This window comes from Caloenas nicobarica, chromosome 4 (genome assembly GCF_036013445.1).
Source record: "Caloenas nicobarica isolate bCalNic1 chromosome 4, bCalNic1.hap1, whole genome shotgun sequence".
NCBI lineage: Eukaryota > Metazoa > Chordata > Aves > Columbiformes > Columbidae > Caloenas > Caloenas nicobarica.
Window position 1 is genome coordinate 12,377,116 of NC_088248.1, and position 144,179 is coordinate 12,521,294.

Here is a 144,179-nt window from a genome sequence, read left to right on the forward strand (position 1 = left end):
TTGTACTTTAAGATGATAAACAAACTATGCAGCCATTGTTCATTTTAGATTTCTGATATGTTACTTCTCTATGTGGGAAACATTTGGGGTTTTGTTTTCTTGTTCACATTTTTAAACAGAGAAACACGAGAGTAAACTAATGAGTAAACAAACAAAAAAATAAAGAGAGTGCGGTACAATAACAACATACTTTTAACTGAAAGTTGTCTCTGTCCCATTTGGCTGTTAAGACACCATCTTTGCTGTAGTGTCAGAAGCAAAGGTTCGTAGTTATATGGCCAGGACACCTCTTGATACAAGCCTTCAAGAGATATAGGAATTACATGCCTAATACCTGTAACCAACAAGCTGCAAGCATGAGATCAAAATAAATAAATTTTTAAAAAATAATTTAAAAAAAAAAAAAAAAAAATCAATGCTCCTAACAGTGAGGCACCTTCAGCAACAAGAGAGTTGCAAGACTTCTGTAAATAACATTACAAAGACACTTTCATTTGTACATTTTTACTGGAAAACTACAGTAAATCTAATACAGTAGTTTGTTTTTAACCTGTGGAACTAAAACATATACACATTTCTGCCTTAATTCACCTTTTTTTTAAACTTTCCCTTCTATTTACAACTTTTATTTCCTGGATCTGGACCCGCATTTTCAATGATTTTTGTATGTAATTAAGAATGTAGGATATACTTTCTGAACACATGCACAATCAAATAATCCTTAAGATATTTAGTAAGCAAATAACACACACATCCAGCTATGACTTGGTCATACTCATAAAAGCACACTTGAGCAAGAAGTAATATTAGAACTTGCTTCTCCAAAACCTGGGCATGAACAATTTGTGGCTGAGATTATGGCATGTGCTTTAACAGTTCTTAAACAAACAAAAAAAAAAGAGTACCCTTTAAAATTAATTTTACAGTAAGCAGAAATATTATTTTCTCACTGTTGACAAAAACTTCCTTTCCTCATATTCCTCAAGAATGTCACCTCAGACTACACTGGAAATGGGAATGAATATATAAGCAGCTAATTATGGTGGGATCCTTCTTTGAAAAACAGTTTACTTTATATCAAAATACAGGTATGGAAGGAATAAAATTTAAAAACTCGTTTTTGTTTCTTGGCATACTTGAAAAATATTTGATTTAGAAATCTTCCAAGCTACATTGCTGCAAAAGAAATGGCAGGCAAAAAGAAAAAAAGCCTTTATTCTGTATGGGATCAGATTTTCACAAAGGTGAAATCACATATCTGAGTTGTCATGTCTGGTTTCCCACTTGAGTTTATAAAATCTTTAAATTATTACACCATGTTTACTTGATATAGATGGAAGCATTAATCTCAGGAAGAGAGAACTGTAAGTCAAAAGAGAAATAAGAAGTAAAGCAAGAAGTGGAAAGTTTGTTTTCACACATATGTTATATAGGTAAAAAAATTTTTTTAAAAAAGTACGTTCAGAAAGCATATGCTATGCTTTCTCCTGTTGTTCTTCACATTCAACTCTGTTTTCTCCCTTCTTCTCCAACTGCAGATAAGACCACTTTTCTTATTATGTGCATACAGAACTTAGCACAACTGTCCAGGTCCTCTCAACATTACTGAAATACAGAGGACTAATAAGATAATTGAACACAAAGTCTACCTAGAGATTTGTTGAGATTAGAATATTTTCCCTGAAAGAATCAGCCCTTTAAAGAAGCATGCATCTTTCACCCACTTGTTGTGTTTCAAAAAATGTGTTCTATATATAGAAAGATGGGGGGATGCGTGTTGTACGTTAAAATTAACTATGTGTCACATCAGTCCAAGAATTTGACACAAAACAATACAATATACTGTTATCCTATAAATCTAACCCAGATTGGAAACTGGCCAGTGCTGCACCATTTGGAATAGAGTTTGCATATTGTCACATATTTTAAGTACATGGGTAATAATATATATCAAAACCAGATTTTTTTTAACATGGGGGACATAAAATAAAGGGGAAAATAATTTTAAAAACATAGCCAAATTTTAAGTTAACCGAAATCCAAAGAATAATCCCTAGGCAATCATAAATTATGTGGTATTCTCACTCAAAAGCCACTGCTGCCTCTGTGGCTTGGAAGGCAGGGATGGGGGAGATGGGAGAGTTCTGCTGATCAAATAAACCACAATACTTAATGCATACTTAATATTAACTAGTTTATTTGAGCAGATAATGTAGGCTGAGAATGTTACATTAGCCCCATGATATACAGAAATTATATCTATTGTCAAATGCTTTCTCATAATTTACCCTTAGATACTGCTGGCGGAAAATACCCAATGCCAAGCAACATCTGAGAAGATACAGACCCTCCGCACTTTTTGCTTATCCACTGAAGGCTGACCAAACTAAAGAATGTCTCTACTGAAGCAAGACTCACCAGATGGCTATTAATTTTAATGATAATAGAAACTATAACGAAAATGCACCTTGCGATTCTGTTCGGTACGTAAGAAATTTAAGTTCATAAACCCATCAGCCAGCACAGCACCCTCCCCTCCTCTCCCACTAATAAAAGACAAAATACAGTTCACAATTTGGCTGTCCTAACCATTAATAATTCACGCATGGGCCAGTATCAATCTGCTGGTTGACACTGAGCAATATTTTTTTGGTCAGCAATGTCTTTGTCCCTTCAGCTGGGTCACAGAAATAGATCTCCAGCTAATGAAAAGTCAACATAAGTCTCTTGAATTTTGTGCATGTGGTAGTTTACACACCACTCAGAACAAGAGCTGACATTTTCATTGTGCAGTTCGGCTTTCTGATTTTTCAGTCTTTAAATTCAATTTGTACCCTTTTTTGCCTGGATGCCATTTCCTTGAATTCTTTATAACAAGATAAATTTCCACAGGCTGTAACTCATCCTAAAGTAATCTCTGATCTGCAAAGTTTAATAATATCAAGGGAGGACTTTTATATCTGTTAATAAATGTTTCAGACCCGAATGCCAAAAACTGGGTTCAGATCATTGTCTGCACACTTGATCCTCATGGGAATTTAATACTTTTGAAAATGGCAGACCTTAGAAGAAATAATTGCATTGTTTCATGATTGACTGATGGGTTTTGCAACTTTGCCTTTCTACAGTGAGATGTAGCTGAAGAACACTATTTGAGGGAAATGAGTTTGTCTTGAGTGTACTTGCATTGAAACACATTAAACTATAGCTAGATAAATGCCAAGTAAGTTCTGCCAATTATTCTGTTTCCATGAGTTTCCTGAAACATAATTTCACCTATCACAACACGACTTACTGCTTTTACCTTTCAAGAGACTAACTGGCAAGCAAATTTCAAAGCTACATACCCGACTGCATAAGGAAGATTTATTTTGAATCACCTACAAATCTCAACTGCAGAGCACTCATACTCTTCTCCAATAGGAAACGGAAGCAGTGCCACATGACTTAGCTGAAATTCAATGCTGTTTGACTTTCAAACATTAAATTAACACAATGAAAAATGCAACCACAAATACCAGCATTGAACAGGTGAGAAAGAATATATTTAGCCTCACAGATACTCCTTCAGAGGATACATAAGGTAAATTACTCAAAAAGCTATTCGCTGTAGACCTTTCATTTGGCTCTAGTTAAAATGTAAACAACCATTGAAAATTTAGTTTGTTTTTCCACTTCCTGTGTTATGCAACGTACTCAAGTTACACAAGGGTGTTTTTTCAGCTGGATCACAACATGCTAGCATGTGCTGATGTTTCATTAATGATCTCCATAACAAGAAGATCATTGTTTTCTTTTATGTAAATGCTGGCTAAGTTACAATCACATTAAAATACTACATTCTTTTTGATGGCCCAGTATCACAGAGAAGGTCATGCTTCCTACCAGTAAGGACACTCCAGCAATGTGTAGGCTATTTTGGGTGAGTGCCTGGTGATTAAAAAAGACACATGGTTAATGAGGTCTGCAGCCAAAGAGGAAATCTCGGTTGTTCATGTCAAAACAAGAAGAGAACTTGGTTTGTTAGGTGACATTCAAAGTACTCAATATGGAAAAAGGTTTTGTACAGCTGAAACTCTTTCCAGCTGAGGAGTTGGACGTAGTAGCTGACTCAGAACACAGTTTCAAATTCTAGCTTTTCCACAGACTATAGAGCATGGCCAGGCCAATTCATTATTTAATTCCTCATTTTTCAACCACAAACTAGAAACGGTATTTTTCTTCCTTTTTCTTAAATACAGATCTAAACTGTAAGCTCACTGGTTAGGAATAACCAAGTAGGTGCAAAACAGTACAAAGCAAAATAGCATCCCTGGCTGTAACTGAGAAGAAGCAGAAGACCTCAGTACACACATCAAATAAATCTGTAATTCTCAGAGCAATATTTTCAATTTTCAGCAGTCAATCAAGAAACTCTGCAACTATTTCTTCTATTGTCTGCCATTTTCAAAAGTGTTAAATTCCTGTGAAGATCAAGCGTGTAAACAATATTCTGAACCCAGTTTTTGGCATTCAGGTCCGAAATGTTTATTAAGAGCTTTAAAAGTCCTCCCTTGATATTATTAAACTTTCCAGATCAGAGATTTCTTTAGGATGAGTTATAGCCTGTGGAAATTTATCCTGTTATAAAGTCAGTTGCTTCTTTTAGAAATAAAGAAATGTTAGATAACTAAAAATGTAGTAAGAAAGTAAGTATCTCAATATCTATATTCCCAGTCACTGGTTCGACACATAAGCACAAGCAGCCAGTGTCAAGTGCTCTTCTGAATGAACCTAACAATGCTGACTGCCTCTGTTCATGCAGCTCTGAAAATATTAGAAAAACGCACTTTAAAAAAGAATGGTACTTTAGCAGTTCAGGAATACAGCTACAGCATGCAGGAAATAGGGACAGCTACATTGCATCAAAGCCGCAAATACACTATAAGGTGTGTAGAAAATACCAGAACCTAGTTTTCTAGTGGCCTTGAACTCTGCAGAATTACTTCTGTTATAACAAACTCAGATGCAGAGGAAGTGTTAACTTTTCTCTACAGAAAAACATTCCTCCTTTTACCACTTGCAGTCACATTTTCCTAGGTCACATCTTATGCTAGTAATCCACAGCAGTGCATAGCCACAGCAGTGAGAGTTTGAGGGGGGATCAGGATCTGGCAGGTGCCTCAGGAGGAAGGCTGCGAAAACACTGCAAAAATTATTGGTTCAAGTTGTGAAATCAGCAGGGAATACACCACTCATTTTGTGCTTTTGTTCTTCTGCTTGGAAGGAAAATAGATGAGTGCATCTTTCCAGATTTCTTGGAGAAAGATCTAAACACAGAGAAGGACAGCCAGGAAAGGAAGGGTTGGGAAGCTGACATGTGTAACAGCAATAATAATCTGAAGGGAAATGGCAAAACAGGGGAAAAAGCTCCTGGGAAACAGATTTTGTATCATACCTAATCTACTCTATGGATTCTACTAAAATAGAGAAAAGGTTCAGTGGAATTGAGAACATGAGGATAAAACGTTCCAGTGAAACGCTGCTGCCATTTGTCAGGACTTTTGCAATATTCCAGTATTTTGCAAAATTCCGGTTCCATTTCACCTGCAAAACCACCTCAACTTAGATGAAAAGATGAGTTCCTTCTGAGTCTCATTTAGTTTATTTCTAATCTTCGAGATATTCTCTCATAAACTTACATAGAAAGCTATGGATATCTACCTAGGGTTCCACAAACATTGCTTTTCCATAGCCTTTCTGCTTGTAGCCTACACTTAACTAAGGGTCCTTCACCATGTACACACAAAGATGTACTTACTTTGACCAAAAGTACGCCAATTCCAAAATGTCCCACAGAAATGGTGAATTGCAGCTGTTCTCCCTCCAGGCACAACCACATAAACACTCAAGATCTCTTTGGTACTACAGAGGGAAAGATATTTCAATAAAATCAACAATTTTGGGCAGGTAATGCAATAACGGTAGCAGATGTTGCAAATAACCTGGGATGCAAGGAGAAGAAAAGACATTGTTATTGTACGTCTTCTACTAAATCAAATGCAAAATGTGGGATCAAAAGGATTCAGCGGCAGACTGGATTATACTTCATGAAGATGGGTTATAATTACAGTGGCCTTTCACTTAAAATAGTTTGATAAAGCCATTAAAGCTGTTTTAGAGAGTCTAACAGATGAAACAATATATGTGTTTTCATTCGAAGCAAAACTGCACACAAGATCACCTCAAAACCTGAGCTACCTAGGTGGAGGTGGTTCACTGGGTATTTTTTATGCAGAACTGTGTATCTACATATGAAATGAGAAGGCAAAACAGTCCAGACAAAAACAAACACACACCAAAAAAAACCCCAAACAAAAACATGTGGGTGACTACATCCACATTTCACAGCTCTATGCAGCATTTCCAGTTCTCTCCAGCTCTTCACATCAGTCATTTGTGGCCACAGAAGGACTGCAGTGCTCATCTAGGAAGATCCAAAGTACCAGTGCCACTGCAAGGGATTTTAGTGTAAGGAAACACACTGTTCATCTGCAGCTTTTTTCTTTTCCCCTCCTTGGATCTATACCTAGACCTCCATTCTGTTCTGCTGCTGAATCACTACAGAGGCTGGGCAAATCAGACATAACCAACTTGGTTCATGAAGGTCATAAGTTTCTGAAGCTCCTGTTTTACTCAATGGAAGACACAAATGTTTGTATTATCAGCAAACAGGGCAATCAACTGCCTTGTGCCTCAGTTCCCACACCCACGAAATGAGAGCAATTATTCCTTGTTTCTGAAGTGCCAGCAGAATCTTACATGAAATCTGCTCAGAACTTACTCTTTCCTAAGGACCATGGTGGTCCGTCATTATGCCAGTTCCTTTATCCAGTGTTACCACCTGACTGGCTGCCCTTCTGTTTACTGAAACAACTAGAGCAATGGTGTTGCAAGTCTTCAACACACTTTCTTCTTCTGCTTGCCCATCTTCCCATATGGCTATTTATGCCACTTGGGTCTTAGCCACCTCCTCCTTTTCTCAGAGCTGAGGACTTGTGCTCTGTTACAGCAGAAAATAGGTTAAAAAGCAAAAAAAGGAATCTATCTGAACTTACTCAGGAGTAGCAGGGACTTGAATGCTATCTTCTCCTGCCTGATAATTACAGAGAAATGGCAGCAGATCTAAATCATGATTGGATAGGAGGTGGCCCTGCCAGTAAATATGATAGTCCTAGCAGGCCCATTCAATTCAGCAGCTCTTTTGCTGTAAAAATATTATTGCACTGAAGTGAAATATCTTGGCCTCACTCCAGTAATAACCAAGGCAGGCTATTGTTGCTTTGGAAGGAAATTTTGCTCAATGTGATGGAAGCAGCCACAGCCTACTGGAGAGAAAATTCAAAACTATCTCTTTGTTCTAATATTGTGGAGAGAGCCTTGATTCCTCTCCTTGCTGTCAAAAAAACAAAAAAACAACAACAAAAAAGGAATGCTCTGCAGAAGGGACCTTAGCAGCAGACAGTGGTTTGAATATTTTCTTACAGCCATAAGACTTTCTGGCTTTATTCTGAGTCAGACAAGTTCACCTAAAGAAAGTACAAAGTGCAAGTTAGATCTAGTTGGAGTGCACACATTTTATTGCTGGAATTTGCTGGGCATCTGAGAAATCCTGATGTTACAGCCTAAGAGTATAAGATCAATAAAAATAATGAAAGGTTTTTAATAATTCGTCTGTCAAGCAGAAAACCTAACAGAACACATTTAGATATTCAAATGTACTTTATATGCATATGCATCAGCTCTTTGGTGGCCAATATACTCAATAGAAAACATCAATATTTTGCAGAAACTGAATGCAGAGAAGAATTCATCAGACAGTGCTAACTGCTAGACTCTTTTACTTCCTGGCTTGTCACTGACACTGATACCTTATAAAGCAACACTGGGCAGCAATTAAGTGGGGCTGTTATTCAGCACTAACTTAGCAAAGGAAAAGAAATGAATGAGCTTTCCCAGGTTGCAGTAGTTCAAGATTGCCTCTCAAAGGGCTGCATCAATTACTGTCACTTATTTGTCAGCAGTGTGCCATGATTAATTGGCGAGATCCACATTTTTGCATGCCTTACGTCATACATGGCTCTGCTCCCCCATCTGTTTTTATTGGTGTTACTGACAAAACGTTCCACACCATGTCCCTTGTCAAAGCTATATTAATGCCTCACAATGGGCCCAAACTAGAACAACTTTAAACCCTACAGATTACCGAAATGTGCTGAAAATAAAGACGTAAAGAGAAGTGACTGAAAGGTGTAGAAGAATTGAAAGTTGAGATGCAAAAAAGAACAAGAGATTTTAAGCTTTCTTCAGCAAAATGAGAATGTTATGTTGGCAGAATAAGGGAGTTTGTTGTTGGTACTAAACTACGTGGAAAAGTTTTTATCACTAATTCAGACTAAGTACTGCTTAAACGCCCAAGGCATTTACAAAGTTAACTGTTACCTAGCAAGAACAAGGATGGCAAAACCAGCCTCAAGTTTCACTTTATCACATTCTTACTTTCCTATTTAGGATGGTGTTTGAATGGCTCTTTGTTCTTTTCTAAAAAAAAAAAAAAAAATCATTTGAGTCCTACAGACTTTCATGGGAGTCCAATATCCATTTAAAAGTTTTCTTGGAGTCTTAGTGACACATACACACATGTATGTGCTAGGTAGTGAATAAAAAACCCCATACATATACTAAAGAGCATCACAGCAGGACAGTGTATGGTAACACACAAACTTATGGTTCTAACTGTAATAAAGGCTTAATCATCAAAACACCATTCAACATTTATGTGGTTGTTTTCATGAGTAGAGATGAATGTGCTTTAAAAAAATAATTAAACAAATGTTATTTCTGTTCTCATTCCATTTTCATTGCACAGACAGGAGCTGGACTCCATGATACTTTTGGGGCCCTTCCAACTCAGGACATTCTATGATTCTATGATCATTCTAGCCTTGACTGCCATCAGACTGCTCATACATCTTGTGATACCTGTCATCTTTCTGAGAGCTTCTACTCAGAAATTGTGCCATTTTGAGAATCTAAATTTTGTTCTTTTAAAGTACACATTTCTCTCTACTAGCTGGAAAAGGTAAAATATCTGAAATTTTCATTTTCAGCATCCAGACTCCATACATTTTTAGAATCCATTTCCAAAGATCCACAAGATCCATTTCAGAAGGTGCTGTGAAGGACATTATAGCACTTACATGGAAATTCTGCTTGCCCTTCCACACTTGCTGTCCTTCTGACCATCTGAAGCAATCAGCAAATACTTATGCTACAATGATCATCTGGCTTTTTCATTGCATTGGCTTCCAAGTTCACAATCATGAAAATAGTACAGTGGATAATTAGAAGTCTCTTGTAATTATTGGACCATCCATAAATAATTCTGCAAGGGTGGCATTTGTTCATAGTACAATTGGAAAAGGAAGCTGGTAAGTGACCCTAAATTTGCATATTTTTATTCTCAATATATACAACCTCAATTTAAAAGTATTCTTTTTCTTTCAAAGGAACTACATTTTATACACTTTCTTTGCTTACCCTTTAGTTAGCAGAAGTGATTGACAGTCCAGGCTGAACATTTAAATATCTGTATATACTCCTTTAGTTTCCTCACATCTCCAGAACATTGTCTCCAAGATTGAATCAGAGTCCCTTTCAGAGAGCTAAATGATCAAATACTCTTCTTCTCCTGAAAAGTCTTATTTTATATTCCTTTGTCAATGAAATAACGCAGGGGAGAAGAAGGAAAAATGATATGACCTTTTAGGAAACTGAATATTCCACATCACACATTCCCCCTAGCAGCATTGTCAGATATTTAAAGCTTCTCACTGAGAGAGCCACTGCTCCATTATTAGCTGGGATAGATAAATTCCTCCCAATAAAAAGTCTCCCCTCAACCTTCAAGTGCTTTTATAGAAACAGACCCTTCTGATAAGCTTTGTGGTCCTTCACCTCAGAATTCTGTTGCTAGACAGTGAAGAAACAAGAGCACAGAAACAACAACCACCAGCCTTACTAGTCAAAACTGAGTTTATAGTTTCAAGAGATGTAAATGATCTGTTATGTCAAATACAAATAATATCAAATACAACTAATTATGTTTGACTTCCATTTCCATACATGTCACAGCGTGATAACAGCATCTTCCTGGGTCTAGGAGTTGTGGCCTATATGATCTCTGCTAAAGAAATAGCATAACCTTACTCTAATGCCTCTGTCTTCCTCAGTTTCTATCTGTTGCTTCACTACTCGCAACAGCCAGCTACTCCCTCCACCTTCATCAAAGAGACCTCTAAAGTCTCTGCTGTTATATACCACAGGCATGAAAATAATCACAGATACCATAGGAAAAAAAAAAAAGGAGCAAAGAAAAAAACAACAAAAGCTGTTTTGATCTGAGAAATTACAGACATGAGGAGCCAGGTCTACATGAGGCAGTAAAACTGCACAATAAAAGCTCAGTTACCAATAAGAAATGAATTTTCATGCTTCGAATATTTTTGCTACTTTCTCAAAAATAAACAGAAAAATTATTCTCAACATGATGGAAACCAGGCAAATGTAAACACAGAGGAATAAGGTTAAGATAATGGGACATGCAGGCCAAAACACAGATAGCCATGCTTTTGTGTTGGCTAGATAGCACGTCTGCAGAGGTTATCACACTATCAACACTGTCAGTAAATAGGCTCTGACAGTTACTCATTCCATGCTGTTGTGCAGAACAGAACAAAGCTTAGCTCTGAGACACCTGTCCTTTATCTGGAGCTTTCCTGGTCCCAGAAGGCAGGTCTCCCTTTATGGTGCAGAGGTTGTCCTGGCTCTCAGGTGCCATCAGCACCTTGGACAGCGTGAGCCTGGGCCTACCCAGGGGCAGGTGCTGCTGCCCACAAGCAAAGCGCACACAAAAACACGCCTGTGCTCACCCCCTCACACCTCATGACAGCTTAGGGACATCTCGACTATGGCTTTTCGCCCAAATTTTCATGGTTTCTACCAGAAACTGTGGAATTTTTCCTGTAGGCCAGTTTCTCTGTGCATCCAGAAGAGAACAGGTTCCCAACAAAACCGTGCAATTGATGACAGCTCTTGCCAGAACCAGCTTTCTAGCATCATTGGCTGCTGTGCTAGTCGAGCTGCTGACAGCAGCAGCGGCAAAAAACTGAAGAGGGAAAAAAAAAAAACCCACAAGATTAGGCTGAGCTTCTGTCTTTATCTCCATTTAGCTATAAAACCCTTCAGACTGCTCCTCCAGAATGATCCCTGCTGCTAGAACACCTTCTCCTTCTAGAAAACTAAGAACCTTTTTCAAATTTCTATCCAAGAAATAACTTTTACAGTTATTTTTTAATTCCTGACTTTGACCTCCTCCTATTTATTTCTCTTTTCTTGTCCTTTGACTGTTTCATTTTTATAAGATATAAGCCAAGAGGCTATCTAAATTATTTTTGTGTTGACCATTACATATCACTACAACGATACTGTCTGGGAGGTTATCTTACATTAGCTGAGTTTTTCTGTTCCCAGTTGCACACTATGAACATAATACACATCTTTCTTTAGTTCTGTAGCAAAATTCTAAACTACACTGGCTTAAAAAAGCAGGAACACAATGAATGTGACAGATAATTTGAATGACTCAGAAATCCACAGAATGTATACCTAATGTTTTGAATAACTGGGCCTGGATTTCCATTTTGATGTGTTATTTACTACATTCTGCCTTGCAAGTTTACATACACTAATCCTCCTGGACATTTTCAGCATAAGGAGCGAGCTCTGGCCTCCAGCTTTGAAGCAATTCACTACTTCTGCACACACAGCAATATTTTAGATAGAAATTATAGGTAGTATTGGCAAAGTGTTATTCTGTAGAAGGCTCTGATCTGCTCACCTTATGACCTTAGAAAACATTCCCAAGCTTTGAATAAATCAGTGGTATTTCATAAGCCTTGTCATTATCTTTCTATTCATGGTTTCCTGAGACAGTCAAATTTGAAGAACAATTGTGTGACAGTAGAGCAATGAGAAATGAGAACAACATGTAAAAGATCTGTCAGCTGTGCTGGTTTGACAAATATGGTTTAAAAACAGAACAAAAAACTTCCCAAACCAGAGGGTAAGCAGAACAATTATTTTAGTCAAACAATGCACTTACAAGAAATGCAGCAGATTCTAGAACATTCATTCCCCTTTTCATTTTTTCCTAGAAAATGCAAATTAGTCATGAGAACATTACAGAGGCCCATAGTCTTACAGTCTGGTTAATATTAAATAAAACTACAGTACTCGATACATTTAAAATCCACAAGAGGGCAGAAGCACAGGTAAACAGATGAACATAAAATGACACAAACAGACACCAGATAGAAAGAAGTTCTAGACACTAGTGTTGTGAAATACTTGTGGGTTTAGTTTGTGTGGTTTTGGGGTGCTTTTTGTTGTTGTTGTGTTTTGGTGGTTGTTGTTGTTGTTTGGGGTTTTTTTTGTTGTTTTGTTTGGTGTTTGTTGGGGGGAGGGCATGTATGTGTGTTTGGGTTGGTTTGGTTTGGTTTGGTTTTTTCTCCAAAGGAAAATTAGGCAACTTACTAGGGGAAATTATATTAATTGATTGTATTTACTCAAACACAGAACCTTGCCATATGTTGAAAATATGAATCGTATTAACCAGGTTCAGACAATTATTTATTTGTTCTGAAACTAGCCTGCTTTGGTTCCACGGATAATCAAAACGACCACAATTTAGTCATTCATAGCTGTTCACTGATTTCAGCTGGAAAGTCATTAATCACTGCCAATGATATAATGACTTTTAAAACCACACAGAGGAAGCCTGCATCCTCGGTTTGGCAGTGGCATGATCAGTTTGTACAACAGCGAGCCCAACTCAAATAGAGCTGCAACTGGAGGGCTTGGCTTCTCACATACAGTATCTCATGCTGTTTGCTGACAGGACAGGACAAAATTGTCCAAACTGATTTGGAAGCCTAAAACCAATCTTCAAAAGACATTAAAGTATTCAGGACTACAGCCATAAACAGACTTACTAGCAGACATTCTTTCATCCAGAACCACCTACAGTCTCAAGTTAGATGCCAAGATCCATCTTTTAAAACACGTGTAAAGTATAAGAAAACAAAGTGCTAGAGGAAAGTTGGCTCACGCCATCCTTATAAAGTCAGAAAAATGCTTAAGCCCTTCATTTCAAAGCAAGTAAGCACCTACCTGATTAGCAATGCTCTGCTCTAAATCCTGTTCTCCATGGTGTCCAGGCAAGGACACAATTATACTTGAGAGAAACCTGCCTGCTGTAGCTTCTCTACTAACGTAATCAATATCTAGAAGATGAAAAGCTTGTTTTCAGTTCTCACTCTTCTCCATTAGAGTAAGGACTCAAATATAGCCATTTCGGGAATCCAAGCCATGGGGCAAATATAAATTAGATGTGCAACTCACACCTTGGAGTCATCTATTAATACACAAGGATGTTTCTGTTAGCCTATGGACATGGAAGACACTCCCTGTGTTTCATTAACAGGTTGTTCAATAAGATTTATCAATGAAAGGCCTTCTTACTGCTCTCAGTTTTTCCTCACAGACACAAAGCAGAGACAGACAGTTCTCAGCCTAAAATGCAGAGCAGGTTTCCATCCTTTCCCAATACAAAGGTGGACCTGATTTGGCTTGTTTAGTCATGTAAAACTTAAGTCATATTCCTAACATTCCTTTCCTACTGTGTACACATTTTGATCTGTGTTTGTGCATGCATGCATACATATGTAAACTTTTTAACTTAAATATATTGCTTGTGCTTATTCTAAACAGTGAACTGTGTAAACATACACTTACTTGCATATGTATTGACTATAGTAATTTCTTTTTCTTACACCAGTATAAATCAACTTCTCAAAGTAAAATTAAGGAAGTATGAGATGAGAACAAGAAAACAATTTCAGTTTTCTCAGACTATATATTGCCAAAATCTACAGCAGCTGTGGATTCACCTAAGGTAAGTCTGGAATTGAATACAGATCCAAGGATTCATCTGTGATCTATTTTGCTTGGTTTCTAGAAAATATTGTTCTTTATGTCTGGGTCTTTTCAGAATATGTCATGAGGCATACTGAGTGGAAAAAGAGATGGTAAAAATAATCATTTTATACAGCCAGGATCTGCTTTTAGAAAAAGCAAAGGCAAATGCCACAGTCATTTTGAGTGCACAGCATATGTGTAACTCTAAACTTATAAATCCCTTCATAAGTTGTTTTCATCTTTCTGAAAATATTTTTGAAGCAAAACATCTAAGTATTTATTCTCTTATTGATGGGAAGATGAAATATGTCTAAAATGAAACACATCCTTGTGGATGTGACAGTAGCCCATATCCTGAGCAGACTTTGTGGGACTCTAATTTAAGAAACAGCATAATTAACTATAAGAAACTTGCAATTACAGAGCCAGCTACTGACTGGGCTTTTATATTCACAAGGGAAGTTACCAGCAACTATGAAAGAAGTCTGCTAGGAAAAACATACATTTTAAGCTTTCTCGGGTTTAACGTATTTATTCACCTTACTAACAACTTGCTGTAACAATTAGTACTATGCTCAGAAGTAACAATTTACAATCATGACTAAGGACTCCACATTCTATTAATTTTCTTTTTCTGGAAATGTCTTGTAACATTTGACTGGAACTAGTTGTTTTACTGGCAAAGAGCTTTATTTCTGCTTACTGATGGCATTTTACTTTGGATGAATATGTACATGTTTGAATGGGAAAATATCACCTTCTACTGTTAATCTTTTATTAACAAATCAAGCCATGAGCTAATCCTAAAAGATAAAGATGTTATACTAATAAAGGCCTCAGAAAACAGAACCCTGTTCATCATGCATAGCAAGCAATCACATGGCTGGTAGCTAGTAGACTGAAATCTAAGTAAGATGATTCTTTGCTAGACTTTTCAATTTTTAAAAAAAATTAGACAACCTCAGCTGAGAGGGTAGGTAATTGGTATTGTCACTGAAATATATAGTAGAAAGGTACCATTTTGGTACCAAGCAAACATGCTGATTTATACTAGAGAAAACCCACATTTTTTATTTTCCTTCTGATGAGCTGTTAATATTTTAAGTTTAAAAACAAACCATTAAACCTGCATACTTGAAGGCAGCTCCTTTTGCCATCTCTCCATTGATTAGCTGAATGATGTTCAGAGTTTTGTGGTGGCATAGAAGGCCTGCTTTCTACAGACTGGTTTTTAGAATTAAGAGAAATAAAGTCCAAACCATTAATTTCACAGCTTTTTTCCACTTCAATCCTCATTTGAATTCTGAGGCCACATTCAAACCTTAGTTGTCTTACCATATTTGCTAAGCTGGTGAAAAGTATCAAAGCAAGGAGAAGAAATCACTGCTTTCCAGCCATCCTTGCTGCACTGTAAAGGAGTGGACAGAAGAATTTATAGCAGCTTTGTTTTGCAGGTCAGTACAATAAGACTCATGTGTAGCTCTAACAAAGGGCTTGTTGATCTTATGCTTGTTCTCTATCCTGAAGATCTAAGCTTGGCCCTATCATCCCACACAAATATTTTGGACCTGCATGAGGAGATAGTTTAGAAAGGAATAACCTCACCTGTTTGGCTTCCTGACAACTTCCTTCAAGGCAGAAGAAACTTTCCATTGCACCCATTTGAGAGAGTCTTAGGCCAGGTCACTAAAAATAACCACAGGATTTTCTCTCAGACACACAGAGCAAGTTTAAAAAACAAATGTATAGGAAGAGATTTAACAGAAAGTGTTTTTACGTGACTCAAGGCTGCTCAGATCGCAAGAAAGGATAGGAAAGCTCAGGCCTTGTCACCCTTTACTCAGAATAACTGAGTAATCCAACCACCTTTTCCTTGATGTAGAACAGCAGAAAGTGTCCTCTACATAAGCTGTCAGTGTCATCTGACAAGTTTTAGTTACCATAAACTAAACTGCCCAAAACCAGAAGGAAAGGCAGCAAGTAGCCTTCGTTAGAAACAGCAAACTCCAATAAACAAACAAAAAAATGTACTTTGTCTTTTTGTAAAGATTTGTGTAGTTTTGCCTGAATAATTCATCCTCCTCTACCATTTGCCAGACTGAATTTGATTAGATATTTTCAACCATGGTTTTATTAGTCAAAGTTTTTTATAATTCAGTTCTAAGTGACAGACTAAAAGGAAGAAAACAAAGCAAAAGCACAACCTGTAATCACAAGTTTTTTCATCCATGCCCAAACAACTTTTATTATTTCACCTCAGCAGACTCAATCCCCAGTCAACCTACGATGAGGCTGAAAAAAAAATGACATACAGATGTACAAAATGATGTAGAGAAGAATCCTTCTGAGTTTTATTACAGTATAAATGACTTAAGTTAACAATGTCAGAATACACACATGCAAAAAAAAAAAAGAAAAAAAGACAAAGTATCTAGAAAAAAGATTCCATATCATGGAAAAATTTTGGTGCTTCCTGACTAGTAAAGTGGATTTATGATCTACATTGAATTTGGCAGGTAAAGCTTGTTAAAGAATTTTTTCAAGTGTGAAGTGTGACAGCGGTAGAAGACAACCACACTATTAGTACCAAAGACTTAACCTCAATAATGCTGCAGTGAAGGTCTCTAATTCAGTAGCAACATTACCTGTTGTAGCTCTTCCCTCCCAGTTTTGTTTGAACAGCTGGTAAACTGGAAATGAACTTGTGGATTTAAGGTCTTACAGTCTTTCCTTTGCAGAAAGATAACAAAAAAAAAAAACCCAAACAAAAAAATCCCAAACCACAACACAACACCAAAACCCATAAACTCCAAACAACTTTTCTTATTAATAATTGTCCCTTTCTATAGAAAGCCCTTTTCGAAGAAAAACAAATGAAAACGGCCTATCTTCAATTGTTATTCAGCAAACAACATGGTTGTCTTGCTGTGCAGCAAATGGAAGGAGAAATTTTGAACCAGTTATTCACAGTTTGCCGCTTGCAAGGTCTGATGCTGAGAGCCACTTTCATTACTTCAGGGATTTTATAGCTAAAGGGTATGAAGACATGACCAATAATATTTGAAGTATAGCTACTTAAGTTAATCAACTGTATTGGTCAACATCTGAAACACCATAGCTAACCGTGTATTTGCTCATGATACAAGATGCATATGTCTTATAGGAAATTAACGTTACATAGAACCAACGTATTAATAAAAGGCTATATTTTTGTCAGATTTTTGTCCTCATTTTTTTTTTAACAAAAGAAATAGCAAATTAGAACTAGGACATTTCCTGATTGTTTGTAGCCATATTAAATTCACGGTCCTCAAACAAAATGTCCTACTACCCTGTCAGCAATTATAAAGCAATGCTCCTATTATTACTACTACATTCAGTATCATAACTAAGCAAAGGCAAGTGCAAGTGGCTATATAAGCAGAAGAGAGATATTCTGTCTCGAAGAGCTCAGAGGCTAATCAGGAAGAAAGCAGTGATGACAGAGAAAGGAAAACAGAGAGATATAGCAGTTTGTCCAAGTGGTAGACAGTCAACAAGCAGATCTGGAATATAATACCTACATGCTTTGGAGTTCCTCAGACACCTTCTATCACGGGCCTCATACTTGTTTCAGAAAGTGAAAAGGTCTCAGAAGCTCTATTAAAATGTCTTCATAGCTGAATGTAATTAGTTTCATTTTTAAACAAAGATTTCAACTCTTTTCTCACTTGCACTCAAACGACACTGTTGACTCAAAGAGGAACAGTTTTCCATCTATGCTTGTATATGTAAAGAACCAAGTTCCTGCTTACCTCGACATTCTATTAAGAAAATCCTTAAGGTAACCAAATTCCAAAATTGACTTAAATTCCACTTATTTCTAGAAGTACACACAGAACCAGGCTTCAGAGCTCTACATACTATGATCTTTTCAGACTAGAATGTCTTTTATATATCCGACCTATATAACAGTTTATGTGTATGTATGGTATCTGTCTCTGAAATGCTCATGAGATCACACTGTTTAAAAACCTAGGTGACAATTCTTACTACTTTTCTCTTTATTAAATTGAAGAATAATGCCATCTCCAAGTTTTCTTTGGGTTAGTTGTTGGAAGAACCTCATGGTGTGACAGACTAACATCATGAGGTTTTGTTTTCTTCCTTTAGAAACATCTTATCTGAGATTGCAGTTGTTTATAGTAGAAAAGTAGTAGGCATCTCAATTATTTACTTGAATTAAACAGTTTCAGTATATATGTGCAATGCATCTCGTGTACATTTCTAAGATATACTGCTTAATTAATTTATCAAAATCCTATTCCACTCAGGACACACAAAGACTAAGAACAGTGAAAATCCTCTCAAGACTCAGTTGACTCTGGTTGCAACTGATCATAATCAGTGCAGAATGACTCCATCAACCAAAATTTCAATAGAAGTCACGAAATTTCCACTTTTAAGTTAACACGCTTCTCAATAACATACTTCTTGCCCGCTCTGGCCACACACTCAAAGGGGGTTTTTTGTTTGTTTAAGCTACACAGCACTTGCCACCACTTTCAAAGGGGGCATCAAAACATACCCCTGTGCACATTTCTACTGATAAGTGAAACACTAAGTAGCTTTGGTTTGGTTCCTGCATCTTGCTATTTAGATTTTTTTTATGTGATCAGGCCCAGGACATATGCAGTGATGGAGATCCAAGAATATTTTCTTTCCTACCTCAGCTGGAATCCATGGAGACAAATGGATCACCAAGTCTCTCTTCCACTTGTGACATGAGTGGTTGTTTGTCCCATTTTCTTTTGTCGCTGGAGGGTGATGACAGTTTATATGTCATGCACAGCCTCTGATCACACTCCTGTTGTAACGAGATAAAGCTGAATTTAGCAAACTCAAAGATACATGCTACTTGAACACAACAATGAGGGCTCAGTGAAAGCGATGCAGCATATCAGTAAATGCTTTGCAAACACTGAGTTTGCCAGTATCCTGTCTGCCCTGTTCACAGGATATTACAGATTCAGTACCAGCTTACAAGGGAATGGGAGACAAAATAGACCAAAAAAAAAAAAAAAAAAAACCCGAAAACCCAACAACTAAAGACTGGCAGTCCCAGGTTGAAACTTTCAACTAATAATTTTTCAGGTCAAGGAAACAGCTGAAATCTTTTCAGATGTTATCACATATCCTTAAATTGCTCCATCTTGATGTGCCACAGTTCTGTACAAGAGACAAAATAAGCTGTCAGAATTCAAATGTGTTCAAGAATACAGCTTTGCAGCTGTAACTGCTATCATATGCTGAGCTAGCACTAGCCTAAAAAACAGCACTGGCTTCCTAGTAACCTGTTATCAAGATTACATAGCCAAAAGATCATAACCTATTCAGGAGAATGACACCTATCTGCAGCATTACTGGTCACCTTTGGCCAGCAGAAGATGGTATTTGCATTCCTTCTGTCTTGGACAGGGAGCCATTTCGAGGCTTTCTACCTGTTTGGGACACACTTGAGCCCTCTCTGCTAGGTATGTGCATAAATTAATGTAGAAGAGTCTACACACCTCTGTTTCCTCAGAAATTACTTGAGTATGCTTTATTTTTTGGTAAAGGAAATTGCATTAAAAAAAACTCAACAGGCAGAGTTAAACTTTCACTGAGAAGGGAATCTCTATATTTTTATGCAACAAGTATTTACCTAACTGAACTTAAAATGTTTTGGTATCACCTGGTCATACATTGACAACAGTGCACTGGGCTTCTTCTCCTCTAAAAGTGATGCTTTAGAGGGACTATTATGCTATGTCTTTTAAAGGCAAATTGCCAGGTGTGGCTGACAACACAACTGACAGGTTGAGGTTCATTTGTGAACAATATTTAAACCAGACGCAACAGACCAATGGATCTCCAATTACCCTTGCAGAGAAGCCATGGCTTATAAACCAGTATTTGAACTCCAGGCTGGACTACTGGATTTCAACTACACAGAGCTGAAATCCTCCACTGGCATGCGTGTGCCATGGCACAACAACTTGGTAAACTGACAAAGCAGATAGAAACAGCAAGAAACATTTCTCCCCACTTTTAACTCAAAAGAGTAGAAGTAAATGAATAATTTCCAGTTTTGGATTCAGACAGTTCCTTTACTTTTCCCAGCCTACTAGAAGGAAACATTTGTCTTCTCAGCAGATCAGAACATTCTTCCTTTGCTGAAAAGGATTTCATCGTTTGAACTTGTTCACTTTCTGAAACTATTGGTGAGAGGAAGGAAGTGAGGCAGAGGAATCAGGATGGTTGGTTTGGGGTGGGTTTTTCTGTTTGTTTAAATAGAGCTTGAGATAGTGAAGCTAGCACTTATAAACAACACTCACCATAACAGTTCTGTGATGTAATTTCTTCAGACCTTGAGATCAATCTGCAAGTTATGGCATCAGCCCCCAAAAAGTTATTTTTATGCAGTGTCAATAACTCTTTGTAAGTGAAACTATAGCCAGAGATCTTTGAAGAATAACAGCACTGGTACCTATCAACACAACTACAGAGCACTAAGGGTTCTGATTCAAAGAAACCAACCAGAAACATGTTCATATAACAACATCACAAAATAACTCACAAATTGCTCTGACTACACCATATCTGTTCATTCAAATATGATATAAAATGCCCAGCACACATGTTAATTTACACTATTTTTTCTGATTTCTAATTAGGACTTGCTAGTGTAAACTGAAGGATGCATTAAATCCTTCACAACAATACAGACAAAACAATCATAAATGTCCTTTGCGCTTGCTAATGCTATCATATTCATTATTTGTATCAGCTTTTGGCCTTACACCTGATCAGAATGGAAAGCAAAAGGAACAAGCGAGCTTGCTGCTATTCCTAACAGAGATGGAGTTCTTTCCTGGAGGAGTTAACTCTAATAGAAAAAAAAACCCAGAGAATAAACTGAATGTTATGATCTGCAGAAAATTATACAATGTAAGGGGGGAAAAAAATAAAAAGAAAACCACAGCCTTCTAAAACTGCAGTGACTACACATTAATTCAGGAAGATCGCTAGCTTTTCATGTCATTCTGCATGGCGCAACTTAGCATAGAAAAGTCAGTATTTTGACTAATGATGAATTTTGCCATTTTGTCATACTGGACAGTAAAGCAAAACAAACCCAGGCAAAAAGGAAAAAAAATATCAACAACTACCTTAACTATCTTTAAATCAACAGATTTCAATTTCCTGTCTCTCAAAATCAGCTGAAGGGAATGTTCTCTGTCTTTTCCAAAGGTAATACCAAGTGGAAGCCCATCAATGCATTTTTTTACTTAAAGGAGAAGTTTTGTTGGGGTTGTTTTTGTTTCAGAAAGGTACAACCAAATAGCAATATATTGTTTAATGGTAAGTTTGCATAGGAACTCAATTATACAGTTCACCACCATGAATTCAGTAACCTGGATCATATGACCTCTGACCATGTGAAATTCAAGCACCTCATGGAAATAACAGGGCAGTTCTTGCCATTGAAGCACCTGTAGCTGTTGAGCCAGGTGCTGGCTCTGTTGGGCAGATCTGTAGCTGCTTGAGCCCAAAGGGAAAGTTCCTGGAGGACATGATCAAAGAGTCATCACTGGGAGCTGGACTCCAACCTCCTGTACCTGCTTCTGCTTCCCGTGAAGGTCTTTCACTCACACATTGACTCTTGTCTGTCCCTTGTTCTACTGAAGCCATTAGCAAGATCAAAGCTTCAGTTAGGTAACTGCTGCTATTGATTACATACAGCACGATTAATCTTAATACATACATTGTAATTTATCCAGCAACAATTAAAAAAAAAGTACATTCTCCTTTTCACATACCAACTTTCAGCAACTAACATTTTTTCTCAAATACAGTTATTAATTCTGAACATTTAACACGACTTTGCAGCAAAGCTCTCTGGCAAAAACCCTATGCAAAACATGTAAAATATATTAAATGATCCTCTTTCTTTTCCCCAAAACAAAGAAGAATTATTATTCTTCTTTTTTTCTTCTAATAGCATTGTCCTTCAAAAACTGCCTACAAAATCCTCACTTTTGAACTTTTTTTTTTTGTGCGTGGTTTTTGTTTTGGTTTTTGTGGGGGTTTTTTGAGTTTTTTTCCTTCTGCTGTTCTCTGTGACTTACTTTCCATTGGTGAAATAGAAGAAGGGAAAATATAAAGCAAAAAAAAGTATAAAAAGTTATAATCTCAAATTTTATAACTAAACTCTTGATTTTTTGTCAAAAAGGCAAACAAACACACAGAAAATAAAGTCACCTCCCACCCCAGACATGTTAAAAAAGTCACCAACCTAATTCTCCTTGCAGATAATTAAGAACACATAGTTAAAACACCATCAGGCATCTCACTATACAGTACTGTTTGATTTTGCTACCTGATTAGTTTAACTATGTTACTTTTTATAATAACAGTAGCAATAAGTTAAAGTTCTCTGGACCTAGAAATACACTAGTTTGATAACCTCTTTAACAAATCTCTCTAAATAAGGAGAGGAAATATTCTTTACTCAACCTTATAATGCTTATTTGTATTTTCAATATATTTGATTTATATGAAAAAGTGATTTCTACGAAACTGGCAAAGATTCTAGTTTCACATACCTCTCAGCTACCAAAAATGACATGAAGAAGAATTAGTATGCTTTTACACATAGGCAAGTACCACGAACAAGTGAAATATTCATAATTACACTTCTCCTTCAAAATCTGCAGGAATACTAAACAATTTAGAAACAATTAAGTATGTGCATTTCAACAAACAAACTGATTGCTATAAAATAGCTAAGTGTTACTAAATAATTATAATTCATTAAACACCAACCACATGGTTTGTATTCAAAACTAATGCTGTGAAAAACTTCTAAAAATATAGGAAAATATCTAATTAAAATTAAAAAGAGCATAGAGGTTATAACACAAAATTACACAAAACATACATATAGTGATACACTTTTCCGTCATACACCAGTGTAACACCTAAGTCACTTGTTCCACACTGAACAGATACATTTCAGAACAACATTATATGAAATTGGGTTGTCCATACGCAGGTCTTCTCCAGGATCCTTTTCAAATGAATTTACATCAGTGTAACTGCTGTGCAGAACATATTTGTCTTGCCTTACTATGCTTTACTCTTTCTCCAATTCAGATCAACCTAGGGCACACTGGACTCCAATTTCAAATCTGCAGATACAGCTGAAGGTTACCCCTTTCCTTTGCCTGCAGAAACCTTGCAAGTGGCTCTCATTCAAGTCTAACTAGTCATATGTAAGTTGAGCTGAAGACCCTTGAAATAAGCAGGAAAACATTACTTGGCACTTTCCTATCATGTTGAAAACAGTGGCAGTTCCTGCTTGTCCCTGATCAACTGTGTTAGAATTGCCACCAGTAAGTCACCTGGTTTCATTTAGAAAGGGAACCTGTAAACTTGAGTTTACAACTTCCTTGTAAATGGGAAGGACACCCGTAAACTTGTTATATCATTGTCATGGAGTATTTTAGGCTTCCAAATGAAAATAAAAGAGGTTGAGGATCAGCTGTATCATAACTAAACAGGAGGCTTCCTAGGAAAAAAACTAAGTCACTCTGACATAGACCCTGTAATTAGAATTACCCCAATGGCAGGCCTCCTTCAGTTTCTGAGAAAAACACAAATTGTCTTCTGCTTATTTTTTGGAGAAAAGTTATGAGTTTAGCAAAGATGACTATTGGGATCCAGTGCTGGATCTCAAAACTGAACATGTAACATATAGATGTCCATGCAGAAGAATGGGATCCAAATTATGAAGAGGGAAGGAAGTGTTAATCACTAAATATATCAACATTTTCTATTGCTAGCTATTTCTATTGCTAGAAATAGTTCTATTGTTATTTCTTTTTTGTTTTCTGCTTAGAAAATCTATGATGTGATAAACAGATTTGAGTAGAGAGTCTATCATGAGGTAAAGAATTAGGCCGTTTGTTTCAGCATTATCATCCCCATTGCAGTTCAGAAGGAAGTTGGATTCTTCTCCCATGAAAACTAGGAGAAAGATGTCCCAATGCAAGTTCATTTTACAAAACATTGGCGGGTCCAAAATGAATATGAACAGTTTACTAATGACAGAGCCTTCATATTAACTGCTGATAGCTCAGGAGTTCCACATGCGATCATCCTCTGAATTTACAGTTTTACTGTCCTTGTACATAAAAATTTCTTGGTTATCTGTTATAGCTGTGGTACAAGAGGGTCTGTGGGAAATCCTTTCAAGAGTTTCACTGCAGTAAACAACTCAAGCTGATACCTGGAAGAATTTGGTTGTCATTTAGTTGTAAACCAGTATTTTTCCCAGTACTCATTAAAACACGATTAGGAAAACAGAGGTAGTTAAATGGGAGGAAATCCAGGGCATCTGATTAAGCAGGAAAAAAAACACTCTGGGAACCAACTGTTCACCAGGAAATCAAACACATGTTAACGAGGCAACTGTAGCTGCTCGAGCCACTCTGTTAAGATGTCTTTCCACTTGCCTTGCCAGTCATAATAAGTATGAATACACTACTTAAACTAAATTGCTCAAAGTTTTCACTTGAGTGTGGTTTCATATAGCTGGAAGAAATACATCGTCCTCAATACTCATACAGAAATACTTCACATGACAGATTTCCAGTTTCTGTACCCATACATTTTAGCATCTCAACCAACTCAAGTCAACGAGTGTCATCTACTAATGAGAAAGTTCTAAATAAAATGAGACAAAAATGACATTACAACAAAATGTAGAATTAAGGTCTGAATAAAATATGCCTTAATGCAATCAGCAGTCAATCAGAATAAAAAGTTCTGCATGGTTTCAAAGAAGTTTAATGGAATTTTGAAGCTTAGATACAGAAATACAGTTGCAGAGATCCAAGGGTTCAGTATCAAATGTCCAGGGATTTCCACATAACACCACCAGTACCTAAGTTTCTAAAGCTGTAACTGAGAAGGCGAAGTTTGCTTAAAGGATTTTTTTCTTTCCTTTTATTTATTTATTTTTTTTTAATGACTACAAAGCTTTCCCGGAGTTCTTTTATCTTCAACTTCAGGTGAATGTCCTTCTTTGGTTTTTATCTTACCAGTATATATATATTAAAAAAAAAAAAAGGACAGGTGGACTATTACCATGTGAACACATTGCAGTTTTTTTTGTCTCCTGACTATGCTTACTGGTCAGATGAGAAGTCTGGAGTTTGTACATGTAGAGATAGAGCACTTTGGAAGTTGAGATCCACTCTTCTCACCCACACCCTCCTTAGCTGTCGGTTTCACCATGGACATTTTCCATGTGCACTTTGAGGTAGTCATTCCTTGTAAACTTCTTGTGGCAAAGCTGACATTCTGCCATCGGTCGATTGGGGTTGTGAGTCAGCTTGTGTCGGATCAGCATCTTCTTCAAGCTGAAGGACAGATCACAAACCTAAGGCAGTGAAGACAAGACAAAGACCAAAGAAGCCTTAAAACTTCAAGCACGTATAATGCTCTGTATGTTACATCCCTGAGACCACAGCCACACATACCAGCAATACCTAATAAATGAGCTTGTCTTTGGAGGAATAACTCCTTCAGACAGCACCTTAAAGATTATTACTTTGGTAACTTTCAATGCCGTACACTAACAGTGGTACCACAGTAAAAAAAATAAATTAAAAAAAGATAGATACAGATAGACAGACAGATAGATAAAGGGGGAAAATAACCTCATCTTCAAAATATCAATACACTGAGGTGTCCCAGTGACATTATGAGTTTTTCAAAACCTGTTATTCTATCTGGGATGCAGCAAAAATTATGACAAAGCCTCACAGGCCTCTGTCGATTCAACCTCAAATGAAATATTTCCTTCCTGGCCTCCAGAATGACATCTGTGGGTTCCTAAAAACATAAATTCAAATTGCTCAGTTACAAGGAGAGAAGAGTAAGAAAAAAGAGGCTCTGAAGACTGCAAGAAAGGTTAATAATTATTACAGAAGAAAAGTCATTTTTCCTCTGCCTGGCTGAGAAAACAGAAGACATCTTGCAAACAGAGGTGCAATTCCTTTGCTACATTGTCTGGCGCGCTACTTCCCTTCCTCCACTGCACTCCAAGCAATCCAGTTCATTCTTGAATAAATCAATAGAGGGATGAGGGACTCTGCCATGCTAAAACCATTACTACTTATAAAAATTCCTGCACTGAAGTAAAAATGTAAGGTTAAGAATAAGTCCAGTCAAGGGAAATTAGAATGAAAAGTTAAGAATCTGTAGGCAAGATATGCGGTCAATTGAAATTATGCCATTATACTGTCACATTCAACTTCCATGGAGGTATGTATTACATGCATGAATTTCCCAGGGGAAAAAAAAAAAAAAAGCATGCCCCTGATTTGACAAATGCAATAGGCATAAGAGTCATAGAATTAAATAAGAATGAACATCTGTAGGCTTGCAATATAACAATTCCAGGTTCATTCCAGACAAAAATGTCTTCCATGCAGAGGAAACTCAGAACTGAGCACAGTCCCTCTTTAACAAAAGGAATTTTTAAATTCATATTGGTATCAACCTAGTAATGAAAATGCTGAATGATTACTAACTCCTTTTGAACCCAAGACAGATGAACAGAGCTGACTATCCAAGTAGATAATTTTGACCTGCAGTATATGTGTTTTGTACCACCTAAGGCAAAACCATACGATGACCATAAAAAGGGCAACTGCCAGAGGCAAGTTTTGTACCCAAAGTAATTTATCCCCAGACAAGAACACTGTATGTGCTGTTGCAATGGAACACTTCTGAATTTATGACATGACGTAATACTGAGGAATTTTATACAGCAGCTGTAACACTTCAACTTTTTTCCCTCAATCTATAATCACCTCTTTCAGACCCAAGCAACAGTCACTCTTTTGTTATGCAACAGTGAATGTCGCTTACAGCATCCACTGGTCAGGTCTTAATGTTGCTTTTGCCAAATACCATTTTCTATTCCTCTTCCACGGAACACAAAGTGATTTCTTAACATTTATCTAATCATAAACATCATGATTGCTCACAAGTCTCAACATGTTTAAAGTGTCATATACTTGTAAACACGTTTCTTGGAAGTCAGGAGGCCAATCAAGGACACACACATATACAAGATAAGTCTGTTCTGTGCATCTTGCACACACCTCTATTTTTAAAGTGAACAGCTTACAACACAGTCCTAAAGTGCATTATTTTAATTTATAATGCTCATGTAACCACCAGCAGAATGTAGCCTGCAGTTCTGTTAGGGCTCTAGCATGTTCCATCAGCTAATATCTTCAAAAATAACATGGAATGCAGAGGATCATTACTTGAAGATGAGATACATCTTGTGCTGTGCTTATGCATAAAAGTTGTTTTATTTCTTTTGAGAGAGAGTTTGCTCCATCTTTAAAGTTTATAAGCAAGACTGACATTTTATAGATTTACAGCCATGCTTGCTAATGTGCACTTAAACTCTTCAAAATGATCAAAGTTTTGATCAAGTAGGGAGGATGGAAAAGACTGACATTTGGAAGTAAGCGTAGGGTCAGCTAAAGGCAGGGTGGAGGGAAATACTTTACTGGAAAGAAACCAGGACAAGCAGTACCTGACCTTTCTGCCCCCAAAGAATAATCTGTTGTCTCTGAGGCAACTGAAGTTCAATTGGCCTTCCAGTAAAAAATAGGTTGGTCTTCAGAGTACAAAAATCTAATCTATTAGGAGAAAAAGCATTTTGTATTTCCATATATCAGTTATTTTCACTTTCCTATGTGATATATACTAGGATTTTCACCTTAAAATGGCAATATTCAATTTCCACTACTATCAGTGGGATGTGAGAGCTTTGAACCATTAACAGTAAGTTCTGAAAATGCTTTTGGTGACTGATAAGACACAGAAACAGCCACATAAACAAACTGTAGCACCTTTACCGAATACAGTACACAGATTACTTTCACATTAGCACAAGCCTGTACTGTAATGTCTGTAACATATGCCTGAGAGAGCGGAGCGTGAGAGAGGAAGAAAAGAAATGGCTTTAATTTTTGATTCTGAAAGAAAATTCTATGTTAAGCAGAAATGCAGTCTAAAAAAATTGGTGTGTAATAGTCTATATTGGGTGAGGAGAGGTGCATTGTCAAATGATGCCTTTTCTTGAGCCCATAAAATATACGTTTTCTTTCAACAGCCAAAACTTTTCTTTCTTCAGTTCTTTGGCATTGAAGGCAATTACTGTTTGTTAATACTAATGGTACTAATTCTAAGAAACAAAGAAAATTCTGACAGCAAATGTTAACATATTATTTAGATGAAAGAGCTGAATTGTTTCTATGACTGCTTCTAATGCCAGGTAGGAAACAACACCCAAATGCTCATTCCTCTTAAGACTTTTGGATTTCAGTGTGGCTACACGTATAATTACATTTAAAAATATGTTCACCATTTAATAAACAGCCTATTTTTCACCTTTAAACGATTCTTAGTAGGTCTGGGCATTGGACTTAACGGACTTTTCCAAATACTTTAATGAGTATGGGCATCCCAATAGTATGCCTTCACCCCTTAAAACATGCAAGGGAAATTGTAAAAAAATCCAGAAAAATAGTAACAGAAACAATGATGAACATGGGAAGTCATCATGCAAAGTGCTGGAAAGAGAAGCAACTTAGAGAAGTCAACTAAGCAATGACTGGAATAGCTATTAACACTTTTTGCTAATGAGAGAACTAAAAGATAGTTACTGAAATGTCATGGCAGTAACCTAACACACTCCCCCCTTCCCAAAATTTCCTCCCATAGTTAAGAATTTGTGGAAGTTGTTGCCATAGATTACCATACTCAAGTAATCATAAAAAAATAATGAGAACATCTACAGCTTCTTTAGCAGGATAAAAAAATGTAGATGAGAATATTTTAATGTAACAAGCAATCTTTAGCCTTGGGGAGGCTGCAATATATGTCTCCCATAGGTACATTTTTCTGTAACTGTCCACTACCGGTTTTCTTGTAACTTCTGTTGAAATATCTAGGAATATACAATGTGCCAGACAGCTCTGGAGGAGCGGTCTGCTCTGGTGACTTTTGCTATGTCCCCAGCATCTGCAGAAGTGGAGTCTGCATGAAATACGGAGTAAGTAATGAAAACAAAACTTTCTAACGCTGTCCAAGTGTGCATTAAGCAGCAGACCGTGGTAGGCACCTGGGCAACTGAATAGTGTATGAATGAATAGTAGAGGCAACTGCTGTTTATGTCCAAAACCCAAAAAGTCAGCAGTCTCTGCAACACGCAGCTAGCAGAAGACTAGTGCTGAAGAATAATTTTGGTGAAATGTGGCAGTAATTTAAAGCATAAAAAAATCTCCGGTAAGTGAAGGTACATAAAAATTCTCAGAGAAGGACCGGACGAGACACAGATTACAGCTGTTTTAGAAATATTATGATTTGGGAAAACACAGTTCTATCTGATCAATGAGGGCAACTGAAGGAATAGCTGAAGTAGGAAAGTATGTTTTCATGGAGATAATATTTTCAATTAAAGAAAAAAAAGGATAAAATACAACCACCACCCTAAATGGGTCTGGAAAAGCACACTGTGAATCCAAGACCAGTGAATCTTGCATCCACAGTGCAGGAAAAATTGCATTTACACTGCAAGCTAGCCAAGAGCTGATAAAAAGTACAGCAATCTGAAAGCTGAAAACATTATTGACCATGATTTGGAGTTTGAGAAATCCTCAAAAGTACTATCTAGAACCAGGCTGAGAATACAGCAAGTGTCCTGACTTGTAGACATCAGTAAAATAATGTATCTGAAATTTTTTTTTATATTAATACATTTTATTCTCAATGTAATGTTGCCAGATTATTATTAAAAGCCAGATCAATTAACAGATCCTTAGCAACTTTCATGTCAAGCAATTATTTTCATTTTGCGTCTAATTTTATAAATTTGTGAACAGATTTACAACTGTTCAGAATGAGTCATCTACAATATAAGTGAAAACTGGTGTTTCACTTGTGAGTAATTCATTAAGAGCTATTACCACAAAACAAAGCCAGTATACTAATTCTACACCCTATTCTGATGGTCTTCTCTAAATCCTTGAGCAAGAACTTACATTTTGGCATTTGATAATTTTGAAAGACATTTTCCAATGGCTGCTGTACATTCAGCTTCCCCACGTGCTTCTAAAAGCTGTGAGATATGTTATATACAGGATGCGGTATGCTGAATGAAAGGTACTTGAGAGTGATGTATGAACTGTAACATGATATGCTGTATTTCAGCACTGCAATCATACACAGCACCCACGGTTTCTTCACTGAACAGTACAAAACAAACAAACTATGAGACCTATGAGCACACATTGAAAATATCAAACCAGATGTCACTAAATAGGATTTGGAAAATCTGAATTCACATTTCTGCTATTCGATAACATCAGAAGCATCCAGATTCCATGTAATGAATTAAATACGTTTTCCTGTATAAGCTAATATCCAATCATTAATCCGTCATACAATTATAACCCAACCAATATGAATTTGTAACTCTCAACATCCAAACTGCAATAAGAATGGTGAAAATAACTCTTAAGGGATTCAAAACCATAAAATAAAAGGGTGTGCAATGCTCTTGGCAACTGAAGAGGGTACATAAAATTCCCTGAATGGTCTTTCATTAGGCAACGAAAGACCACATGAAGTGTAACTTGATGCCACAGCCAATAGGTGCAAGGCCAAATTCTCACTACAATTAAGTCCTACGGCTGCACTGAAGTCAAGAAGTTAAAGGGACAGATCAACTCACATCACACTGAAACGGCTTCTCTCCGGTGTGGGTTCTCATGTGCTCATCCAGACCTCGCTTTTGACTGAAAGCCTTGTTACACTCTGAACACTGGTACGGCTTTTCCTGTATGAAATGACAACAGTGAGTGAAAGTGAGTGAAAGTGAGTTAACGCAGAGCCCAAGTCATTAAAGGAGTGGAATTCCATGCTGGATGGTGCAAGCTTTATGTTCTCTCCAAGGGATTACAGTCAGTGAAAACAACAGAAAACTATTTTCAAATGATTAAGTGAAAGCTGGGAAAGCTGTGGCCTGACAGTTTCCACTTCAACACCCACTTATGAATTAATTATCTGTTCCAGTCTTTCAAACTCAGCCATTTTGGGAGTCTGCTTTTTGTAATGTGAAAGGTACAAAAAATGTAAAACTCCAGTGTACTTTCCTTCATCCTCCACAAAAGCTTAAAGCATAAAGACAAGTAAGATTATGAAAACTTCAGGTTTATTAGCACATTCCCAAGCAGGAGAAGAGGTGAGGAGAGGAAGTGGAGGTACAAGGAAATCCTGTGGTAGAGAAAAAACTTATTTCGAAAAGTGGTGACAGAAGGTTAACCACATATTCATTGCCGAATCTCAAAAGAAGTGCAGATGGCAACCAAGCCATCTGTATTTTTATTAGAAGTATTGGTTAGCAGCTACTGTAACACATGATGTTGTAAAAGTTGCAAGCTCACTGACCTCAAATAAATAATTAGAGATATGTGTGGAAAACCGCTTACATAAATATTTTCTTCTTTGAAGTTCTTCCTTAACATTTCTATATAGGGTATAATTCCTCTTTTATACCACTAAAGTTACAAAAGAACTGTACGGAAAACAACACTGAAAAAAATTAACTAAATGTGAAAGTTAGTAATATGGCACTGCACATTGCCTCACTAAAATTTTGATGCTCTAGAAGCACTGTTATTCTAAATCAAATAATTATACTTATTTCACTCTCATCCTACTTTTTTCTCTGGTCTCCAATTCTGTATTGCTCAAGTTCTAAAGATGGGTATTTTAGGCAACAAAGTAAACTACTTTTTACTAAATTAAACTGAAAATCAATACTAAAAATCAATAAGCAATAAAAATGCTAAGTCCAAGAATTAAGAAACAATAGGCAGTAAGCTTGTCTTCTGAGAGATAATGTGAGATTCAAGGATAAGTTAGAAGAAACAACTCAGGTTTGGTGTTGAAGCTACAAAGTGAGTAAATTCTCTGGTTATTGAATTCCTGTTCTGCACGGGTAGGGGACAATGGGGTCTCCATATATTGCTGAATCCTGCCAGCTTAAACCATACAAGTAATACAGTGGACTAGAAATCAGTGTTGTTCTGGGTAAGTTCCAAGCTCTCTCTTTGGGGCTCTTTGCAGGTACAGAGATCTCAGAGAGGGTGAAGACTGGGGTCTTAATTTTGAAAGTTGTGATGGAGAACCCTCCCATGAGGTTTCCTAGAAAAGGCAGTGTCATAGGCAGAAACATCTCAACTTGTAGTAGCAGGAATCCTCTAGTGCATCACAACCAGATCATAAGCTGTGTAGACAGGGAAAAGTATTTAATCAGAATTTCAGTTTCAAGAATGAGTAAATCATGAAATAAAGTACATTTCAGTAGAAGGCAAGACAAATCTTTCTTCTGACACAGGCTGAATACGTGGCCAAGCTTCATGTAATCAAGCTGGCCTAAAGGGAAGCCACTGATGAGCTTTTCTGTGTAAGACTCTCCTTACATGTTAATAATTTTTTTCATCATGTTCTTAATTTTGTAATTTCCATGAATCTTCAGTATAGAGTAAAACATAATAAATTACCTAAAAAAAGATGTGAGCTGATATTTAAAAAAAAATAAAAATAATCATCTAGACCAAAAACTCTATGTCACAAGGAATTCTGCTAGACTGACTAAAGACTTCATGGAGCAGGCCTGTAATTGTTACGGAAATGTATGTATAAGCCATATGAAAAGCAGGTTTATGAAACACACCCTTAATTGGTTTTCCATTGTGGTTAACATAAACCACGTTTTCTGTGAGTTGTCTGAAAACAGCCTTTCTCTGTGTAGATTGTTCCACAGAAAGTGCAAAGCATATGATGTGTACATCTTAAACACCTATGAAAACACTCATTATTGCAAACTGTACCAGGTGTGCTTGCTCCCTTTTTATCATCTTGTTTTACAGGCATCTGAAGACTTAACTCTATTATGATCCTCCTATTCATTTCAGAGTTAAATGGACTTCAAAGGCGCCCAGGTTCCATTTCAGAGAAAGAGCTATTATAAAGTCTAGGAAGCTGGAGTCACAAACTTGGACCAGAACATCTTACCCAGGGTTATGTTTGGCTATTTGTGTTATTCTCTATGGCAAAAAGCATATCTCTCACTATCGCCTAGGTATTTGTATCCAAATTCACATATGTAGTGCATGAAACACATCCAAAGCTTCTTTGATCTAATTTTAGACCCCTTACATCTGTATATTCCAGTGACTTCAGCAGACACGATTTTGATTCACACCAGCCCCCTCTCTCCACTAAGCTAAGCTGCTCGTCGTTCACATTTGCGTCTGTTTCAGTAAAGTCGGTAGTGTTGCCAGAGCAAAACTTGGACCTAAGTTTCTCTCCAGAGAAAAAGACCTTTTTGTTGGTTTCAAAGAAGTCAGTCTCAGAGGTTAATTTCTTCAAAAGATGACATTCTGTCCATTTTCTTTTCTCTTTCCCTTTTCTTCCCCTCATATCAAATTTCCATTGAGCAATAGTTTAAGGCGGCAACATTTGTAATACAGAAAAGGTGATGTTGGCTTGGCATAACCACTACTGCTCTAAATCTGTACAGGAAAAGACAAACAACAACAACAGAGAAAAACCACAGCAATAAGTCTGAAAGAAAGTAAATGTCATCACTAAAGAACAATAAGGACCAATGATGAAATAAGAAGAAAGCTGGACGAATTTAAAACATCAAGCAAAGGAAAAAAACCTGCTAACTGTCAGCAAAACAGGAGGTCATCGGGAAGATCAGGTAAGTCTGACTTCAGAGGAGCCAGCAACTGCTAGTACTATAAATCTACCCTCTTCTCAAAAAGCATCTGCCAGGCCATGGTTATGGTGGCAGAAAAGTCAAAAGATTACACGTGTTTTCTTTTATTGATGACATAAATGAGGAAGGGAGCAGGGAGAGTGAGTGAGACAGGATGTAGCTGATACTGCGGTGATTTAATATCACATTTTTAAGTATACCAGGTAGAACCAGCAGAACAGAATTTATAACCTTCCTGCATCTAAACAAAGGCAGGCCAAGGAGAGCCCAAATGGTATTCTGGAAGGTGCTTCACTGTAAGAATGGTATGCTGACTTAAAAGCTGTGATGATTTTCACTTCACCACATTAAAATGGAGAGGAATTCAACATTTCAACAACTATGACAAATAAAACAGTGCCTGCAATATACATTTCCTGCCTTTAGATAGCTGAATCAGAAATTATCACCTTGGATTCTATGCAAATTGTGATTTGCATTAGAAAGAAGTCAGAATACAAAAAATTCACAGGGCCATTTGACGCCACCTTTAACAGATTGATAGAACATGTGTACACAGTACCCTGCAACCATAGCAGATGGAAATAGTTAAATGTGGAATATCTGAACTCCTAACTGCTGCTGTAGTTGACTGTAACTCCCTTAAGAAATATTAATTCATTACGTGTATTTGTTTAGCACTAGCACATCTCATTTCTGTAAACCTGGTAAAACTGATTACACAGGTAAAACCTGAATGACTTTGGTAGGAATATCTCCAAATAAGTTTTTAAATCTGAATTTAGAACTATTACCTGAGCTCATCAGCAGAGGAAAATACCATCTAGACACTACTACATCCAAATAAATCAACACTCAAGATTCAAATAAATGAGAGTTAAGTAATCTTTCCAAGGTGGTAGGTGCAAGTTAAAATTGGGCTGAATCCACTCTTAGGAGACCTTATTCTTTACTTTTTTAGTTAAATTAATTTACTACAGTGAATGCAGATCACTCAGAAAGTGAACTTGTTGAATACAGAAGTTTTACTCAATAACTCCTTTTAACACTTAGAATTTAACTGACATTCAGAGCATACTTAAAATCCCACAACTATCTAGGATCTAATCTTTTCACTTATGCTCTTTTTTATTTTTTAATATCCTACTGAATACAGCAGATTTACTTCAGAATTTCACATATTTAATATTTCTTCTTGTAAACCAGGTTCAAACATCTAAGCATACATTAGAATTACTAGCATCTTGATGAGGCCTTCTATGGGCAGCTGAGCGTGGCCTCACAGTCACAGGCTCTGGTTGTTATGGGGGATTTTAACTACCCTGATGTTTGCTGGAAGGACTACTCAGCCAGCCAGCCTCAGTCTAGGAGGTTCCTCCAGTGCATTGACGATAACTTTCTCATGCAAATGGTGGAGGAGCCGACTAGAAGAGGTGCGCTGCTGGATCTCGTCCTCGCTAACAAGGAGGGTCTGGTCGAAGCAGTAAAGGTGGGGGGCTGCCTTGGTTGCAGTGACCATGAGATGGTGGAGTTCAGAATCTCCTGTGGTGGGAGCAGAATACCGAGCAGAATTGCAACCCTGGACTTCAGCAGGGCCGACTTTGGCCTTTTCAAACAGTTGCTGGAGGGAATCCCGTGGGCAAGGCTGCTTGAAGGTAAAGGCGCCCAAGATAGTTGGTTAACTTTCAGGGACTGCTTCTACCAAGCTCAAGATCAGTGCATCCCGACGCGCAGGAAGTCAAGGAAGGGAGCCAGGAGACCTGCGTGGTTAAACAGGGAACTGCTGGGCAAACTCAAGTGGAAGAGGAGGGTTTACAAATCATGGAAGGAGGGGCTGGCCACTTGGGAAGAATATAAGGCTGTTGTCAGAGGATGTAGGGAGGCAACTAGGAAAGCTAAGGCCTCCTTAGAGTTAAACCTGGCGAGAGGGGTCAAGGACAACAGGAAGAGGTTCTTCAAATACATGGCAGATAAAACTAACACCAGAGGCAATGTAGGCCCACTGATGAACGGGGTGGGTGCCCTGGTGACAGAAGATACAGAGAAGGCAGAATTACTGAATGCCTTCTTTGTCTCTGTCTACTCTGCCGGAGGCTGTCCTGAGGAGCCCCGTACCCCTGAGGCCCCAGAGGAAGGCAGGGCAATGGAGGAGTCTGCCTCAGTTGATGAGGACTGGGTTAGGGAGCAATTAAGCAATCTGGACATCCATAAATCCATGGGTCCAGATGGGATGCACCCGCGGGTGCTGAGGGAGCTGGCTGAAGTCATTGCTGGACCGCTCTCCATCATCTTTGCCAAGTCTTGGGAAACGGGAGAGGTGCCTGAGGACTGGAGGAAAGCAAATGTCACTCCGGTCTTCAAAAAGGGCAAGAAGGAGGACCCAGGCAACTATAGACCGGTCAGCCTCACCTCCATCCCTGGGAAAGTGATGGAACACCTTATCCTTGGTGCCATCTTAAGACATATCAATGATAAGAGGGTCATCAGGGACAGTCAACATGGCTTCACCAAGGGGAAGTCGTGTTTGACCAACCTCATAGCCTTTTATGAAGACGTAACAAGGTGGATTGACGATGGCAGAGCAGTGGATGTGGTCTACCTTGACTTCAGCAAAGCATTTGACACCGTCTCCCACAGCATCCTCACGGCAAAACTGAGGAAGTGTGGACTGGATGATCGGGTAGTGAGGTGGACTGCAAACTGGCTGAAGGAGAGAAGCCAGAGAGTTGTGATCAATGGGGCGGAGTCTGGTTGGAGGCCTGTATCTAGTGGAGTGCCTCAAGGGTCAGTTCTGGGACCAATACTGTTCAATATATTCATCAATGACTTGGATGAGGGAATTGAGTGTACTATCAGCAAGTTTGCTGATGACACCAAGCTGGGAGGAGTGGCTGACACGCCAGAAGGCTGTGCTGCCATCCAGCGAGATCTGGACAGGCTAGAGAGTTGGGCGGGGAAAAATTTAATGAAATATAACAAGGGGAAATGTAGAGTCTTGCATCTGGGCAGGAACAACCCCAGGTTCCAGTACAGGTTGGGGAATGACCTATTAGAGAGCAGTGTAGGGGAAAGAGACCTGGGGGTCCTGGTGGACAGCAGGATGACCATGAGCCAGCACTGTGCCCTTGTGGCCAAGAAGGCCAATGGCATCCTGGGGTGTATTAGAAGGGGGGTGGTTAGTAGGTCCAGAGAGGTTCTCCTTCCCCTCTACTCTGCCCTGGTGAGACCTCATCTGGAATATTGTGTCCAGTTCTGGGCCCCTCAGTTCAAGAAGGACAGGGAACTGCTGGAGAGAGTCCAGCGCAGGGCCACAAAGATGATTAAGGGAGTGGAGCATCTCCCTTATGAGGAAAGGCTGAGGGAGCTGGGGCTCTTTAGCTTGGAGAAGAGGAGACTGAGGGGTGACCTCATTAATGTTTATAAATATATAAAGGGCGGGTGTCACGAGGATGGAGCTAGGCTCTTCTCAGTGACAACCAACAGTAAGACAAGGGGTAATGGGTTCAAGCTGGAACACAAGAGGTTCCACTTAAATGTGAGAAGAAACTTCTTCTCAGTGAGGGTGACAGAGCACTGGAACAGGCTGCCCAGGGGGGTTGTGGATTCTCCTTCTCTGGAGACATTCAAAACCCGCCTGGACGCCTTCCTGTGTAACCTCACCTAAGTTTTCCTGCTCTGGCAGGGGGATTGGACTAGATGATCTTTTGAGGTCCCTTCCAATCCCTAACATTCTGTGATTCTGTGATTCTGTGATCTTGGGGTAAGGCATACTGACCATTTTAAATTTCACATGACTACCAACCTGGTGGATTTGAATTTTCTACATGCTGAAAACTTAGCATTCAATGAAGTTCAGAGAACAGATCTTATACTACTTGTAAACATTTAAACATAATCTTATATTACAGGTAAACATTTACACTTGTGACATGAGTGTGAAAATTGCCAGACTTGAATAATGGCAATGATATAGGACAAAAAAACCATCAAAACAAACCACTTTTTTTTTTTCTTCTGGAAACATATAGAATTCAGATCCGGAGACAAACAAGATGTATTTTAGAAAAATGAACAGTAAGGGCCAGTATATACATGAAGTTTCTTAGTAAAACCTGGATAAGCCTGAAAAGGTCTCAACCTGAACTCCTTAGTAAACAGTGGGTAAGGAACTTTTTGGAGTGAGATTTATGCTCACTAGAGGAAAAACAGAGCTAAAGAAAAATATCAGCTTGTATTTTTGAGAGCAAAATATTTATAAATACATAGATCATCCTTTGGTTCACCTATACTTTTTCCTTGTTTTATTTGCTTTCATTGTTCTGAAACAAAGAGCTTTCCTTTGCTCCCAAAGAGAAAGTCTTATAATGCCTACACATGAGATGTAAATACATTAACACTATCTGCTTTCAAATATTGTGTGGAGATTTTGAAAATATTTCTATTACTTTTGATAAATATAATTTTCTCCTATATCTATTGGCATTATCACTTGAACACATGGTTAGTAAAAAAAAAAAGTTTTGAAAAAGATTAGTAAGAATGGAAAAATGTGGCGTAGAATGAACAAACATGACCACCCAAACAACATTAAAATATGCTAGCTAGGCTGGCAGCCACCAAGAAGTGACTTCTCCAACAGAATCCTGGAAATCTTAGAGCTTTGCCAACCTGAAAATGCAGAAAAGGCAGTGGTGTTATCCGCTTACAAACCAGGAGGACAGTGACTAATACAGACTTCAGGAAGCATTGTCTAAAGGGTATCTTAGGCATTGAGGGAATGATGCTGAGTTTAAGACACCTGTGTATTTCACACAAACCCTTTGCTTTGTGTGTTTTAAACCTTGTCCTAATACTGGTAACACTTTGTTTCAATTATTACTGATTTTTAATGCTGCTGTGTCCCTCAAACCACATTCAGGACCTCTTTAGCCAGTTGTACATAACATATATCAAAGATGGTGACTCCAGCTCAAAATCCCAAAGCTCTAGTATATGCAATTATTTGGACTTTACTGTACCATTAACTTCCTGTTTTCCACAGTCATTCTGCCTATTTGCTACTTGCAATCTGTAAAGCTTTTGTTTCTTTATTTTTTCCAAACTGCTGAAGTAACTCCTGCCCCTAAGATGTAGTGAAGGATGGTTGATATAATCAGCCATGATGAAAACTCAACAGATGTTGATCTGCTCTTGGAAAAAACAGTATAAATATTAAAAAATAATAATAATAATAATTCTACCAGGAAAAGATCATCATCAGCCAACATTACATAAAAAAGGAGTATGAAAATATAGGTGCAGTGGGATTCAAATCTTTTATATTCTGTATACAAACACAGATTCCACAGGAAAGGAAGCCACAGCACTGGCAAAGTCATCATCCTCAGACAGATGTTTGAGAACTCACTCATGTCTCACCAATGGGGAAATATAGAGAATATCTAATATTGAAAAAACTCAAGATTCAGTCAACACCTCATAATATTTCATTACACACTGTCACGTGTACATGAGAATATATTTAGTAACCAATGTAATATATATATATTAGTCAGTAGCATGGTATGCTGTTTCTAGAACATATGACCTTTTAAAAAACTTTCTTAAGCCCAAGTATTTCCTGGGAAATACAGAACAAGAGGAATTATGTAATAATTGTCAATATTGTTTGTGCATTTTATTTCATTATTTTATTTTAATAGCCTTCTAAGTTTTTTTAAAAAAATGGAGGGGGTTGTATAAAGTTCCATATGAGTGTCTTGGAAAGACTGCCTAACTCAGGGCCAGGATGAGGACAGTTTGCTTCTCATGCTGTCCTGGCAGCAAGCTGAAACTCTGACTTGAAGAGAACACCTTGACAGGGGGCTGTCTGGCTTCCATACTTCTCATTATTTATACCTATTCCCATTAAAATCATAAATGAAACTTGAAATTAACTCAAGGTTATCTAAGTTCTGCACATACTGCATCAGTCCTTGAGTCCTTAGCTTCTAAAGATATCCTTGCATTGAAGTCACTCACGTGATTTCTGCAGAACATGCAGCCATATTCATAAAAGCTTCAGACTAAACACTCTCAGCCACCACTACCAAAGTCACTATGAGATTAAAGAGCTCAAGAGTTGAGTTCAAAACAGACCTGATACTCAGGCCACTAGATCATACCAATCCCTGCAATTTTGAGGCTACACCGCTAACAGTATCCAAGCTGCCTAGCTTCAAATGAACAAGAAATTATAGGAGACAAAGCTTCCAAAACAGTGAGTACTGATGCCTTTAGTATCCAGAAGCTACATAAGATCAACTGCAATCTACTGACCCATTCCATGCAACACGTATATGTATGTACGTGTGTGTACGTGTTTATACGTGTATATATATTTGTATATATATGAGAGTGTGTGTGTGTATAAGTATATTAGCCGAGTTATTTCAAGTGCGGATGAATAAAGTTAGTTGAAGAGTTAGAAAAATCTGCTTATCACTTAATTTGCTCTGTTTCTTACAGTATAATCTCTGAACATTAGGTGCTTTTTTATAAATATGCTTAAATACAATTGCATTTTTAAATGGTAGGTACTTATGCATAAAACAAAGAAACACACCTAATAACGTACTGTAATTTCTCTAATTTTAAAATATTAACTCAGAAATGTACAATTTGAGCATTACAACCAGCAAGCCTTCCAACCACTAGAAATCAGATTTTTAAACAAGCTGTAAGAATCACATGCCTCTGTTAAACCTTCGAAGTATAAATATGAACTATTCAAACCAAGTGATAAAAAAGAATTTGTAAACGGCTTCTACTCTTCCTGTTTTCCATCACTGCCCTGTATTTCACGGAAACAAACTGTAATAAAACTACCATTTTCAGAAGTAATGAAAACATCAATTTGACATGACAATAACTCTGGGCACCTATCAATGATCATTTTTCCAAACATTAACAATTATATTGCAGTAAGATACAATAATTTCTCCATATGTTTAAGCTGGAACTTTGTAATACCATGTCAGGCACTGAATAAAGCCTTAGGGATGTGCTGAAGTTTACTGCACTTTGAAGGTTGGAAGTATGTGTATATTTACTCAAAGCTAATATGATCTGTAAATTCATTTCATCAAGAACTTCGATAAGTTCCTCATTTATGTTTTCTTAGGCTGCTATATTTCTTCTTATTATTAAAACACAAAAAAACCCCACCCACCCAGACAAACAAACAAAAAAGCATAAACCAAACACATCTACTTTTAAAAAAACAAATCAGTGTTCAGGTGACATTTTAATATTAGGTGGTTGGTATTTTCTTCTCCTTACATAGTCAGTAGGGGTTTTGGCTTAACTTCTCTGTTTACTCCAGGGTTTGAGCTGACACCTGCGGCCACCCAGGTTTTACTCAGTTTAGCAGCTGCCAGACCCTAATCAACTTTCTACAATGATTTTTCCAGCAGCCTTCCATGTTCCACAGGATCAGGTTTGGCATTTAATCCCACTGGTAAAATATATCTAGATTTAATCTCCACAATGACATTTTCCTTGTTGAGTGTCATGTATAATATATAACTATTTTCCAGCAAGCATGCAAGAATAAATTTCAGAATAAAACTTATGCATAGGAAAGGGCAAGATAAGGAATAGTCAGCATTCATACAACCTTTTGTCTTGAAAAGCCAACACATTAAATGCCTGAAGAGAGAAATTTCAAGCCTGACTTCCCGGTTTTCTTGTTCTTAGAACTGACACATATTGACAGACAGATTACTATTTTTTAATTACCTTATCTTTAGTTTTGTCTTTCTTTAAATGCTCTAGGATCACAGAACAAGTTACAATGAATTAGTATCACACAGAGGAATTTCAAGCCATTTCTGCAGAGGTATTATCCTTCTTTACTGGCAAAGTTCTTACACAGAACTTTAGAATGTATTTCTTTTAGTCTTTACATTAAGATCAGGTGTGTGCTTTTGAACCAGGCTTCCCCAACGCCCCCTCTTACTGTGCTTCAGTGCACACCTCCAAAATGGTTTGGACTGCATGACTTGAATTGCTTTTGGAAAGAATTAAACCAGAAGGTGCGTTCCAGGGAGCACTAGTGTGCATTCAGCCTATAGGACCAGATTACACAAAATCCGCAATAAAATCCCTGAAACATATACAATATATACATCAGGTCCTCAGCACCAGCTGTTTCACTTTACATGCCTACTATTGCATTGCACTACTTGTTAACATATACATAGTCTCTCCTTTCTGGAATGAAGACTTAGATCACACCTGCCCTGAAACCAGAGAGGTGCTACAATGTGAATGTGTGACCTCATTAAAAAAAAAATACTTACACGTGAATAGCTCAGAACTTCTAGTTCAGCTTATATTGCTCTTGATTAAAGATCTGAAAAGCTCAGAGATGGAAATTCAACTAAAAAGAGAGAAGACCACGGGCAGTAACAACAGACCTGCCTGGTCTTAAAGTACATGGCAGAAACTGTCAAAGAGTTCTGCATCTCAGTGCACAGATTTAAACTTTGCTAGAATCTCTGTGTGTGCAGAGAAACCTCAATGCAGGTGATCTTGATATTACAAAACTGTTATGTAATCTACATACTAACGAGCTGGTTTTGCTACTGGAGTGGGGGTGTTTTGTTTCCTGCATAATATTTTTCTAGGTTTCTGTTGTTGTGTGTTTTGTTTTGGTTTGGTGTTTGTTTGTTTGTTTGGGGGGTTTTGTGTGGGTGGTGGTGGTTGTTTGGGTTTTTTTCCCCTACAGAGGCTGGAGGTTTTGTTGTTTTCACTCAAACTGTATGACAAACTAGGGAAAAATTAAACTTGACACTATTGTAGAGTTGGTCTTGTTTACCATTTCTCCCACTCACAGCCATGTAGAACGTAATGAAATTTCTCTTGCTGCAAAAACAGTAATATGGGACCGTAATATCAGAAAACATTTTATAGCGCTTCTTAAAGTGACTTAGCTGAAAAGGAGTGGGAACAACTAACAACATGGGACTAGCCTGCTCCAAATGAACTGCCAGGAAGCATTGCACAAACTACTGGTAGTTTCTAAACTAAAGTTTGGGGTACCTGAGTCCTTTATATAGGACCCTCAAGATCTGGATAGGATAGTAGAAAATTAAACAAACAGGTTTGATGTTATCTTTACTCATTTAGAAAGCTATTCTGTGTGCAGATTTGCATATGGAGACTAATAACTATGACCTTCTCTATTTCCTAATAGATAAGGAACTTTCTCAGTTTGGCCTCAAGGCTGACTCGACTTCTATAAGCAGCAACAGGTCCCAAGGGATTACTAGTAAAAGTTACGACTTCTAAACATTTTGTTTGTTTTCTTATGGTGGATGGGGAGGCCAGAGGCACACAGCATATGGAGTGCCAGGCCAGCTTAACTTCACCTGGAGATCTCTCTTTACTAAGGGAATTCACATGTGGCTGTTTGAAGACAGCTCTCCATCTCCTTGCTGGCTAAGTGAAGCCAAGATCAATCCTTTGTCCTCTAATAAATGTACATAAGTGACAAGACTTTTCTCTGAAACAGACAACCTTTGTGCTGACTGAGACTCAAGATTCAAAAATAAAATTGCAATTTCCCTTTATTTTGCCTTCCATTAAATAAAAGTTAAAGTTGGTTTGCAGCTTAATATTTGTCCTGAGTTAGTGAAGTACAGCCTCTACAAAGGCTCACAGTGACAGGATTTTAAGGAGACAGTAAGAATCAAAACATTGGATTTTGAAGTGTCAAGAACAGTGAAGCCTTTAGAAAATTGTTTATTCAGTAAACAACTAAAACTGGTAATTTATATCTGTAAATAACCACAGGTTATGGGAAGAAGTTAGTAGTGTTATTATTTCAACATAGAAGAAATTGAACATGGAAAAAATAGAAGGTCAGTAAGGGAGTCATAATTAGAATTTAACAGTTAATGACTTAAATCTTTGCCTCTTATTTTGATAAGTATAAAGTATCTTGGTTGATACAGCTTAATCTCTACATAAACAGTAATTATTTACTTTTTGTCAGACATGATTCATAGACCATTCTCAAATAACCATAAATTTAAGCTACTCTTACCCTTGTCTGGGACTTACCCTTGTGTGGGTGCGAATATGCATCTTCAAACCATCGTTCTTACTGAAAGCTTTGTCACAGTAAGGACACTGATAAGGACGCTCACCTGAAAACAAGAAAAGCATCAGAATCCACAAATATGGCCTCAATACATGAAGGTCTTGCAGCACAGTTATTTCTCAAACCGAGGTACTTTTTTCTGGCCTTGCCCTCACACTCAGTTCAAACAAAAAGAGACCTAAGCATTAGGAAAATTACAAATAAAGGTCTACCTGAGTAGGATGCAGGGCTGGATCAAAATATTACTCTTTGCTGCTTAGTTTTGTTCTAGTAATATATGAATATACACAGGGAGCCCTCAGGGGAAAAAAAAAAAAAAAAAATACAATCATACACCTCCTGCCATTGCCCAAACCACATTCTACAGTGACTAACACATGGTCACTTCCATGGTCAGGCATTAACTGCTCCCAAATATTTCTTCTATTTCACAGCTGGTCATTATTAGAGCCCTCTAGGTGTCAGAATCCCAACGAAATATAAAATCTATTCCTTTTTAATGCTGTATCTGAACTGTGTTAGAAGATAGTTAATCAAAAGTTCCTGCAATTTGTGTGTCGCAATTTGTAATTGAAATGGAAGCAGAAAGATCTTCACATCTCCCTTGCAGCATGCCATATCTCAGAGGTATTTAGTTCAATGCTCCATTAAACAGATGTCATTTAGCATGGATTTTCCCCAACTCACATTAGCGTAATGTGGATACTGAGCTATTCAGAATCAAAGAGTGAAGAGTTTCTAAACTAGCTCCATAATTTGGAAGAACTGATAAAGCTTTATAATTCCCCAAAGGTATTTTAAGTTTTAGCTCTTGAGGCAATGCACTGGAATCTGAGTCTATTTTCTGCTCCTCCTGTACATGACACTTTAAAAGCAATTATAAGACTGTTTCTAGTATAAAAACATAGTTCAGTGAATTAAAATGATACAACTACTTTTATCAAAATTGAATTTGTCCTGTGCAATCATAATGCTGAAGGTGTGAAAAAATCTTTATTTGAAAATACAAGTTAAGCAAAGCCTATTCTACTAAGTCAATGCACAGATTTCCACTCACTAGAGAATCGTTGCACATATAGAGAGATTTAACATAGTTTAAATGCCAAAAAATTCTTAATACTCATACTCAATCCTGGAAAATAGGTAAGGTTAACTACATTTTACAGGTAAAAAAAAAAAAAACCACAACACACTGACCTATTTCACTGACATGACAAAGATCAGAGCGCAAGAGAGTGGCAGTAACAGAGATAAGCATTTAAAGCTCTACAGTCCCTCATACCAGGGATATTTGTCTTGACTTGGAGAAAAGAGGCCTCAACCCTCTTCTTCTGTTTTCTCTGCATGAGGTGTTCCTCCATGATTGCTCAGAGGGAATATGCTGGATGTTTTCTTTCTTGAGAACAAGATGCCAAAGGATCACAAAAAGTACATAATGGAGACAGCTTAAAGAAATAGCTGTTCAGAAGAACTGACTGAATATAGCACAGCTGATCAACTGAGAGTCACTTTTGTACATAAAATCCCCATATAGTCACTGGGTGTGCAGAGATTTGAGAGCAGCTGAGATTAGATGATTATATAAGGGGATGAAAAAATTCACTTCAGTAGACCGAATACTCTGTTATTTTCTGTCTTCTGTTACTGTTTAGACAACTCTGATAATAACCACAGGAAAAAGCTGTAGTGAAGTACTTGTGAAACACACACATTTTTCCCTCTCGTACTCTGCAATCTCTCAGAAAGCACAATTGTATGAATATGGCTTTTTTTGGTTTTTTTAGGATGACGACAACAATGTGTTTTAGCTGTGTTTTCATTGAGCAGTTTGAAATATGATACTCTCTCATGACCCCTGATGTCTTTAATTCATGCCTCCAAAACTCAAATACTGCAACAGTTGTCAGTACTCAAATATTTAATTAATTCAGCTGACATTTTTATGTTTTAGGGTTTTTGAATGTAGAAGTTAAAGCTTTCAGCAGCTTGTAAGCAGATGAGTGTTGACGGGTAAGGGTTGTACCCCTCCTACCTCTCTCCCTCAACCTCAAGTCTCTTTAAGGACTTTTGCTTTCAAAGGATGGCTTTGAGTTTGTCTGGGATGGATTAATAGTGTCCTTCACAAATTAACCATGGAGATCACGGTACTTGGTAAGGCCCTAAGAGCTTTCAGCAGATGCCAGTAGAAGACAACAGTATGACTTCAACATGTTACACCTGAAAAAGACTGGTTTCAAGCAGCTGTTGTGTACTGTAAATTTTCAAAAGTCTCCACTATTTCAAAAATTGACTTTACTATGTAACACAGACTGCAAGCCCTGACTTATTGATGCTTGGTGACATCCTATTTTTCTAAATTATACAAACAACTTCTCATGCACTTATGTCATTAGTAACTGTCAGTCGAACAAAACATGACACCCAAGTAATTTTACTGTGGCTTTTATTTTGTTTCTGTTATTTCCTTTCACCTAAACTTTGTAGTCTGTATGTCCAAAATATACATAAGCGCCCTTGCACTTACATAAAATACTGTTTCTCTCGTGCTTACACATCTTTTAAATGCATGATTTATCTTCCACCTCCAAGAGTTCTAGGATTTACAAGATTAACTGTGGGCCACTTCAAACAAGTGTGTGCTTGCAAAAGCCAAGTTTCTTAGAATAATTTTTTTAGTCTCTCTGTAACCAGTCCAAAGATGAGTTTGTGCTGCTGTATAAGAAATAGATGGATATCTACATTTTTTAATAAAAAATTACTCGTACTGAAGATGATTTGACCTGTGAACAAGAGTCCTCATTTGACACCAGCCACGTGAAAACATGGTGTTCAATGTTAACTAGTTGTTCTGAATCCCAGTGAAATGAAGGGTAAAAGAAAATTAGGATGAATTGCTCTCTGGACAGGGCTTAACTTTGCTGCTTGAGAACTGAATGAATTGCCCTCAGTCAATCCATCTTTTTTCCTCTATTTACTGTATCAGAAGCCTAGGCAACTAATTCAGATTAGATGTCCAAACTTATGGACAGGAGATTTTGGAAAGATTAGTACAATCTGGCTTACTAACATCTCTATCTCTGGTAAAAGTTAACTTCCCTCCTTCTGCACTAGACTAGACAAACCCAATTCATGCTACCAGTCAGTTGCTTGTAAGAATGACCCCAATAACAGATTCATCAAGGAGACTAATTGTCAAGTAGGTGTTCCCCAATGGAAGTCCTCTCTCATCAAGCCATGTAAGATAAACAGGAGCAGCAGTTCCTTTCTGCAATATGCAAACAGCATAAGATGACAACAGATAAAAACCAGACAGATTTGAAAAAACAAACACTAAATATACTCCTTTCACACAAGAATTGCACTGTTTCATACAGAACTATTGCAAGTGTCCACAAATGAGAGGATTTTGTGCTTCAAAGTTTAGAATCATCACTAAAATGTCTCAGAGCAGAAAAGGAATGAATCTGTTACATTTGAGGAGAAGATTAAAAGAAAAAATGACAAAGACAAGCAAATGGAATGGCGTTGCATTCTCTGATACCTGCTCAAGTCCTGTATCTATTTCTCTCACCCTCATAAAAAGGAGTTACTCAACATGAAAATGAAAGAAAGCTATTTCCCCTGTGACAAACTCAAATTTCTTCCTAGATTTACTGCTAGAAGCATGCTTGTGAGATACGTCTAAACTTGTTGATGCTGATCAACAATTATGCCATTTTCCCTCTGTACTTTTAATATAAATATATTTGTACATATATATACGATATATATGTATAAAGATATAATATATTTATGTTCAGAGGCAATTATAAATCCTTACCAGGGACATCATATTAAAGCACATCAGTGCACCATTGCTTTAAATACAACAACTTTTTATTGCAGTCTACTATTGTAGGGTAAGCTTTCAAAGGCATTCTTTCACAAAGTGAAGGTGGCTGCTTGTTTGGAGATTTTTTAATTTATTAAAAAAATATGAATAATGTGTAGAAAATAAATCTTCTAACTTCCAAATATACTACCAAGCCTTAATCCTAACACTTCACGTTTGGAAAATACCTGAAAAAAAGCCTGACCTATGTTATCGTTTGCAACTCTGCCATTAAACCACAACTGAGACTACAATCTGCACTTTTCACTAAAACATTTCACCAGGCTTTCTACTTTAATACAGTATCAAAATCCAGCAGATATATTAAATACATCTTAATTGGACAGCTTGCCCAGTCACGCCCAGAAGTAATGTGAATGCAACAATAACTAAGAATAATTGCTACCATTAAAACAGCAAGAGTCAAGGCAAACAGAAATAAATGCTGTGTTTACCCTCAAGTTACAGCTGACTGTCATGTCCCTGCTGTCCAAGAACAAACTGCTCAACACATTAATGGCACTTCTGTACAAATAACCCCAAATAAATAATCCTTGGATAAATTGCAGTGGATTTACTATAATTCAAAGTCTAGACATTCTACTTCCAGATTTTGTATGAATAAAAACAAAGCTTTTAACATAATAAAAATAAATGTAACCCTAATACAAGGATTACAAAAAAGAATTCCATGATTGAAAACCATATGGGATTTTGATCTGAAAACATGTCACAGTAGAACGGATACCTTTTTTCCCCCTCAAGTGTGTACATGTCTAGCTCGGCATCACAATACCTAGTGGACCTTAAAGTAGCATAAAAAGTAAAATTTAAGCACTATATTCTTCCATTCCAGTTCCAGTCAAGATGGACTATTTTCTATGAGCGATTCGCAATCAAAAGTGCCGTAAGGCAGTATTTACAGCGAGTTTAGCATCCAGATTTCCCAAACTCAGATAACCCTGGGAGCAAAACAATTAAGAAACAAAACCAAATACACATAAAATCTTCAACATTTCAGTGGCTAAAGCTAGACATTTAATAAAGACTTTGAGACATAAGATTTCAAAGTAGTCACATGCACTGATATTTTCACATTGTATTTTGCATTCCCTGTAGTCAATTCAGCCACAAAAAGCTAATTACAAAAAATCTGGTAGGAACCTGATGTTAGTGATTATTTTGAAAGAATGACTTCAGGTAAGATCAACCAAATATGTACTTTACAGGTAACAAACATTCTCATCAAATGCGACAAATGAAACATGCAGCAGAGAAATAGTCCTAACCTGAACAGACCAGCAAAACAGAAGTGTCTGAAGAGACCAGCCGAACAAAAAAGAAAGAGAGGCACAAAGATAATCAGCAGCATACAAAAGCGTGCATTCAGTAAACTACTACATTCAGTTTTTGAAGCAGCCTCATAGAGCTTTTTCAAACCGTTAACAGAATGAAATAGGAATAACGTCTGTATAATTTGGAGTTACATCTACCCTCCCCATTCCCACGTGGCTTGCTTGGGCACATACGTGCAATTCTCAGGTGTGTATGTTACCTTTTATGTACGAATTCTCTGGCTGTCTCTATTGGAACTAAACTGCTGTATTAAGGAATGAAGAATTTGAATACAGTGATATTATCCAGGGTTTTTTTAATACCTGAAGACTCCATCATCACACAACTGTGATGGAAAGAGGGCAGTTCACCTGGGGAGGAATTTGGAGACAAGGGGGCCATCTGGATCACACATGCAACACTCCATACCAGGTGATCAACAGGGCAGCCCGGAACGGGAATTGCAATAGTGCTTTTTTAGTCAGAGATAATCTGGGGTGATGACAGCATTCAACAGCAAGTAAGGATGGGCAAAAGGTTAATGTATATAACTAAATTATAACCTGTGACATATGCTTTAGAACATTATCTGTTCATATAGAGCACTTGACAGCTTTACGCATTCATCCTCAGCTGCTGTTACTCTGTATATCATGTTCACATCAAGTTAGAAAGGAAGTTCATGTCCTTAACTGTACAGAATTCAGTTAACGTATTTTACAAACACTTAACACACAAAGGAACCTAAGATATGCAGAACTTACTTTCTTTCACATGAAAAGAACTTAATCAGGAATTAAAATTAAGTTAAATAGGAACTGAAGGAACCACATGATTTCATCAGAACTTAAATTAAAAAATGCCAGAAAAAATTATTGGTTTAAGATTAAATATTTACACTTTAAGAAAATACTCAGTAAATTTCACCACATTGGTGTTGTACAGCATGTCAAATGGCCTTTAAGAAGACAAACACTTCATCAAAATAAGATTTCCTCTTCTGTAGAAGTAGCAGTTTTATAGATACCAAGTAGCATATTCAAAAGCATTTAATACCCTAGGTCTCTTAAACATTTTTATAATTTCGGCCAGGGATTCTAGGAAGGGAAAATAACAGGAGAGTAATCAAGAAGCTTGGCCAGCTGCAGTAGCTAGCTGCTCTCTTGATGAGCCACACCTGGACCAGTCTTAATCTGAACTAGACAATAAAAACAGTGATCTGGCCTAGACAAAATTCTGGCCTGCCTGTTTTTCAGCCATTAAACACTCAAAATTTAGCACTTTAGAAGGTACAGAAGGACCTGTGCAGGAGTAGCATTCTCATGCCAAGGACCAAACAACTTCATTATTTGAAAGATAAAATACTTGTGGATGTCAGCTGAGACAAGACCCAGAAACAGCAAATACACATGTAATTCTACAGGTAAAGAAAGGGTTAACATCTTTGACTGCTGTCAGAACAATCTTGTTGCCTGGAAATGGAAAAACAGTACTCAGATATGGGCCAATTAGCAACATTTCTTATGCCTTCTTCATTTTAATCAACATTCAAACTTGACTCTGAAGACAAGAGATTAACTATTCCCATTTCATTTTGTTCAGGGTTTTTTGTTGGTTGTTGGTGGTGGTTGTGGGGTTTGTTTGCTCGTTTTCCATCACCAATGATTAACAACACTAAGCCTGTGTATTTGTGAATGCTTTCTAACTAAATGTCAATATCTGTGCATTTTCCAGGCACAAGGGAGAACAAGAATTTCTTTTATGTGAGTCAATCGAACGCATTTCCCATTCACTAAAAATGGTCACATATTTAATAAGAAAAAAACTTGAATGCTATTCTTTCCAAAACAAGGGAAAATCAGGTTGCTTTAACCATTTCTTTTTCATATCAATACTTTCTTGTAAATACTTTGACATTCCTTGTTCTTTGAGGCATGGAAGTGGTATTTTCATAGTTGATGTTTGTTTTCTGCAAAGTTTTGGGTTTACTCAGAGAATTCAGATTACCTGTAGTTAAGACAAATAGTCAAAACGTTTTTCCTATCCAGTCCAACAAAATTATTATAATATAATTTAGGTTTTAGCTATTTGTAACAAAATGAAATGTAAATATAAGTAAAGGATCCTACAAAATAAAAAGGCTATCTGAATCTGTACAGCAAAGTATGAACTACCATTATTAATTACTTATAGGCTTTCATCGGTTCTACAGTGGTATTAAGATTTTAGTCACAAATAAAAACCCCCCACACTTGCTTTAAAGAATAAACCAGTTTCATTCTTTGCATCTATCAGTAGAATTAAGCTATTTGGTTTCCCTACAAATGAAGCATTAACGCCTATGACTTCAGTGAACCCAATGGTCAACCAAACCTTTTAAAGTACACGCATTAATCAATTGGTAATTCATTTGATCTAGAGATGTCACTAGCATTCAAATAATCTATCGCTTATAACATTTCTTCATTCATGGAAGCAAACAAGAAGCTGACAGCTGCATGAAACTTTACAGGTACTTTTAAAGATTTAACTGTTGTCCGGAGATAAACAGGACAATGATGTATAAACTGAAAGGTTTAGAAATGCAGAATCCTTACCTTTGAGGCCTTCTGCAAGCTCCTTTTTAAATTTGGTAGATAAAAGAGAGATCATTTATAAGCCATTGAATAGAAACAACCTATCGGTAGACATTTGCAAGCTGTTCACCGGCTATACACAGACACATTTTTTCACATACTTCATTGTGATATGAGAGGAAGTTCCTTCAAGCTTGCCTTTTATCTTTTTTTTCATGATAGAAAATATAAATTACTTATAACTTGCAAGGTTTGCTAGAATGAGAATCCTGGCTGTACCTTATTTCTTACGTACGTTGCCTGTTTAGCTATTAAACTTTGGAGACATATTTTACACAGTAATAAAACAGAGTTACACTGTCCAACTCATTTCTTCCATCAACTACTTTGAAGTCTTTTATGCTCACAGATGACAGAACTACTGTTAATAACCAAAGATTTTTATTACAACTCCACAACTAATATTCTGCTTGGTTACTCAAGAATTTTTACATGTAAGCACAAAATTTGGACCTAGATTTTTATACAGTTGGACCTTAAATATGGTTTTAAATATGCTTAAATGCCTAGCTAATAAAATTGTAGAAATGTGACAACAATGGCAAAGTTAGCACCATGACATCAGGCTCTCAATGCAGAGCATGACAGACATCTCAAGAAGGCAATCCGCACCTAAAGTTATAGGGAACAAGTAGGATGAAAAGTTTTCACAAGCTCATAAAACAGTCTTTGATTACGGAAACTGAAAAAGCTAAGCTTAACTGTGTTGACACAAAGGATATGGAAGTCTGCCATCTGAATGCTTTTCGCTATTTTAATGTAATCTCTGGTATTATCTTTTATTCACGTATATGGAAGCAAATTTACAAAGAACTCTCTCATGTCATGCTTATGAAATAAAGCAGCTTTTTCCAAATACCAGAGAACATAACATGTGAGAATGCCACATTAAGTGACGGCTTTTAAATGGCATAGAATAGAAACATTAATCTTTTCAGAAAACATCTAGGACAGATGTAAAGTCATAGTTATCTTACTGGCTTTTTATCAAGATTTTTGACTAATTGTGATGGAAAAGGAAAAATAAGGTTACATTTTAACCTATATTTGCATATATAAGCATTTTCTGGAAGACACATATGGTCATTAGTTGTCTCTCACTAGTCCCTATGTAACATAGGTAAAAAACAACATAGAAAGGACACAATTACAGTTAAAGACACTAAACACTCCTAACTCAAAAATCAATTAACCTGCAAATATAAACCACCTCACAACAACATTTATTGTTCCACAACTTACGTGCCAAAGATGGAAAGGATTATAATACAACTAATTAGCAAAGCAACAGTATAAGTATCAGACAGACAAAATGTGCGTGTATATTACATAGGCATATAAATATGTATACACACAAATATGCACACACAAGACAGCAATTAACAGATTTAAACACCTATGCATAAGGCAACTGCCAAGCTGCACAAACCACAGCCAGCAACTGTTAAGGCTGGAAGTTGCTTGAAACTTTAGGGAAGTAATTAACCTCCTGGCTCTGAGTTTTCAAGCCCAAGGAGCAGTCCATAGAATTTCTTTTGTAAGTTATGAACAAGCCAAGGAATTTATATCACAGTCAGAGGATTCTTTTGCTGAATTAACCCCAGCTCCTTCTGACCCTAAAAAGTCATAAACCAACAGGATACAGCAGAGGGAGAATATGCTATAGTGTTTCAGCTGACCTACAGAGCGCTGTCTCTGTCATTGCAAGGCTGGAAACCCAGATGATGAATTACAGAGCAATATGTGAGGTTCAGATGTAAACATCAACTCCTTCCCTCTATACATGCACATGCAGACATGTTCACTCACCCCAAACCAGCACAGTTTCTGCAAAAGGCCAAGTATTGTTAGGGCTCATTTACAGAGCCTTACTTTAAGATAAAAGAGGGAAGAGAATTGCTTATTGAGGAAGCATGCCTGAATCTCTGAATAACAATATTTAAGAATACATGTTGCATATAAAATAAAAGCCAAAAACCCACTGAGTTTATCTTTTTGTTTTTCGATTAGTAAGCACATAAAAAATACAATTCCAAAGCAGAACCAGGAGGATACCCAAGAACCTCAGCTTTTATAAAGAACAGCTTTATAAATCAAAAAGGATAAAAAACTATATACAACTCTCTTTTAAAAGAGAATTCTGCCTGAGATTGTTTTGTAAATACAAAGCAAAGCCTCTTATACTAAGTAGCTAATAAAGTGAAGTCTAGCTGGCCATGTGCACAGAAAATGGGATAACACAAATGTCTGCACCAGGACCTCAATCCTTATCAGCTGTAGTCACTAAGACATGAAGATCTTTGCAATATTTACACTTATGGTATACTGCTTAGTTGAACTTAAAGCTTATCCCCAGCTGAAGACTTATTCACGAAGATGAATCATCCCTTGAAAATGGACAGTGGCTGGCTGTTTCTCTTTTAGCTCAGAATGAAAAGTGATACTTTGATGTCTAGCCAAAAAAAATAAAGGGGAAGGGGGCACAGTTTCAAGTTGATTAATTCAAAACCACAGAATTTAATAGATACCAAGATGATGAAATATTCAACACTGTAACATGTAGAAACCAGGCATCCATCACTGAATAAAATAAGTCTGTGACTCCACTGTTTGATGAACTGAAAATTACTTACTGCTCAGAAAATCCCTGAAAAGTTGTCAAGGATTTTCAAGATACAGTGAACTTTACTAGTAAAAGCGATCAAATGAGTACTCAGCATTTTTGTACTGTTTGCAGATGACACAGATTACCTTCACCAACTACCCTTACTTTCTTTGAAAATGATGTGAACTATTCCTCAGAAAGCTACGTTTCCTCAGGCCCACTGAACATTAGACAACAATTTCCTCTTGTGGTTAGTCTGCATGTATTACAGTCATGAACAGCAGGAATCTAACTATGGCATTTTCTTACTAAACCTCACATAAGGTGTTTCACCATAGAACTTAACAGATTTTTTTTTTTTAAACCACAAGTCACAACTTAGCACCAACTCCACCCTCCTCTTTTACCCCCACCACGTTTCATCAGGATAATCAAGAAATGGACAGGAATCATAACAGAATGACATCAAAAACAATTGTGGAAAAAGTATTTCAGTTGATTTTCACAGTGAAGGATGTGAATCACAAAACCCTCTATCAAAAATGTGACTGACATCACAATAGCAGCTAGACTGAAAGAGGAAAGGATCAGAGTTTATCTATCACAGCTCATAAATGAATTTAGCCAGGCATTTTTCCTGAATTAGTAAATCTTTTGAAAATGAGCACTTCCAGCTTTTTAGGCAAAGGAAGAAGCCTTGAAAGTTTCCCTCCTTCTGCAGTATTATTCTTTAATAAATTGTTTTCACATTTTGTATTCCCTTAATTCCAACCTGCATGATCTCCTGGAAAGTCAGCTTCTCCCACCATATTTAATTTACAAATGTACTGGAAATCTTAAGTGCCTTTCTACTTCAATTAAGTTCAAAATGTCATAGTTTACTATTTCTGGTATAATAACAGCTACAAATTTTGCAAGGCTCTATAGTCAAAGTTAGAGGTCTCTGGTGTGTGGTTTCATGAAACTCACCTTAGCCTCACTCCTAAATTTAGGAAAGTGTGCTCGAGAGAGCTGAAGCATTAAAAGTAACTGGTAGCAGCACATGTGTGAAAAGCACTTTCACTCAGATAGCTACAAAGCATTTTCCCAAGAGCTATCTGTACTGTCAACTTGAAAAACTAGAGTCTTTCTGCTTTTGAAACTGATGTATAACACTGACAGTACACAGCAAACATACATAAAGTTTAAGAAAAAGGCCTAGGAAACAAGAAAAAAAAAAAAGACCCCACTACTAAAGGCAATAAGGCAGACTCGCCTGCAAAAAACATTGGAATGTGAATCCAGATGTTTTAATGAAGCATTAGACTAATATTTTGACATTCCAGTAAGCATTGGGAAAAAAAAATCTATACAAGTCCCAGTTTTCTTGAAAGTCTAGTATGGCAACACACCACAAAATTAAAGGGTAATATAGTTCCTCATAAGACAAGAAGGTGAAGGTAAAGAAATATCCATAATTAAAACAGAAAAATAACTTCACAAAAAAAGTTAACACAGATTAGAAATGGAGAGAGTCATATGCCTAGAAGCCTGGATTGACATGCTGAGTAACTAACAACATTATTGCATTGCTTCCTTTTGCTCCTCTCTACCTGACACATTAAAGTACAGCCCAGGTGGGTATGTGGTGGGTCCTTCCAAAAGGCACAGTCCTCAAGGGTTCCCTAAATCCTCAGGCTACATGCTCGATGAGTGCTGGTTGTTTGTTTGTTTGTTTTCTTCCTCTTTGCATCTTCAGGATGTGAAATAAATAAATAAGAGAAAACCACAGCTTAGGAGACAGAAGACTGAAGAGACAGAGAAGGAGATATTGAGATATTGTGCAGGAAGGACCTTGAAAGGAGTTGAAAAGTTGGAGTTGTAGACAAAAGAATGAGAATGGAGGAATGGACAGAACCGTTGCATTGCTATTCTGGGTCTTGCCAGCTTTGACCTTCAGTGTCTTTTGTCTGTGATTACAGTATATGCAAACTGCCTGAGCAGAATGCACATACACAGGCTTACATGTATATGTTTTTATACAGCTATGGTGCATATACGTTCCAAACATGGAATTTAACAAAGAATAAGACCTAAAGATGAAAGCCAATTTCAGTCTTTCATACTGACTGCAGGACCACAATAAAAATTTGATAGTGTCTGTAGCAGTCATATCCAAAAATCACAAAATGTAACAAAAACTCGTAAAACCTGTAATCTTAACAGGTGGTCTTGATAGAGTGAAGTCTTTAAGACTTTTCCAAACGTAGTAGAAAGCCAAATTATTAAAAACACCAATTCTGTCATCTTCCCACAAACCAAATCTGCTTATGCGAAGTGAATGGAATGTCATAGGAAGGCTGTTTAACTGATGTTTTGACTGCCAAAAGCAAATCTATACCATTTTATGTTGGAAACAAATTATCACAAAGAAATCCCTTTCAGTGGTCTGACACTTATTTGAAATGAAAACGTAAGCTCACAAAATGAAACCTATCAACGACAACATGACTAATTTATTTGCAGTGTATTTACAGAAACACCCATGATAACATCATAGGGAAACAGAAATATAATCTGGGTGGCAATATAAAATACGTTACATAACTCAGACACAGGAATATTATGAGATCAGCAGAATGAGTCACATTTGCAGTAGAAAATAGATTTTGAGTTGAAGAATACTCAAGCTAGAACATCCTAATTTGGGTAACATGCAGTTTGTGATAAAGTCAGAAGTCATATCAATATAAAATTAGAGCTTCAAAACACCTTAGCAGCCAGAGAAATTAATGAGCTTGTATATACATATAAATATCCATATATATATATATATATATGTTCATATAAAATTACAGTCGAGAATAGAATCTGGTTTTACACATTAAGCAGATAAAATATCTGAAAAAATGCTGTGTTAGGCCTACCTGCAAATCTGCATTTCTGTTTGTAGATACATAAAGCAATTGTGGACATAGTTACACATATCTTGTTATATATTCAGAAAGTCTTCTCTGTTCATTACAAAAAACCACTGTACCTGTATGGCTTCTGATATGAACTCTCAGTGTTCCATTGCTTGCAAACTTTTGTCCACAATATGGGCAAATCTTCTCTTTCTCTCCTGTGTGAGTCTAAATGTGGTGGGGAAAGAGAGGAATGAAAGCTTCAGCATAGCTTTAAAATAAGTGAAATATGGAATACTTCAATTGTATTGGCATTGACAACTATTATGTCCACTATATATTTTGTAACATCACATCATGCAGAGATTCTAAGGAATTAGCTATAGGTGTTATTTCAATTTTCTTCTAAAATTCCTAAACCAATTTCATTATTAATTGCAAAGTAAACTGGCTTTTCAGTTCATAAATTTACTATTTCCTAAATAGTTACTATTACAATTCACCTTTGTGTATTTTCATGATTGCAAGAATAACACACCTGGTTTTCAGTTTTATATCTGTGACAGTGATTTCTAAACCAGCAAACAATAATTACATTACCTAATAAAGTTAATCTCAATAAATGGGACTGTTTTTAAAAGCTTACAATTTCACATAATTTTATTACATTATGAAATGTAGTAAAAAGAGTTTAACTAACCTAGTATAATTTTTCCTGTTGCAAACTTGAACTGGAGCTTTAAAAGGCCTCTATGGGGATTTGCACATATGATTTCTGTGTCATATGAATGAAACACAGACATCAGTTCAACTTGAGTATCACAGACAGCAATCCTTCAAAGTGCAAATTCTCAGTGATTTTTGTCAACACAAATTGCATACTAGATCCTATCTAGTTTGTAATAAATGCTAGAATCAGATTGCATTTAGAGAATTGATCAGAAGAACTATATTGTAATTGTCACTAACACTAAATCATACACTGAGCTTATCTTTTGAAATCAAGCTTTTAAGGTTAGAACACCTTGCTGACATAAAAAGAATTATTTCAAAATGGAAAAAAAAAAGAAATAAAAATCACAAGCTCTCCCATCTGACCTGTGCAGTCAACAGCAAGACCATCTTGAAGTAAGTTACATACACAGGTTCGTCATTTTTCAAACTGTACTGTCAATGCCCAATTCTGAACTGAAGATTTACCAGCCTATTGAATATTTTTCTCTTAAGACTGTGACTGCTCTTTTAGTGGATAATTTTTGATTACTTCATTTATAAGTGTTAATCTCAGCGAGATAGGAAAGAAAACACATTACATTATATGTACAGCTGAAAATTTGGGTTTCAAACTTTGCACATGACTCTCTTCAGATAGAGAAATGAATTCTTTGTTTTCTGAAAGATATTGAAGTTATATAAAATCCTTCATTACATCATAAAAAACTTAGATGACATTATGCATATTATGCAACTGAAGAGTAAGTGAGATCTCATTTCAATCCCAGACAGACTTGCATAGTTTTCATTCCCTGACATTAGGGATATAAACATTAAATCCTTCTTGATTAGGACAGGGTTCTTTAGAAATCACTTATATCTGTAAGAGCAACATCGTGGGATACCAGACAGCCAGCTATTAATTCATTCCAAACAACCAAAAAAACCAAAGGATTTCCAGGAGCAATGTATTACAACTTAAAGGCTCACAAACATATAGCTAGTCCTAGACTGAGAGCAGCACAAAACAACAGCAATTACAAATAAGGAGTGCCAAAGAAAGAATAGGGATAAACAATAAACGGTAGCTGCTTCCCAGTAAAGTAAAAATACATATATGTTTATGGCTATTTTTAACATGAAATAGTAAGTCACACTGATTTTTTTAAAAAGAAGACTGAGAGACAAAAGTTTAAGAATTTTTGCAAAGCTCAATGAATCCACATTTTTTTTTATTTTGGGATCTTATGATTCACCTTGGCAAGATCCTTCCCCCCCCAAAAAAAAAAATCTGAAATCAATTTATCAGTATTATAGGTTAAGTCTGTTACTCAAGTGATTAAAACAAGTAGATAAGGATGAAAAGGATTTTGTGTTTGAAAAGCAGTCTATTTTTTCCAAGCAAATCAGCTTGTCTAATAAAAGATACTGTGTCTTCCTAAAGTCCTGCTCCGCAAGAACATAATCAGAAACAAATCACAAGTTTATTTTTTATACCCTTTATTTTTGAGTTCCTTAGACTGACATATTTGGGCTTAAAAAACAGGTGTGCTTTAATACTCCTCATTCTAAAAGTCATATAAGAGAAGAAGAGTATCCTGTGATCTGAAGTTCTCCCTCTATTACAGCAAAACTCAGATGAGTTCTCAGGCTGGACAACAACTGATGAATCAGGTTATTTGAATCTCAATTATCTTACGGTACCTGTCCTGAAATCTACAAACAAGGCATCCCCATGTCATTCTAGTCCTTCTAAAGTACAGGTGAAAAATCTTCCACTAAGTGTATCTTGGAGAAATACTTCTTGGTTACACAGTTATTTCACTCAGTCACAGGAAACTTTATTTTCTGCACTTATAATTATTAAGTAATTTAATGCATGTTAAATATGAGACAAGCAGCATTTAGAACAGACCAAACACAGATGGAAAATGCATTAGCGTACATTTTATGGAAGATCAAGACCTTTAAAAGACCGTAAAAGAAACCAAAGCAACATCGTTCCTAGTTGGTTCCATTAATTTTTGTAATCTGTACATGTGTTAAAAATCAAGAACAAATTCAGGATGCAGTGCTGTCCATTACATGAGAGAATTCAATAGTTTACTATCTGCCAATAACTTGATTTAGGCTCCAAAGACATGCGCTAGTTCCCATATCTGTAAGACATGGTAGCATTGGAGAGATATTGAAAGACTCTGTTACATTTTCTCCTCACTTTTAAATGTAGACCTGTGTTGTAATGTAGAGTACTCACCATAACCATGTGCCAATAATATTGTACCAAGTAACTCAATTTTGTTATTACAATTTTACAGGCACATATGAAGTGCATGCTATATGGCAAATAATATACGCACAATGCTTTTCAACAAACTCTAACATTCTGCATTTGGTGGTGACACCCAAGCTGATTTTCCTCAGCTAATCAGTTCTTTAATCAATTATTTTCTTCACATTTCCTCCCTGTAATATAAATCTTACCTCATGCCAAACTAGTGAGCAAGCAGTCTTCTAAGGTTTACCCCAATTTCATTGCAGAGATGAAGTATGGTAAGAGCAGTGCAGCAAGTCCCATCCTGCTACAGACCTGATGCTGGAGTACCTACACTGGATTTGCCCATATGTATCCATTGCACATTCTGCATGGCACCAATAACCCCACTACAATGAGCATTTTAGGATGTTAAGCAACATCAGAGCTTTCTACTGAAAAGCCAGAAATACAGAAGCATGTGAGGATTTTATGTTTAGTCCCAAACTTAAGGACACAGTAGGAATGAATATGATAGAACTGATTCTACTTACTTTTTTATGACTCTTCAGGACTGAGGGTGTCACGAAAGCCTTGTCACAGAGATCACACTTGTATTTCTTATGTCCATCATGTACTACTTGAATATGAACATTTAAGGTATCCTTTCTTTTGAAAGTAGCATCACAGTGATCACACTTGAAGGTCCTCTCACCTTATACAAGGAGAAAACAAAGTTTAAAGATACTAGTTTTTTGTGGAAATACACTAATGCTTATTGTTTCAGAAAAATGAAAAAAAGCAACAAAGACAAATGAAAAGCTGGGCCCTGAGGACAGAAAGAAAACAAATATCATATCAGGTAAAAACACCATTGGGAAATTAAGAAAGTATGAAGTAGTCATGACAACAACATAGCCAGAAAGGTGAGATTAAACTCTATAAAGATGAAATGGCAACCAGTGGAAAGGAGCACAAGTTTTATCAGCACCTTCAAATAACAGACTCTAAGGTAACAAGGGAAAATATTAAATAGCTTCATCTTTTGAAACTTAAATGGTAAGAGACATCTTCCTGAATGTAAAATCATTCTCAAAACAATAAATACTTGTTTTGAGTAACCTACCTCATTCACATCAATAAAGGCAAACTCACACGATAAAGATAAAATAACTTTTAAGCTTGTGCTGGTTTTGGCTGGGGTAGGTAAATTTTCAACCAGTTTTCAAATTAAAAAAAAAAATCTCCAAACTCAGGGAATTTCAGAACTAACATACTGTTCAGTCATACCCCCTCTGTGTATACATAATAGTCTTCAAATATATATAGTTGCAATGCCAAGTATGTATTCAGTCAAGTTCTCAAGTTTAGCAAAATTTTTCAACATGCTAAGTAATGGGAAGCCTAGAATTGGGGATTTTTTCAAATGTTATCATGGACGAAGGCAAATAATAAGTGTTTCTCATCAGCTTCTTTATTTAGCAGAAACCCTATAACTTCTTATAGAAGAGCCATCAGGACACTGATGCCTCACTGAACAGTCTTTATGTCTTTTCTATTTCTACTACACAACTATGGAAAAAGTTTTGGAAGGTTCCTCAACAGCATAAAGCAAAAGCCTGAATTACTTGCAACAAGATTCGAGCATTATAATACCCTGAGCAGCTTTGGAAATCCTCTTGGAAAAGGCTGGAGGAAAAAAAATGGAGCTACGTAACCTGTTTCATGACACCTCATCGTTGTGATAGCCACCAGATTTCACGTGGTAAATATAAGAACACATCTGTTGCTTAAGAACTATCCCTGCCAAAAGCCAAAACTCCTTCCAATGCCTTTGGTGGACAAGCATAACTATTAAAGTTATCAAATCAATTTCTAGTGTCAATGGATAAGAAATGAAGAAAGAATTTCCATTTTGTATTTTCAATCAACAGGTTTGCACTGTGCTAGATTTAGAGGTTTGTTAAAAAATAAAAAAGCAAAATACATATTATCTTCAGGCCTAGGCACTCTAAAGAATGGAAGTAAACAACGAAGTATGTCATTGACTTCAGCTCTTGAAAATACTGAAGGGAAAATTTTTCAGAGTGCTTGACGTGAAACTACTGTATCTATATCTGTAAATGTCTTTGAAGATAGAAACAGAACTGACATAATTTGTCCTACAGTGTTTTCCCCCAGAAATACAAAACATTATGTGAGTGTCTTTCTTGGGACTAGCTTTATCTACTCCACTGATGTGCTCTCCTTATGAAAAAAGATAATGAAAACTGTTTGTGCTTTACTTGAAATGAGAGATATTCAGTGCCCACTTGTGCTGACTCCTGTAGAAGGAGCTAATTAGTATTTCTCTTACTAACAAACACTCTGCATACAGATTTTTACTCTAGAAAGCAAATATATAAAAAGAATCATGCCTTCCTCAATAAATGAAATCCTGTTCATGCATGTCTCCACAATTCTAGACAAAAGAATGATCCAAGTGAAAATGTTAAGGGTTACTCATTCTTGTTAGTCAGGTCTCTTACAGCCTCATGAGCCAGTGTCAGCTAAGTATGAGCTACCACACACTTCTCATGTATCATATATCCTTCCTAACCACCACAGCTGAGAATAAAGGGTTAGCTTCTGCATTGCTAATGACATAATGAAAACAGATACTAAAATGTATTATCAGCAGCATGCCTAAGAGAAAAAGCTTGTCTGACTCTCAGAAGACAAGTTATATTTACACAGCCAGAATCTAGGGGGAGAAAAAAAAGCTTAGGTATTTTAAATTATTTTTAGTTGGACATATTTAATCTTGAATTTTGAAAGTTATATCCATGACGTCTTATCCAATTTCAAAACAGGAACACCTGAGTAGTGAGTTTATTTAATATACCTTTTTTCCCAGTAAATCAAGTTTGTAAAATAAAATTTAAGTCATTCTACATCACTCTGCAGAGTGCTTGCTTGTAAAACAACAAGGGGATCCTGAATATAAAAGAATACATGATGTAGGCTGAACTTCAATTTTTGCTAGATGTTTCAAGCTTTAGAAACAAATTTTTCCTTTCCTACAAAAAAGAACAGTAAAGCCAGCTAAATACATCCAGAGATGCCTTTTTCTTTCTTTTCTTTATAGTAACAGGTATATTTCTGTGCTATGAGAGTGACAATCATCCAGCTGTAGCAGGACCATGCCTCTAATAAAAAGACTATATGCCTATAATTCTGAGTTATTTCAAATATGAGAAACTCGTTATCATGGCAGCACAACTTGTCAGTCTCAGAGTTAGCTCATGAAGGAAGAGTTCTACATTTCTTCTTCTGGGAACACAAGTTGTTCTTGGACAACAGCAGAGCCCCATGTTTTGATCAGATTTGAACTGAAAACTCTTTATTCTTCAGTTCATCCTAGTAATGACTTTCACTTCTCACTTCACTATTGGTCTGTCAACACTTCTTTTGTAGGACTACAGACAACAGACGCAGTATGACTATAAAAGCTTTGCTTATATTTTGCTGTATTAATGCCTCTGTTAAATTGGTCAGCTGTTGTTTTGTGGTGGTTTTCTTAACCAAAGTAAGGAAAAAAAAGGTTTAAAAATCTTTTATGATTAGTAAAAATACAAAATAGTACTGGTTGAAGGCTTTGACTCATTTTGGAGACAGCTTTAGCTAAGACGGCATGAGTGACCACCTTCAGCCACCTATTCTGTCTCTCAGGAAGACGTTTCTTTTAGCATCAAGAATGACTAGACAATGTCTGTGCCACTGCAAATCACAGTTTGTTATATTAAATATTTGCTTAAATGTTGGTGGTTCAGGAACAGCTAAACCTGCCACAAACCACAAGCCTAACTCAAAGCCCTCAAAGCCTCATCCTCTTGAAAAAAAAGTCAAAGTATATGTTTTAAGGGAGCTTTACTGTGAATTACTGCTTTTGGATATCCTGCAAATGTTTGGTTCATTAGAACATACATTACTGAATAGGTTTTTAGCTTTTTCCCCCTCTCATTTTCGACATTTAATATTAGAAAAAGATTTTACAAAATTCAATGCTTTATGAAATTGCAGAAGTTTTGAAAGATAATTGTAAAAGAACAAAGTAAACATGCCAGTCTAATAATTCATCTAACAGAAACACTGTTATACTGGATTAAAAAAAGGGTTGTGGGGTCTTTTTTCATTATAACAACAAAAATATTCCCCAAATTAAAGCACTGTCTTCTAAGCTGCAAGGATTTTAGATACTGATATTCACGTGGTTGAGTTATACTCTGGGGCTCTGTAAATATTGAAGACAGAGAGAATTCCACACACACACAAAAAAATCTTTACAAAGTCAGTTAGAAACAGTGCAGAATGCCAAGAACAAGTTACTCATGAGGGAAAATGGCCACAGGATTCCTCTGGGCTGCTAGTTCTATGCTAGAGGCAGGAAACATTAGCCTGGAGTGGCACAGGAGAGAAAAATCTCTGTTTCAAGCTCTAAACTGGATTACCTACAAAAGCTGAGTATTCTACCAAGTGATCTTTGCTTCCATTTCACCTTTCTTAAAATGGAGGTAACACTGTCACACATAATGCAGAAATCTCTTGTCACCAGATGTCGAATCACTGCAAGATTTCCTACAGCGTATGTGGATTTTCATTTATGGGCATTTAAAGACATTGATTTTGGCTCTGAATTTCTAATTCCCTGGGGTTAGAGTTGAATCTTAATACTAATTTAACATAGCAAGGTGCCATATATCTGTTTTTCAGTCAAATATGAGAACTGAGGAAGTTCTTTCTCCTTTCTGGCTTAGTACTTACTGTTATGGATCAGCAGGTGTCTTTGTAGAGAGAATGGGGTTCGGAATAAAGCTTTGCATTCCTCACACTGGAATGGTCTCTCTTCAGAATGAGTCTGCAGAAGAAAGACAACATGTCAAAAGAAAGGCTGAAGGAAATCAATTAGTTGTCATTATAGTAATTATAGCTCATTTTCTAGACTGGATTCTGGAGGGGATATCACTGCAATTTGAAACATCAGGGACAAAGAATTAAAACAATCATTCTGCCATTATCCAGAATCCTGAAAGCCAGCATAGCAGCTACCAAATAAACATATCATCCTAGTCCTCAGAAGTGTTACATGAGGTGTGCATATAAACAGAAACAAAAATATAAAATACTCAGAAGAAAACCTACAAGTTCAGCTGCAATGCTTCATCAGTACTAATACTGTCCTTAAGTACTTACTAATAAGAATAAATGCTTTAAAATTAAACATACATACAAAAGCCCATTTTTCTCTTAAGTTTGAAGGTGAAGCTGATTTGATTATCTCAAAATAGCACCTAAATTTTGGCAAAGAAAATTTCTCAAATTATGAGACTAGTCTTTACATATCTTTTTTTCAGCTTCCTGTATTGAAATAAAGAAAGAAAAAACCACACACCACACACCGCAAAACCCACAAAAAAAAGCAGCATCAGTACTAAGATTTTTGTTTGCTGTAGTATAAATTCATCATAGCTGAGAAACAACTTCAAAGCCATAAATAAAAAGCTAAGCTTGGATGAATCTCTCAAACAAACTGCAGAGTCACTGAAGCAGACTTCTTTTCTGGAGCTTGGGAAACATCCAGCTTCACTACGCTTTTGTACATTTCAAAGCACTTTCCCTATTTCCTAGTGTTATTAAGTGCTGTCCCACTGTAGATTGAGTAAATTAATCTGTACAATTTATTATCTACCCAATTTCCTACTATTTTTGCAAAGGAAAGCAAGTTTTGAAAGCATCAATGTCTAAATATTTTATTGGCTCACAAGGACCTTAAATAGAAGCTGCAGTGCCAAGAGGATAAGGGGATGGACAGTAAGTGTTTTATAATATGCACAATATTACGTAAATTAGTTGATTTTGTAGACTAAGGGTAAATATAAGCATAGTACATATTGATATAATCCATTTCTGCTGCTTACAGTGCCATACAACATTTATAGCTATCCCTTAAACTGGAGAGACAAAAGGTACCGTGGGAAGTCAGCATAATTATTTAGATGTGGACACAAGGCCTTGAACCCAGATAGATTTTAACACAAATGTTCACTCACATACACAACAGCACTAGAACTTTGGAGTACTTGCAATGCTATACAGAGACTCTAGATTCAAAGTCAATTCCTTGACCTCAGCCTGTGTCACTTTAAGCGCAAAGGCAACTGGAGCACCATCGAATGCGTGGAATATATCACACATTATATAAAATTTGCTGAATGTTTCAGTCCAGCTTCTACAGATTTACATCATATTTTGCATTAGTTGGCCCCCTACTTGGTAGTATCAGCAGTCAGGCCAAGGATTGACAGGACATGAAGAGACTGAACTACCTTCTCACCTCAACAGGTGGTTCCTCCAGAACAGGGTTGAGACATATTGACGAGACACTGTGGGGAAGCTCGCAGTGCTGCTGTCTGTGCTGTACCTGTTCTGTGGATAAATAGAAGGGTTCAGTCTCTAGGGCTGTCAATCTGGCACCTTTCACGAGCGCAAAATTCATGTTGCTTGTTTAAAAAATGCCCTGGTTTAGGACACTCACCACTTGAGTGATAGTTCTGAAGATGACAGTGATTTGTACAGAAGTCCTTCTCAGCATCTCCCTGAGAGGTCTCCTTAGTCTTTTGATCAAAATACAAATACTCATCTGCAATCTTTAACCTCACTACAAAGAAAACCACCTAACTAGGCATACCTGCATGCAAGGGTACACAGATCATCTGCCCCTTTTGTGAATGATCCAGAAACAAGTCAGATCACAAAAAGCCATGCAAATCTTAACGAGGAAAGGCAACCCCCCAAACACTGTCCTTTTTTGTCCTACTAATAGGTTCCAGGTCAGAGACAGCTTCTATTTAGTCAGAGCAGGGGACAGCCATACAATCAAAGCAGCTGAGGATGGGCTCTTATGTAATATTTCATGGCAGCCTTTCCTATCATGGCATTTGTGGAGGTTTAAACCCAGCCCAAGGCTACTTTTTCCCAATAAGAGAAATTCCCAGTAGAGAAACTGAGGGAATACAGTTTGTTTCAATCCATTATGCTCCCCAAGATAACCCCGGATTAACCATAAACCCTTTAAAACCCTGTGTATGATGACCCATTTCTGCTCGCCACCATATCCTCAATATTTTATTCTCTGAACTCATCCTCTACAGATCACAACAGAGGAGATGGAACAAAATCTTCGGTTTCTCCTGTATGGAAGTAATCTGCATTATATGGCACAGAACATGCACCTTCATCCAATCTAAACTGGATGAAAGGTGACTACTTTCATCTGTAGTACAATCCAGTACTACATTTGCCTCTTAATTTCAGAGTAATAAATAAATTCCCTTGTCACAAAAATGGAACCATATTCTTCATACAATCACTCAGTTATTTAGTCTGAGCTTTTTCAAAAGACATCCCAGCTTAGTGAGTTCCACATGGCATAACACTTCTCAGTGCTGACTGCTCCAAGCAAGTGACAAAGCAAGCTTGCACATGCACCTACGCAGAGCAGCGTAGCACTTGTGTACAGAAGCAGCATATCAGAGAGCTACCAGGGCAAGACTAACAGTTCCTGCATCTCAGATCCGTAGCTATAAGGGTGTAATGAGTGCAAAGCTGGGGTTCACATCACAATGGTCCACTGAGCAGAGCAGATATACTCTTAGCATCTCCAGTGTTTATCTTCCAGTGAAATCCTGTGAAAAGTGAGGAACTAATCTTCTGCACCTTAGAAATGACTCAATATCCACCCACATCTGGAAGATGTTTAAAAGCACATGCCCTGAGAGCCATTTTTATTCTCATACTTCCAATTAAAAAAATAAAGATTAAATAACCCCCACAAAGAAACCACCAAAAAAGCAGCAAGTTTCTATCTAAAACACAAAACAAGAACTCAAAGGCACAAAATATATATCCCATTTCTTCTTATAAAGTATGTAGATCTGCTGTAAACCCAAAGATGTTTTTGAGTGTATTGCTATCAAACTTGAAAGCATGTTTTCTGTTAAATGCTGTTGATTTGACTGTTTTTAACTACTATACCCGTCATTCCTACTGCAGCCCCCTGCTACTAGCGTAGTAACTGCATCCTGGAGCTCAAAAAAGCCCTGTGAAGTTATTCAGAGGCCAACTTTTCTTCCTCCAAAGGAAAATGAAACCTAGCGTGACTTCTTAAAGGAATACACACCTCAAGAATCATTAAAACCCAAGCTGAAGAAATACATAGAAGCATGATACGCAACAAAGGTTTAAATTTCCACTGTTAATGAATTGACATTCCTGTGAAGAAGCAAAAGAACTGTCGTCCTCTTCCCCTAGTAGTGGTGCAGCCCTCCCAGAACCATGGTGCTTAAAATTCTTACAACATCCCAAAAGACCAAACCCTTGACTTACACCTTATGATTGGTTTTGTGTATACACATCCATACTCCCCTCCATTATCTACTACCTCTCCTTGTTTACACTGTGTACTCAATGGAGACAGGTGTATCTAAAAAAAGCAATTCCGGATATCTATGTCAATCCCCTGTCTCTTATGCTCATCTCTTCATTTAGCAGCTGTTTGGGTAAACTTAATGTAAAAACAGGTATAAGTTTGTTAAGTTGATGTACAGTCAGTATTATCTGCAAACAGGTTCAGGAAACAAGTATTCCAACACGCTTTAAGAAATTCTGTCAGATTAGGTACTGACTAAATCTCTCTAAATTTTAATATTTTTCCCATTAAGTGAAGCCTCTAATCCTTGCTTATGCTAGTGGTGCTGCTGCTTTGAATAGAGAATTGGGTCACAGTGTTTATTTGTTCATAGTTAATCCTGAAGACCATTTTCAGCCCAAACTCCCTTCCAGTCATCAACTGCAAACTAACATAAGTAAACAGAAATATCTTTCCAGGTAGTACTTTATACATTTTCCTTAGAATATATCAGATTTTTGAGATTCTGCCCCATTTTCTTCATGAAGATTAAAACACAAGATGCAATCACAGCATTTATGTGAGCTAGCTTGTCCTTCAGCAGGCTTCTGCATGCTTTACGTTTCAGATATTCATCACCGTTTTATCTTGTGAGAGGCATTATTATTCTTATATGATTTATGGCTGAAAGTGCAAGAGATGGTGCAAAGATCCTGTGCCAAATTCCCAGATGGCATACAAGATGAGCCAAACTGCAAGAGACTTGTAAGTATGGGCATATCAGTTTCATCAAAAGGGGAAAAGAAAGGGGAAGTATTTCAAAAAATGTAAAGGGAAAAAAAAAAAAAGCAATGGGTTCCAAATACTGGGCACCAAACCAAACAGGTAATTTTTTTTTCCTTTCTTTTTCTACAGTCTTGTAGGTCTAAAACAGCAGTCATGGATATAGCCTTGCCATTAAAAATGTAACCCCAGGTTAAAAATAATGAGAAGCATTATAGAAATTAGGCCAAGCAGATTCGAGCTTAAATCAACAGAAGCAGAGCATCTCTTCATAAGCCTCTTTCTCAGGTAATATTTCTTCTGATGCTTTACTGCATGAGCACTACTCAGTGCAAATCCAGTATAGTTTGAAAGCATCTGCTGCCAAGTCCAACAATGACTGCAACATGACTGCACTTAGTTTCATTCAAATATGGTATTTTAAAAGAATAAAAAAATGTGAAGACATTTTAGCTAATTTTTTAACTTTATAACCTAATATTAAAAAAAAAAAAACAGAAAAATAAAAATGGGGATTTATTTGATGCTTTTAACCAAGCAGCTGTGATTTCCTTCTGCTTATTTCACTTTTTTTTTTAATTAGAATTCATTTAGTATTTTGAGATTTTGTTTATAACAAAGAACAATAAAAAAAAAATACATTCTCCAATACTTTAATCCCAAGTTTATAAGCATGCTGGAGCTTAATGATGAACCACTTAAAAGAAAAAAATCTGCAAATTTGAGGCTGGCAGACCTGTAAACAACAACAGCAGAGTGCTTTACCTTCTTGTGATTCTTGTAAACATTTCTGTGGGCAAATCCCTTTCCACAAAGCTTGCATTTATAAGGTTTATCTTCACTGTGTATTATTTTGTGTGCAGTCACTTGATCAAGTCGTTTGAAGGACTTATTGCAAACCTCGCAGGTGTAGGGGCGTTTTTCTGTAGAAAATGAGTGGGGGACATTTAATCTCCTGTTTATACAGGGGGAGAAGATGAAAGGCAGAGACAGTCATCTCCTCAGAGAGATTTTTGCAATTAAGTCAACCCAATTAAGATTAAACCAATTAGAAAGACATCTAATGCCCTTTATGTTAGACAGTTAAGTCACTTCACAAAAGATGAGCCATGGTGTATCTCAAGAAATTGGCACATTCTTTGCAATAATCATTGCTAAAACTAAATACTGATTAATTAGCTTAAATCAAAAGAGAATGACTTCAAAGAGGAAAACCCTGTTTCCAGATTACAAATGTGAAAGAGGGCATGACAGTTTAAATGTTTTAAAACTTAATTAACAATATATATATATTAGCTTCCAAAACCAAAAGTTCCTATGCAAAATGCCTTTATGCTTCAACTGGTGACTGCAACTTAACTACATTAATGCTTATCCAAAAGTGTCAAAACAAAGCTAGGAGCCTCTGAGATATAGATTATTTTACAAGAAATGAGCTTTTGGTGTGGACTGATACTGAGAAAATAGTTCAATAGTAAGCTTGTGCAGCCGTAAAAACCTGCATTTTTTAAAACGCTAATGTATTTGACAGAACAATGTTTGTGTTTCTATTGTGTTGGTTGGTGTTTCTAATCACTGGTGAAAGACACAAATGCTAGATTGCAGTGATCAGAAATCCTGGCAGAGCCAATTTGTATCACGCTGCCAAACCTATGGACAGGCCACTTCCCAGTCCCCTCCCGCAGTGACCTGTTCTGGCCAAGGGCAGGCACAATCAAACATTGGTGTGTGGTCTACGAAATGGCGTGGAGTATGAGCTTCTTTCCTCTGGAACTATGTGCACACAAGTCCACTAAAATATATATATATATATGAATGAATATTTCCCTTTTATCATAGATCTTCGACAGCGTACACCAGCTCCCGTTCTCTTCAAGATGACATTTCAACCACCATTTCTTCACCTCCTCTACAAGCCAAGTAATAATCTTTTGCTCCATCCCAGCTAACTGACATCATCTACCCCATCTGGCATGAAAAAATAGCTTGACAAAGCAGCAGTAGGAAGACTATAGCATTACATTTGGATTTTTGGAAGGCTTAGAAATGATAGCTTAGGAGGTTTCCTTGAAACCTGAGATTTGCTTGAATAGCTTGGGACAACACAGAATTCATCAAGCCTTCTATAAGAAAAAAAATCAGGTAAAATTCAATATATGTTAATACATACATACATATAGGTTTCTACTATTTTTGTATATTACCTGAATGAGTTATCATATGGCGTTTTAGCTGGTTAGCCGAAATAAATTTCTTGTCACATTCCTGACACTCAAAGATCTCATGGACCTGAAAAAGTGTTTAATGGTAATTAAAGATGTGTCTCAAACAAGACCACACATCTTACACATACAGAAATTCTCAAACAGACTGTAACTAGTTCTTAGTAGCTATACTAATACTCATGGATATTCTGTGATTTCCTCCTTGCTAGTCCCTGGCTAAACAACAGTATCTCTCAAAAAATAGAGATTCAAAATTGCAAACAAAAAATTAACACAGACTATATTTAGAAACACAAGTTATGTAAATTTGTAATACCAGATCAATTTAAGATAGCATTATTATGAAAGCATTAAAAAGAAAAAAGACGCAGGTTACCTTTCAGACCATTTTCTTCTAGTCAATAAGACACAGGCAAAAATAAGACAGTGACTACTTCATAACTACTGTAAGCACTTTCAAAAACAAGTACTACTAAACTCTTTCAGGATTTAAATCTATTCACAGAAAGAGAATCTGATTAACTGGAGGTATGGTATGAAAATAATTATGTTCCATCAAACTACTTAGGATGCAGCAGGTCTTATTTTCATTCTCTTCAGTATATTTCCACTTCCAGATATAACACTTGTGCATTGGCTGCACACATATCCTGCCTGTAACAGGCAGGATATAAACAAGCATAGCTAGGCACCATGTACCCATTTTTTTGGCAATATCTACTGTCATTTAAGGAATACATCAAAAATTTAATTCCTAACAAAGGTCAATGTCAGTGTAATTACACTGGGAAAATAAATTATTTCACTGTTTCCATTATTTATCCTGGTGAATAGAGGTAACTCATATAGCAAAGGGGCTTTGTATGATGGCAAACCCTTTCCAGAGTGAAGCAAGAGATTATGACGTGTCAGTTATTGTTTCTCTTAAAAGCTTTTAGAGGCAAGACAGTGGAGGGACAGCACTGTCACTTGAACTTTAAACGCAGTAAGCATCAGCAGGATTTTCAACATCTCAGCACATAATGTTATCAAGGACTAAATGTTGGAAAAAATAGGGGAGGCAGTTGAGAGCTGCAACTTCTGATGCTCAATTAAAAAAAAAAAAAAACAATCCTCTGTTATTTATTGTACCCCAAAATCACAACACATACATAGATCTCCACCTGTCATGATTCACCTTCTGCTCTATAGTACATTTGTCATCAGCAGCCTCCCCTCAACCTAGTCACAGTGCAGCTGAACAGGAATTGCAGCTTCTTGGAGCTGCAGCATCAGACAGCAGAACTTCTGGACAGAGAACACATTTCATAAAGTTTTTTTGGAGAGCTCTATAGACTTTCCGTAGGATAATCTAGCAGCTAAAAATAACAAATATCAAAGGTTCAACACAATCCTCTAATGCAAAATATTTGCAGACAGCATAGGAAAAAAGCTCAACTAAGTCTTCCACTTCAAGCTACTACTATATTACTACTACTACTAAATAAACAAACAAACACACACCACACAATCAAAAAGAGAGTCTCCATAAGAATTCTGCCTCGCTGTGTTTTTATGCTGCTATTTCCAAACTAACTTTAGAGCAAATTAAATGTTTTAATGAACTAAAAAGTGGTTATGCTATTTCCTACAATCTCTGCAAAGTCACACACTTTGGACAGTGATGTTTAAACAAGTGCTCAGACAGAATCAGGTCGTAAGTTCAAATGAAGAACATTCATTCCAAATATCCTGTTTACCCCACTGCATTTCAGAATAACTAATCTTATATACACATGCACACAATCTACTACATTACCCTTTCCCAGAAGATCTAAATTTTTACTTAGATTGTTGACTGAAGTTTATGTAATTCTGCAAACAAGTACTCTCCAAATCCCCACCAACACAACTATATGAAACAACTTCTAAGGTGTTCTTAAACATAATATTTAATACATAAGAACACAGATTGTGTTTTAATGCTATTAAACTGTCTGATTTCAACTTACAACAGTCTCATTGAATACGATTGCATTGAAACAGACTTGCATGCAGGTGCGTTAAAAAGCTACAGCTATCAAATATATATTCTATAGCTGGTACTCCTTAATCAGTTCATTAGAAAATAAGACACAGACTTGTGTACACATGCATTAAATAGCAGTAGCTATCAAGCATATATTCTATAGCTGGCACTCTATCAGTTCTTTAGAAAAGTGCACAATTACATGGTATAACAACAGTAATAAAATATAGCAAATGTTCTTATGAATAACAATATTTAAATAGATTTTTGTTTTAAGAAGACTTGTCAAGTAACATGTTATATGACTAGACAGGCTGTAATACCACAGACAAGTGGTCTTGCAATGATTTATTTGTATAATAAAATTAGTCTTGTGAGTGGTCCATATCAACATAAACCTCTGTTACATTAAAGTCAGAACATACCTACAATTGTTTCATAGGCATTAGAAGAGCCACATCTTCATGTAACAACTTGCTAAGTGCTGTACAAAACATCTGGACAAGATTAATATATACTCAGATAAAATATACTTCACTTACAGAACTGACAACATTAAAATTTTCTATTGAAAAGTAAAACAGTATTCAAAAGAGTTTTGGGAGTGAAACTGAGCTAAAACTTTGAAGATGTATCTATGATCAGCTTTTCCAAAAACTAATTTGTATTTCAATCTATTAATACCACCCCAAGAACTGGATGAGACTCTTGTCTGTTGGCAGGCAGTGCTTTGAGAGAGAAAGCATGTGAAAATGTTGCATGCAATTGAAATCATTGAATGTTATTGAAAACTTTAAAGTGGTGTTTAAAATTTCATTTCCTCTACCTTTCTACAGCTGTCATAGTGATCATGAAAAAAAGATTGCACAGTAAAATGAAACACTGCCCAAAGTTGAACACAGGGCAGGAAAAAAAAAAACAACATAGAGACACTTGGAAGTGGTAGGTGAAAAACAGGTGAGGAGAGGGGATTAAAAGGTCACAGTTGATGTTTAAGAGTGTCTCTCCTCACCATAAATTTGCAGGAAGTCCAGCTCCATAGCAAAGAAAGCTAAGGAATCAAGGATTTTTCATAAACAATAAAAAAAATCTCTTAGAACAAATGATGAGTAAGATCCTTCTTCGTTCTATCGTTTTCTCTCTAGCAGACTGTACTACAGTATGTCTCTTAACAGAATCTCAGAGTATCACATAAGAAATTTACTAAGAAATCCAGAAGTGCTACAGCAAAACAAGTCTTACCAGTGAAGTGCAATCCTGCATTTCATACAGGCATTAGTTTCATGGCATTTTCCAAAGTCAAAAGCTTTACTGCCTTACGCTCAAAGGTGTTCTCAATCTTCTTTCTGAACAGGAGAATTAGCTCTTCTACCATTGAAGACACCTGCCTACAGCAAATACCAAACTCATCCCACAGATGTACAGCCAGACATATCCCCAGTCTACCTACAAGTACTGAAAGTGCAGCACTATCAATTAATTCTGACTGCATCATCCTGGGAAAAGAAACCAGCAGTGCTGGGATTTGTTTGAATTTTTCTTCCCTTTCCACTTACAGAAGAGTGGAACCTCAGTGCAGAGACCTGGCAAACTGCTGTTCACTTGTATATGCTCACTTTTAAGTTTAAGTTGCTGCGAGCAATTAAAATCCAAAAATGAGACATCTATATTCAAAGGTACAAAAAGAACCCTTCAGGAAGAATCCACATCAATGAAGACAACACTCCTCTCACTTGCTCACTGTTATCATAACTGAATAATAGAATTTTGCATTTTACTAAACTTCAGGACTCAGTGTTAGGATATTATTCAGATGGTGTTTCATTTGCTTTGGCAGCAGACATGACAAACCTGCAGAGGGGAGATTTTACAAACTTATTCGTTCTATTACCAAGCCTTCTGTAAGCTCCTAAACAGCATTTTCTGAGTTGTATTTGCTGGGAATTTTTTTTTACTACTATGTCACACAGCAGCCTAAACCATGGACTACTACAAATATCAGATAGAAGGATGTCACTTTACAATTGGAGGATAAGACAAAAGAGAAGAGGTGGATATAGACAGAATGAAGAAAAAAAAATATACTGATCACCACAAAGCAGTAATAATCAGTGGATCAGCAGCATAACTGTTGTTAAAGTTTCATAGGCATCATGCAAGAGGCAGTTTGTATTATGGTAAGTAGTTTTGGAGATCAAATATAAAACAAAAATACAGATGAGACCATCCTGGGTAGCACTGCAATCACTAAGAAAGGCAAGATCAGAATCCAAAATTATTTCCACACTCTAAATGCAGCTCCAAACCACTCAACATTTAGGGAAGAGAAATAAAATGCATGAATGCTACATGATGACCAACAGTTTACATAACACTACTACAGAAAACATTAATGGATTCCAAACAAAACATGAGTAACAAGATTGATGTTGCTGTTAGAAAGCACTGTTGTTCAGATATGTATTAATAGACATATTGTCTATGTTAATAAACTCAGGACAATCATTCTACTATACTTGGCACTATCAAAGGCTCAACTAAGCATCATGGCTCTTCTTGTTTGGGCAGCTGACTTCAAGAAGCATGTAGGTGAAAAAAAGAGAGAATCCACAAAAAGAAAAAGTTTACTAAAATAAAAGCTAGTTTGGAAAAACAGATGCATGAAGGTTGAGGTAACTTCATTTATACAGCCTAGGAATTGCAAATCGAGTTCATACCAACTTTGCAATAAGCTAATTGTTATAAAGAAAACAGTAGTGACATTTTTTTGGCATTCTCTCAGATAAGACAAAGAAATTAATTCATTTTGCAGTAAAGAAGAAGATTTAAGTAGGACATCAGGGAAAAAAGAAAACAACAAAAAACGCTGGATTAATGAGCATATTCAAAAACATTGATGGCACTAAAGTTGCGAGTCAGAATACAAAAAGGCATCTATGGAGATAGTAGAATTTTCTTGAGCGGAACTTTTCAGGACATGAGACGGTGCATGTCTAGAATAATTTAGGTCCATGCTTACTCCCCCCTCTAAAATACAATGGGCTAGAAAACCTCCTAAGGTCTCTGCCAGCCCTACATTTCCTATAAGTCATTGAGATAAACTAAATTTTTTTTAAAAAAAGAAAAAAGGCATTACCAGGAAAAATCAGCATGGTACAAGCAACAGTCTGGAAAACAAGAGGGTAAGACTAAGGGATAGAAGATCATTACCTCAAAGTTTAATGGTGCATGGCTAAGAAAGGGCTTATCTTTAAACATTTAAGGAAGAAGCAACCCACAAGACACACAAAGCTAAAAATAGGTTTAAATCAAAGGTCACATGAAAGCTACAGATCTCAATGACCATGTTTTCAGAGTAAATAGTTCTCTTAATCTCCCCCATAGCCATCCTCTTCACCTCCTTTCTCTGTGTTTATCACATTTCCCTCTTTGTGTTGTTTGGGCTTTTCTTTACCATTCTATTATTTAGTTTTATTTCTTTACATTGACAAAAAATAGGTGAAAAAAAAAAATCTCTTTCCTCCCTGATTAACCTGCTATTTTGTTACTGTTTTTATTGCCTGTCTAAATACTTTTGGCAATGTTGGTGATGGATTCCACTCCCTACTTCCTACAAAAGCAAAGTACTTCAAACAAACAGAAGGCAATCTCCTTCACTATCTGATGTAGGTACAAGAACCTGGAATACCTATTTTGTAGATGTCTTAAAAGAGGAGTCAACCAAGAGTAGTAAATAAAGGTTTATGCACAAAATCTTCATGATGATTCTCAAGATGAATATGTGCTCAACTGACCTATCATCAATGCTACTTGAAAAGCTTGTCAGTGTCTCCGCAGAATTACACCTACTAAAACAAAACAAATATCTTGATAAAATGGACACACTAACCATTAACATTTTGCATTTTCAGGGCCATTACAAGGTGCACTGATGTGCAAGTGTTGTAACTATACGTGGCAAGGCATACCATGATTCGGTCTTATAGCCCTGTTAGACAAGAAATGCAGGGCATAATAAAACATGCAAGAAGACAAGCAAATTTAAAAGAAGGGGCCTCACCATTTCCTTCGCAACAACATATTTTAATTGATATAATCTATGTCCTCAGTGGATTCAGGTTATAACCAGGGCATTAGTAAAGACTTACAGTTAAACTGATAAACAGAACAATGTAGCTTTTTGTAAAAACAGAATCTCCTGGGGTTTAGTGATTTATCAAATTAATCTTGCAGGGACTTCCTTTGGGTATAATGGATTCAGAATCTCATATTCATAGTCTATCTGTATTTCTACACAAACCCCTTTATTTCCAATAGATTCTTTCCACACTGTTAACCCCTCTTGTTCTGGTTATAAAAGATTATACACATAAACAAAAAGACATTAAGAATTTGCTTTTAAGGAAAAAAAAATTTACTGCTGCTAAACTACACTACAATAACACTCTTTCTGGTATGTCACAAAGTAACAAGAAAGACTGATTATATTTTGTACAAAAACTGAAGGTTCATGAACCTATTTTATGTTCTGTATGTATCATATCATTACAGAACATACCTTTACATTTAGCTTAGGTGTTTAAGAATGCTGAAGAACAGCAGGCAACTTCGACTTAATGTTGGAATGCATAAATGATACAAGCACAAACTTCTTTGTATTTGGTAAAAGATACATTAAAACTTTAGGATGACTTTCTATTTAACCAACTGTGATTATAAAAATAAATACCCACAATAAAATATGTTGGCTTTGTAACCATGAAAGAGATTATTCAAAGGTTTGCATTACAGCAGCTTTCAAGTGACCTAAGCATCACAGTCTCACATCTTAGTGAAGTCAAATCCTGCTGTGGGTTAGCCTTCATCTCACTGACCTTTCGATGCTCTTGGAGATTTGTTGTTGAGGAACATTTCTTATTGCACACTGAACACATCAGCTTCTTCCTAGAATTTCCTGAAACAGAAACAAAATACCACCAATATCTTAAAAGGGAAGCACTAAGAAAGAACCTAAATATTTCCACTGAGTTTCTGACTTTTCACAGGTCATTTGTCTGACATAAGATTTTTACGTTTATATCCCATCTTCAAAGTGTTTCATATCAGGAGCGCTCTGTGGGCGTCCAACAAACCAGTTACTGATGGAATGTAAATCAAGACAACTAGAACAATAAAGAAAGAAAACAAAACAAAAAAACCCACAAAAAACTCAACTCCAAATAAGAACAAATCACTTTATGACTGTAGAGTTTATTTCTTCCTGAAGTCAATAAAATTAATATCTTAAGCTTTATACTAGACCTTTAACAGAAACATTCCTGAAAGGAGGTAGTGTAGAAATGACAAAAAAAAGATCTCAAACTGAAGTAAAACCCGCCATTTCCCATTTTTCTTTATTCAGAAAGCATTAAGAATTCTACTATATAAAATAACATATCATTAGTGGTTTCTAAATAAACAAGACAAGGAATTTGTATTAACACCAGATCATGAATTCAAATCTCATCTAAAATGTAAATTACAAAACAAGCTACAGGTCAGCTACCAGATGTATTTTTCTTCCCTTTTCACAGTTGCTTTAAAAAGTGACAGAGCATTTAATTGGGCTTATGTATTATTTACCTTTTGAAATCTGAGTAACCCACAAAGCTATCTTATTATCAGGCAAAGTCACCACAAACCTAAGTCTTTGTTTATAGTTACATGCTCATGCAAGAAATTTCCTAGCTTATGTAAACAATGTTCATCTTACATTGAACACTAAAGAGAACGGACACAGAACCAAAGAGGAGGTGAGTATTGCTTAGTCAAGCAGAGAGGAAGTATGGATCAAACCCAAACTCATTAGAGAGCTTCCAGCTCAATTTTTCAGACTCTCAGCATCCTATATCTTTCCTGGTCTTGCTGTCCTAAAAAAATCATATTATGATGATTCTGATTATTTGGTTTTCCCATTTCTTTCTTGGCAGTCATTTTCCAAAGAATAATTAAGCCTGGACTTACTTTTGTTTTCTCTCCAATATGTTAAACTTCACTAAATAATTGCCATGACAATCCCCCGAAGCCCATATATCTGTTTTAGTATTAAAACAGCCCTATAAGATTGCAATTGCTACTCTAAACTATACATTAAAACATTAACATAGACAAAATAACCAAAAAAGCTGGTCCTGAGAGCCCCACCTGAAGATGCCTCAAGAAGGCATAAGGTACATTCAGAACTTCGGCACATGAAGTAAAATAAGGCAACCACACCAGCTGTCTGTAGCTGCAACAAGTCAGTCTGCATGCTGGATTCTCACTCACAAACATAACCAAAAGGAAATCACCGAGTGGTTCCTAAAGCTGCCGAAGGCAAAAAAATCACCCAGGACAGCAGGAATCGACACAAACAAGGGATCTGATCTTCCTAGGTTCACTTAAGACCACAAATGCTGTGCTTTACTACATCTTGTTAGTTAGCACACGATATAAGCAGATTTGTCATTCCTTTTGTATCCTAACATAAGTAGTAAGCTAGATCTTTTGACTAATTGCAATTAAAACACATGTTCCCAATGGGTATCTTTTTCCACCTATTGATGCCAAGAGCATGTGCATGAGTGTAAACACTGCAATTCCAGAAAGAGCACTTCTGCTTAGCGTTTGTAAAAGTCATTTCTCATGCAGAAGTACTATCTTTCAAATTACAAAAATAACAAGACTTATTTATTAATTATATTGTTAAAATAAAATTACTTTTTTGAAATGTACAAAAATATATAATTACATTTTGCTAAAACATGTCAGAATTACTTTAATCTCAAATGATTCACAGTGGCCTTCAGCTAGAAACACTAGCATTTCTTAGCCCGTGGGGACTACATTTAGCAAAATATGTCTTAATCTTCAATGTTTCCATTCTGCTAAATCTTGATCAGGATAAAATTAAAGTAGCTAAGCTAGAAAACATGTAGCTAAACTACATATGTCAGAGTGATATACCATAGCCTGCCTACATACTTCATAGTGATGCACCATAACAGAGGAATTTGTGTAGAATCTTACTTCATTTTGAGACCATTTTATTGTCCAGTTTTATTTCCAAATAAAAATTTGTATTTCCAACTAACAGCTTGTACAAAGAAATGAAATAATCTAATAGCAGGTTTTAAGAATATACAGAATTGCAAAGACTTTGAATGTAAACTCAGTACGCCCAGATTACGTCATACTGTCACAATGGAGAAGTCTTCCTGAAAAGAGAAAGAATCATGAGGAAGACTGCCCACATGTAGCAAGTCTGTGAAAGCATGACACAAGGTATACTTCCTACTACAACATACCCTGTCAATTGAGTTGTTCAATAGCTAAATTTGTAGTATTAAAAAAGTACCTAATCTCACATATGCATTTGCTGTTAAAAATTTATTATAAGTATTGATATATACTGATATACACGTAAATACACTAATACACTTAGTACTTTAACTTACAAGAATATTAAAAAGATCTTTTCAGAGGAGAGAAAGGTGATAGCAAATACCCATTCATAGTTTTGCATAACAGGCAACACAGGTAATGATCCTTTCTACTTTCCCTTGCCTCCAGGTACCACAAGAGATGAAGGAATTCTAGAAGTGTCCTTCCAAAGTAGTGGGTTATTTTCTCTCCTGCACTTACACCAGTTGTGATTTCTGTGACTCTGAAGTGGTAAAATAAAAGCTCTGCTCATTGTGCAGGTGGAGCAAAAATAGCCTCCACATGCCTGATCTCAGTCATGCCTGGGGTGATCATTGAAGAGAATTATGGAATCTGTATACCTGTACATAATTGACCAAAGTTAAGCCTAAATATAACGATGCTCATGGATGAAAAAAAAAAAATCTTACTGATACTGAAAAACTGAGATGTTATTCTATAAGAATGGTTATGGAAGGGTTTCCATACTCCCTAACAGTTTGGCAGAAGGAAAGGATTTCATGTAATAAAAATCTTACAAAGCATCTCAGTGCTGTCATCATCAAGTAAAGACGGTTTTCTTTGCACTCTGGTATTCTGCTGTCCCCACACATACCGATTGTCTATTGACATGGGAAGGGGACATGCAGAGAGAGCAGAATGCCAGAACTGAGGTCTCCATTGTGAACCTGAGAGCAGTATTCTGCCCTTTCATGAAAACAGAGTGAAGTTTGATTGAAAACTATTGATTCACAGTGCACGGATATAAAAAACACCAGGGCCTAAAGGGAATAGTGGATTGTCTGGTCTGGCTTCCTGCACAACAGAGGCTATAGAATTTTATGCAGTACCCTCATCAAGCCTAATCGTTTGTGAAGCATGTCTTCCAGAAAGACATCCCCTTGTGTCCTGAAAACACCAAAAGATCAAGAACTCACCACTTCCTGTAGCAGTTTCTGCCAGTGGTTGATTTTCCACACTACTGAAATGTTTTGCTTATCTATTATTTGCCTACTTTAAACTTCCCCAGATTCCTATTACATTTTCTGCAGTAAGCTAATGATTCATGTGGTATACAGTAATTTCTCGCTGGGGTAGCAGGAATACTTACTCTTGCAATTAGTAACTCCTTCATTTTCTTTTTGATACAAATGAATCCATCCAAAAAGAAACCAAAGATAATGTTTACTCTGATTTGCAAATTTAAGCATAAGAACATGTTAGGTTTTGGTTTTGTTTTCAGAAGAAACATTAAACACTTTCTTACCACTGTGAACATTTTCTTTATGCTTTTTCAGGGCATCCTTACTCTTGAACCTCTTCCCGCAGCTATCTGCCTTGCATATGAATCTGGCATCCCCTCTGCATGCTTCCTTGTGCTGTTCATAACTATACAGGATGACCAAAAAAAAAAAACACACACCACAAACACACACCACCAACACATGAAGCAGTATCTACAGAAACCAGACACGTAGCAAGTACTCTGAGCTTAACACATGCTGCACTACAGAGTTCCAAGGCCATCTCATGCATTACTTACAGCAAATAGGAATGAAAGCATTTGACTTCTTTCACTGTTAGGATTCACATAAACTAACCAGCTTGAAAGATAACATGCAAAGGGAGGCCAGCAATGATATGACAGCAGTCCAGTAACTCAGACACAAAACCTCGATTCTGAGCTGAAGGAAGTATTGCAAACAGAGCACTGAAAACTTCTCGAAGAGTCTCCTGGGCTGATACTCTCTGTGCACTGAAGTACACTAAAGAAAAAAGGAAAAAAAAATAAGGGCAACATCCTACAACTTACACAGGTTTGCTGTAGCTAAAAACATTCATACAGCTCTACGAAGGTTTAAGTAGGTGATATGTGAAGTCTCCTGGAATTTAGTGTGACTAATCAAATGCATAAACAGAAAGATTCAGGATCATACTGGTCGATCCTCACACAGATTAATCTTACTTTGCATGATGTAAAAATATACTTAACTAGCTACACAGCACAAATCCAACTTCTGCCATAGACTAGGAGAAACAAGTATATATTCAAGAGAAAACATTTAATTGCTTCCACCAAATATCTCTCTGCTATATAATTCTGTTTATTTCCATGAAAGTATAAAGAGCTCATACACAGCTACCAGTTGTAGGAATGTTCACACTATTTAGATGTAAGAAAGATCAATTTATTACAAGAGCAGCGTAAAGTGCATTCTGTGTAACGTGTGTTTCTTTCCAATACGAGAGGGTCAGATTAAGTGTACTATCTATAATTACACTTAGGCACCTAATGCACTACCTGTAATTAAATGTATAATAACAAGTAATATATTTATTTAATTGCAAGCAAAAAATATATAAGTAACAAAAGACAGAAATCAATTATTGTTTTGTACAAAACTATAACTGTAAGGTTATGACTTCAGTGACAAAACTGCATATTTACCCTATCAAGGACAGTAAAGATGTGCTGTTAAATCTGATGTCTTTTATGTTTCTATTTATTTTTCCTATCACATAAATATTTAATTGAGCACATGTGAAGCATTGTTTTTCCTTTTTTTTTTGTTCTTCTAGATAATAATTCACTTTCTTCTAAATCCTATGCTGATCCTGTAATGACATTCACAGCAAAAATAATTACATCTCCTAAACTACTAAATAGTCTGCTGATGGAGGGTTTTGCACCAAACAGCACACCCAATCTAGTCTACAGCGTATGATTTTAAAACTCAGAAAATTACAGATATTTTTGTGATTCAAATTGAAGCCTCCAACAAATACAAAAAATTAATATATTGAAAGACTAATGTAAAGGGTAAGGGTACAAATACATAAAATTTAAAGCTTAAATTGTGATTAAGCCAAGAGAAATAAATTATTGAATTAAATTCATTTAAATGATCCCTGAAAAAAACACTCTTGTTTCTACTCACTGTCTTTGTAGAGCTTGTTTAACAGGGAATTTCTTTCCACAGTTTCGGCACTTAAACTCCTTTTCCTCACTGGGTTTTTGGTGCAAAGTCTGAAGATGTTCAGCCAGAATCTCCTGGCTGGCAAAACTGGATTCACAGTTTGGGCATGCATGGTCCTCTTTACAGGTGAGGAGATCTGCATGATTGGAGGCAAAACCAGTAAAGGAATAGTTTTCAGGGCATATTCTGGTTACATTAAGAGACACTGTCTGCCAGAAAAACATTATGCAAAATGTCATCACAAATTTCACAAAACACATTATCACTCATTGGATTATAGACAGTCTATCTAAACTGGATTGCCATCAGCATTATTGAAGACAGATGAAAAGGATTAAGTTTGTTAACCTAAATCAGTTTGTTAACCTAAATTAGTCATTCAAGTTGCCTCTACTTTGATAATGATGCTGAGAATTCACCAGACAGCTCAGGTCACCTACCTTTTCTTAGATATCTTACTTTAGGATCGGCTGAACAGCTTTATGAAAAGGTTTATTTCTCTTCTACCTAAGTAAGAGGGAAACTACCCCTCTTCAATAGATGAAAAACTTAGCTTTCATAAGACCATAGTCAAGTGAAATGAACTCCATCTTCAGTTCAAAAATTAATGGTAACTTCTTATGAAATCTAGGCTCATTATTTCGCTCAGTAGTGCACAGGACTGGCTGCTTCTTATCAGGCAAAGAAAGGAAACTCAAACCAAAATAAAGAGATAAAAATCATACAAGAGCTCAGAATAACCGCGGGAGCCTTCCGGTTCTCCAGTCCTATAGAGCTACTTTTCTCTTTCTTCTTTGTTACTACTTTTAAGCTCTCAAGTTATCCTATCTTTACATATTGCTCACCTGCACTTTTTTGACCAGCTGGTTGCACTTCTTTATTGCTGCCACTGTCTTCATCTTCTGGGCTAACAGTTACTTCTTCCTCCTCCTCCTCTTCTTCCATGTCACTGTCCAAGTACCCAATCAGAAGTTCTGTGTCTGTTTCAATGTCTTCCACAGCCAGATAGAATATATTTTCACCTTCCTGTTGCAAACAGTAAGTAGAGGCAATGAATAACTGTGTCAGAAGAAGTTCTAGAGACCCTAAATGGGACCGTGAACTAATCTGAGTCCTCAACTATGGATGGGCTGGCTGCATTCCTCAGGGAACACAATGCTGGAACAGCCTTTCTGAGACTTCTTTCCCAGTGTGGCTGCATGGATGAAGTGTATTTATATTCTGGAAACATGCCCCTGCCTCACCTGTGAGGCTTTTCCAATTTGCATTGTGGCCTAGCCCAAGATGAAGGTGATGTTGAAGTCCTCCTGTCCTGCCACACTCTGTCTGACAAGAGCTTCAGAGTATAGAAGTGAAACATTCAAGTTTTAGAAAAATAACAAAATGTAAATAACCAGTACAGCTTTAGGTCTGTCTGCTGTTGGCTGCATAAATTATAATCCAGCTTTCAGTAGTGTGTTCACATAGTGTTATTTTTTTCTTTCTCTTCAAGATTCCCAGCCTTCTTCACAAGCCAGCTTTCAACTCTGGTCAGTTATCTTCATTATCAAGTTCACAGGCACATCTGTAAATGCACTTTAAACCACTAGATCAAAACCCTCTGCTGGTTTACGTCAGTGTAGATACACAGACCCAGACAAGGCCAAAGATCCAGCCTAGATTCTGCATGAGAGGAAAAACTACAGAACAAGCTCCAAAACCTTCTCCACAATGAATAAACAAGTTTCCAAACACATACATAGGCTAACAATTTTGGTCTTTGACACTGCTTAGAGTTACCAAGGTTGGCACAGGGCAAGGAGAAGCTATAGCGAAACCAGCTGTCTCCTACACTGATATACAAAGCTGCCTTTTTTTTTTGCTGTATGTGAACCAACTGCATTAAGTACTACCTGAAGCTCCAAAGGAGATTCATTTTGGCATAATGAAGACTTCCAAGTTCTATCATAAATCTTAAAGCTTATCTGATTAACATCCAGAAAAGTTAATCAAAGCTTCTTTATACTACATCTAGCCATATATTTTGTAATAAGCTTCATAGCACAAGGATAAGATAATGGTTTTTAATTTTTGTAATATATTAGGATTAATTTAAACTGTCAACAGGGATGTATTACTCCTTGAGCTTCAGAAGGCCTGTTATATATTACACAAGATGTTGTCACACAGGAGTGAAACCTATTTAATTCAATAGACTTGATACAGCTGCTGCTTTCAAGGACACACCACTTTTCTGTCCTTATCTCAACAGTAGCATTTGAAAACAAAACAGATTATGCCTTTTTTTTTCCAAGATATATTCTGCAATCCAGATATCAGTATGCCACCCTCACTTTTGCATACATCTAGAAGATGCTTGTTTTCATATGCCTCTATCAAGTTGCAAAGACTTACAGTCTAAACACAAAACAAATCATGTACTCCGTCACATGAGCGAAAGGTCTTTCTACATTCAGTCTCCACTTAGGATAAAACCATTGGGATAAACCTCCAATAAATATTTCACTGTTTAGGACAACCTTATTCTAAAAGCAAGATAACCTTATAAATGAAGCACATGCCTATTACTAGTTTGCAAAAAAAAAAAAGAAACCACCACAACCTAAATAGTGCACTTTTCAATTAGATCACATGTGACACATCTTACATCACATAGCAAATCCAGGAGAAGAGCAACCAGAACTAATTATCCAGGTTAACCCAGACCAAGAGCATGGATCCCAACAACCAAGATCTTATCAATACTGCTGCATCCTCACCATCTCTGCGCTTCCTTTCTGTGCATCTGGGTTTTATTTAATAGCTCTTTGTGTCTAAAAAGATCCTTTCCCTTTTGTGCTCTCCTGGTTAGTAAGATGATTAATCGAAGGAATACTATGGGCTCTCAATGCTTGAGTGATCTTGGCAGCATTTGCATCAAAAAGAGATTAACTTCAGTGCCAACCCAAAATAAAACACAGCTCAAACTCATTCATCCTCCAAGGCTAATTTGTTTGGCTTTTCCAGCCAAATAAATGCTAATAGTCAGGTACTGCAAGTGCTAATTACTGCAGATATACCCACACTGCAGTAGCTCCTCAGGCATCATTTCCAGTCAAACCAATGGAAGTTGTCCAGAAACCACAAAGGAATTTAAGTCTTTCCCACCAGCACCTGCATGAAACATTTATCTACATGCATGAAGACATAGATACAGTGAATGTAGTAAAAAAAAAAAATCTTTTGAACTATTTTAATAATCCTCACATTTACTAAGGACATATCTGCAGTTGTTCCAACTGCTCATCTGCTAAGGCCATGCTGAATGTTTTGTTAACAACATCCATCTGCAGTGGGCCACAATGGTCCTTTGGAGAAAACTCAGAGTGCTGGTCATGACGGCATCACAACCTCCCTTCATCCAATTCCTGGTTTACTACTCCACTTTGCTCCTCTCACTCCCTGCTTTGACCATGTCCTTTTAAACTGTGGGCCACACTGACCCTCCCAGCAAATACAGTTTCTCTGTTTCAACAGTTCTTGCTGTCCTGTTTTCACTCCACTACAGGTACCTCTCCCATTCAGATTCTTGGCTTTTTCATACAGCCACACACACCTTCATGGGTGCTTTCTAAGAGGAGAGGCACGCAGGGAATGTGGGCCAAGAAACATTCAACACACTTTCATCCAAAACTGCAACACAGATGTGTCATCACTCTTGAAGGCTGAAAATACAGGAGGAGGAGGCAGCCTTGTGTTGCCAGAGGGAAAGTAGGGCTTTTCCACACTCCAGAGCTGGCTCATACCCAGCCTTCATAATCCTTACCAAGCTTCCCCCTGTGCCCACAACCACTCCTCTTGAAGCACAACCTGGTTTCCCTCTACACCCAATTTCCCAGTGTCAAGTCAGCTCTTCAGCCTACTTGTTCTGCCTATTCTCTTTTGCTAACTCTCCAAACAAGCACACTGCCTTTCCTGATCTTTGCCTGCAGCTCCAGGGTATCATGTTTGCCAGAGCAAAACCGATCTTGGCAAGGCCTGTGAGGACAGAAACCTCAATCCAGGAAATGTGTGGAGGTGATTTTTTTGCAGCTGTGGCAGGAGAACACCAAGCCACAAACTCAGGCACAGGAAAGGTCAAAAAAAGGCAAGTGGTGCCAGGAAAGGTATGATCGAAGTAAGGATACCTTCCCCAGAGTGAGAGGAGATCAGGTGCCCCTGGAGGAAAGTGGGTAAAGCAAGACAGCCTTCCAGAGGTGCTGCTGGGGACCAAGAGACCCTTGCCCCTTTCCAGCAAGGATGGAGAAATGGGTGACACAAGGATACTGGGGGAGGCTTTTCTCATTTTCACAGTAGGTTGCACAGTTGAAGAAAAAAAAAACAAACAACACACACACACAAAATCGCCTGAGTGTTTGAGGTGCTTATTCCTGTCCCACTCCAGCTGCTCCTGGGCATGCATGGTGTTTGTGCCTCTCCACAGTCAGGAAGCAGATGGATCCTGGAGAGACTTCTCTTCAAAAAAAACAACAAAATACCACACCACCTTTAACACACACATGTAATGAAGACATTCAGCCCAGGGACCCAAACTGTATCTAATCTGAAGTATAGCGCCTTAGCCACACACAAAGGAGACACCAAAGCCTCAGCTCAACCTACTGATCTATTCCTATTATGCTGTATCGCATGCTAAGGTAACAACCTTCGAGACATGAACATGAGATTAAACAGAGCACAAGGTTAAACTAACATGGCAGTTCCTACATTTCCCCTGCCTTCTTACAGCATATTGAAGTTTTTAGTGATAGCTTCTAAGGTTAGAATATTTTTCCAGCTGAATATTCTGTATTATGATGGACTTTTTTCTTCTTTATTCTTTGATTACTGTTATTATCTTGCATTAAATGAGAAGCCATTCATTTTAGTTTCCCATCTGCAGAATAATGTTTTACTGCAGTAATGATACTACATACCCAAATCTTGCAGTTAAACTCCTCAGAAATTTGAATGATGTGTACAACTGCAACTCAAATGAGAGCTGGAAGAGTGTTTTTTTCCCCTGCCAAAAAGGATTCCTCCCACCCTTCACTGTATGTTTCAATTCAGTATACATTTTCCAGTCTTCCAGCTTTAAAAGATTCTTGTTTCTCTGCAGGGAATACAAAACACTAATTCCAGCAAGATCACAATTCCAGTGGCTCTATAGAGAAGCACCAAAACTTTTGATTCTTCTTCTTGCTGAAAGTTTTTGTTATGAAAAGTAAAACACTTTTCCCCCCGCCCCCGTCTTGATAAGGTGGATAGCACATTTTAATGGCCTGTGCTCTGTTCGCACCCTATATAGCACCCCTTCCAGTACTGGCAGATATTAATGAATCTATGGCATCCTGAACTGAGACACCGCAGCTTACACTTGGAAAGCCTCCTTTAGAGGTTCTGCAGAAAATACAAACCATCAATTACAAAAAATCCGTTTACTCAGATTTGAGCAATGTGTTTACATCCTTCTTTTTATAGAGGTTTTACAGCGGAAATCTACAAGTTTCCCTGCCTCAATTATCTCTTTCTCTCAAAATGAAGGAACCTCTGAAGGTCACATCATTCAACTCCCCTGCATGAAGCAGGACCACCACAGTAGGCTGCTCAGGACCATGTCTGGACAGCTTTTGAAGATCTTTAAGGAAGGAGCATCCACCACCTCTACAAGGAACCTGTGCCAGTACTCAGTCAACCTCACAGTTAAAAATGGGTTTTGACATCCAGAAGGGATCTCCTGAGTTCCAGTTTGTACCCATTGCCTCTCATGCCTCTCACCCCCAGATCCCTTTCTGCAAATCTGCTCTCCAGCTGGTTGAGCCCCAGCATGTAAAAACAGTACATGAGGTTACTCCTCCACAGGTGCAGGACACTGCACATTCCTTTGAGTTGCGTGAGGTTACTGTTGGTCCATTTCTCCTCATTTCTTCTCAAGGTCCCTCTGAATGGCAGCACAGCCATCTAATTTATCAGCCACTCTTACCAGTTTTGTGTCATCAGCAAACTTGCTGAAGGTACACCCTGCTCCATCATCCAGAACATTCCTCTTCTGATCTATGCTCTCTTCAACTAGTCCATGACACCCTTGTACAGTTCTAGCTAGAGAATACTGCTTTCAGCATGTATCTGTTGCAGAGGGTGTTAACCACTCTGGCAGTAATACCAATTCTCATTCCATTCTTTATTTTCAAAGCATCACAAAAGTGACCCTGCACTTTTTATGCTTTTTGGGAAAGGTTAATTTTGATTTCTTTCCCTTTTTCAACTCAAAAAAGAGGAGGAAGCCAAAGCCATAGGCATTAGCTTCCACTTTGGATCTAAATCCCAATTTTTCTCGAAGTTTACAGATGCCTAAATTTAGCATTCCACTCCAAATCTATCTTTAACTAAAATGGCATTTCACTGCTTCAGGAAATGCTGGCTTAGTAAAACTTAAAACCACCTAAAACATATACGGAAGCTCACATATGTGAGCTTCACTGCCACAAGTAACCATTGAAGTCAGCAACTGAACAAGCTTTCAACAGCAGTGAACCATCCTGTACAGCACGATATGCTGTAAGAGATGCCAAGCATTCTCTGTTAACTTGCAAAGTCCACACACCTGAGGTTGCTCAACACTTCTAGGTGCTGTTTAGCATGTTTTTGAATAAGCAACTTAGATTTAAAACCTTCCAAATGCAGTGAAAATACTTCCCCGTAGCAAACAGGAATATTTGAATGTGCAAATGGAAGTAGTCAGGGACAGAGTAATTAGCAAGCATGTGGAGGATCTAATCACCAGGATGCTTTGGATGACCAATAAGGCAGCCTCTTGAAGGCCCTGGCTTCTTTGGAAAAAAATTAAACACCCTTTCGACTTGGCAAGTAACACGAGCACACACATCTTCCTGTATGTACTCCAACATGTTACTCTTCCTTATTGCTGTCTTTCTTACAACTGCCTACACTCCCAGACAATCCTGCAGCTCAATGCCCTGAAGTAACAAGAGTTTGACTCCTGCAGGGATTTCCTTCCTCCCTTCACGTGCCTCCCTCTCACCAGGCTCCCCATCCAAAATAACACATGTACATGACAACTACATTTACTTTAAAAGCTAATGTTTATCCTATAATGCTAAAACACTTACTATTTCCTTCCCAGACATTTAAGAAAAAATTGTGGTGCTCATGACAAATGTCATATTCCAAAATTTACCTCATAGCATAGTATCTCAGCAAGATAAAGCACTTAGTGAGAGAAAAACTTGGGAAGAGAGCCCCTTACAAATCCACAGAGAGGTAAGAATGGTAGATCTTTTTCAAACCGTGCTGTGCCCCACCTTAGTATGAAGAGCATCTAAAATAAGAAATGAGCTACATTTAAGTTTAAAAAAAAGATTCTGTAACCTCAGTGTTGATAAGGGTCTAAACAATTTTTATACTCACAGTTGCTTGGTATTACTGAAGTTCTTATTGCAAATATCAAAAATGTAACAGGTATAGTTTAAGGAATCTCACAGAAAAACACACATATTTCACTCTTCAGAAACTTCTTGCTTTAAATTATTGAATAACAGAATATCTGAGCAGCACTAGCATGTATGCAATGACAGATAAAGGTATATGACCCTGAAATTTGAAAATTCTGAAAATTCTGAAACTTAAAAATTCCTTTTTCCTACAAAAAATTCAAGAATCAAGTTGATTTCTAAATCTCCTCACTGAGCATGCAAGAAGCCAAGAACTGTGTGTGTGTTACTTCTTACATTGCATAATAAATTAATCTTTCTTTAGTAACACTCAAGCCACCAGTAAGTTTCAAGTAGTCACAGCATTGTACTACAATAGGGAAATTTATTAAGCAGCCTAACAGTTTGTGCTTGCTTGCCTTGTGTCTCCTCCTCTCTCTCGTGTCTTTTAGATAGTCCAGTTTTACTACACTTCTTATAGCAGTATCTCTTACATACTAATCTTCATCTGTAGACATTCACTGCTACTGCATAGAGGTTTTTTACCTCAAAATGAACCAGAACACCACTGAATTATGTCACGTTAAAAACCACACATTTTTGAAATATGATTTTAAACCACTCTACCACTTCACACTAAATATCCTCCTTCACCTCCACAGTTTTTGCTATTCATTATTCTAATTCACTGTTTTCTAAGCTATAGCAGGCCGTATCAGTGTTTGCCTGCTAATGAAAAAAATATTTTAATTTAAAGCTCTAGCTGGCTGCAATTCTGTTTATCAAACAGTTCCAATGTTAATAACAGGATCTGTTTTGCATAGTAATCTCCAGTAGAGAGTGTTTAATAAAATTACAACTGACAAACAGATAAACTTATCCATTCCGGATAAAACAAAATTGAAAATAACATTCTCTACCAGCCTGAAAACTGAAAAAAACCCCAAAACTGTGGGATTTGGGAGATTTTTGGTAGAAGCCATTTCCTTTTGATTATGATAATTACAGTGCAGTTTAGCTACATGTCAGAAGTCATATTTATAAGTAAATAACTAGGGACAGCCCAGGGCAAAACAGATTACAGTTCACATGGTTTCTGTTAATGCAAAAGTTGTAATTCTAAAGCTACTTTAAATATAGTAGAGGATTAACTCATTCATTTACTACTTGAAATAAGTTAGAGAAGCCTCCAGCAATTCAGCTGTGCAAAATGTTCAGAAAAGCAATTGGTACATACACAGGTACCTGCCAACTTTTTCCATCCTTCTCTAGCAGTCACACAGTGCTATTACTCAAGGCACAGCTGTTAAAAATATTTCCTGTACATTCCCAAAGATGACCCAAAGACCACAGCTCCCCCCAGGAATGGGGCAGAACTCACACCAACACCAAGAGCTCCAACCGGAACCAGAGTTCTACTAATATGTAGCATTATTGGAAAAATAATAATTAAAAAAAACAAAACAAAAAAAAAAAAAAAAAAAAAACAACCCCACCACCAAGCACACACACACACCCCGCCCCCCATTAAAATAAAAAAACCACACACACACCCCCCAAACAAAAAACAAACACACACTAAACAAAAAACAGACCAAAAAAACCCACCACACATCCCCCACTCAAACTTACTTTAAAAACTCCCATGCCCTCTAAGTTGCTTTTTCACCACAGGAGTCATTTTGCACAGAGACTAAACATGATCATTGCATACAATTAAGCTATGATTAGCTCATCCTATTTTGCAGTCAACCCAGGATGTGGTTTACTTTATTTGTATACATGGGCAGATGCATTCACTTTATCTTTGTTTAATATTGAGTACTAATCAGTTTACCTTTTGCTGCTTATTGATCATTTTATTTCAGATATGAGATTATAACATTTATCACTGCTAGCGTGACACCATCAGGGTTGGAAATGTTCCCAGAGTAAACAAAAAAGCTCCTCTTGAATACCAGAAAGAAAACTAGTGGGAAAGAGAATTAGTGGAAATTAACATTAGCGGGAATAAATGAGGAAGTAATTTATTTTCTGTTCACGGTTTTGTTAGTTCGAACAAAGTCTCCTAGAAAACTGCAGAGGGGCAGCTGTGAAGGATGCAACTAGCGTTAAGTTCTTCAGCATACATAAAACAGACATAGCATAAGCAAGAGTAGGCCCCATTCCACAACTGTGGTTTTCTTCATTTTCACATTTTATAGGTCACTATCATTAATGTTGGTCAAATTTCAATGAATCAATTTTAGCTTATGAGACTCACCACTGAAGATTCACTTTTAAAAGTGGGCAGTAGAACTGAGAGATTAAAATTGACACTTGTTCAAAAATTCAACCAACCCCACCAAAAAAAGTTCTTCATAAAATACACGTCTGGAGAAAATTTACATTTTACAAGGGTAATTCTAATGTGCTGGTTAGAACTCAAAGTCTCTAACCATTTCTAAGTATTCTATTTTCTCCTCTTAGTTCACAAATTAGTCCTTTCTATAACTATACAGACATATTCTACTTTATTATTTAATATGCAATCATGCAGCTGGTTTAAGATTAGGATATTTTTGTTTGATGTCATAATCTGTGTTATGAATTATTCTGTTTTTGAAATCATTTTAGGTACTTGTTCAGCAAAGCAACGTTTTTCTTTTCACAGCCACATAACTTGAGTAATGATAATGAAGCTAAAACCACTGGTGTAATTCATAACTTTTTCCTCTTCGTAAAACATCATTCTATCATCTTGGTGGCAAGCAGGCACTGGTACACATTGGATATTCCATTAAAACTTCTATTCAGAAGTTCAGATTATTTTACTGAGTGTTTTATTTAAAATATAGTAACGAACATTAACAGTTCACACTGCTCCCTCTTGTGCATCTTTCTTTCCATTTGCTAACCTTGACCGTAATTTGCTGTCACACTGCCTATGCACTGGTGACATGCTCATCACTGACCAATGCCTAGGACTCCTCACATATGAGAACCTTTCAGGACAACAAATCTTTTGATAGGTCTTAATATGCAAAGCCTTGGTATAACTGGGAGGCAAAGGCAGAAGGAAAACATACAGAAATAATTGCATAGGCAGTGGTCATACTAAGTTAATCATTGACTTGTCACAGACATCAGGAAAAACATAATAAAGCAGTCATTCAGGTCAGTCCTGACAAGAGCTTTTGCTCAATGGATGAATAGTGAATGCTTTCTTATCTGTTACTCAAAATTCAACTGTAGCCTGGATGTTAAAGACCTAATGAGGTCTGAGCCAAAGATGACAACCTAGAGTACAGGCCTAGAGGAAAACCAGATGATCATGCTGTCCACAATGACGTAAAACAGGAACATCAACAAGGTCCAAGAAAACAATATGAGCAGCGAAAATCACAGTCCTGCTCAGCCAGCAATATGTGTTTAGAATGTCAGAGACTGATGAAGTTTAATTTGGAGAGAAACAGATTGGTCTGCAAGAAAGCAGTAGGTGTTCAGTTTCTACAGATCACCCTTGAATTCACATTTGTTCATGAGATCACCTGGAAAAAGGTTGCAAGTGTACACCACAGACTGACATTCATTAAACCAGAACTTTGGAAAGTAGAAGGTACAAATCAAGAGAAGCCTGGCAGATAACCAGTCAGGTTTCTCAATGTGTTACCACTGCTAACAGTAGCATTCAACTGCCATGATGTGGGAAGAGAGGCCAGACAGAAGAGGTGTAGTAGGAGATACAACAGTGGAATGGAACTCACAAAAAAGCTCACAACTGGGACAAGAAGGAGGAGGCTGGTACCAGGTCTGCAGGGGAGCTGACAGCAGCAATCTCACAGGGCAGTGCTTGGTTGAGATCCAAATAAGAAAAGAGCCCCTCTGGTGAGTAGGAGATTTAAGTAGTTGGACAGGTCATCAACACAGAAATTAAAATTACTAGTTTTGAGTGCCCCTGAGTACAAATAGAGGGGAAGGGATGGAGAGGGAGAACAGCAGCAATGCATCTTTCACCAAACTACATGCTAGAGCTTTACTACTGTTCTTTTGCTACTTAGTATTATTTTCCTCTTTTGTTTCATCAGAAATGAACTTTGTTTTCTTGACAAGGAAAAATATTTTAAAATTTCCTTGCTTAGTTTCAAAACAAACCATGTTTTAAATTTTTTTCCTTAAGGATATGCAGGCAAATACTAGAAAAAGGTCATCTCATGATGAAAAAGCATAATAATAATTTTAAGAAATACTGATAAATAATTCTCCTTTTCCTAGTATTTCCCTTTTCTAATGTTAAAAAAAAAAGGCAAATTTGGACTACATTAGCAAATAGTTTGTGTTGGCCTGAAACAGTATTTTGGAAAGTATATATTTTGAACAAAAAATTTAACACAGCTGTGTAATTCTTACTTATGTGCAAATGGAAATTATTTTACCGTAAAACTGAGCTGATAGTTTGATAGTTCATTTCTTTCATAATCTCCAGAAGAACAATAGGTGTAACTAAAAAAATACCACTTTGTTGCATTCTGCTAAATCACAGAATGCTTCCAAAACTGAGAGATTAAACAGACCAAGACTCTCCAGCTTGAGAAAAGAGTTGTCAAATAAGAGGGAAGGGAGATAATAGAGTTCTATAAAATCAAGGGTAGTACAGAAAAATGAACATAAGTAACTATTCACTGTTATACAAGGACTAGGGAATCAAGTCAAGAAGTTTCTAGAAGAAAAACAGAAGCATCTTTCAACATAATGTGTAATTAAAACAATGGAACTCATTACCCAAAATGCTGCAAATGGCAAATATAAAAATGGAAAAATAAGCTGGATAAATTCAGATCCACAGCCAAGACTAGAAAAATGAAATTATCTTTTTTATTAACTCATCCTCAAGCACTGCCCGATCATCCTATGAGATAATGAGATCCTTCGATTCTCTGTTTTCTCCTGGAATATTTTAAGCACCATGCTTGCTTTCAAACCTGTCAGAGTTTTATATTTAATTTTAAAATATAAAGCAAATGGATGATTCTGCTTTCCTTACACCTAAGTCCATACCCGAGTTTGGCATAAAACACATCTAGGCCTCTAAATCATTAGTCCTGATTCAGCCAGGTATATAGTTACCTAGCTATCTTTTTAATTTCCACAATGACAAGAAAACAACTCCATTCAGGAAAAAGCTCACTGCAGTAAGAAAATTAAACTTTGCTAAAGTAGTGAGTTAACTAGTCTGGAAATGACTTTTTTCTTCTTTTTTTTTCCCCCTTCTCTCCCTCCCCAACGTAAACTGTTCATATTACTTTAAGCCAGGAGAAATAGTTCACGTAAGTGATCTAGTGCAATTTCATTACAGTGGATTAATATAAACCCTTCAAAGAATATCAGATTCTATCTAAGGACCTCTTTGATCTTTCATCCTATCAATCTCTTATTTATGGTACTATATTTAAGCTCAGATATACAAGAACTTCTTGCAATTTTATTACAAGAGATAAAGACCAAAGAGGAGATCGAATTAGAAAATTAGTGACAGGAAGCAAACAGTAGGAATCCAACATATCTACCTGGATGGCTGCCAGGTTCTTCTGTTCCTGTGATGGAGCCTCATGGACAAAACGCAGCCAATTAGAATGGCGTGGATTGCTTGCATCCAAGATATAAAGGACTTCACCTTTACTCCCACGAACCTGAAACATATAAGCACAATTAAAATTGTTTACTAAATACACACGAACATGTAAACCACTAAGGCGTGCTTGTGCTCTGCAAGTGAATCTTGCATTCAATGGTTACACAGAGGTGTGGTGTATTCATCTTTTTCTGTAAGTACCTTTATTCACTTCAGAACAGAGGGGCAACTTAAATCCAGCAACCGGTGTCAGCTTCCTTTGTTGAGCTCCTCCTCTCTTTTCTTAGCCTTTCCTTTAGTAAACAAGCATTATGACTGGCTCCCAGGTCTCTCTAATCTCACAGTATGGTCACTGGTGCTCAGGTTCTTTCCTCTCTCTTTTTTCATTCAGGTCCTGTTTTTCCTTATGACCTCACCAGGAACGGATATAACCTGTGAGGTCCTTTCCCATTCCAATCCTACTACCCCTTTTCCAGCTTTCCTTTCTGAGTTCTCCTCCTTCACTTGTTCTGATGCCAGCATTTTACTCCTACAGTCTACCTAATTCTTCTCATACTTTTCTATCTTGGGTCATTCAGTGTGTCTCTCATCACTTTCTCCAAATTCCTTTTCCTCACAACTTACTATTATTGCCCCATCTCCCTTCTCCAATACACTGTCCAAGAGCGAACCATTTTCTTCTGTAGCCTATACAAATCCTCTAACTCAATCCTCAATTTCCATTTCTCTTCTGCTGTTACAAGAGACAAAGTCAACAGTAACTTTGTTCAGAACAGAAGGAATAGAACGTTCTCTGATCTTGTGCTATTCCAACCACCATTTGGTTCCAACACCAAATAGTTTAGGCTCACTTGTGAGTTTCCGTATTCCTGCAATTACCCATGGTCATTCAGTGATCTTTGCCTTGATGGTTCTTCACCCTTCACGTTCTGTTTTCATACTTGATATTTCCTAGGCTCACTTGTACTTTGCTCATGACGTTCTCTCTCTAGGAGTTGTGATTCACCCTCTACAACCAGTTCCTAAATCTATCTATTTCTGCCTAGTTTCACATCTCCAGAAACATCTCAACCTTAACTGACAACCATCACAAATAGAATATGTCCATATCTGAATTCGATTTTTCTACAACGCTTGCTACTTCTCTCTCCTATAATCCCACCAGTTGCCCAGCCAACTTCCAAGCCCAACCTGAATTATCAGTTCTGTCCCCATTCCCATCCCACTACTCATCACTAAATCTTCTTTTTGCTTCTTTATCACCAAATATAACTTTCACTCGTCATACAAATTCCAAATTCAGTAGGTATGCTTTCATTATTGTTAACTCTTCCTGCCCCACACCAATCCTAAATGTCCCAGAAACTCATAAAACTCTTTTTGAAACTATATTCCTCATTTCTTTCTAAAACCTTCTATTGGTTCTGTTGGTTTTGGTTTGTTTGGTGTTTATTGGTTCGGTTTTGTTGTTTGGTTTTTGTGGGGTTTGGTTTTTGGGAGTTTTTTTCTGTTTGTTTGGTTGGGGTTTCTGTTTGGTTGGGTTTTGCCCTTTTTTTCCTTTCATTTAGCAAGGGCAAAATCCATCTTGTTCTTGGATGGAGATCCATCTTCAGATTAAGAACCAATATACCTGCTTTTATCAATTCCATATATCCTATTTTACAGTTCACTTGAATATCTTTCATATATGCCTCTTTAAAGGAAATTTAATATGTAGCCTCAATGAATTGTAGTCAGTCTTAAACTATGTTTGGCTGAAATTTTATCAGGAAATTATTTCAGTAAACAAATTAGTATACCACGTAGGTGAAGGGCTGTTAATTATTTAGTAGGGCAAACAAACATGTTCAGGTTTTGTCCACTAAGTGAAGAAGCCACTTTAAAAACTGCCCTATAGAATGGACAACAGATATACCCATGACAAATTTAACCAATGAATGAGACATGCCATTCTTTCCACTCTGGAACATCAATAGTAGTAGAGTCAATGTTTCCAAAGAACATTTACTAATAGTTGTAACACTAGATCAAGTAAATTGCCCAATTTTGGTCTGCTAGGCACTATTTTGAAGAAAGAATTGCACACACAAGGTATGTCATCTCTATATCAGGAGCTTTTGGATCCATAGAGATCCACAGATCCATAGAATGACTGTGACACAATTCCAGCTTACACTGGAAAAATGAAAATAGAATAGAAACCTAATTTTAACCAAGTCATTCTTTCCCCCTTGAAACACAAAGAGATACTGCTGAAAAAATACAGCTGCCATTTTGCCATGTTAAAAAATGGCTTGTTTTAAATAATAGATCACTTGAATCCCCACTGGTACAGAAGACAGAGAGCCATGCAAAAAAGTCATACGTCTTTACTGCTATTCCATGTGATTTATTTATATAAAGAACATATTTTCATTTTCATCTCTCACTAAGAAGTATCCAGAGTGGGTATTTCCTAAAAGCTAGGGATTTCAGCTCTGCAAGATCAAAATTAGATTGTCTTCATAGCTTTTTATTTATATTCCTCACATTCTTGCTGTATTTGTTTCTGATAGATGCAATATCAAATGTCTTGAGTGCTTAAATTACCCAAACTTTTAGGATACCATTAGAAAGAAAAGAAAATATCTATTCCATTACAATAATAGCTGGTGACAGCATGTTGTTCTCAGATAAAAACAAACTACTGTAGTTTTGAAAACAAATGAAAGCCTTCAAAAATTATACCTTATCTTACATGGGACGTGTCATGAAAAAGTGACACTTAAAAAGTTGTTTTACTTTCAAACGCACAGATTAACAAGAATGAAGAGTGTCAAACCTACACATTTTAAATGCACCTGGAAACAATATTATGAAAAACTGAGCACTGCAACAGGTTTCTCAAAGAGGCTGTATAGCCTCCATCCTCAAAAACGTAGCTGTTCAAAAGTTGTCTAGATGTGGTCCTGGGGAGCCAGCACTAGGTGGCCCTACTTAAGCAGGGGGGTTGGACCAGATGACCTCCAGAGACCCCTTCCAGCCTCACCATTCTGGGGTTCTGTGACTGTCACCTTGGGAAGTAATGCCTGCTTGTTACTGGAACCATTGTTTCCATTAGGAACATGGGCAGAATGAGTGCAATTGAACCATAAAAGCAAGCTCCAAATTCACACAAAAATACACGTTAACAGCATATTCACCTCCCGAAAAGCCACCTGCCTAGCAGAAGTGCTCCATCGACCATACTATAATAATCTTCCAGTTCTAAATATGTAATCCACAGAGCAGAACCTAACTTTGAGTGAAAACGGTTAACATTGCAGTTTAACATCTTTGAGTAACTGAAGTCAAGCTAATAGCTTTATGAATTAGGTACAAAAGCATGGGTTAGAGAAGCCCACTATGCAGGTGTTATGAAGATTTCCATCAGATCTGGAATTGGGTTGAAAAGAAAAGCAATGAAGATCCTATTATATAAACCATAAATTACGCTATCAACCTTTACATCCATTCTTCTTCATTTGCCTGATCTTTAAATTACATAAGAAAAATTTATATTCACTGCAATGATACACGATCATCTCTGTTGTGCTTTCTCAGTCTCTGCCAATCCACGAACAGACATCAAACACAAAGACTTAAGACGTAAGGAAACTATTGATAAAAGAATACAATAAATTCCTTTAAGACACGCTGTAATTTCTATTGCTTTTTTCACCTCATAAAGAAATAATGCTGCATCAAATACACAGATGTGTACTTAACGTGGACTAGACTGGTGACATTTACAGAATCACAGAATGTTAGGGATTGGAAGGGACCTCAAAAGATCATCTAGTCCAATCCCCCTGCCAGAGCAGGAACACCCAGATGAGGTTACACAGGAAGGCGTCCAGGCGGGTTTGAATGTCTCCAGAGGAGGAGACTCCACAACCTCCCTGGGCAGCCTGTTCCAGTGTTCTGGCACCTTCACTGAGAAGAAGTTTCTTCTCAAATTTAAGTGGAACCTCTTGTGTTCCAGCTTGAACCCATTGCCCCTTGTCTTACTGTTGGTTGGCACCAAGAAGAACCTGGCTCCATCCTCGTGACACCCACCCTTTATATATTTATTTACCATTCTTTTTTTCACTGGTTGCATAGATACGTGAGTTTACTAAATAAGCAACTGATCTTTGAGCACCATGGCAGTGAACACCAAACTTAATCAATAATTAAAAACAAACAAACAAAAAGACCAGGTCTTGCCTTGCAAATATATTTCTCATACTCAAAGCCAGTACAAGATAATCTTGGTAGTTAAATAAAAAATTTTAAAAAATAAAACAAAACACACACCAAACAAACACACACCAAACCACAGCCAAAAACCCCTCAACCACACAACACCAGCAAATCTACATTTTCAGTATAAGTGCACATAAGTATCATCCTTATTGAACTATTAATGAATTGAAATGAAATTTGGAATGTGTTCTAAAGGGTGGTCTCTCCACTAACAGTCCACTGAAGTCCTCAGTCATCCTTCTGCTTTGAAGCATGATCATAGAATTAGAAAATCAGCTTAATTAGATGATATATCAACAAATACAAGCTAAGATGTTTACACCTGGGGCTGCCTGTTAATCTGTTCTGATATCCAAGCAGACAGGATCAGAAATGGCTGTCACTAAGACGGATGTTGCACCGCAGGCCCAAGCAATTCTGCTAGCCACAGCAACAAGTGATTTTCCCTCCCGCATCCTCCCATCAGTGGCACTGGAAAGCATGAGAAATATACTGTGTAGCTAAAGTATCTCCCCCCAACCCTGATAGTTGCACCAGCTATAACAGCAAGGGAAGAAAATGGGATGACAGTGTCAAGCTGCTTATGTGCTCCTCAAGAAATTTAGCAAGATACTGCAATTTACCTCTCTACACTACCGAACTAGGACTCAGCAAGTACATTTCCGGAGCACCACAAAAATCTCCCCCCCATATTGAATAAGGTTTCTCAGCTTTCTTTATCTCAGAGAACCCTCTTTTAAAAACATTCATACAAACATCCTTACCACTTACTCCATATGAGACCTGGAGAACTAAATGGGATTCATTCTGCAACAAAGCTTCCAGTCCACTCCCGGAGGACTCCTTTCCAATCACCCAACCACTCCAAGAATCATCATGACAACCTGCCTGGCACAACTGTTGCTGGCAGGAAATTGTTGGAAAGCTGAGGATGTCTTTCTGGGAGATGAAATGAAACACACTTTTGTATATCACAAACTAAAGTAGAAAAGTTTCTATACAGTTGATATTGCCTCAACTAAGCAAAATCTTCCAGGTAGCTTGAGATGTGTTCCTTAAGATCCTCAAGCTACAGTGGTAAATCCAGGAAGGATTTTTAAAACTATTTTAATGGGACTTGAACTCAAGCACAAAAGTATTTCTAATTGGTTTTCTAAAGCCACCAAACTAAAAATGCTCTTAAATCATGAGACCACCGCTAAATAATAAAGGACTTGGTCTTCTTCATAAATCAGAGACTTAAAAGAATTGTGTGATATACCTATGGTCAACATAGAGAGTCAGTGAAAGACCTACAAACAGTCTTCAAAAGCCTAGCTACCAGTAGCTGATGACATACTGTAATGCCTTGTTTTGTCTAAAAACAGGAAACAGGACCTTATGCCTATTTCCTCTGAATAAAGGGGTAAATCCACGGCAGTTGAGGCTGCCTGCTGTAGTTCAGTCAACCATCTTAGTCTAGGACCCACCTATCACTGAGGTCCTTTTAACCACTGAAACCAAAATGTTTCTGTAGTTACTGTAACCAATGGAGATACTTCATAGTTTCTATTACCAGTGAGTGATGTGACCAGACATGCAGTCGCCTTTGATTTCCCACGGCAAGTAATTAGGTAGCAATTTGTTTCATACCTAAGTATAGGCAGACTTTGGCATGAGCAGAGAACAAGGCTGATTGAAATTCATGCCTGATAACCCATGGCAAGAAGTTGCCCCATTTTACACCACCTTTAATTAATTGTCAGTGACTACAACCAAAAAACCTAAGATGCATGCACATATCCAAAGCATGCACCAGACAGGAGAACACCTCAGATTGATGTGTTTAAGAGCTATTTTATTGTGAATAAACACAAAAGGTGTCACTGAACTGATTTAGTTAAATGGCTTCACAGTAAGATGGAATACCTGACATTCACTGTTATTGCATGGGTGGTTTTAACTCAAGATCAACCAGGACATCATTGAATTATGCCACATTAATGAACACCATGTCACTATTCAAGTACTCAGAAAAAAAATGAGCCCCTATGCATCATATAAGCTACCATATGAAACCCTATGCAGGCCTAGATAACGTCTAAGCTGCTTGTAATGCCCATTAACAACATGTACTACCCCATATGCTGGCCTTTTTTGCTGCAATGAAATTATATCCAGATTTTCAAAATACATCCAAGGTTGTCGTGTATGCTACTTCAAAATACTCACAAGTGCAATTGCAAACATTCTACCATGCACACCTGTCAAGAAAATAAAAAAAACATTCACTGAAAATAAGCAGATGGTTATCTTTGCTGAAGGCAGTAAACACACTGGCTGCTTTCTGGAAATCATTTTCTAAACACTTAGAAATTTAAAAATCTGTGTTCATTCAAACAATCATGTAAAGAAAAGTACTGTTTTCTGTACTGCATTTTTTCGATTAGCTGAAAACATGATTTTTATTGTTAACCGAATAGAACAGCTACATTCAATACTTCTGCGTCCTCAGTTTCAGATTCCATCACAGAGCCCACTACAGAGTAGAAATGCACCTTTTAACATGCTGTAGAAAGCATTAAAAAAACATTCACAAAAGAAACATGAGGCAGCAACTGTTGATTTGCTTACTCTCGAAGTAATATTGGGACATCGACAACATGGTACATTTTTCTTCAGCCAAAATATCGAACAAAAGTTTTCCATGTTAATGAAGTTCCTGCTGGTGCAATGTTATTTGACCTTGTCAGAGACAGAATGGTTCTGAAAGCTCATTCCTAGACTTCTGCTAACATTTTGTGGAGCTTTCAAAACAAGAATTGAACTTCATGTTCACTGGAAGGATATCCAAATCTCCCAAATCTTCTTATGCAAATTGTGCCTGATCTTCCGCAAATTCAAATTAGAATACTAGCACCTCAACCCATCAACAAGTACTTTCTAACATCTTAAATAAATCATATAACTGAAGATGTGAGGCTAACATGCTCAGTCACTTTCAGGAGTAGATTCTTCTCATCACCAAACCCAGAAGATCATTAGGGTACCTGTTCCAAAAGCCACTAACATCAATATAATACAAAGTCATACAATCAACCTGAATAAAGATTACTAAATCAAGCTTTAAAAGAGCTGATTAATAAAATGTAGCTAAATAAATGAACTGGTAAGAATATTAATAAATATTTTGGTCACCTATCTATCCCAGTGAGGATTAACTGAAAAAAACACTGGAAGTCTAGGATGCAGATTTGCAACTGAGATAGAGCAAAGTTACTGGAAATTCTGCTATCAACGTCTGACTGTTGTATGTGGCAAAAGTTATTTTCAACGCAACTTACTTAAAATGCATCCAGGTACATTTGTCTAAGAAATGAGAAAAAAATAATCTGAAAATTAAACAAAGATTCATGTGAAAAACAACATTAAAAACAAACAATTTTAAATGTAAGTACTACCTGGAGAGTAATGACTGGGAAAGTAGTCTTCATATGGAAAAAACAAACAAACAAACCAACCACAACCTACATTGCTAAGAACTAGATTTCTAATATTACATTCATCTTGAGAGCAAGCACTGAATTCCTCAAATTAAGATTTACTTCATCATGAGATTCAGGATATAATTTGTCGTAATGCCTTGTATGTAAAAGCCTTTCTATGCCAGAATCACATTTACAGGCAAAACACACCACCATTAGATTAAAATGCTTGACTTCTCATACCTCAATCCTCAACATTAAAGCTCTGATCTAAAGGTGGTTGTAGTCGATAGCAGATTTTTTGTTGCCTTCACTAGTTTTCAGGCAGGTTTATTTAACTGCAAACAATTGCAACTGCGAAAGTGTTGAGAGTAAAGTAGTAGAAACATACATTCATTTCATTTCCTAATATAAATAAACATGAAGAGTAACTTCCATTGGAAGACTGATTTCTGGCATGTTTCTGTTCTTTTTGGTTTTAATATAACAATGAAGAAAACAATCTTGGCAGATAGACAGAAACCAAATCTGAAATACGTAACATTAAGTGCTACACAGCGTATTATGTGCTATCCAATCCCGACCAATATTTCTTCATGGTATGTCAGATTATTCGAAGTAGTACTAAGTCTTTCCAGCCCTCCCTGTTTTAACATTTGCCAAAGTCATCACCAAAAGTATATGCTTGCCACAATGGAATAGTAGTGAAATGAATGCTGCTTTCTTGGTCAGGGACAATAAAGAAAATAAACTGAAGGAGTATCTTCACTTTGCAAAGGGACATCTGAGCTTCCAGAGGCAAAAGCTTCTGTGAACTTTAATACCTAAAGATTATTCTGTTCTTGCCCTGAAGCACTTGCTCTTCCAGCAGATACACATAATTTAAAAAATGCTCTGCCAAGTATACTAATATAGACTCACAAGGCAGCATTTAAACCAAGTGTTAGTGGGATACTAAGAATAAGAACAAAACTCTCGATTCATCACCAGCAACTAGCTGTGTACGTAACTAGCACAATATGCAATTCAGTCTAAGAGATAACATCACAGGGGTTGGGGGATAATGGGGAGGTTGTTTTTTGACAGAGTAAAAGAGCACAAAGCCATTTGGATGCTTTCTTGGCTTTTTATTATTACATCTATAACTATACGGTTGCCACAGGTTTGGTTTCCCTCTCCACCCTCCCCTTCCATATCACTTGTAAATAAAATGTTTTAGCATGTATCTCTTTACAAAGGTAACAGCAAAATAAAGAATGCTTCCCCCCCACAATCCTCTGGAATGAGGAAGTGTAAACCTTTGATTTCTTCAAAACTATGCAAGGTACAGGCAGACTAACACAAACTCTAACACACTCAGAACTTTATTTAACAAAATCACTGGACCAGATAATTTATTTTGGCTTTCATCTTTTCCAAATGACCAAAAGAAAACATAATGTGTACAATTCTCTCTCAATGTGTTGTTTTAAAGATGGCAACTTGCAATGCCAGTCTCGGAGAAAAAAGAACAGTTTGATCAAAATAGATCACATCTACACAACTAGAAATGCATTTGGTAAACTTCCTTACAGTAAACTATTCCACAAAATTGAAGCTCAGATTCCAAGCATCACATACCAAGAAAAGAAACATTCCACTAATGTTCATTTTTACTTGACTTATAAAAAGCCTCTCCTACATAGCCTTCTTTCTAAAGGTGTCCTCTCTGAAAACACGGTTTTTTGACTGTCATCAGACTGTGAGGTCAGGCTTTAGTGTGGATTCATCCAATAGCCTTCAATTAATTATTTTTAATATTAGGTACAGCTGACTATGCACAAACTTGGCTGGTTGCTGTGACTGCCTCTCACAGTTTCTGGAATAACCATCTACTTGGACTGTTCAACATTTTACTTTCTGCGTTCCTGGTCTTGATTTTCAACCTCAGACTACTCTCAGCATGATTTAAATTGCATTCATATTGACTTCAGTGGACAACTTGGGTTCAAATATTCAGGAAGTCGTAAAATTTGGTATGCAGGAATATTTTACAGGTTGTCAAAACTAGGTTACAAGAAGATATTATAAAATGGTTTTAGAAAATCTCATAAAAAGCTCATTTTCTGGTTTGCTGTCAATGAGGTCATATTAGTGTCATCAGTAAATACATGTATTTGCTTTTTATTTTCTATCTTACATAAACAGATAAATCTCATTTAATCACCAGCAATGAGGCCTAAAGACCTTCTCATTGCTATAATCCACCCACTATCCCTTCTGAAAACTTTGTTCCAGCTCAAGTATTTTATTGATTTAAAATAACCTGCAGAAACATCATGAAAAGGCAAGTGAGCCAGGGCACATTAACATGTACTATATTCGGCAAACATTTGTAATAAAAGCACATTGTATTGTTTTGTTTGTATTGTTCTGTTTTCAGCTAAGAACAAGGAAGATTAAACCAGTTGCTCTGAGTACATAACCAAAGGAGACAGGGGACCGAATTGTCCACACCCCCTCTCTGGAAAAGGCTAATTTGGGCACACTCCTAGATTAAAAAAAAAAGGGGGGGGGTGGGCAGGAAGCAGAAAAAGGTATAGGAATTCACATACTTGAGTTAACAGTCATCTAGTAATATTTTGCCACTCACAGTGTTTATATTGAATTTGGGTTTAATGAGATAGGCTTTTAGCATTCTCTCACCCATTGGGCCAGTTTGTAGAATCTATTTATAGTTCTGCTCAGACTGTATCGAAACTATGCTCTCTTTATAAGCCGCTCAACAACGTTAATGCTGGAATGTTTTTCAAACAAATGCACAGATAGCGCCTTAAGCCAGATGTAAAACATAAGCTTTTTTTGTATAGTGCCACACAGCATAAAGGTACTAGTCATCCTTCCACTTCTAATCATATAAAGCTGAAGAAGTAGAAAATAAGCCTCCTTCTCAGTGTAAAACAGGACTAAATATGCACTCAACACAAACTGTTTGGCAGGGACAAGGCAATTCTGCTCTAAGAGCTACAGAAGTAAAGAAAGATTACCAAGATGGAACACAAGCACTGAAAACCAGGTGTTAATAAGTTGGAAATGTTATTACAAGTATTGTTCAGTTAGTGTAATCTCCTCAACTGGTGAACTCAGATTTTTGCCACAGGCAAAGACAGCTATGACAGAAACTAGGATGGGTTAAGGACTTAATTACAAATTCTAGTGTATAAACTAATATTTCTGCCTAATACACATTAAAAAGTTCAGAACAGCCCTGGAATTTGTTGTGCCTTCATCTGCCCACAGCACCAAGTTTTAATTTTGCTAAGGATCTCACAACTACACATTGCATTACGAAGTTACTAAAATTTGAAACGATTGCCAAACCCTAGCACAAGTGTCACAGCAGGAAATGTTTTATATTACAGTTGGTGGAAGCTATGAGCCAACATTTGTTGATCGGCATAAACCAGTATCTCGGTAAGTTACAATCATCTTCGCATATTCAAATTATTTTAATCTTTTATTTTCACATTTTTTTGTAATATTTTACAATGTTGTTATATTTTTATGTTTTTCTTCATTTTTTTTCCCACTTCATTGATTAAAAACTATACTTTGCTATTTCTTCATTGTTTTTAAGAATGCAATCCCCTTACACACAAAAAGGCCTATTTTAAAGGCATTAGTAAGTACAAAATGTTGTTACAGTATCTTTAAGCTCAAAAAAAAAAAAAAGTGTGATGGTGTCACTCGAGACTACTCACTTCCCACATGAGCCTGCAGTCTGTGTCATCATCCAGTTCTTGTGGCATTCGCTTCTCCCCCGCAAAGGGGCCAAATTTTTCACCCTAAGGAATAATAATAAAAGAAAAAGCATCAGTGGTGGGGGGGAAAAAAGGAAAAAAAAAAAAAAAAGGCGGGGGGGGTAAGTGAATCATCAAACTCCAGCAGAGCTATAATTTTTAGCTTCAAATGGAAAAGGACAGTTTTCCTTTGTCATTCTACTATATGCCAAGAAGTTATACATCCTTTAGGGTTCAACTTCAAGGTCATTTCCATTCTTTTCATAGCTTGGAGGATCTATTAAAACCATACCTTTCCTCTACATGCTTATGTCTTCTTTGGGAAACAGCATTTTTCTTCATTTTAAATAAGGCTGAAGTTTACAAGTCAAATTTCTAACATTTCTTGTAAGATTTTCAGGAAGCACCTTGCAATAGACATCCAAATAAAACAAAGTATTTGGCAAACACAAAGTTTACATTAGATTTATTTGCAAGATTATTTGCAACACTACTTTTTGAAGTGCCACACATCAAAACACTGAATAACTGAGGTTTTGTTCATACAGAGAGATTCATTTAAAAACGCAGGGAGTATGCATGTGTCTGAATTAAATCAAGCCTTCATAAGCAAAATTAAAATGTTATACCACCTGCTAGTCATAACACATGCTGTGAAAGCATCCATTGATACGTTCTTCCAAAAGTTTTGGGTATCAGTGGGGTTTTTTTCCTCCACAGATAACGTTAACAGCAGCATAAATTACGTAACTAGTGTTTTCTTTTTACACAGGCCTAATTTTTTCCCCTCTCTTGTCCTACAAACCAGAATGCAGAATGTTATATTCCTTTAGACAGTACTCGAATCGAGAAGCTATATAGTCTTCTAAGCACTACAGAGTAAAACTATATAATGAAAGGCAACATTGTCATTTCTTGAAAATCACAGTATCTTGGCTAATAAAAGTATCGATCTTGTCCACATGTCCCTTCCCCCAGGCACATTCCATGATCCTAGAAACAGCCTGCTACATGTTTTCCCTTGCCTAGTTTTTACAGACTGCCTACAAGTAGGGTGGAGAGGAAAAAGTGGAATGTAAAACTTCCAGGATCATTCCTCTTAGAAAGAACCCACCAAATAAAAAAAAAAAAAAAAAAACGGTATTTAAAATTAAACCTGAAGAGGTAGTAAACAACAGAAAAGAAAACTAGTGTTGCATAATAAGGCAAGAGAATTGAGGAGTAAAATTGGAAAACGTCCACAATGAAGACTTCATGAGAAAGAACAGTAAAGCAGAAGGTAAACACACAAGAACAGAAGACGACAACTGGAGCCCAGAGTAGTAACAGAGACACAGATATGGGCAGTGATAGCAAAAACTGGCACTATGGGACTTCATGTCCTTCATATCTCACCGGTCTCTGGATCATCCTTCATCATTTTGCCAATCAGATAAAGTCAGGGTTCCTCCCCAACAGCTTTACAAATCCTGGGATTTAATACTCAAATGGAATTTCCCTTCTTCCTTTACCTCATCAGCAATGAAGATGAAAACAGGTCAACACAGTTGCATGTGTGCAGCACCTCAGCAAACATACTGTTGTCTGATAGGGGCCATGCAGGTACCACATGGGAGGCAATTCACTTAGATTGTGTTGTTTGCTTAGGTTAAGGAGGTGGAAGAGTCAAGGTGGTGGCAAAGGAAACGTGCTCTGGAAATGCACGGTCCTGTTCAGCCTCAGTAAAGGCAAGGTAGGTCCTTTCTGCAGCAGTCACTTCCTGCCAGGCTGAACTGGCGTTTCGCATTCACTTAGAAAGCAACCAGTAGATTTGGAGGAAGAAGAAAACCAGCTCACTACAACTACTGACCTCGAAGAGAGTGCATAATTGTACCTACAAAATCCCTCATTACTCATAGCGATTATCAAAATGAGAAGTTTATGGGACTATGATCTAGATTATTTCTGTAGAAAGAAAACAAAAACAACAAACTCCATAAATTTCATATGGAAATTATTTGAAGGTGCAATGAATAAGGAACCTGGAAAAACTAGTCTCCCACACTCACTTCAGTGGCAGAACAACACCTTTAAGACAGCACAAAGATAGTAATTTCTTCAAGTACTTGGGAGGCTTCCACAACCCTCACCTCAGTAATACTTTCATCTTTGCGATCCCAAGGATCCCTAGGTACATTATAAAAGCACCTACAGGCTTAATTTCACCCATCACTGAAGCACACGTCACCTCTGGGATGAAACACGCCAACAGCTTAATCCTGCATACTGACTCAAAACAAGAAACACCATGCATCATTCTTACCTCAGCTACTTCAAACCAACAAACCTCTACTGCAAAACTTGTAAGATTTTCTAGAAGCTCAAAACAATAGCAAAATCAAAAGGCAAGATGTCCACCTCTAGAGTAAAGTAAATGTAACATGAACAGGTGATTCAGACTTTGAAGCACTTTTTATAGCCTCTCATATTTTAAGAGAAAGCAGAAATTAGAGACAGCAAAATCTGATGTCTTGGAACACAAAGGTCTATGGGGATGTGTAATTATTCATTTAGTCTTTAAGAGCGTTTTCTTCAGATATATCTATTTATTAGTCCTACTCAATGAACATGCTGTCATATACCAATATATACCAATTAAAAAAATACTAAGACTTCAGCTTCCACTCTAAACAATAAAAGCGAGGCATGCAAGGCAATCAACCACAGAAATTATTGAAGATATGAAAGGCACATCATCCAAATGCCAAAAAAGCTATTTTCAACAGTTGCTTTCAAGAAAGCAGCAGTGACTAATCTTCCAGCCACAGCAAAACACTAAGAAATGTAGTGGTGCACTCTGATTATACCCACGGTCTGATGATACTGGTGCTGTAACCAAAGGCCAGTTATTGGAGCAAAGAAATTTACAGGAGAATCACAGCTTTTGTTAAGGTAGCAAAACAAAACATTTCCACCTTTTATAATTAGACAAAAGCTTGGAAGAACAGCATAATGCTAAGAGGTGCAAAAGCAGATGGCAGACAACAGCAGTTCAAAATTCAAACTTTGCTAAGAGTAGAATTTTCATAGGTCTACTTCACCATGGCTTAGTAATTGTATAGTTGGTACCGCAATTTCTGATTATAAGATCATCAGAAATGTGTTTTACTTTCAGTTAAGACAACTACAGTTGCGTGATAGCAATTGAGAGAAAATGGTGCAGTATTTGCTACTCAGGAACAAAGATCTTACTTCACAATTAAGCATTATATTCAACACCTCCTCCAAATCCCAAAGTTCCAAGGAATTATTTTAACAGCCTTCAGCTATTCTGTGTCATAGCCCTGAAGTGTAGTACTGCTGCCTTGTTACTGGACAGGAAAACATGTTGATAGCACTTCAGATGAGATTTTTCTTTCCCTGGAATAGAGTAACACACAGTCCAGCTATATTCAACATATCATCTGTGTTATTTATACACGCACCCTTCTTTGAACAGCTGTGGTGACACACAGTGCTTAGGTATCCAACCATTTTTAGGAATATCTGTTTCAACCGCTGCCCACAGTGCAACTAAAGAGCTGGTTCCTCAGCCTATCAAACTGCAAAGTCTGCCTGTCAGATACATACTTCTGATCCAGGCCTTGCACACAACAATTATCTGTGCTACCAGCACAGGCAATTCACCGCCCAACAGAAGACAAGCCTGTAACACTGTCACCAGAAACTCTTAATTACAAATAGATCTTACTACAACCACCTTTACCTTCGCATTCCACATGCAACATGTCACATTTACAACATTTCAGTTTTGCTAGGGTGTCCTATATGACACACTCATGCTGGTAGAGCTGCATAAGCAGAGCTCTGACAGCATATACTTTGCCTGTATAAAGAGAGAGTTCAAAAGCAATGTGGAGTAACTCGAGCAAGAAAATGCTCTATCATTCCTAGCTCAACTCTGAATTGACATTCAGAACTGATACTAACACGTGGATGACAATTTCAGTAAGTGTCACTCTAGACCTCGGTCTATTTCAGAGTCCCAGGGCTTAATATATGTGAGTAGAATATAACCTTCCTTTCTGTGTGAACTCCCAGAGTGTTCAAATGAAAGTTCAGAACCTCATTGTAAAACATTTGAGCCAACTGATAAAAATTTGTTCCAATTCCACCCCCCATTAACACTCAAGGACACTTTAAAAATGAGAGACCCCTGCCCTATGGTGCCTAAGCCTTGTTGGCAAAACCACGGAAAAATTGGGCAGCCCTCCCAAATCACTCAGAGCCAAAGCCAGGAGAAAGGTGGAAAGCAAAACATACAAAATATGTAAAAGTGTATACTAATGCAGGGTTCATAACTTTAGATACACCTATATCTGTACAAACAAGCCACCTGAATAGTTGTAACTGGGGTTTCAGATAATCAAGAGACTTACAATTCAATTACAAGGTGTCAAGGGACATGAGCTGGCTGGGGTACGAGAGACCTGAAGTTCAGCTCAACCACATCTTTCACAGGCCCGGCTTTATTATCCCGAAACGATTAATTAAATTACCCATCCCACCAAGCTCCAAGAGCAGGGGATGACATGAGCCTGCAACCGGCAGTACTTGCACCGCAGAGCAGCACCACGGTCCGAAGCCAGACCTCCAAGGAGGCCGCCCCGTCCGGAGGAACCCTGCCCTGAGGACAGCGCCAGAACACAAAAGAAACAGAGAAAAGAAAACCGACACGGGGAAAACTGTCCTCCGCCCCCACAGGCCAGGCGGCGGCCCGGTCCGGCCCCTCCGCCGGTGCCAGCGGCCCAGCTGCGGCCCGCACCCTTTCCCGCCCCGATCGGCAGCGCCGCGGGCACGGCGCCCCAGCGGGGACCGGCTCCTTTTTACTGGGAGGGGGCGACCGGTGCCTCCCCCGCGGAGCGGGAGCCCGGGCGGACGGAAGTGGAGCCAGCGCCGAAGTTGGAGCGGGGCAGCCCGGCCGGCGGCGGGGGGCGGAGGAGCCGCCCCGCTCTGCGCTGCTCCGCCGTGAGACGTGGCGGCCGCTCCCCGCCGGGACGGGCCGTCACCCCGTCCGGCGGGGCCGTCACTCACCTTTTTAACTCTGCGGGCCGTGTAGAGCCCCATCCCGTCCTGCACCCGCGACGACTTCAGGGCGAACCGGTCCGGCACGTACATGCCCAGCATTTTGCGCCGACTCGGGCCGCCGCCTGCTACGGGGGAGGCGGATTACCGGAGACTTCCATTGCACCGGGGGAAGAAGGCAGGAAAAGGGGCTGGTTGCGGGGCTCTCCCGGCTCCTGAGGAAGAGGGGAGGAGCCAGGCCGCCGCCGGGGCCCCCACCGCTGCCGGGCAGCGGAGCCGCGGCGGGACGGGGACAGGGGGCGCGCGGCTGTTCCGTTAAATCACGGCGCGTGAGGCGCACAAAGACGAGCACAAACATAACCGTGTCTGGGATAAAAAAATAAAACCCTGTGTCTGCTCACTACGTACTGAGCAGGGGCATCCTACTCTGATTAATACTGAACATAATCTAGGTGGAACAGGTGGAAGTCATTATCACTTAAGAGAACCTATCCTGTGGGCAATTACTAATCTAAAGATACATAAATCCTCAGTTTTGGTCAGCCTGCCCCTCTACAAGAGTAACTTGCTAAACACCTAATCAGAAACTACTCAGAGACAACCAGCCTTGCAGCTTGACACATTTTGAAGCCCACACAATTAGCTGAGTCTTGGTTTAGCACGTATCTCGAGACTGCTGGATGAGGTGTCCTTCAGCTGAACATTGCTCAGTATATGCTAAGAGGATTATGTAATGCAACATGCAAATGCGTAGCCAATTGGGTCTTCAGGATGGCCCCGTGTAGTGGTAAGATTTTGTACAGAATGGCTGTTACTTTTCTTTCTGGGATGTTGGCTTCATTTCAGCATCCGGGCTTGTGCAACTCTGTAATAAACAGTATCTTGTCTCTGTGTGCTTCAGTGCGACTTTTTGCTGCACATCAGGTGCCAAAGCCCTGTTCTGGGGGACACCACAGGCAGAAAGTAGTTACGCTTCAGCAGGTTCCTAACATCACACCAGTACTACTCTTATTTCACAAAACTGCAAGATCCAACCTTGAACTTTTTCTAGAAAGCTGATCAATTTCAGTTGGGATTTCAGCCCACATCATACATATTGTTAAGTAATGACCACTGTAGTTGAAAAGGGAAAAAGGGACTTGTTACCATCTGATTAAGCAGTTAAAAGCAAGTACCCAAGCATGTGAGGTAAGCAGAAGGAAAAGGAAAACACACACCACACACCACAAACCACGACTAGGAAAAAATTGCTGTATTCATAGACATTTTAAAATTGTGCTGCTAATATTAATAATTAGACCACTGGATTGTAACTACCTCTCTCTCTTAGTATTCTGCTAGAGACAAACAGATGTGTAAATAGTAAAAGTATTAAAAGCTTCTAGTTCTCACTAAAGTATTAGAAAAAAATTTGTATTGTTGTCAGTTGGAAGAAGTGAAAAAATGACAAGAATTTTATTTACAGCATGACAGTGCACAGATCATAAGGGTGTATTGTTTTAGATCAATTGGATTTTGCCATAGGCAGACAAAAGAACACCACCACACACACAAACACCACACACAAAACACACCACACAGGATTAGCTGGTGTGTATGAGCCTCCCTTTGACTACTTCCTTGTGTCCTTGTATATTGCGCACAAGGATGCCATTTTGTGTTCAGTATCTCTAATCATATTGTAGACAAAGCTTTTTAGAAAAAGCTAATTATATCCTCACCAACATATATGTATATACACAGTTACATATATAGTGCTTCATGATGTCATTAAATATATGATCAACTGCTCTGGTAAATTAGATGAGAACCTCACTTTGACAAGCAGAACAAAAGGAAGAGAAAATCCAATAACATGGTTGGAAGAATGACTCTGAGAATAAAAACAATCATACACACAGGTTTTACACCTAGATTAATAGCCTGGGCATAGTTAATTTAGTAAAAAAATAATAATAACATTAATAAAAATGGAGTATCTAGATCTATGCAAGGTAGGCATTCTAACACCTCAAAATTGAATATATTGAAAAGAGAGGAATTGAGTTGCCTGGGCCAACTGCTTCAGTTTTAAGAGTAATAGCAAAATTTAAATATTCTTATAATTAAGATCCAACTCTAAAGCATCCATATGCATAATGGATCATACTTAATATTTTTCTAGACTAGAATACTTTCTTGAATGAAGGCAAATCTGTCTTAATATGTATCAGATTAAAATGTTGTCATTTTCCCTGTCTCTGACCTTTTCCAAGGGCTATTAATATTTTAAAATTATTTTCCACTTTATGAAGGACTCAGTATTTCTCTCTTCAAAAGAAGAATTCAAGCGCTCTTAATTCTGAACCTTAAAAGATCGCATTTAAATTCACAGAAGACAAGTGGTACAGCATAATTTGGTATACATGTACATGTTTTGGTCTTAAGCTCCTGAAGTAGTCATCACTAGTTATTTGCATTTATAAACTTCATCCATGGTTATTCCAACATGAAATGCAATTTCCTACATCTCATTCGTTTTAAGCAAAAAAAAAATGCTGTACCACTGGACAAAACACACACCAGTCTCCCCTTTTGTACTGTAATGGGTGTTGTGGCATTAATCTGATATTCACAACTGCCTGCATCAGCATTTTTTAAAATTTAATCAGCCATTGACATAAGGTGTTTATAAATGGACTTCATGTTCTGTCGGTGTCAGTGTTCATCCTCGCTGGTTCATACAAAGGCCACTGAGGGGAATAAAGTCAGACTTGTTGAGCATAAAGCTGACAAGTGCGTCTGGAGCAGATGTATATGTGACAGCTCTGTTCTGCTTTGCCCTATCTGCAGGGGCAAGGAGGGTGAGACCTTACAGGTCCAAGTGAATTAAATCAGACAGAGCAAAGATGAAGGACATTATATCACGCTGAATGTATGGTGATCACTGGTCAATGGCAAAAGTGAAGCCTCAGAAATTCCAACACAACCATTTTGTATTTGGTACATACACAGCATGGGTGCATGTAGCCTCCTGTAGTTCTGTTGTGAACAAAAGTGATCACAGAACACACCTACTCCAGCAATGCCTTCAGCTGAGGGTGCAGCATATACCAGTTAAAGGAATTTTCTTGCTGACAGAGCTAAGTCACCTCTGAAGTGACCAACAGAACTGGTGAATAGACACTTTTCTTACAATCGCTGCAGATACACCAGGGTTTGCTGGCATAGCTGGCAGCAGCGCGGGAGCATGAAGTCATACCATGCAACACAACTACACTGACAAAACATCATAGTGCTGACCAAGTCTCAGATTTGTGAACCATGAACCCCTAGCACCCAGGCATGAAGTGCTTCCATGGGTCCCTCTACACACCAAGAGCCACTAGATAACATGGAGCAGGTGAATAGCTTTCTACTTTATTAGTAGAGGCTCTACTGATCAACATATGGGACAGACCATTGTCAGCCTGTTTCTAGCTCATTCTCCTAGGGACTGAGAAAGATGCCCTTGTGTGCACCTTCCAAAAGCACTATTATCAACAGGTTTTTAGTCTCTGTATCATGATCCACATTGACCCATCAATTTATTCTCAGAAGGTCACTGCCAAACAGAAGTTGTCTTTCACTAAATATTTCAAACAGTGTATGTCCTATATAGTTAAATCACCAGCCTTCCCCCACTTACTGGCTTGCTTTCTTCAAGTTCCCCACTCCTGATCAACAGAAACACCTGCCAAAGTAATTTTCTTTGCTCTGTTTTCAAGTATTCATTTTCTTGGCACTTGCACTAAAACAACTGAGGGGAGGGTTATAATCAGTCCGGAAGTGTTTGTGCTCACAGGAACAACCAATTTCATTGCCAAAAGCTATTCAGTGCTGTCTAGGTGGCTTAAGTGAACTGATGGGTGGCAACCACTCAAATAATGCCTGCAAAACTGGGTTGTGTGCATAACTTGGTCAGAAGATCACATGCAGAAACCACAGACACCCAGAGAAAACACAAATGACTCGTCTGAGAGTCCTTCACCCAGAATAATGACACCACAGTCATTATTCAAGAGAGCAGATCTACCACAGGCAGGCTAAACAGCAGGAGATGTTGTTCCAAGAATAGGAAGAAAGTAGCTTTGATATGTTACAAGATAAAGTTATTAGTTCCTATAACTAACAGTAAACATACTCAATAGGGTCCTGAGAGATTTCAAATATCCATTTTGTCTTTACAATACATTTTCCAGGACCATGGCTAAAGAGAATCCAGTGCAGAGCAGAGTCAGAGTGTGAAGAAAAAAACAAAACCAAACAGCACCCACAGGTTTACCTTGTGTTGCAAACCGCAATTAATCCAGAGCATCTAAAAAATATAAAAGACAGTTCTTGAAATAACAGTTCAAAATTATATGGAAAGAGTGAAAAATTTTACTGTTTCTTTGTGAAGTCTTACAAGAAACCCAATGCATGAAATCTCAGCAAGTCCTTTCCTCTTCCAGAGGGAACATTGAGTTTGTGAGGAAATGCGCAAGCAGACAAGTTTCATGTTTTCAGTTCTACTGGGTATAATGCACTTGCATTAGAAAAATCATAAAAGCAGACTGGCATATACACAAGCATATTCACTGTCTGAGATACATAAAATATATTTCAACTAACACAACTAGGAGGTTTAAAGCTAGAATAAAGGACTTTTGGAACTTGGCACCAGTCACTGAACAAGCCTTTTTTTCAGGAGGTAAGAGTGCTTGGTTTGGGATTTTATTGCCTCCTTTAAGCTAAGAGTGGCTTCTATCACACCAGCACAGGGCTTTTGGAAAAGCCTTAGAGGCAAGTTTCATCATTCTTGCTCTGTTGCTGCTATCATTTACAGGGTTTCTGCTTTATCTGCTTCATTACAGTTTTAATTATTTCCCATATGCAACTGTAGTGTTTTGTTGCTTAGAGTTACTAAGGTAATCACTTCTGTTTTGAATTCTTAACTAGCTGCACATAGTTCAGTTGCTATTTACAAAATACCAAAAAGCATGGAAAGAAATACATGGGGACAGCTGGGTTCCATTTTTATTGGCCTAATTATTTTAGGAAAAATGCTTTGATTGTTTTAGCATTCATTTCAACTAAACCAGTCAGAGTAATTGCTGGGCACCATGTAATTTTACCTCAAGTAAAATAATGTATTCTGAAGTAATACATTAAATAAAAAGCACATTTTGGTGGTAACCTTCACCAAGTAACATAGTAAATAAATAATGAAACAAGCAACAAGGAAAATTATGCAAGAGGCATAACACACATTTTAAATTGTTGTAAGCTTAACACAGAAATGCTAATTCTTTTGTTTGTTACTCGTAATTCATTCTTACATTACTTTTATTAATTTAAAGGTACCTTTAATATTTATATAGTAGGTCAAATACATGTTATTTTGCAAACTACTTCAAACTGACTTAACAGAGGATGCTCTCCATATATCTTGCTTTCCTGTTGTTCTGCTTTTTACTTCCTTAATTGCTTGGTCATACATTGAGTTAGTTATGCTCAGGTTAATATGGAGATAAAAAGCTTTCTATGGCCTATCGTAGGGCAAGCCCACAGCCTGCACAATGTCAAGCAGTTGAAAAAAAAAAATCTTGCCCCTCCTCAAAGAGCATACATTGAGCTATAACTCACTTGCAGTCTAGCACAGAGAAAAACTGAAGATGTTGAACCACTGTTTCTATGTTGCTCTATAGTTGCTTGTTCAGAACTACATGGAACACTGAGGAGAAACAAGGGCAGCAGCCTGCAGATTTGAAGCCTAATGGTGTCAGGAACCATTTACATAACTTTCTTGGAAAGAGGAAGAGGTATTTTGAGAAGAAAGTTCTTGTGTAGTCATGGGAGCTGCTATGTCCCAAACGAAATTCCGTGGCAGGAATCCACATGTGGTGACAAACAAAGTAATTACAAGAGTTGCTTGTCTGAAGTTACAATACTTGTTGCAACATCATACCAGAAGCATGGTATGATACTCCCTCCACCTAAAGAACAGTTTATTAAGGATCATACTTACTAAATTAACATGTCAAAATCTAAGAAACAAAAAGATTTAACGCAAAAAATGATCCTCAAGGTTCCAGAAGTAAACATGCCAGCCACTGAAGTATCCAGCAGCTTAAAAGAAACATGTGTTCTCCAGAAGAAAGAATGGCTTCTCATAGCTAATCCCTTGTTTGGATGGCATAGTATCATCCTTAAAACATTTTCAGGGACTTGACATTCTTTCCTCCCTTCTCCTGCCCTTTAAGCAGTTGGACTGAAATCAGAGAGACAAATGCTGTTTTATTCTTTTAATAGTTCCTTGCATCCTTCAGTGTTAGAATATTAGCTGTTGCAGCATCCATAGCGATACCAGAATGACATATCTGAGAAGGGGTCTTGTTCATGATAATGACTCCCCATTCCCATAAAACATTCTCCCCTGCAGATTAATCTAGTTTGCAGCTATTGTTTTGAAGACTTTCTTCCAGGATCTACCTCTCTCCTTTCCAACCCATCCACTTCCTTTCAACCTGGTAAAATCAGGAGCAGCACTTTAAAAAAAAAATATTTGGCTAACCTGGATTGTACTCCATTTGCAGGACCCTTACAATATTATCGGAATATTTCCTCTTTGTTCATTTATGTGTGAACTTTTCCAGTGTGCAGATAACATTTAGTTTTGAACAGGTACGCAAGGGTTTCAGTCCAACATCCCCCTGGAATTTGCCAAGCCCATTTCACTGACTAGCTACAAAGTTGTTAACTTTATATGGTATAATTGTTCTCATTTTACTGTAAATTACTTCCCAGGCCTCCTACACTGCAGTATCTGGACCAAGATGTAAAAAGGGCTTTGCGCTTTCTCATTTTGCATTGGAGCAAAGCATCCAGTTTGTCTAATGACAGAATCTGAGGGGAGGATGGGAAGAAGAATAGCATCTAGAGCTCTCAGGTCTTTTTGTTCTGTTCTCAGTTGTACAGAGGTCTGCCCAAGTTTTTTTTTTTCCCCACACTACTCCATCCCCCAAAGAAACCACCTAAGATATATGGGGAAAATCCTCCCCTCCTTTAAAACCAGTAGCAGCAACTTGCGTATACAATGCTGACAAGCTGAATAAGAAACCATATTGCGCTTTAGTCCACACAGCATGCCAGCACATGCAGACACAGTAACTCTTCTGTTGTTTCTGAAAACAAATCCAAGTGTAATATCCTCAAATAAAAGCTTTAGAAACAGAAGCAGAAAATTAACTAGCAGAGCTTACCAAGAGCTGTGCATGGCTTTAAAGTCTGCCCTGCTTCAGGGACAATGGCAGCCTTGCTACTAGTAATCACCAGGCACAGTGACATTAAATACCTGGAACAAGTTGTGTTGACACAGAGTCAACTTAAGCCTCACATTATACTACCAACTGAAAACTCAATCTCTTAGAATCTAAGACAATCTACTTTCCTAAACAATTAAATGTGCCTTTTTCAAATATAATAAGCCATATCTACTCAGCATCTCAGGATTTTTTGTCCAGTTCTAAGTCTGTGTTTTGTCTGTTTTCTGGTGAACTCAAAAACTTCAGTTATTCATTCCCTAATGCACTTAGATTTGCTCAGAAAAATTCCTTTCAGAGATACTTTTAAGGACTCCCTTCTTGTTCGTTGCCTTTTTCCCCCCCTACAATAATTATTTCAGAGTTCTTTTTAATTCCGTAAGCATTTCAACCTAAGATTATTTCCCCACTAATGCTGTCTCCTAATCTATGCACAGCTAGCGTTTTGGTTCTTCCTGTAAACCAATACAGACTAGTTGTGTTATGATACTCAAGGTCATGCAAAGCAGTAAATGGTAAGACTAGTTTTTAACATGAGCCTCTTTCTTCGCTTGCACATACAGAGTACATGTACTGTCAAAATGTCTTTCTCAAATATTTGAAGTTCTGCATGTTAGCTCCAGGATTTCAGAATAAAAAATTCCTTCCTTCCCTTTTGAAAATATTACAATACATACACATTTGCATTTCCATTACCAAGCTGATTGTATGTTGAGTGTTCACTCCTATTTTTTCAGAAGTGTTTAAGCTAGGGTTTAAAAAAAAAAAACTTAAGACATAAGTTCAAGTGAATAAATACCAGATTAGGCTAATGATTCAGGCTTCAGAGTGATGTATTAAGTAACGACTACTTAATTAATTCACATCATATGGAACCAAAAGAAGCACAATATAATTTGACTGTAGTAAATTTTTGCTGCGCTCGCTCTCTCATGAAAACTTTATGTAAGCAGTATAGGAAAAAAGTCTGAAAAGCTAGTAGAAAATGGTTAAAAATACTAAACAGCAGTAACTAATTTTTAGAATAGCAGGCTCTGCCCTGAGCCCTGTACTATTTACATTTTTATCTTTACAAATTGAAGGCATGATCCAATAAAACAGGTTGCAGTTCAATAGTGAAAAGATCTCATGGTTACAAAACAAAAGCAAGAGAGACAGAATACAACTGCATAGGTAACAAGCCTTCAGAAAGAGTACTGGTAGCAATAGTGGGTCTTGAACTGAGCTCAAATTCAGGTTATTATACTGGTGCAAAAATTGTAATATGTACTCTTATTTATAGATGCCAGCATGAAAGACTGCAAGATAAAGTAATCTTCAGTATTGGTTCAGCCTCAGAGAACTAGATTCATTTTGAAGCATTACATCTCCAGAAAAAAATAGAACAGCAGACGAGTTCTAGCATGTTTTCAAGAGAAATCACATAAAGTATATCTAATTTATTTCTTTTGCAGTTACAGTCCTTACAGACAAAGGGGAAGTGAAGTCCAGATGATAACCATAGACATGGATCAAAAGTCTTCTGGATTTGGCCTCAGAAGAAAGACTGAAGATATTCAAGTGTCCAGAGAACAAACAACTTTTGGATATGTAATAACAGTCTTCAAATAAATTAAAAACTACTTTCAAGAAAAACTTTAAAAAGCTGTTTTCTTTAATGCCCACTATGGAAACAAGAAGAATGAATAAACAAGTTGAAGCAAGAATTTGGACATTGGAAATACTTTCTAAATGAGTAAAACACTTGCACAGTCTGCCTAGGGAGGTCACTGAGCTTTCATCAACAGGGGGCTTTGAGAACAGACCAAGCAAGACTATGAAGTGACACAGGCAGAGCCGTTGCAAGACATAGCCCTACACCAGATGATTTCCTGAGCTCTTTTCCAGTGCTATTACATGTAATTCTATTAGTTTAGAGTGGGACGTGCAAAAACTGATGGCAAACCGACACATAAATATTGTAATATAAAGAAGAAATCAAAGGTAGCTTTCTGATACCCAAAGACCTCAGGCCCCAGCTTTCCAGATTTTTCAGTTTGACAATGTTGCTTTTCCTAACCCCTCCCCCATTGTTGGAGTCAGTGGGTCAGCTTTAACTGGAAAAAAACCAGAAAAGTCTGAAGCCCTCATAGCTCTGGCAGTTTGCACAAGTTCAAAGGGTCATTCAACAGGCAAATGTAAGAAAGTCGGCTGAGGGTTATTGCATTCATAGAAGCTATATCTGGCTAAAAAAATGCCCATGTGTCAAATACTTGAAGGTGAGACAAGCACACAGGGCAACAGCCTGCACACCCGAGCCAGTTGGATCATTTCTTCTGGACACCTGCTATTGGACAGTACCACAGAGCCACCTCTGGTATACTCTCGTGTTATGTTCTGGTGTGAAAGAACACAGGAAAGCATGAACCTAAGGAATCTTGGAAATTCTGAAATTAGAGCCCAAAACTCAAAAAATATTTATTTTAAAACATTTGGTGTAAACCATCTCCGTTATTTTCTTCAGTGACAGGAACTGGTGGAAGTACTTTACCTACTAGCAAATAAACTCCTGTGCCACATCCTAAATGTGTCTTCCTCAGCTCAGTAATATCCTATTCCAGCTTGAGAGTGACTTCCTAAACTGATCTCACCCACTCTGGTTTTCCTGTCAGCCCCTTCAAGACCAGCTCGCCCTTTTTTCCCTTCATTAGTTGAAGCTGACTTTCCAGATCCAGCCTCTCCCTGGTGAGCTAGTTCCTTCAAACCTAACCATTCACATACATGCCCCAGTGCAAAAAGGTCATACCTTTTTGGGTCCCATTTTCCGTTATACCTTGCCCTGAGCTGACCACATGCTCCTCCTGGGAGCAGAAAATCTTAAACTTACCTACTTCCTCTGCTACTTGCAACCTGATCTTAAAAGGGATCTTCACGTAACACGGGCTTTGTCACTAAACCAATTCCTGTTCTGTGCAACTATTTGTATAATATTTGTTGACAAAAACATTGAGATTAGGCTTCCTTTCAGTACCTACTCTGTGCCTATCATTTAACTTATACTGTTTGGCATTACAACCACACAATAAGTTCTTTATAAAATCTTGAGAGAGCATTAATGTTGTGAAGTGTTTTTCCACCATTCCTGAAAAGGACATGAAAGCTGTAACGGTATGTTGGATTTTCATGTAGCAAAAAGGCAGTTGACCGTACTGTACTAAGAACTTACACTGATTGGTTGATATGCTTATAGCAGGTAGATGACAACTTTCATTACTGATCTCTACCTTCCATGCTTGCCACATGGTGTTGGATATTCATATTTTCACTTCTTCATGAATCTTTAGCACTCCACTAAGTAGGATATCATAAAACTGCTACACAGAGTGTTTTGAAATCCCGGGAGAACAGATACACATCCACAGAAGGTATTTCTTGGAACTGTTTGCTATGGAGAATTCATTTTGGCCCTCTAACATATTTTCAATGTCTGTGCTGTCCTTTGTTTGGGGACTTGTCTCATGGCATCTTTCACTTAATTATTGTGCTCTTTGGCCTCACTGTATTTCTTCCATTCTCAGAAAACCAACACAGAGGTTACCCTCTTTTCAACAGCATGAATGTCCACCACCTTCTACTTTTTGTTATCCTGTGTAGCTGTGTCTGAACCACCAGTACAGGCCTTCAATCTCCTGGTTCTCCACACTACATAGTTGTTAGTTTCTCCCTAGACTATGAGCTGAAGCAATGTAATTCCCCTGGTCAGGAAGCCTGGCCACAGCAAACACTCTGCTTGAAGGCCTTGAGGAACCAATAGCTCTGCATCACTTGACTGGGGAGCTTTAGACCAGATCTCATAGTCAAATCTTACTGTCTTGCACTGCAACCTGCATATCCACTGCTTTCCCTTCTAAGCTTTTTCCAGCCTCTTTACTCACATCTTGTCTTCATTCTTGCTTCATTTTGGCATTTCTAGTATTCCTTTCTGCTAGGAATACATCCTCCACTTTCATCCACTAAAAATTTTCACTGTCTCCCCTTTAAACCACTCAAAACTCTTTTTCCATGAATCTTCCATGCTGCAGCACTGGTCTCACCATCAATATCACCTCAACTGATCTAGATTTTGAATTTTAAGAGATCCCATGTTTCAAGGCCCAGCACTTGCCTCTGGTATTTAGAGACCCTGGATTTTTATTTTCCCACTCCTTTTATGAAGTCTTTAATTCACAGCTATCCTTGGTATTTGGTCTGAGGGATAAGAGAAAAATCCAGGTGGCTAAAGCATTAGAGATGGAGGTAATAGGTTTGAAATGCAAGGAGAACTCTCATTGATTGCAGGGGTCAAGTATCTAGGATTTTTTTTACTTCCTCAGTTTTGTTTTTCAGAAAAACTGGAAGTAGTGCACAGACAAAATTGAAAGATCTCTCATAAGCAGCAACAGGACATTCAGCCCCATCAATGAAAAGTTTCTTTTAGGTTTAGAGTCCTATGCAGAGTACAATGTTGCAAGGAGGACTGTATCATGTGACTATTTCTGTGACGTAGAAATGACTTTTGTATTGATATCTGCTTTCACCATAAGCTGAAACACATTCCTATACTGTCCCCCCTTTTTCTTTTCCCCCAAGGAAAAAAAAAAGTTGGAAGTAGGTGTGATTTCTGGTAATTCTGCACCATCTATAAATTTCAAGGTCATAGGATATTTGGAAAAGCTGCATCAACCTGTCAAACCATTAAAAAAATAGAATTTTGTCTTGACAAAACAGACTGTGCGAGTTTTTTGTCTTTGTTTGGGGTTTTTGGTTTTGTTTGCTCGCTTTGTTTTTAAATCAAAATAAAATAAATATTGTGCTAAGCCTTTTTGGAAGTGGTATGTGGACTGTGCAAAGAATATTTCCACATGGCACACACCAAAATGAGAGGTATTGATTTTTTGCTTTATTTATCTTTTTAAAATATATTTCTCTTTGGTTTATTATTTATTATTTGATTTATTCTTATATTTATTCATTTGTAGTATTTTTGTTTATTCATTCTTACTTTTATTTTTTCACTCTTATTATATTTATTTATTCTTACTATAATAAGTTAAGGCAAAAGAACTTAGTGCTATCCTTTGTTTTCAGTCTCCTGCTTACCCTCCACTGAAGTGGCTTTCTCAGTTCTCAACACTGTAGGACATGCCTCCAGATGGACAGGAAACTCTGATTGCTTTAACGCAGCTGCAGACACCCAAGCACATTAGGTCTGCAGTGTGGGTTTTTACCTGATTCCCATTCTGGAAGAGTAAGCCAGAGATCTACCTACCCTTTCTAGACAGTGGCAGACTTTCCCCACCCACCCCCCCCCCCTTTACTTCCCTCTTCCCTCTCTCTTCCCCATCTTTTTACCCCCTTTTCCCAAGAAGCAGTAGGAGCAGAAGAATCAGGCAGGATGACAGGCAGAATGAATGTTTGGAAGTGTGTTTTTTTCATTAAATGCTTCAATTTGAAAACTCTAATCCTCACTATATTCCATCCAACTCTCCATGAGTACTTAGCAACACTGTCCTAAATGTTCAGAATTCCTAAGTCAGCTGAAAATACAGGAGCAGAGATAGAGCTGCAATACCTGTTCATATGTCCTGTATATGCTTGTGGGGTTTGTTTTTGTTTTAAAGCAACACATCCTTCCATATAGCCTACAGTTTTGCAGAACTTCAAGTAAACAGAGAGGAAACATCTTCCAAAAATATGAGAATGGTTTTTCAATCTCTTCAATACACAAGTGTAATAACATTCTGAAGAACGGATTTCAATAAGAATTGTTCTGATTTATGACCACACACACAATAGCACCAATTTCTGTAGTAAGTTGTGCCCTCTCATATCCTCTGTTGATCTTTGTAGATAACAGTTTTACATTGCAACTAAAATTTCACCATCCATCAGACAAATAGAAATATTTCTTGATGCCATAACATGCAAGTTTCTGGCTACTGCGTTTCTTGGGGCACTGCTTTTCACATCAGCTTTGTTAACTGGGGTGCCATGAGGTAGACGTAAGATTGTGAACTGTGTTCTTTAGGAAATTTTATGACAGACTGGACAGACTGCTTAATTCCACCCCTGCCATCATCCCCTGCAAACAGTCACAATATCAAATAAAAAAACCTATAAACATAGTACTCCTGTTGTTACTGAAAATAAAAGTTACACAAGATAGTCTTTCACAACACTTAGTAGGATCATTTGTTTAACTATAGGAGTCTTATTTCCAAGTCTGTATTATACAAGATGTCAGGCTGGACTTTAAAAGATCTCAGAAGCGATAATCTTCAAGTATACCACTCTGGCTCAAATGATTTTCAGATAATGTTGCCAAGGTCTGTGAGAGTCAACTGTGAAATAACTTATGTCCACTAGAAAAACAAGCAAACAAAGAAAAATGAAGAAAGCCAATAGTTATTTCAAATATTAAGTTGCATTATTACAGATATTCTGTCTGGCTTAACATTGCTCTGTAAACTTACTCAGTTTTGAATTCACTTCTTTTGACTACATTCATTACTTTTATCTTTTCAAACTTGAGACAGAAATACGTTCTTCCTTACAAGTGACAGTAGAATGATTCAAGTTCACTGTCTCAGACAAAGCCTTCTGTTCAAACTTTACAGGTCTACTTAGCTTCACAAAACAGATGATGTCTGGAAACACTGGAATCATTGGGGAAAAGGATCTCACATGGCACACTCAGGAACTACTTCCACTGTTCACCAAGAACAGGGGCTGATACAGCAGCCGGACACAAGCCTATAAACACACTTTAGGGCAGAAGGTGATTTTGAGAGCAGATTAAAGTCAGCAAGGAGTTTTTCATAGGAGTTCTATAACTATCTGAAATTGGTAGAGAAGATGGACCAATGGCAAGATGTGTATATATGCATACATATTAATCTAGTGATAAGAGGATAAATACACTTCGAAAAGCATGCTTTCACACAAAAGTATTAGCTATAGAAAGACATGTGAAATATGTCTGCCACTCTATGTTGCTGCCCTTCTGAAGTATTCATCCTTGGTTAACAAGACCAACAAATCTTATTGCTCAGCCTAAAGCTGTAGCTGTTTCTGTTTTACCATGTGTGTAAGCCTGCCTGTATAAATGCTTTCTCTTAGCTCAAGTGCATGCTCCTCTCTGACATTTCAGAGAAAACAACAGCACTCCTCCGGGTCAGGCTGCAGAGAGTTTGGTTTGATATTGTTTGTGTGATGCTATTCTATTCATCACACAAGAGGGTTTCTGTTTCTCTGGGGGGTTTTAAAGTTATATTTCAAGTTATAGCCTGTCAGGCACCCAGACACTGGGTGCCCCATAAATTTAAAGCAATTACTGCTCAGTATTCCCGTAAATGAGTTAGTCATCTTTTCTCATAAAAGCAGCAAAGGAATGGACTGAAAATACAATACAGCTGCATCTTATTTAATTTTGTCTCTTGCAAGAGGTACAAGACATTAACTTGCCCTTTCTGAAACTATATGATAGTCTCGCCAGACTATAATAACCCATCACAGAAAGGCTGAATGAAGCTCTGTCTACACTCAAGAAGTAGCCATAGTTAGCTCTTCTTGTACAACATGGCTATGGTCAACCTGCATCCTTTGTATAGCATGAAAGGAGCCCAGCTGAGAAGTGAGAGAGAAGGAAGGATGCAGGATACAGAGCACTCCTGCCACTGCTGCTGCAGACCAACCTAACTAGTGGCTTCTGGAACCCACCCAATCTGCTCCTGGCATAGGTGCACTTCTACGCACACAGAGCTTCCTGCAAAGAACAGCACAAGTGGAGACTGTTTCCCTTCTCATGCTTTCTTAGAAAGAAGTCATCTTTTTTTCTACTGGGAGTTGCTGAATTTTACCATTTGTGTGATGATGGTTGACACTGCATTACTTCTATTTACTCCACAAACTACAGTAAGATTTAGTGGGTACATATAAGATGTTGTAATTCTGATAGAACACCATCAAGTAAGAAGGGCAGTAGCTTACTGTCCTGTGTTTTGCATCTTTAAGACTTGCAGGCTGTAGGCATAATGATCATGTCTAATGAAATTTTCAAGGTTGGAGAATGTTTATAATAAACATGGAACTATGATAAAAGATATAGGACAAAACCAAAACAATCCAAAAGGCTGGGAGCAAAACATTAAATAGGCATAGGTGAAGCATTTGTTCATTGCAGAGATTTCAACTCTTGATAGTCTATGCTTAGTTGAATGCAATTAAATCTCTAATGCTCTCAGATTGGCTTTTGAAAATATGCTATTGATATTGTTATGGCACATTAAAGCCACATAATAAACGCCAATGAAAGAAGCAGATGGTTATTTGACCTGATAGATCCCATAGATGAAACCTGCTGGCAAGCAGTGAGAATTAAAAGTATTTCAATAAGCTAATAAAAATAAAACTGAATAAATTTCTCCTTAAGGAATCTACTGCTTTAAGAAGTCCAGGAAGGAAGAGCTACTGATTTTTCTATCATTTCCAGTTTACAGTGTCTGCCTAATGGGACAAAGCAACCAAAACTCCCATCATCACATGAATCAAGACATTATCCATTTCAAACGCAATATGACATTGATGAACGCTACAGCAGCCCAGCATCAGTAGGAACTGGAGGTGTCTTGGACTAAGTTCAAAGGCAAGTCATTTTTGCTAGACTAAGCATACCTTTTACAACAAATCATTTAGTAAAAGTTTAGTTCCCTCTCTCACCCTCACTTCCATCTCATAAGAAACAAAGGATAAAGGAAACATCAAATCAGTAAAATTCACGTTCAAATGGAGAGAAGGATAGTCAGGAACGTGGATTCCCTGCAGGTTTGAATAACCTGCAAACTCTCACTTGTTCACTCAGCCATCAAAGATCATATACACACAGGCCCTGTCTAAGGGATAGACATTTGGACCGCATTAAGCTTCCAGGGGGTTTGTGTGCAAAAATCCAGTATGAATCTGGTATTAAAAAGGCTATTTGTCTGCCACTTCTGTGGTTTGTCAGAAAGGTCATTGTTTAAGATGTTTTCATTTAATAAAAATGCATCTCTAGTCATGTTATTGTTGTTTGGTTGTTTCTTTTACATCTGTTCCTCCTCAATATAATTGTTTGTCATATTGTGAAGCAATAGTTTTCGTGGAACTGATTAGATGTTATAGATTTGTATAGCTTTTCATTACATTAGTGGTTAATTTACAGATAGGTACGTTTCCACCATAATAACTTCTCTGAATTCATTAGGAACTTTTGGACTGGAGCAGGATAAAAGCAATCACATTTGCTGTGCAGAATAGTGTGAAAACTTAATTTAGCAGAGGAAGACTTGCAATACTTCTCAGCAATTTCTCCTCAGATCACTACCCAGCAGATCTTTCTTCTTAGTCTGATCTAAGCACCTACACTTGCATTCACACAGGTTTACTACAACAGTACCAAACAAGAGCAGAATGATTCATACCATGCAGAAAATACACCAAATACTCAACCTCTCCTCTTCATTATGAGCACATCTGCTAAACTAGCAGAAATAGGCAACTTAGACAACACTGATCAGCAATTAAGGACTCCAAATAAAAAGCCCAAATTCCAGCTGATGTGCATGGCATAGAGACCACCTCTCTCTACCCACCCCCTCAGTTGACTTTTGCACAAACTGGAGCTGTGAGTAACTCTGTACATTTTCTCCATTCTATGAGAACTCATGAAAACCTGCCTTTTGTATTTTGAGATGGAAAAGATTTTTAATAAAGTCATACAAGAATGCACATAAACAGCTCTTAGAAATAGCCAGAAAACAGGAACAAGTAGTTCCAGTTACCAGTAGCTAAGTATTTATATTGCACATTTCACATTTATGATAACATACCCTTCGTCCAGAGAAATGTCTGTTAGGGGCTAGGGCAAATAGCATCCAATTTGTTTCTGTTGGTATATTATGTTCCCTAAAAGAGCACAACAGAGCCAAGTGGATCCCTCTGCAGGTGAAAGGACACAGTACCTTCACTTGAAGCACACCTACTGGGTGTGCTTAAGGGGGGAGAAGCAAATAGCAAGGAGACATGAGCACCCAGCTCGGGCTCAGGAGATGGCAGAGAGCAGCAGGAGAAGCTAGAAACAAACCCAAATGGCAATGGACAAAACCTCACTATGGACTAGAGTGAACTCAGTCTGCTTCAACCTCAAAAGCCACAGGGCTGACTGAAACCAAGACTGGAAGCAAGGACAGTGAGCAGCAGGAGATTTGTTTATAAACCCTTCCTCATGTCTAGTCTGTCTTTTCTCTCTCTCTCATCTCTGTTTTAAGAGGTTTGTTTGATGTAAGCCTTGTTCAAAGAAAACCTGATGTCTGACTTTAAAAGCTCTTTGAGAGAAGTAGTCTGGACAGACCTACCTCAAAGCTCTGGGCAAAGATTGGGGTTTTTTTGTATAATAGAGGTCTTTTGGTGTTGCATTTAATTATGATGGCAAATACTTAGCTACTAAGTGCAGCATGTAAGTAATGGCTTTGTCAAGCCATAGGTGGTAGAGAAGGGCAAGCAAGTGGCACCATCACATGCTATGCAAGAGGACACAATCTGAGCTCAGAAACAGCAACGATCTCAGAAGCAATTCCCTCACACTTGGATATAAAGTCAGCATAAGGTTCTGGTAAAAAGTATTTCATAACTTCCCAGACTTTCCCCCACTTCTCCCATCCTTCATCCAAACTAGGAGCTGCTGATCAAAACTTCTGGGCAAAGCCTCCTGCAAAGTACAATATAAATGCCAGACTGAGTTATTATATGATCAGCTGTAACACCACTTGAGCAAGACTGGAAGAAAGTGATAAAACATCTCCAAAACACAATGAGAAAAGAAGTTTCAATTGTTAATACTGAGAGTCAATCTGCAACAAAACAGGATCCAGAAATAATTGTATCTTGCTTTAACCTACTGCTCAAAACAACTCGGCAGGCACTGCATTTCCTCCGTGTCCTTTAGATCTGCTCCACCCTCTGAAGAGAGCGTGAGCCAAATTACCTGGCACCCAGTCACCAGTTACAGAGGAAGCAGAACCAGTGTATTGTCTATGCACTGCCACACATCAACTGCCTGCAAACCGCATTGCACCAGTCATTGTCACTGTGCTGTCCTCCTTGGCAGCTGACTACACAGTTTGAACAAGAGAGGGTGAAAGAACATAAGGAAGCCATTAGAGCTTAGGAGCAGTTGCCCAACATGACTCAAAAAGGGACCTGAGGAAACATAATGGAATCACTCATGAGCAACTGTGCATCCAGTCAACATCTGCAGGCAGCCTGCAGCCACTCCTGCTCTCAAGGCAGATTAAACCAGTTCTCTAGAACAGCACAATACATGTATTAGTTTAGCTTGCCTGGCCATTAGTTTAAACATGTCACACATTGGAAAAATTCTTTCAATCTGTGGAAGAATGGCTACAAAGATACAGTACTCAGGAAAAGAAAAAAGAGGAAGAACTATGCCTTGCTATTGAATGATGGATAGAGTTGTCTCCAGCTTCTAATTATAAAGTGATCCAAAACAACTTGAAGTGAATGTATTTGTGTCTATTTTGCGTTCAGCTTCCCATTTATGTGATGGGTGATTGAGAGGAAGAAACACAATAATGGAGCCAGATTGCAGCTGGCATATGCATGCATGTGTGGGAGGGAAAATACCAATAACCACAGACTATGTGCAAGTCCTGCCTGCGCTCAGCAGGGTCTTCATCCTTGTGTCCTCAAAGCAGTAATTAATTCCCCAGACACAGAGGATGCCTAAGTCCTGATTCCACCAAGAAGCAAAGTAGGAACCACACTTCACTTCCTGAAAGGAAACACCCTCCCACCACCATCATCCCCCCCTACTCCTCTCCAGTGTTATCTGGTTTTGAGATGCAGCATCCCTTTTTAACAGGCATATTATTTTGTCTATAAACAGCAAGCATTCAAGTAATAACATAAGAAAAGTCTTCAGAGGAGGAGATGATACCTTTTTGAAGTGAATGATAAACATTTACCTAACAGTTCATCAAAAGGTACCTCAACTCTATGCTCTTCTGTGGGCAGATATCAAATTGTAAATCAGTGGACTTTCCAAAATACACAATTGCTGCAAGATCAGAGTGCCAGCTATGTGTTCATTATTCACTCATGTCTATTATGAGATAGATAGGTCCTTTTTGTCAAACAGGCAGATACCTACAACTAATGAGCAAGTTATGGTGGAAAGTAATAAGGAGCTGCATTCAAAAACCTATCAGTGTTATCAGGTCACTTAAATTTGCATTTATGAACATTTATCTTTAAAAGAAATGGCTTAAAAAAAGAAAGGTTGGGAGAGCATGTCCAACATATCCTGATATCAGCAGTGGTTGTCTAAGTAGGCTGAGAATTAGGATTATCATAACCAGTTACCTGGACTTGATTTTGGAAGAAAGCTTTTATCACTTCTCTAGACTTCAGAACCACTGAACAGCTGAAATGAAGTAAGAACTTGCATCTTCAACACAATTAATACTACAAGTTTATAAACCAGTCTAGACACTTACTTAGATTACTAATGTAGCCTTTCACTGAAACTCTAAAATCCATACAGTACTTAAAAAAAACAAACCACCACCACATACACAAAAAAAAAAAAAGACTCGCCTCAACAATGACATGGAGCTACTGGGGAAGAGGTTTAATATGGAAATGATTTGAAAAACCCATCTTCTCCTCTACATACAGATTTAAGTTACACAGCCAGAAACCTGAGCTGCAACCTCAACAGGAGAATGCAACATCTGTAAAACAGCAGCTTGAAAGGGCAGGGGGGTAGGAAAGGCAAGTAGAAATTTGTGCTGTAAATGTTAACACTTAAAGCAATTAGAAAAAAAAAAAGCCTTGCTTTCCAAAATATTTACACCTCAGGGTTTTTTTTTTCCCTATATCCCTGTTTCAGCTGAAATAGTGTGTAATCCAGTGTGTGATACAGCACAGGTAAATAAAATAGGTATAAATTAAGAATTAAGTTAAACCACTGAGCACCAGACGCAAGATCATTTTCTAATCCAGACACTGATCTTTTTCCGCCATCCAAAAAAAATGTATGCTTTTAAGAATAAGCAGAATAACTTCTAGTTGCTCATTCTAGAAGCAAAGCAAGCTAAAGCAGTGTTTCCCATTTGTGATGCTGTGCTGGTTTGACTGAAAACGAGTTAGTTATCCTCCACACAGTTAGAAACCTTTCTGTTCAGTAGCTAGCATGGTCATTGTTTGACTTTAGTTTGAGAACAAGAAGATAGCACCTTGGGACAGAGTTCATGTTTTTAATTAGTCTGGTCTGAGAGCCAAGGACATTCTGAGCACTCTGCTCACAGGTATGAGGCAGCGAGGAAGGGGGGCATGGATGGGGCAGAGCTTGACTGACATCCAGACTGATCAATAAAAGTATTCTATGCCATTAGTGTCATACTTCATATTTAAAGAGAGTCAGGACCTTCCAGTTAGTTCTTTTTTTCTTTTGGAGTGTGAACAGACCTGTTTGGGACTTCTGGTTTGGCCTTTTGCCATCCTACCATTTTGCAGAGGCCCCTGGGCCTTTCTGCCTTTTTCTCCCTTTTCTCCCCGGGATCAGCTGTTTGGGACCAGGTGCTGCTGCCTGGGACTGGCTGCTCAGTGTGGACAGAGTTTGTGAGGAATTGCATTGAGTATCTTTCATTTATACTCTATTTTCATTTTACATATATTAGTAGTAGCATATTAGTGTTATTTTGTTATTTTATCAAAATTGTGTTTATCTCAATCCATGAGTTTCTGCCTTCCCTTTCAATTCTCTCACCTATTCAGGGTGGGAGTGGGGGAGAGTGAGCGAGCAGCTCCCATGGTTACATTGCTAGCTCAGGTTAAACCACAGTGATTTAATGAAGCAGTCCTACCCCATCTTATGATCAGATTTCACATGGTCAGACCCTTCACTGCTAGACTGAAAAAAATAATTTTGACACAACTAAAATGACAATTAAGGTACTTTTGGAAGGTATGCATTCTAAGATTAATAGTTAATAATCCTGTCAACATTCATTTAAGCTAAGCCATTGGAGCAGAAATTTACAGTTATTTCAGCTGCCTGTTGCTACAGACACACATTTCTCTTAATAAAGTGAAACAACTAAGCACATGCCTGCTTACTTCTACCAAGTCTTGTACTACACATTACTGATAACCAAGAGGTTTCCCTTACAGCATGACACAAGTAGCATGTCAACTCTTCTGTCAAATTATGTAACTGCCATCACTTATTTTACATCCAGAGTACCTGGGGCAGGTTTTTCAAAAGTGTTCAGTGATGGCTGGACACTCCTATTGTTAAAATCAGTAGAATTAAGCTTGAGGAGAACTAACACCTTCTGCAAAAGCCTCACATAAAACTAGCCCACACATACCCAACACAATTTGCTGTAGTGGGTAGATGCATTTGCTGAATCTAAGACATGGCCTTTTATAGATTGCTTACACTAAAACCATTTATAGACATACAACACTGGTTTAGCCAAGGAAAAAAAAGTGTTAACTTCAGAAGGTTGAAGATTTCTCTTCAGTCGTCTGGAGCAAGAGATTGTTTCCTAGTAATACTTACAGGCTGAAAGACTAGGGAAAGTGCTCGCACCTCTTCTCAATACAGCAAAAGCTAAGACGAATTTTATGTTTTCAAGAAAATTTCCTTCAAATATTTCTGTTTTATTTCACAAACTAAGTACATAGTTAGCATTGTAACTAAACGAGGAAGCAATGCAAATACAGATATGCTTAGTATCGATTCAGATCAAGATAAATTAAGCCTCTAAGTAGCTATAGCCTTAAGCAGCCTACAGACTCTTGCTACAACATAAGAAGAGCCTCAACTACCATCTGAACCCAGAATTAAATTCCAAGCATAGCAGGGGCAGAGAAAACAGGTAATGAGAACCAGGATGTGTATCAGCACAGCTTTAAAAAACTCAAAAACCAGCAAACAATTACTTCCTCTACATCAGCCAGTTCTGCCATTGCATTATCAAGGCACATTTATGACATGAAGTTCTTATTCATTGTTTACTCAGAGAGCAGAGAAACACTTCCAGAATTTGTTTGTTTTCTAAAGTAAGCAAACATCATAATTCATATTACATTTCTTATGCATGAGGTTAGCTGGCTCAGAAAACCCAACACAGGTAAGAAGTACATGCACTTTTCAGACAAAAGGAGAGAAGAATGCAGAAATACTGTTTTTAATAAGGCCACACTTACAAATTACTCTCAAACAACCAGCTGAAATTTAAAAAACAACAATTCCCTAATAGAGCTAAAACCACAAAACTAAACTCCTACATATCCAAAAAGTTTACCTTTTTTATTAAAAACAAACAAAAAAACCCCACCAAAAACAACCACCATACTCACCCACCTCCAACAACTCATCTTTCCCTCCCCCATGTAGGGACAGGCATCTTTTATAGGCTTGTTCAGGGCAGTGGGGTCACCTGGCCCCAGGGCTGGGGCTGGTAATGAAGCCCAGCTGCATCCTCCCTGTCTCTGCGGGGCTGGGGGGAAGTCACAGGCTGATGTTTCCCTGTAGAACTGGCTTGCACTTTGTGTAACTGCTGCCATCCGTGAAAGCAAGGCAAAAGCAGACAAAAAAAGCCGTCTCCTTTGGTGTGGTTTATTTGGTACCCATGTCACCATAAAATGTCTAGGCCAGAGGGAAGGCCAGCAGAAAGAGGGTTTTTTTACAGGGTTTTCCACAGATTTCCATGGCCTCAAGAGGTGGCTTTGCTGATATGCCACAGTCCCACATTTTTTAACATGATCATTGTTAGTGGCTTCCCAGAAGAGGAAGTGAAATTGCCCTGAGCTTGTTTATTGGACAAAACTGTGCATGTTATTCTGCTGCACCTTTGAAGCAGATGTGTTTGCATGAAGACCAGGGACTAGAATCATAGAATACCAGGTTGGAAGGCACCAGGCAAAAAATAAAAGGTGTATAATAGGCAAGAAAAAAACATTCACATTCCTCTACCCTCCTTTTATCATCACTGGAATGCTAGGAGACCTTTTAAGTAATAGCAAATATTATGAAATGGAAGCGGACATAAAAGAAAATGTTATACCTCAGAGATACTCTGGTCCTTCCTTACTTTCCACACCAGGGCAAAACCTTCATGTATACTTTGGCATCCAGAATCTTATCAAATATTTTCTTTGCATATGCCAAGACTTTATCGGTTTGTTTGAGCTTGGACCTGCAGGAATGCTTGCACAGTGAAATTGCGAGAGGGGAACAAGTGTGGAAATACAAAGTTAAATTGTCCACTTCTTTCCACCATAAGCAATTAGTTTGTAGTTAAGAAGAATATAGATTACTACTGGGGAAACAAAAAAGCCAAACCACTTCCCTTTCACAAATAGTTAAATATATTCTGGGCCAAAGAAATAATTTAAATTAGTCCATACACATTATTTATCAAATGCTGTCAATTTGCATGATCTTTTTACTCTCCAGAGGGCCTCATAGTTTAAAGCCCAAATCCTGAAATGAGATCTGCTTAGGGGAACCCCTGCCCCTATGCTGACTTTCAGCCACAGCAGGTCCCTGCGTGGACACACAGCACCATGTTATGACAGGGACCCTGCTGACACTAGTTGTACCAGGTAGCCACTAATTAAATTGATACACAAACCAGGGGAAATTGCCAGACAGACTGCTTTGAGAATAGTCCCTTGGACCGAAACCCGGTAGGCCGTGTTTTCAGCGGAGTTACCCTTCCCAGCATGATTTCTTCATTTGCTAATTCCATTCATTATGCCAAGAGTGAGCTTGTTTGACTTCTCCAGGAAATGAACTTGCACTTCTGAAGCAGACAAACACCACTGCGAGCAGACACCACGCTTCTCAAACATGAATTATGTTTCTGGCGCTGGCCAAGTGGGAAGATAAAATATGCATTCATACCTAAACTGTGGGTTTGAATTTTTTTATCTGAGCCATAAAAAGAAGGTCTCCCTGGAGTAACTCTTTGACCTGAAGTACTTGTTGAAGGTAGCTTTAAAACCTGAGAAGGCTTGCTGGTCAGATTAGTAGAACAGCATGACAACTGGAATTTGGAACTAAATATTGCACTCACAAGTACAAGGTTTGTTGCTGGTTTTATTATTAGCAGTATATTTTTTACAAGACAAGATAGAAATGAGTACCTCTTGAGGAAAATGGAAAAGACAGCTTCTCTAACTTAGCCAAACAGGGGTGGGTGAAAACTGACTTCTCCTAAGGCTTTGTCAAAGACCAACATCTTACTAGTATATGAATAACATCTGAAGACTGCCAGTCTTTAACCTACAGTAAAAGCTTTTCATAGTGTATAGCAGCCTTCAGCCTCAAGTTCTCTACTTAGTACAAGTAAGTGTAAATTATTTGCTTTATTGAAAAAAAAAAAGAAAAAAAGAAAAAAAAAGAAAAAAAAGAAACTTCTGAAGAACTCTGAAGTCACAGTGATTTGAATTAATAGATGTAGTACTGAGAACCCACATTACTGGCAGTACTGTGCGGATCTGGGATAACCTCTGTGTGGTCAGTTGGCCCAAAGATGTGTGTATTGCCACAAAAATTGAGTGCTGATCTTTGCTTTCGCAAAGATTTACAGATACATTTCCAAGCAGAGAGTGAGAGAGAAATAAGAGGTTCAAGGTTCGTGGTCCAGAGTTGCTCAGCATTGTTTGTGTAGTGAATTAGACAACATGCATTTTCACATCCCATTTAACTGAACGTATTGAAACGTGGTGTACTTCAAAGCTAGATAAAGGACTTTGAGCAACCACAATTATTGCATTTTGTGCCAGGTGCTAAGAATATGTTTCCTGTTCCAAATCAGGCTTTACTTTCTCTCTGGTATGTTATCAGTCTTAAAATTGCGATTTAGAACCCAAACAAACATGGCTCTGAGACTCTACATTGTTTTTACAAGTGGGTTCTTGAAGTGAACTTGTATGTCTGTGTATAACTGATTTATTGAGTCTGAAGTTTTGCTACCATCATAACTTTAACTTGTGTTCTGTAACTCACGGACCATTCTGTCCTTTTGGCTCTTTGAAGCTTATGTTGTAAGGCTGCTGCCAGATTTCTCAGTAAGTAAATCAGTAAAATTAGATAAGCTCCACTTTGATTGATGAAGGTGTTGAAGACTACCTTACCATGGTATGCAGTGGCTCAATGACTCTTAACTCATTTTGAAACAAACAAACAAAAATCTGTTTAGGATCCCTTCTCTGTAGCAGTCCTGCAGTAGATAACGCCTTAGTGAGGAGTTGCCACCAGGGTGGGCCACCCTGTACTGCTTTCCTGTGGCCCTGCATGTTCCTCAGCTGCGTATTCCAGCACGGCATGTTTTTCCCAATGGGATACATATCAATAAGAATGCTGAGTTCCATTTAACCTTCTATTTCTAAGCTTATGTTTTGATTGTTATTACCTCTCCAACCCTGTGCTTAAAAATATATTTTATATGTTATATATATTTTTTGATCTTTATGCCAGGTATCCGTCTACTATATTCTTTAAGAAGTTTTTCATATATGTTTTGATGTGAAACTAGAGATATAGATGTGACAGTGGATTAAGAACAGGATCCAGATCTGTGACTAAAGCCCAGGGTAGGGCATCAGTTCGAAGTTATTGTTGAAATGTGAAATGAGTCCATAGGTTCATTTTATTTCTCGGTGAACAGAAAGCTGTAAATGGCTGATGAGGTAAGCCAGAAGATAAGGACTCATACAGTCTGAACTGCATTCGTGGCCAGGCTGACTGGCAGTCATGGGGCATGGGGGAAGCTTTTCGGTCACCCATGCTATGACTTACATGGGCTCTGTGCTTCACACACAGTCTGGAGCTTTCCCAGTAAACACCTATTCTACTTCAATACCCACTTCAATCACCTGTCACTTAAGGGTGACATATTTGCACTGTATAAAAGCTAGTGCCCTTATTTTTACTCCATCCTTCAAAAAAAACAGAACTGCGCCTCTCAGACTTCTCTCAGATCTACTTGACTCCGTTAAGACCTGAATAATAACAGGATTATTAGTAGAAGTGATACTAGTATGGTCTCAGCTTCATCCAGAAGAATAAACAGAACTAGTTGTTTGGGGGAAAAAAAATAATTCCAGGAGGAATAAAGGCAAATATCGTGACATTTTTCATTGAAAATGTAATGTTCAGAAATAGAAGATGAATGCATCTTGAGTAATTTTTTCAGTGTCTGATGTACTGCAAACATAACTGGATAGCAGACAGAAAAGCTAAGTGAGCTGGACGAATATCCAGAGAAATCTGGCTAAAGGAAACAAATAGAGCTCAAATAGTTATAAAACATATGTTTTCAAGTAAACATTGTAATAGGCCAATAGAAGGCATATCGTTCCCCACAAAAAGAGCACCAGTGAACACAGAAATGCTTAAAAAATGCAAGTGCTGCCTTTAATTGAAGGATTCAATAGATTTTGGACAGTGAAATGTGGGGAAAGTATCTCCCTGGCACCCAGTGATCTAACACTGGTACCACAGTCCTGTTCTTGAGGGATTGCCAGCTGTAGTCATCCACTGCTCACCTACACCCTGGCATGGTCATCTAGCAGGCATGTCATACTGAAGCCATTTGCTCTAAGATATCAAAGAGATGTTTTCAAACGAGGAGAGGCGACCACCTCCAAAGAAGTCTAAATTTCAGTTATTATTAAACAATTGCATTAAACACAGTGGACACCTTCTGATCAGTCTTCACACAGTATCTGTCTCTTTCTTGGAGAATTCTCACAAGGATCTCAGCATACGCACTGGTGTGGGAGCTTGTGCAGCCACAAAACCCCACTGCCACCCCACAGGCTGCAAACCCAAACATGCAAGGGGCAGCCAAAGGGAAGCTCTGGGGAGCTCTGCACTGTGGGGCCAAGGAAAACTGGAACTCAGCTCTGCAGGGATAGAGAGTTCTTGTTTTCCCTGTGAGCAACCTAAAAGGAATCTGCTTTCTGCCTTTATGTGGGTTTGGTCCCTTTCCCCCATGCCTGTTTCTCCATGTGTATCATCAGAGCCCAGAGGGGGCTGTAAGTGCTAAAGTCCCAGCAAGTGAGGTGTTTTGTGGACAGGCACCTAAGGAAGAGACAGACACTATCTTCGATTAAGCAGCCCTGACATTCACAGCTTAAGTGCTGCAGACTGACATGTATGATGGGACCAAGAAGAAAAGGTATCAGTTACCTGTCCTGAGGCCCTATACTATAATACTGGGGCAGAGGTGGTACGTATCCTGCTCTTAGCTGCTTGCAATGGGGCTGGTCTAGTTACTTCTCAGAAGCATGTTTTCCATTAAGCAGCTCTATACAAGTTTTTGAGTCAATGAAGGTGACACATGGAAAAACAAATAAGAAAATGTAGAAAAGATGAGATCCAGACATTTAATATTTTAAAGAAATCTACACAATGGAAATAACTGTAATTTACATGAAAGTACATGTTTTTTCTTAGTGCTACCATTTTTATAAATGGAAAAAAATAACCCTCTCAGCTTATTATTACTGCGGTCAAACCCAGCAGCATCTAGAAAACAAATGTTTTCGATGATAATCTTAAAAAAAAAAAAAAACCAACTGGCGCTCTGGTGTGTTGTTTGAATTGTGTGGTCTCTCTAACTCAGACTGTGAACTTGCGAAGCTCTGGTGGCACTCACAACCACAACCAAACAGGATCCCTTCTCACCTGGGACAAATGAAGCTCCCCTGTGCTCTCCTGTTCCTTTGGTGCTTTTATCACTGTAGACCGAGAGTGTGCCCCAAATAACGCCCCTTCAGTGGCCTGCACTCCCCCATAGATTTTAACCACTGACTCAGTAACATCAGTAATTCTACTGGACTTCAGTCACCTTGCCCAAAAACATGAAGAACAAAAAAGGCACACATCCTAGCTGAGTTCAGTTCAAGTTTCAGAATGCCTCTTTTGTCTCCAAGTCTGTTTGCCTCCTGAGAATGTCAAGGGGGAAAAAAAAAAGAAACAATATATAATCTAGCATTTTTAATTTTATATACAGGAATATAACATTATGGCAACTTTTTACATGAAATAATACAGTATTTAAACATGAAAATCAGCTAGGTAAGAATTTACACTAGCAATGAAACTGCTTCATGTGCAGCCCAGTTAATACTTAGTTTAGATCTGTGTTTTAACAGGGACAGATTTTAATAGTTTACAATCATAGAAACAAACATTTAAAACAAGACTCTATAAAATAATTTACAGAAATCCTATCATCTATGCCAAGTGAAAGAGTGTATGTCTGTGTGCTTGGTGTGTGAGTAACAAGGTGGATGAATGATTTATCTCAGCCTTTTAAGTATAAAATAATTTAGAAGCAGTTCATGCAATATGGGTGCAAAGGAGTGCAAGTTCCTTTGGGGTTTCCTGCTACCTTGGACATCTACTGAGCATCACATGTGGGTCACCGGACACATGAGAACACCATTGCCAGACGCTACCAGAGAGCACCAACCTCAGTTCCTCCAAACAATTACTTATGTAAACATAAATATACAAGTTGATATCTTTTCTACACAGTACAAATACAGGTCACAACTTCTCAGCTGTGCAAGTAGTCAATACCTGGAAGTAGGGTAATGTTCAGACCAGAGTTCCATATATTTCTATGTACAAGGGCACTAACAGAACTTCCTTGTTTTCACCAGTTTGCTCTGATACTTCACGGAGTGCCCGCCATGCCCTATCACATAAACGTCCAGCAGATAGGACTTGCCGGGCTGCAGGCCTCTGATTGTCTCTGTGGTCACTGCTTTCTGGATGTTCTGGCTGTGGAAGTATTTACAGAGAACCTTTTCTGATTTCTTCCTTGTATCTGGACCCAAGCACTGGTTCTGCTCTCTCTTCTTCTGCTCTTCATTGTAATTGTCATCCACTTCCCTTTTGTAGATGCAGAATTTGTTTCTCTCCTGTGTCCCCAGCCATGCCACCGTGACTGAAGAACACGTGCGGAGTTTGTCAAAGGCTTTGATTCGTGTGTCTTCAGGAAGAGAAGGAAACGACTGCTTGTTAGGCCTTGTTGTAGCCAGGATCTTCAGCATAGAAGCACCTTTTTTGTTTCCCTTCAGCCTAATGAGATACTTAGCTTTTGCTTTTCCTCGAAGCTGGAACTGCCGCACACCTTCCACATTCTGAGACAAGACAAGTTTTCCATCTCTCCTCACTTGGATCTGAACAGCATCCAGGCATGAATGAACAGAGAAGGTGACCTTTTGGTGAGATGAAACGGGAGCAAACCGCAGAAATTTGGCTCCTTTCCTCTTGATGAAAACATCTGTAACCCTGCCATCCTTCAGTTCAACTGTTTTCTGTTTGGCCTCCTCCTTCGTTCTGGCAAAGGTGCCAATGTATGCGGTGCTCATGTTAGTGTTGGTGTTTACTGCAAACATGTCAAAGTAATACTGCGTATCAGGCTTCAGGTCAGACACTGTGAAGATGTTCTTGTTCCCCATACAAACTTTGTGCAGATCAACTCTCGGCTTTGAGGATGTTTGCCTCCCAAACTTTGATGATGATTTTAGGAATCCGCGTTCTTTGCCAGAGTTGTTGTCTGAGGGGAAGCCAAAATGGGCAAAGTCAAATGGACTGAAATCCAGACCTGGTTTCGGAGCCATCATGAAGGCATCATCAGAACTGAGCTTAGCTTCCACAGCACAGAGGCTTTTGAAATTGTGTTCTTTATTGATGACAATGCAATACTGAATTGGCTGTTTCAGTAAGGAGGCGGTGGGACTTGGTTTCCATGCCAGTGTCACTGTTGTACGTCCCAGAG

General features: G+C 37.7%; 2 protein-coding genes across 5 annotated transcripts in view; both read right to left on the reverse strand.

Moving 5' to 3' along the window:
- Window positions 1-18,839: 18,839 nt before the first annotated feature.
- On the reverse strand, window positions 18,840-114,193 carry PRDM5 (PR/SET domain 5). 4 transcript variants are annotated; one of them, XR_010606132.1, is made up of 17 exons: window positions 113,975-114,193; window positions 108,863-108,946; window positions 97,328-97,450; window positions 85,158-85,338; window positions 84,274-84,448; window positions 83,008-83,100; window positions 82,602-82,723; window positions 78,769-78,848; window positions 71,866-71,950; window positions 70,427-70,584; window positions 65,236-65,329; window positions 60,987-61,147; window positions 57,599-57,692; window positions 44,093-44,178; window positions 30,926-31,030; window positions 25,294-25,543; window positions 18,840-18,922 (listed from the first exon to the last, which is right to left on the reverse strand). XR_010606132.1 is itself a non-coding variant. In XM_065634142.1 (16 exons), exons 1-16 carry the CDS (start codon window positions 114,065-114,067, stop codon window positions 25,379-25,381), a joined length of 1,833 nt encoding a protein of 610 aa, XP_065490214.1. In that variant the 5' UTR covers window positions 114,068-114,193; the 3' UTR covers window positions 24,941-25,378. The 4 variants fall into 4 exon arrangements, 3 of the variants coding, with proteins under 3 accessions (XP_065490214.1, XP_065490213.1, XP_065490215.1); XM_065634142.1 differs by lacking the exons at window positions 18,840-18,922; window positions 70,427-70,584 and adding an exon at window positions 66,806-66,897 and having other exon boundaries at window positions 24,941-25,543; XM_065634141.1 differs by lacking the exon at window positions 18,840-18,922 and having other exon boundaries at window positions 24,941-25,543.
- Window positions 114,194-142,538: 28,345 nt separating this feature from the next.
- The window catches only part of NDNF (neuron derived neurotrophic factor), a 23,283-nt gene continuing 21,642 nt past the window's right edge, over window positions 142,539-144,179 (reverse strand). The window contains exon 4 of the mRNA XM_065634468.1: window positions 142,539-144,179. This exon is cut by the window's right edge and continues 243 nt beyond it. Within this exon, the coding sequence (XP_065490540.1) occupies window positions 143,029-144,179 (1,151 nt within the window). The 3' untranslated portion in view covers window positions 142,539-143,028.

Coding starts and splice junctions, on each gene's coding strand:
- PRDM5 (XM_065634141.1), bottom strand. CDS start 114,067: ATGCTGGGCATGTACGTGCCGGACCGGTTCGCCCTGAAGTCGTCGCGG. Junction 97,451..108,862: donor ACTGCAGGCTCATGTGGGAA/GTGAGTAGTCTC, acceptor TATATGTTTCAG/GTTCGTGGGAGTAAAGGTGA. Junction 44,179..57,598: donor TCATATCAGAAGCCATACAG/GTACAGTGGTTT, acceptor TCTTGTTTTCAG/GTGAGCGTCCTTATCAGTGT.